Source organism: the organism of the source record quoted next, unplaced genomic scaffold (genome assembly GCF_019419815.1).
Source record: "Pyrus x bretschneideri cultivar Hongxiangsu unplaced genomic scaffold, Pyrus_bretschneideri_v1 Contig6, whole genome shotgun sequence".
NCBI classification, from domain to species: domain Eukaryota; kingdom Viridiplantae; phylum Streptophyta; class Magnoliopsida; order Rosales; family Rosaceae; genus Pyrus; species Pyrus x bretschneideri.
Window position 1 is genome coordinate 498,707 of NW_025999798.1, and position 124,742 is coordinate 623,448.

General features: G+C 36.8%; 16 protein-coding genes and 2 long non-coding RNA genes across 24 annotated transcripts; 8 read left to right on the plus strand and 10 right to left on the minus strand.

The window, feature by feature from the left end:
• Positions 1-216: 216 nt before the first annotated feature.
• On the plus strand, positions 217-4,074 carry LOC103929197 (leucoanthocyanidin reductase). The gene is made up of 5 exons (XM_009338354.2): positions 217-435; positions 549-689; positions 1,656-1,893; positions 3,032-3,235; positions 3,519-4,074. Exons 1-5 carry the CDS (start codon positions 232-234, stop codon positions 3,788-3,790), a joined length of 1,059 nt encoding a protein of 352 aa, XP_009336629.1. The 5' UTR covers positions 217-231; the 3' UTR covers positions 3,791-4,074.
• Positions 4,075-4,217: 143 nt separating this feature from the next.
• Positions 4,218-9,174, minus strand: LOC103929196. Its single transcript, XM_009338353.3, has 14 exons — positions 8,857-9,174; positions 7,916-8,006; positions 7,686-7,770; positions 7,474-7,543; positions 7,239-7,308; positions 6,755-6,824; positions 6,589-6,634; positions 6,234-6,483; positions 5,941-6,146; positions 5,707-5,781; positions 5,090-5,150; positions 4,857-4,937; positions 4,674-4,753; positions 4,218-4,552 (listed from the first exon to the last, which is right to left on the minus strand). The coding sequence occupies exons 1-14, from the start codon at positions 8,991-8,993 to the stop codon at positions 4,474-4,476; spliced, it is 1,401 nt and encodes a 466-aa protein (XP_009336628.1). The 5' UTR covers positions 8,994-9,174; the 3' UTR covers positions 4,218-4,473.
• A 6,908-nt stretch (positions 9,175-16,082) lies between these two features.
• Positions 16,083-18,977, minus strand: LOC103929199 (transcription factor bHLH30). The gene is made up of 2 exons (XM_009338355.3): positions 17,985-18,977; positions 16,083-17,121 (listed from the first exon to the last, which is right to left on the minus strand). Exons 1-2 carry the CDS (start codon positions 18,537-18,539, stop codon positions 16,627-16,629), a joined length of 1,050 nt encoding a protein of 349 aa, XP_009336630.2. The 5' UTR covers positions 18,540-18,977; the 3' UTR covers positions 16,083-16,626.
• A 14,276-nt stretch (positions 18,978-33,253) lies between these two features.
• On the plus strand, positions 33,254-35,432 carry LOC103929224 (transcription factor DICHOTOMA). 2 transcript variants are annotated; one of them, XM_048572250.1, is made up of 2 exons: positions 33,254-34,782; positions 34,867-35,432. In XM_048572250.1, exons 1-2 carry the CDS (start codon positions 33,726-33,728, stop codon positions 35,157-35,159), a joined length of 1,350 nt encoding a protein of 449 aa, XP_048428207.1. In that variant the 5' UTR covers positions 33,254-33,725; the 3' UTR covers positions 35,160-35,432. The 2 variants fall into 2 exon arrangements, with proteins under 2 accessions (XP_048428207.1, XP_009336654.2); XM_009338379.3 differs by having other exon boundaries at positions 33,254-35,432.
• Positions 35,433-39,708: 4,276 nt separating this feature from the next.
• LOC103929200 (probable splicing factor YJU2B) lies at positions 39,709-43,239 on the minus strand. Its single transcript, XM_009338356.3, has 7 exons — positions 43,087-43,239; positions 42,419-42,481; positions 42,256-42,335; positions 41,494-41,602; positions 41,147-41,306; positions 40,704-40,867; positions 39,709-40,313 (listed from the first exon to the last, which is right to left on the minus strand). Exons 1-7 carry the CDS (start codon positions 43,087-43,089, stop codon positions 39,960-39,962), a joined length of 933 nt encoding a protein of 310 aa, XP_009336631.2. The 5' UTR covers positions 43,090-43,239; the 3' UTR covers positions 39,709-39,959.
• A 5,755-nt stretch (positions 43,240-48,994) lies between these two features.
• Positions 48,995-51,854, minus strand: LOC125471412. Of its 2 annotated transcripts, XR_007253585.1 has the most exons (3): positions 51,744-51,852; positions 50,576-51,675; positions 48,995-49,923 (listed from the first exon to the last, which is right to left on the minus strand). XR_007253585.1 is itself a non-coding variant. In XM_048571741.1 (2 exons), exon 1 carries the CDS (start codon positions 51,393-51,395, stop codon positions 50,673-50,675), a length of 723 nt encoding a protein of 240 aa, XP_048427698.1. In that variant the 5' UTR covers positions 51,396-51,854; the 3' UTR covers positions 48,995-49,923; positions 50,576-50,672. The 2 variants fall into 2 exon arrangements, 1 of the variants encoding a protein (XP_048427698.1); XM_048571741.1 differs by having other exon boundaries at positions 50,576-51,854.
• An 11-nt stretch (positions 51,855-51,865) lies between these two features.
• On the minus strand, positions 51,866-53,197 carry LOC125471413 (PHD finger protein MALE MEIOCYTE DEATH 1-like). Its single transcript, XM_048571742.1, has 2 exons — positions 52,448-53,197; positions 51,866-52,019 (listed from the first exon to the last, which is right to left on the minus strand). Exons 1-2 carry the CDS (start codon positions 52,692-52,694, stop codon positions 51,889-51,891), a joined length of 378 nt encoding a protein of 125 aa, XP_048427699.1. The 5' UTR covers positions 52,695-53,197; the 3' UTR covers positions 51,866-51,888.
• An 837-nt stretch (positions 53,198-54,034) lies between these two features.
• LOC125471321 lies at positions 54,035-56,189 on the minus strand. Its single transcript, XR_007253568.1, has 2 exons — positions 55,784-56,189; positions 54,035-55,606 (listed from the first exon to the last, which is right to left on the minus strand). It is a non-coding gene; the product is annotated as an uncharacterized LOC125471321 (long non-coding RNA).
• An 11,331-nt stretch (positions 56,190-67,520) lies between these two features.
• LOC103929202 lies at positions 67,521-68,684 on the plus strand. Its single transcript, XR_664479.3, has 2 exons — positions 67,521-68,048; positions 68,169-68,684. It is a non-coding gene; the product is annotated as an uncharacterized LOC103929202 (long non-coding RNA).
• Positions 68,685-68,930: 246 nt separating this feature from the next.
• Positions 68,931-71,277, plus strand: LOC103929204 (uncharacterized protein At1g26090, chloroplastic). The gene is made up of 7 exons (XM_009338360.3): positions 68,931-69,271; positions 69,484-69,627; positions 69,745-69,819; positions 69,913-70,106; positions 70,196-70,367; positions 70,447-70,866; positions 70,986-71,277. The coding sequence occupies exons 1-7, from the start codon at positions 69,035-69,037 to the stop codon at positions 71,115-71,117; spliced, it is 1,374 nt and encodes a 457-aa protein (XP_009336635.1). The 5' UTR covers positions 68,931-69,034; the 3' UTR covers positions 71,118-71,277.
• Positions 71,269-76,363, minus strand: LOC103929203 (protein CHUP1, chloroplastic). The gene is made up of 9 exons (XM_009338359.3): positions 75,832-76,363; positions 75,521-75,609; positions 74,573-75,352; positions 72,803-74,185; positions 72,559-72,690; positions 72,162-72,343; positions 71,953-72,064; positions 71,693-71,836; positions 71,269-71,545 (listed from the first exon to the last, which is right to left on the minus strand). Exons 1-9 carry the CDS (start codon positions 75,938-75,940, stop codon positions 71,450-71,452), a joined length of 3,027 nt encoding a protein of 1,008 aa, XP_009336634.2. The 5' UTR covers positions 75,941-76,363; the 3' UTR covers positions 71,269-71,449.
• A 1,900-nt stretch (positions 76,364-78,263) lies between these two features.
• Positions 78,264-81,952, minus strand: LOC103929205. The gene is made up of 11 exons (XM_009338361.3): positions 81,567-81,952; positions 81,394-81,480; positions 81,043-81,207; positions 80,822-80,910; positions 80,357-80,445; positions 80,155-80,258; positions 79,965-80,064; positions 79,815-79,890; positions 79,585-79,702; positions 78,852-79,383; positions 78,264-78,576 (listed from the first exon to the last, which is right to left on the minus strand). The coding sequence occupies exons 1-11, from the start codon at positions 81,817-81,819 to the stop codon at positions 78,480-78,482; spliced, it is 1,710 nt and encodes a 569-aa protein (XP_009336636.1). The 5' UTR covers positions 81,820-81,952; the 3' UTR covers positions 78,264-78,479.
• A 540-nt stretch (positions 81,953-82,492) lies between these two features.
• On the minus strand, positions 82,493-84,432 carry LOC103929206 (probable transmembrane ascorbate ferrireductase 4). The gene is made up of 4 exons (XM_009338362.3): positions 84,130-84,432; positions 83,955-84,006; positions 83,511-83,707; positions 82,493-82,980 (listed from the first exon to the last, which is right to left on the minus strand). Exons 1-4 carry the CDS (start codon positions 84,283-84,285, stop codon positions 82,651-82,653), a joined length of 735 nt encoding a protein of 244 aa, XP_009336637.1. The 5' UTR covers positions 84,286-84,432; the 3' UTR covers positions 82,493-82,650.
• A 4,361-nt stretch (positions 84,433-88,793) lies between these two features.
• LOC103929207 (clavaminate synthase-like protein At3g21360) lies at positions 88,794-90,899 on the plus strand. The gene is made up of 3 exons (XM_009338363.3): positions 88,794-89,539; positions 90,056-90,309; positions 90,398-90,899. The coding sequence occupies exons 1-3, from the start codon at positions 89,174-89,176 to the stop codon at positions 90,741-90,743; spliced, it is 966 nt and encodes a 321-aa protein (XP_009336638.1). The 5' UTR covers positions 88,794-89,173; the 3' UTR covers positions 90,744-90,899.
• Positions 90,900-91,277: 378 nt separating this feature from the next.
• Positions 91,278-92,265, plus strand: LOC125471344. Its single transcript, XM_048571659.1, has 2 exons — positions 91,278-91,411; positions 91,917-92,265. Exons 1-2 carry the CDS (start codon positions 91,278-91,280, stop codon positions 92,263-92,265), a joined length of 483 nt encoding a protein of 160 aa, XP_048427616.1.
• Positions 92,266-93,571: 1,306 nt separating this feature from the next.
• LOC103929208 (protein decapping 5) lies at positions 93,572-98,083 on the minus strand. 2 transcript variants are annotated; one of them, XM_009338365.3, is made up of 9 exons: positions 97,834-98,081; positions 96,846-96,946; positions 96,370-96,441; positions 95,306-96,262; positions 94,714-94,809; positions 94,276-94,467; positions 94,059-94,166; positions 93,811-93,983; positions 93,572-93,680 (listed from the first exon to the last, which is right to left on the minus strand). In XM_009338365.3, exons 1-8 carry the CDS (start codon positions 97,979-97,981, stop codon positions 93,816-93,818), a joined length of 1,842 nt encoding a protein of 613 aa, XP_009336640.2. In that variant the 5' UTR covers positions 97,982-98,081; the 3' UTR covers positions 93,572-93,680; positions 93,811-93,815. The 2 variants fall into 2 exon arrangements, with proteins under 2 accessions (XP_009336640.2, XP_009336641.2); XM_009338366.3 differs by having other exon boundaries at positions 93,572-93,983; positions 94,288-94,467; positions 97,834-98,083.
• Positions 98,084-98,970: 887 nt separating this feature from the next.
• On the plus strand, positions 98,971-104,946 carry LOC103929210 (nuclear matrix constituent protein 1). Of its 4 annotated transcripts, none has more exons than XR_007253563.1 (8): positions 98,971-99,445; positions 99,567-99,776; positions 99,855-100,108; positions 100,281-100,551; positions 100,650-100,733; positions 101,008-103,115; positions 103,665-103,797; positions 104,142-104,275. XR_007253563.1 is itself a non-coding variant. In XM_009338367.3 (8 exons), exons 1-8 carry the CDS (start codon positions 99,146-99,148, stop codon positions 104,670-104,672), a joined length of 3,654 nt encoding a protein of 1,217 aa, XP_009336642.2. In that variant the 5' UTR covers positions 98,971-99,145; the 3' UTR covers positions 104,673-104,946. The 4 variants fall into 4 exon arrangements, 3 of the variants coding, with proteins under 3 accessions (XP_009336642.2, XP_048427541.1, XP_009336643.1); XM_009338367.3 differs by lacking the exon at positions 103,665-103,797 and adding an exon at positions 104,451-104,946 and having other exon boundaries at positions 104,137-104,341; XM_048571584.1 differs by lacking the exon at positions 103,665-103,797 and adding an exon at positions 104,451-104,592 and having other exon boundaries at positions 104,137-104,309.
• A 2,554-nt stretch (positions 104,947-107,500) lies between these two features.
• On the plus strand, positions 107,501-109,783 carry LOC103929211 (piriformospora indica-insensitive protein 2). Its single transcript, XM_009338369.3, has 2 exons — positions 107,501-108,179; positions 108,571-109,783. Exons 1-2 carry the CDS (start codon positions 107,970-107,972, stop codon positions 109,639-109,641), a joined length of 1,281 nt encoding a protein of 426 aa, XP_009336644.2. The 5' UTR covers positions 107,501-107,969; the 3' UTR covers positions 109,642-109,783.
• Positions 109,784-124,742: the final 14,959 nt, after the last annotated feature.

Below are 124,742 nucleotides of genomic sequence, written 5' to 3' on the forward strand. Positions count from 1 at the left end.
GGGCCTTCCCTTTGCCTTATGGCAAAAATAGTAACAAAATCAAAGTATCCATCTATATATAGACAACATATATTCCTCCCTTACTTCACACACTTCGCATGCCCCAGTCGTGTCAAAAATAACTTGGGAAAAAAGGACTTTTCAAACTTGAGGGCAAAAAGAAACATACAAAGAAGAAGAAAAGTCAAGGCACTCGGTAGCAGGAAGGAAGAGCTAGCAGCAGCAGCAGCCATGACTGTTTCACCTTCTCTTTCTGTTGCCATAAATGGCAGAGTCCTCATTGTCGGTGCCACCGGTTTCATCGGGAGGTTTGTAGCTGAAGCCAGCCTCGCCGCTGGCCAACCCACGTATGTTCTCGTCCGGCCCGGCCCTCTTCACCCTTCTAAGGCTGACACCGTCAAGTCCTTCAAACACAAAGGCGCCATAATCTTACACGTATGAAAATTCTGTACATAAACGTTTGCAAAATATTGTTTATGACTTTACATGTTCATATTTTTTGTGCACTTTACCATGTTTTAATATGTTGTAATATCGACCATTTTCAGGGGCTGATATCTGATAAAACCCTAATGGAGAAGATACTGAGAGAGCATGAAATCGAGACAGTAATATCAGCCGTCGGCGGTGCGACAATATTGGACCAGATTGCCCTAGTCGAGGCCATCGCAGCTGTTGGTACAGTTAAGGTAAATATATTATATCCGACACACAAAAAAAAACAAATGTATTATATTATGTACTTTTTTTAAAACAAAATATTGTCATTAAAAAAATGTAACAAAATATCTTTATATATTTAGTTTGTTTTGGAATCTTACTCGAGTTCAATTTTTTAAATTTACAAACATTTTTTAAGTTCTAAATTTTGAATTCTTATTTGGCAGGACTTTTTAAAAAAAAAATAGATTTAAAACTAACTTAAAAATATAAGGCATTTTTCAAAAACACTGAGAATAAGTTTTTAGAAAATTTATATCTCAAAAACACTAAAAATGAATTTTTAAAAATTCTCTCTTCTTCTGAAGATCTTTATTTTTGCTTTTTTCTCATCCTAACGCTCTCTTCTTTCTCTTCTTAATTACATCATCACCCTCTGTCTTATCTCTCTCCTCGCCTTCTTTTTCCTATCTCATCACCCTCGGTGTCTTCTCTCTCCTCACCTCCTCGCCCTCTCCGTCTTTCTTTCTCGTCACCCACTATTTCCTCTCTCTCGATATTCTCTCTTTCCCGATCCTCTGTCCTCCAATTTTTGCTGGAAGTAGCTTGAATTCAAAACAAAAAAAAAAAATATTTAAAAAAAAATTAACAAAACAAGTTTTTGAACTTTTTTTAAGGAAATCTTAACGGAGCACTCCTGATGCTGTTCATTTTTTACGTTATAAACATTTTTACTTTGAAAAGTCATTCCTGATACTATTTACTTACGCTTTTATTTTGTTATTTTCATTAAAACTAAAGTTTTTGAGAATATTTTCGTTAGTTTTTTTTTTTATAAATATTTTGAAAAAAAATACTGTTCTTAAAAGATGTTCTGTGAAAAATGCTTTAAGGAACAATTAAAGGTTTTTTAGTGGAATATTAAACGAGGCAGTTATGTTGCTGAGGTTTTTGATGATTTTGTATATATTTTTTCTCCAAAATTTATGTTGCAGAGGTTTTTGCCTTCGGAGTTTGGACATGATGTGGACAGGGCTGATCCGGTTGAACCAGGGCTCACCATGTATGTGGAGAAACGCAAGGTTAGACGTTGTGTCGAGAAATCTGGGGTGCCCTACACATACATTTGCTGCAACTCCATTGCCTCTTGGCCCTACTTTGACAACAAACACCCTTCTGAGGTTCTCCCACCGTTGGATCGGTTCCAAATCTACGGTGATGGCACCGTCAAAGGTATATGGTACACACCTAGTCATTTTTGTGTGAATTTGTATCATATGATAATCCTTGCATTCGAGTTAATTTTTTTATTTGCAAATAATGTATCTTTAACGTAGATATTTTATAATCAGAACCGTTTAATCTCTTAATCTTCATTTGAAGTTCATTCTAAAAAAAAAAAAAAAATCATTTAAATCGATAATTATTTAGTCATTCAAATGTATCAAATAAATCAATGATGTAGGTACCAATAACATATTCGTTATATATTATTTATTTTCCAATTAATTAGGGGTACAAGTGTTTTTTTGTCTTTTCCATTTAATTTGTGAATTTATTAGTGACTAGCCTCTTGCCATGACTTATTTTATTTTATTTTTTATTTTTTAGTCTAATATATATTATTTATTGTTTTGATTTTTAACTTATTTTGTTTTAGTTATTATTGCTTTTTATGAAACTATTATTTTTTTGAACAAAATATGAAACTATATAACCAAAAAAAAAAATATATATATATATATAGTTTCATAATCGAATATTATAATTGAGGACATGAAGTTACTTGTAGGCTTGTTTTCTTCTATATTTTGGACTCTTATCTTTTAGGAGGCGAATTTTCTTGTCGATGTTATTACTAGCGTTTGACACTCCATTCATGATACTTATACTAGGATAGGTCTTTACCCACAATTGCAAGAAATGATTTTCTCTTTGATTGTACTAAAAACTGTTGCTCTCAATGTTTCTATCCTTGAATAAATTTATTTTCCATAATAAAAAAATATTATATTTTAGAAAATAATAAACTGACTAACCAGTCCCACTACACAGTGATTATTTTTATTCCGTCAATTTGTTTTTTTTTTCTTTTAAAATCATAATGAGAGAAAGACAATTCTAAAATTATAAAAAAAATATCATTTTTTCTTGTTCTTCCTCTGTATATAGACGATAAATATTGCAATAATCTTTTCCCATTGTGCTTGCTCATCTGTTGCTGTTGTGCCGTGCCCGTGCCCGTGCCCGTGCCCGTGCCCGTGCCTAACCCACCCAAAGTTCGGGCCCACTGTGTTCGGTCCCACAATACGTATAGTGTTCAATGTTTATCCACTAAGAAATAGGTTTGGTGTTTTACTTTCGTACGCAGCCTACTTTGTAGACGGAACGGATATTGGAAAATTCACAATAAAGACCGTGAAGGACATCCGAACAATCAACAAAAATGTTCATTTCCGACCGCCGAGCAATTTATTCGACATCAATGGGCTTGCATCTCTGTGGGAGAAGAAAATTGGCCGGACTCTCCCTAGAATCACCATCTCTGAAAATCACTTACTAGCCCTTGCTGCAGGTCACTTCCCTTTTTACTCTTCACCAACATTTGATTAGGCATGTGTTTTGGACCAATCTTTTGGTGCCACGAATTAATATATACATGCAGATGTAAGTTACGTCAGTTAGCACCATGGATTAAGTTTGGATACAGGGAGCTGAAACACCATTAATCCGGCCAACTGACCTAACCTACATGTGAAGATTAGACTAGTTTAGAATATAACATTAATATATATAAACCCTATTAGGTTGGCAAGTTTGCATGTACTTTGTAACAAGTTAGAGTTTACTAATTGCAGAGAATCGTATACCAGAAAGTATAGTGGCATCGTTCACGCATGACATCTTTATCAAAGGATGTCAGGTGAATTTTGCAGTGGAGGGGCCTCGTGATGTGGAAGTGGGAACTCTCTACCCTGGAGATTCTTTCAGGACCTTGGATGAGTGCTTCAATGACTTTCTTCTCAAGTTGAAGGACAACCTAGAGCTAGTGCAGGAGGAGAAGGATCAGAAAGTCTCCACCAAAAACGCCGTCGTCGAATCCAGGGCTGTCACTCCCACTTGTGCTTGATCAATCTATCAGAGTCAAGACTGTTGATCAAATTCATGTTCTTGATTTACTCCCACTAGAAAAGAAAGTTCAACAGTTTAGGGGTTCCTAGGGTTTCTTCAAAGAAGATGCTAATTTGGTTTGGCTACTGGACAAGGAAACTGGATTTTCATTTTTACATTGTTAAGAAGGATTCCAGTTTCTTGTGGTTGTTGGATGTTTCAATGTATTAAGTATGGTAAATTATGTGAGGTGATTGATTATTCAATATGATGAGGGATTTCTTCTCCCATAAGTTTGCAATATTTTAGTAAGATTTTACGTTATCAAGTTGACGAGAATAGTGCATGCCCTTTGGCTTACATTAAAGAATTCCTCTTTCCGTAGTTTAAATTAGGTTAAAATATTGCGAACCAAAACAAAAAGCAAAAAAAAAAAAAAAAAAAAATCAAGATGAACAGAGCTTTTTACCTTTCAAATGGTCGCATTCTCAATCGTGACTTAGATTGTGTGTAAAATATGGACAAGTAAGCTCAATCAACACTTTTGAAATTCGAGACTATATCGCCATAATATTTACAATTTTTGGTATTATACTACAACAAAAAGGGCATGGTTGAAAGAAAAATTTCCAGCTTCCAATTGCTTGTCTCGACCTAGTATCCGAAATTCACAAGCAACAACTGCTGGTCTTCGGGCATACTTTACACATGAGATATCGGCACTCGCTGTTCAATGCAGACACGACATATGGGGCACTTTTTACACTTCTCACAGCAAGTGCTGAGAATGTGTTAAAAACACCGAATTGGTGAGTAAAATCACCATAACTTGTAAACGATGGAAAATAATATGCTGTAAGGGTGGAAACAAGTAGCTGTGAAAGGGTACATGAAGAAGGTACCTGCACAGAACATGATGCCGGCATGGAAGCAGGACCATATTAATCTGTTCTTCAAAGCACACTCTACATAGGATCTTTTCCTGCAGGATTCATCGAAAGCAGGTAGGCTCGTGACATTTATGAAATCAACATTGAAATTTTTGTATATATTTATAATATTAAACGTTGCTGTTGAAGCATTACAGTCTGAAGTCTTTCATACTCCTGCTGGCTAAATTTCATGATTTCTGTTTGCTCACTGAGTGCAGCTTGCAGTTTCCAAATCTGAGATAGAAAAATAGAAGTATTTAAAGAACTATTATAAGCTGATATTACATGTATCCAATATCAATTAGACAGTAAAACAATGCCGAAACCAAGACAAATGGTTCGATTAAGAGGTAGCCGTCGGCCAATAGAATCAAAATAGTGTTTACCTCCTCAACAAGGTCCGATCTAGGCAACTTCTTCACTATATCAGGTGAAAAAGTGTTATACCTGAAAGAAATATCAAAGCAAGGATTGACAATGATGACTTTGCAAGATACATCTACTTTCATGCAACGTAAGGGGCATGTTTATATGCAACAGAACTTACAAGGAAAAAAACACATAAGAATCAAAACTGCAACATATTCTATAAATGCATAAGAATCAAAACTTCAACATATTTTAGCAACTGACGCGATGGCAATACAAGGCACAAACAGCAGGACCTGTCTAGATTACTGAAGGATAAAAATGTATAGCAATAGCTACATTGTAATTTCAGGAGAAAAGAAAATGACCATTATAATTCCATTAAGAAATCCTTTATATGTGGTGTGCATTAACACGCCTTGCAGAATATCAAGCATCTATGTTTACCACATAAGAACGCACTCAAAGTGCAGCATCTACAGATTTTACACAACATTTTGAGGTCCTTAAAACTTCTAAGTAAAAGTATACAAGGACTCTTTAATATCGTTTAAAAAAGAAAGCAGGCGGTATGGAGAAAAATTGCTTAATATTGCAGAAAAAATGCAGTTACGAATGATAAGAAATCACTGACCCTGAAGCCTCTGCACAACACAGTCTAGCCTGTTCCTCTCGACTTCTTTCGTCAATCGACCACCAGCCCAATAACCTGCCAACAGGATGGATCATAACCAACAAGCCAACAGGATGAAATGAATCATAACCAATAATAATGGCTAGACAATAATTTTAATTTGCTTACAGCTCGTTGGAGCAGAGATCTCCAGAGAACATTCAAATTTTCCATTTCCAAGAAATGAAGCCTTACCTTGAACCATGGCGATAGAACCCAAAATACTCGCGAACTTTTGATGCTATGTCCAAGTATCTTACAGAAAAAACTCCATCATGTACTAAAAGAACAATTTTCTCTGTTAATCTATATGCAGAAAACAAAAGACCGGTTCCTTGCACTAAAAGAAGAGGAGCAAAAAGAACTGGAACTGGGATATGCCTAGCAGCCGATGGCCTCCCCTGAAACGACAAATATACTTGAGATGATGACATGCTGAGAACATTCCAAACTATCAACAAATAGGCTCTTTTAAACACCGAATATACCTCTAAGTGCATAAAGAGTAGGATCTGGAAAATGATTAGAGGAATTTTCATAATATGCCCACCGATATCCTGCAGGCTGCATACTACAGTCTCGTCTTGATCGTCATCTGAAGAAACAACTAAGCCACTATTCCAGTCAAGGTATCTTACACTCATGGAAGATGAACAAGGTTCTTGAATGTGAGCGTGTCTGTGAATAGCTGGATTATACCACTTTGTGCAAACAAGAAAGGCAAAACCCTGTGCAATTCTGTAAAGGGATATACAGAGGTTACTTCAGTAGGTGAAGACAAAGAATACTAAACATAAATTTCAAACATTACTGTATACACAAATGTAAACGTAGTTACAGTACCCAAAGTTTATGAATAAGTCCCACCAGCCTAGAGCAGAAATATCACCTGTACGTCGAATAAAGTTAATCAGGCCGAAGCAATGCATCATGACATGGTAATGTTATTGATAACTGTACGCTAACAAGGAGTATATCACGCAGTAACTACAACTCATACTAAACTTACCATTTATCTTTAAAAGAGTGAATACTGTGGCAGCAAGAAAGACGACCATGGATATAGAAATCCAGAAGTGCTGGAAGCCAAAGAATGGTAAATTAGTGTAAATGAATTTCCAAAAATACAATATACAGTTATACACAGACAAGGAATATATCACACAACAATTACCATCTTTATATTCACTGCCTGTGCAAGGGAATGCAGCCTTAATTTACTTGTACAATCCAATATACATACTATTAGAGAAAGAAAAGGTCTTCACTACCATTATTTTTTCTTCTTTCCGAGTAACACATTTAATTATCACTTGTCAGCATGCCACATAAAAGTTACTCGTAATAATACTGCAAATTTGCCAGAGCGAATGGACGACCGTATATTTCAAGTCATATTCGCCACTTGCATTCATTTAAGATAATTATTAATAAGAACAAGAAATGCACTCTCCCAACTCAATCGTCATTTGAAAACATAGTGGAAAACTTACAGGAAGCGTTTCCCATATCACATCATCATTCGCGTGTTCATCGTCTCCAGGCATTAGAGCCTTACACATCCTACACAATAGAAACATTAATTACTTAAACTGTATTACAATTTCCTTAACAGAAACATCACATAATACAATGCAAGCTACACAGTCTTACAGAACCAATTAACAAGATTTTTCATCTCAGGTCGATGTTCAAATTTGGAAATATGATTGGAAGAAATACAGATACCTGACATTATCAAATAGAATTGCTAGTTCAAATGCCAACAAGGGTGCAAAGACAATCTTCAAGCTTACAACTGCACACATTAAAATTCACCAAGAAGTAATCATAAGTGACAGTTTGATAATTCCTTTATTGACCAACCGAAAAGTAAACACGTTATAGATAAAGAACCATCATTTCAACGATCCTTGTCATTAAGTATGCCGCCTGTATACCATATCTGCTCTGAAGGTATATACAAAGCATTAGTTCAAATGCGACAAGCAACGGTGTCGCCATGACAGCATGAAAAGGTGCCCACTGCCCATAAGAAAGATATATTTACTTTTTCGTTGCTCGACTTTAAACATAAATAAATAAATTGGATCGTCTATGAAAAAAATGATCATACACAGTGGGGACAAATGCAAAAAAAAAAAAAAAAAATGGACATACTATCTCATACATTGCGATCATTAGGCAGCTTTGGAGCAGGTAACGAAAATCTGCCTCGTGCTACAACTACATGGAAAAGCCACAGAGGGGATAATATGATCCTGCAGTATTACGAAAACAGAACAATATATATTAATCAATACCAAAAAAGCCAGCTGAGCTTTGGGAGTTTTAAAGATAGTTATGCTTCATCAAGATACTCAGAACCCTCGAGACAACTACAAGTGACAGAACCTAAACCATATGCAGTTTTCTTACATGCGATGGCCTCAAAAGGTTCTTTCTACAATCTTCACTAATCAGCCACAACTACAATGCAAACGCAGCAGCCAGTACAACCATGGCAACAATGAATGGCTTACACCTTGTTAATTTCCTAACTGAATTCGTACGTTTTCAACTCTGTTTTTATAGATTTGATAGTGCATGAGTCTGATTGAATTATCTTACAAAATGGATTCATTGAGCTAATGAAATTGCGGATGCCGAAATATTATAGTCCACATAAGAATTTGAAACAAAAAGCATAACAAAACCTAACTAAAAACATCAAATAAAACCCAAACATCTCGATCAACAACCTTCCACGATCATCGAAAATGCATGCCCAATAGAATCACCTACGAGCTCAAGAATGTAACTTTTTAAATTAATAAGCAGAACCCACAAGTTTTTTACCCGAATATTGAGGGGGATTCTCAGCAATTCACTCTCTAAATAAAGAAATTTGAACCCACCAAGGTAAAAACTTCACAAACTCACAAATGGGTACCTTAGTTTCACAGTACAATGCAGTAAAAGACGACAAATTACAGTCTCTTAATACTCTCTGGTAATAAAAAAATTCAAACGCATATGAAAGATTCCGTTTTTCCCCTTTTATTTTCTCTCAGTTTCTCGGCAGCCAAACAACAGACAAGAAAAATGCAAAGGGAAGAAAAAATAACGAACCACCAAGAGTAGCGGACGGAACGGTGGAGCTTGAGAACGAGGAGAATCGTGAACGTGAAAAGGGAGGCGTGGGCGACAAGTGTTTGCAAAGACTTGGCCACCGATCTCCACGTCATCACTCTCCTCTGAACCAACATTTTCCAGAAACTACTGCAAGGAAATTAAGGTTCGCTGTCTCCGTATCTCTGTCTGCAGAGGACGGATTTTAGAGGGGGAGTGTACGGAAACGGAGAGAGGAGCGAAGAAGAAGGGTGTCGGAGGTTTAAAACTGATGAGAGAGAAAAGACAGGAAAGAAGATTTGTTCGAGGTTTTGCTTGTAGAAGCGTCTTTTGCTTTTGTTTTTTATTTTTCCTTCTTCAATTTCACCTTCACGCGAAGTGTTGTTTGCGGGAGAAATTTTTAGATGAATATGTTTTTAAAACGAATGAAAATGTTTTTAAAAGTATTTTTATACTAATCCGACATTGCCCTTGAATAGCACTTGAAACGTTTTTTTTTTAAACCACATTGTGAAATGCATTTTACAACTCAAAACATAATCATCATAAAAGTTTTCAGTTATTTTAACAACATTGTCAAACGAGCTTAAGCACAACTTAAAAGCAATTGATTAGTTGTCAAAAGAAAAAAAAAATCAATTGATTAATGAATTAAACAAATAATAAAAAAAAGATCTTAGATTAAATTAAGAAGATACTTTCCAATCCTTTTGGCTGTTTGTTTTGATTGATTAATAATCCACCGCCTGAAATGGACAAATTGTATTGAATATATTTATGGAGAAAAGAACAGAAATGATGAGCTCTGCATAACAAACTTCATCCTTTCACACTTTGTATAATTCAGCGGCAGTTTTCTCAGTAAATGACAACACCGGCCGGAAGAAGATCATCACGTGAAACAAAATAAGCATGCATAAATAACCCAATTTATAAATTAAATATAAAATTTCATTTTAATCTTTAAAAAAGATGAGTTTTAGAATATAACCTTGTGTAAGATTAAAATCCAATTTTAGTCCCTAGTACATTTAATCATCTCATTTATTAGTTATATTTTGATGTTTTATTTATCTTTTTATTCCTATTTTAATGTATTAATTACATTTAAATATAATTTATCGTAATATTTTAATGTCTACATTTAGACAACTATTTATTTTTTTTATTTTATAATATACAGTCCAATAACAATTTCGTATGTTCTTCATTTAGGTACATTAATATATTTGAATATTTCATTATATCCATCGATACAAACATATAGGTACATTAAACATATACATGCATTTCGGTACATATATTTTGGTACACACATTTGAGTTTTTATTTTTTTTAGTACAACGATATATTTTACACTAAGGCGAGGGGAGTTCGGCTAAACCACACAATGAACAACTTAATTTGGTATCGAATTCGTCATTCACGAGATTCAAACATAATACCTCTCATTTGAGTATTGACTTTCAAGTACATTAATTCAATATACTATATTTTGGTACATACATTTCGGTACGTACATTTTGGTACATACATTTTGGTATTGACATTTAGGTAGATTAATTCAATATAATACATTTCAGTACGTACATTTTGGTACGTATATTTCGGTACGTATATTTCGGTACGTACATTTCGGTACATATATTTTGATACATACATTTCGGTACATATATTTCGATACATACATTTCGGTACATACATTTCGGTATTGATATTTAGGTACATTAATTCAATATAATACATTTCGGTACATACATTTAGGTTCATTATAATATATTTCGGTACAATCATGTAGTTACAAAAAAGTCAATTATATATATTTCGGCACAACACAATCATGTATTTATATATTTTGTATCACAAAATTCTTTTAATATTTTCTATGTTCATTTATAATTAAAGAACTAAATATGTGCATATTAATAAAATTAAAATTTAATGTGGAGAGATTAAATAAAAATACACATTAAATAACAAAAATTGAATATAAATTTTGATAAAAGTACACTTCAAGCACTAGGTTTTTTTTTTAAATTTTAATCTTTTGCAAGGACTAATGTCACATCCCATCTCGGGCAGAACCACTTCCCGGACCCGACTCCACTGTAACCCGATATTGTCCGCTTTGGGCCCCCAGCACACCCTCACGATTTTGTTTATGGGAACTCACACGAGAACTTCCCAGTGGGTTACCCATTATGGGAACTCACATGAGAACTTTCTAGTGGGTCACCCATCATAGGAGTGCTCTCGCGCGCTACTTGCTTAACTTCGGAGTTCTAACGGAACCCGAAGCCAGTGAGCTCCCAAAAGACATCGTGCTAGGTAGAGTTGAGAATATACATATAAGGATCACTCCCCTGAGTGATGTGGGATGTCACAATCCACCCCCCTTAAGGGCCCGACGTTCTCGTCGGCATACCACGACCAAGGTTAGGCTTTAATATCAAATTGTCACATCCTGGCCCGGGTGGGACCACTTCCCCGCTACGACTCCACCGTAGCACGATATTGTCCGCCTTGGGCCCCCAGCACACCCTCACGGTTTTGTTTCTAGGAACTCACACGAGAACTTCCCAGTGGGTCACCCATCATAGGAGTGCTCTCGTGCGTTACTCGCTTAATTTCGGAGTTCCAACGGAACTCGAAGCTAATAAGCTCCCAAAAGGTCTCGTGCTAGGTAAAGATGATAATATACATATAAGGATCACTCCCCTGAGCGATGTGGGATGTCACAACTAATGTTCAAAAACCCCTTTATAAATTACAATAAATTTAAAATAACTATTTACCGTCGTTACAAAATATGAACAACTTTGATTATAAGTCGAAGTTTTATAAATCAGCAACAAACATTTTAGTAAGAACTCCTACACATCTTTTGAAAAGTCAAATATCACCTTTTTTTTCTTTGTACATTTTTATTATCAATCATCCGAGGAAGGGCGGCTACCTCCATCCTAAACCAAGACATACCGTAAATCCTTTTAAAAACTTACAAAGAAGGTCTTAACCTCTTTTTTTATTGATATAAAATTATATTCAATATATGCATGTTGCTAAAACATTTCCTCTTATCCATATATCATTATACAATTTAGGGTTCAACTTTTGCCCGTCTATTGTTTCACGAGGATGGGGCCCAGAAACGAAGCTTCCTCACACAACTCACTGTCGGAACTAGGAAAATACCAAAACTAAATAAAATACTTCTATCATTTACTTTTGGTCAGAAAACTTGAAAACGATTTTTTTTTTTTGGTCAAAATAGAAACTTTCATTACTTAAAAAAAAAAAAAAAAAACTACTAAATGAAACGGAAAGTCCAAAGTAGTCCAAATACAAGTATAGCCCATAAGAAAATACGACAAAAAGAGCAAACTCACACAATCTGGAAGATTGCTACCTCCACCACAACATTTGTGCCGTTATTGTCGAATCTGTCACTACCTACAAGAGGAAGAACCACGAACAAGCTAGAGATGAGGGGCATAATTAGTATAATATTTAGAATAAACATAGCTTATTGTTTTTCTACTTCAACTTTTCTAGTAGTTTGTGTTTATGATCTTATTTAAAAATAAAAATATACACTAAAGTTGGGTTATTCTTTCATTTCTAGTTGGTGCAATAAAAAAATTATTGAGGTTGGAAAATGGAGATAGCACTACGGGCCATTAAGAAGTATTGAGTTTTGCTTCCGTCACAAACTGATCACGAATTACGTCAGCGTTGTTTCCAACCCACTGCAACATTAGATCAGGTTAACCCAAACTTCAGGGCCCAAAAAAGCTTCAAGACCTTATGCTGCTCGACCCAAAATGTACATCTCTTGCACACAATTTCTATAACTTTGATATAGTTGCTATTGTATGATACTTGACAAAATGCTTAATAAAAACTTAGAGCTCTTTTAGTTGTACTTTAACATGAATGAAAACTTTTTTGGTGAAAGTGTTTTTGGGTTTCAAAAGCACTTACAGTGCTTCCTGCAAGAATTGACAGTTATATATTTTTTGCAAGAAACACTTCAAGTATTTTTTCAAGATTTACTTGCATTTTTACTAGACATTGGTACCAAAAACACTCTCATCAAAAGCGATTTTAGTAATTTAAAAGCGTTTCCAAACAAGCTCTATACATGATAGATAGATTTGATTTTGTTCATTGCCATTAGCCGAAGTGGCATGCATGCTTCATCTTGCCACGAGGAGGAAAAATTCATACTCCCAATTACTTGTTCCTACTACTAATTAATGGTTAAGCCTTATATATTCATTTAAGTTTTATAACTGAATCATTGTGTGGTTTAGAATACCACATAATAAAACTAATCTGAAATTGTGGATAACCTTATTTTTTATCAATTAATCTGACCAATTCCAGTGGGACAACCGTTTTAACACATTATTTATCCAGCACTCCTTGCTAATGACAACAGTTTTCCAATAATTTATATATGAACCAGCAGGTGTATTATATCCAATAAAAAGTTGGAATTGGACACACAGCGCCAATCGACCAACATACACGATTATGAATTCTCGAAATCTCTAAATGCAATTCAACTTCTGTTTCAAATTTTCGAAAAATATTTGGATTCAAAATTTTCAAATTCAAATTTGAAAGTTTTGTAGTCGGAATCAGAAACACAATTCCAACTTACAACCTTATAAACGATCGAGCTATAAGGCAATACCTGCATGCAATGACGTTGTCATTAATAGTTTTTCGAGTACGTAGTGCTGGGTTTCCCGAGTATATATTCGTATCCATTTAATGACGTTTCACATAATCGAGTAAAAACAATTATGCAGATCTGTAGTAATCTTCCCTCGAAAATATAATTATTCCACACAGATATAGGGAATAAGTTCATGCATTTCATAATTTTCATTTACATTTTGAAATGTGCGTATCAAGTTTTTAGGGTACTTCACGTGGAGAGATTTTTTAATGTGCACGAGAACACGATCCGATACACAAAATGTTATAATACAATTGGTTGATTTTTTTTTTCGGGAGCATTTTGGCTCACCACCGTAACTATAGTCTATAGTGTAAGCTCACCATACATTTAATCAATTGACACGTGTTATTTCATCTAACTCTAGTTAACTTTCACAATAAATGTTACTTTGTAAATTTTGAAGAAAATTAACCAAGGTTAAGTGAAAGGACACGTGTGAATTGATTAGGTGTATGGTAAGCATACATCATAGTTTATGATGGTAAGCAAAAATGCACCTTTTAAAAAAAAAAATTCTAACCAATTGTATTATAACACTTAGTGTATCAAGCCCCGTTTCCAGCACATTGAATCAAGTGTATTGGTCAAGTTGAAATCTTCTACATCCAAAATCTTCCTTGGCCTCTCTGTGTCTTATATACTTGAGTAACACGTGTCTTTTTTACTTTAATTTTTTATTTTTTATTAAAAAGATAAGTTGAAAAGTTAACAATGTTAAATGGGGTTCAAATGATTGGCCAAATGCTAACAAATGGGATAGATCACATAAAAGCCTTTGAGTGCAGAAACACGATAAACGATCGAGATAAGGCAATATTTGCATGTAATGACGTTGTCATAAACTGTTTTTCGAGTACGTAGTGCTGGGTTTCCCAAGTATATATTCGTATCCATCAAATGACGTTTCACATAATCGAGTAAAAACAATTATGCCGATGCAGTAATCTTCCCTCGAAAACATAATTATTCCACACAGATATAGGTAATAAGTTCATGCATTTCATATTTTCATTTACATTTTGAAATGTACGTATCAAGTTTTTAGGGTACTCCTCATAAAGTGGGGATATTATTTCATTGGGCATAAGAACACAGTTCGGTTCACAAAGAGTTATAATATAATTGGTTAATTTTTTTTTTTTTTCAAATTTTTAACCAATTGTATTATGACACTTGGTGTACCATATTACGTTTCTGGCACATTTAATCTAGTGTATTGTTTGAGTTCAAATCTTCTGCATCCAAATTTTCTTTGGCCCATCTGTGGAGAAATTTTTTATTGTGACTGAAACATGGATGATATACTACGTGTTTTTATATAAGTGGTAGGAAATTTTACTTTTTAAGTTATTAACTTTTTAACACACATATCCCACCATTTGCATAGTGACATGATGTACCACCCTGTATTGCGGTCACACTGAAAAATCTCTCATATTTGTGCCTTATATACTTGAGTAACACTGTTAAGTGGAGTTCAAATGATTGGCCAGATGTCAACAAATGGGATAGGTCATAGAAATGCCACAAAAGATTTTGAGTGCAAAAGATTTCAACTCGTATTTTTCTTTTTAAATATAGAAAGTTTGGAATGCACAAAAAAGTTTTGGAGTGCAAATAACACTACTCTTTTGTTATTGCATGCCTTTAACCAAAACTCAGCAACATTGCATATGGTGTTTAATTGCAGTGGCAAAAAGCAATGGTGCCTATGCACTCTAGTGTGGGTTCGATCTTACCGCTCACCCTCCTAATAACTAACAATTTAACCAACTAATCGCTTTAAAAAAAAAACAGCAGCTTTAGTCAGGTGACTAATTTAAGAAAACTTTTGTTATCCCCCAGCCAAAGAGAAGGGCAAAAGGAAACTTAAAGGGAGGTGATATTGCGCATCTTCATGCAACCACATACGTAACCATAAGAAGCTAATTAGTAATTACCTTGTGAAATTAGAAGAATATATTGATTAATCCATATCAAGTTATCAACATGCTCTCTCCTCTCTCTCTCCATACACACACACACACACATATACAGATACACTTCGCACATGTTTATATACCAAATATATATGCATACACACACACACACACACACACATACACACACATCGCACATGTTTATATACCAATAACGAAGTGCATATATATTCCTCCAAGAAAAGGGGTGACAAAATAAATAGAAGAAGGCATAAAGGATCCAAAAATACACAAAAATATATGTGTTAATATGTAGTATAATATGGACATTCACGAGCAGTACTGTCTAGTTAAATCAGTAAATATCAGTGATAAAAGAGGATCTGATAAAACTGAAACATGCATGCCTCGCACTCGCTCGATCCTTAGCGTTTCGATTGCTTTCCATTACTGAACATAGAGCTCATTACCAAAAAGAACAATAGAGTCTGTACGTACGAACTGTGGAGGAAGACTAGAGTGGTAGAGCCATGGCGACCAGTGGCGGTGGCCAATTTTGTTCATGACAAAACGAGATCGTCATCATTATCATTACCACAAGAGAACTGACTAGTGAAACAGTACTAAATATATATAGTTCCACCAGTGCTACAACTGCTCTGCTCAATTCTCTGATTAGATTGAGAGTGATCAACAAAACTAGTAGCAAAAAAAACAAAAACCCCAACACATAACACCGACAGACTGCATCTTTGAGTTGAAAAGGGATCAAATCAAAGACCATGATGCAATTTTAGTTTCTACCTTTGGATTTTATATAAGGTTTCTCTCCTCACGAAAAAGATCCTACTGTTTTTTTCCTTCCTAACAAACCAAAGACCTTCTCTCTCTACGTCTCTCCATCTCTCTCCCACTCTCTCACCAATTTTTTGGAGTAATGCAGGTAGTACACAAACCACACCATCATTACTCATTTGTTCAATCACGGAAATACACCACAACAAACACGACAAACCAACCAAAGAAAAACCCAAACCACCAAAAGAAATAAAAGAAAATTAATTAAAACTAATAAGCCCTAGGCTTCATATTAATTAATCAAAGCGACCTGTGTTCAAGGATATTGATGTTATTAGTCCTTTGTCTCTTAGCACTCCCTGAGGAAGACTGATCCTGATCACCACTACCGCCGGCGGTCTTCTCCATGACCGCCTTCAGCGCTTCTTGTATCGAACTTTTACAGTACTGCTGATGCGGCATTTGTACTTGCTCCCCTCCGCTATTACTTGAGTCCTCTTCTCCGGTGATAAACAACACGTTCTTCACACGTCCGCCGAGTGTTGTGATCTCAGCTTTGAGCGTTCTCAAGCGCAAGGCTTTCAATGTCTTGATTAGGTCGGGCAAGAGATCCGATCGGTCCTCGCAGCAAAGTGAGGCCTTTATCACAAACTTACCGTCCTCGTCCGATTCATCGTCTACTATTAGTTCGTCAGTTTCTGTCGGTACCGGACTCGTCTCGGAGATCAGAGAAGTTTGGCGTTTCAGCTCTTTCACATGTTGTATCACTTCCGCTAGCAATGAAGCTTTGTCCGTCTATATCACAAAAGCAAAAAAGAGACTTAACAAAAGGCAAAAACCCTATTTATTTGGTTTAATGTTGATTAGTATTGCATTACATGCACTTGAACGAAATAACTAAGAATTTAGGTTAGCTAATTAATGTTATTTTGATGAATGGCATGGTTTTTGAAGGAAGATCATGGGATGGGTGCATATAGTGACTGACAAAGGTGCTACTTTGTCTGGCCTTTAATTTCTTTGATTTCTCGAACATGGTTTGACTGATGTGTGATATATATGATATTTCCGGCAAGAATTTTCCATGAGAAGCTTTTTAACTGCTCCATGGTTCCTCTTTATCACATCAACACTTCGACATTACGCTTATTCTTCCTTTTTCTTTGGTTTTTTTTCTTTTTCCTTTCTCACCTCGGAACTACCACACGACTCAGAAAAGAAGAAACCAAAAGAAACAAGAAAAAGGATGGAAAAGCTTATTCATAAAATGTAACCACATTTCTAATGAAAGATAGCTAGGTCTCGACTCTTGATGGAAGGTGCGCATAATCTTAAAGCCTAAATAGAATCTTAAGAAGATCCACAAAGATATTGGATTGAAATTGAAAAGCTAGCTTATTACAAAACAAAACAAGAGAAACCGAAAAAGGGTAGGAAAAAGAGAATATTGTCACACCCTATATAAAATACAAAATGTTGTAGTCCGCTGGAGATGGTGGGTGGGTGATGGATAAGGGAGGCTAGGTTCAAAGTTCGAAAACCTCCATATAACAAAAAAAAAAAATACATGTTGTACGCGCATGATAATATCACTTATGTTTGAGTTTTTTTTTTCTTTTTTTGTCGTTTCAATGTTATTATTTTCAGCATATACTTACTTTGGTGGTGCTGGGCAATAAGCTGCGCAACTTGGCGAGATGGTTGTTGATTCTCTCTCTTCGTCTCCTCTCAGCCTCGCTGTGACTCTTAGAAGCAGCGAGTGCCTTGGCGTCCATGATTTCTTGGGCGGTCAACTTTCCTAACTCGGCCTGAAGACCGAAAGGGCCCGAACCGGGTTGAACCATCGGTCCAAGAGTCTCGGACAAAATTCTGAGGTGGTGGTGGTGGTCAGACGCTGAACCGTCGTATGTGAGCTGGAGAGAAGGACCTCTTCGGTTGAAGAAAGAAGCATAGGATGATGACGACGGAATTGGGGGAGGAGTTGAGAGGAGAAATGGGTCGTGGGCGGTTGGGTTGAAGGTGTGGTTCGGTGGGAGAGTCCATGGCTGCAAGATTGGAGGAGGAGGTTGATGATCATGTGGAAAAATCAAACCTTGTTGTTGTTGCATCTGATGATGTTGTTGTTGTTGGAGAAACAAGTGTTCTTGGAAAGCTTGTAGGTTCTGGACTGACTGAGAGCACTCCCCTTGATCTTCTTTCTTCCCACACATCATCTTCCCTTCTCGTGTATATTTCTAGGCTTCTAGCTAGGGTTTCATAAAAAATGAAGGTACTAATTTTAAAAGCCAAGGAATTGAAGAGAAGGATGAAACGGAATCAAAGGAATATAAATATATATGTGTGTGTATGTATATATGGAGGGTTTTGGTGTTTCAGGATGATCAATGTTAATCTCTCTCGCTCTCTCTCTTGTGGTTTTGTTGTTCTCTCGCTCTATCTCAATCACTCGGGTAGGTTTTTTGATCTGCCACGCCTTTGTGGGCTGTGTTTGTTGGGTTGAGGACCCTTTTTATCCTTGGTTTTCAACTGAGCTTTCCTTTTCCTTTGTGTGCTTTGTTGGTATCTTTTTGTTTCCTTTGGTTTTTTTTTGCTCTCTCTCCTCTCTCAATTCTTTTATCTCTCCCTCTCCCTCTCTCCAAACCTGTGACTCTCTCTGCACCTTTCCACCACTCTAAATATATAGTCTGTTGAGTACTGCTAGTCTCCTTTCCTTTCTTCTTACGGCATTCTCTATCCATTCCATTGCTGTAGCTTTCAGGGTGGGGATGGATCCCATTTCTATTTTATTCATTTATCTTTCCACTATTCATTTTTTTATATACACACATTAAATATAATTTAAACCTAAAAGCATAATCCTCCATGTAAAATAAAAAGCATTTTGCTTGTTGCTTTGTGATTGGTTCAAAGCAAATAATTACACTTTGTGAGTGCAGTAGTACTACTTGGAGAGAGAGAGAGAGGATTGAGTGAAGGAGGAGGTAGCTATATAGAGATGGGAAACACAGGCAGGCAGCACAATTAACCAGAGTGAACACACAACACACAGATTGTCGACCGACCAAAGACCAAAAAGGCTGAGAAGTATCATCATGATAAAAGGCGTAGCCAAACCCTTTTCCTTTTTGTTTTTCTAATTTTTTAAATTTATTTTTATATTCTTAATTTATATTATTTAATTTTATTATTCATGATTTAAGAATAGGCCTTTCCTTTCGTATATACCTCGGTCAAGTCCCCACGTTCTTCCATACTCTTGGCTATTTCCATGCCACCCTTTCTGCTTCCCCAAGACTATGTAATCATTGTGTCTTGGAGCACACTCCACCCCCCCCCCCTCCTCTCTTCTCTCTCTCTCTCTCTCTCTGTCTCTCTGAGTATTATACCTTGGTTTTCAGTCTCATATGATATCTCTACAAATACATGGTGTACAATATTGCATATTACTTATGCTTCTTACCTTTTGAGCTTCATATGTTGTACAATTCCATTATCATGGGATATTCGCGTGAAGGAGCAAGTTCAATTTCAAAGGCATCCTTCATACTCTTGTTGTCCTCATACTCATTAGAGCGACTCAATTACAAGATGAAAAAGTAAACAACATAATACTAAATTATTGAATCGATATACTGTTACAGTAATGTCCTTAGTGCATGTAATTCTTGCCTCATAACCTGTTATATATGTCATTAATTATAACTTGTCTGAATTTATTTCTTAGCCACATTCCAACTAAGACAAAATGATGATGAATACTTGGGAAAAATATGAAAAAGTGTATATCATTTGGTAGTTGGTAAGATTTCTCATTGAAACATGAAAGGCCATGGCAACAATAACACCAAGGGGAAGGAGGAAGGGGAATAATTGATGTTTCCAAACACTTTTTGTTGTGTGGCAACTGGGCACGCCATTCCAGGCTCCTCCCTCCTCTCTTGTCAATGTTGTTCTAATCTTGCACCAGGAGCTCTATTTCCCTGCCCCTACTGGTTGCTGGTTGGCCCTAAAGAGGTTTACACCTTCTTTTACTTATCATGCCTTTATGTTAAAAACAAGATACAACAATGTTAACATGCCTTAAAGCTACTCACTGTCGAGGCCTTCTGGGTAATCCCACAGTTAAATATTTGTGTATATATTTATAGAAGCAGCATGGGTAAACAAAAATCATTATTAACACTAGTTACCTTTTTAGTTATTTCCCTTTCCAACACAATAATTAATTGTTTTTAGTGAGAGAGCGATCCCTTTTTTTGTCTTAATCCCTTTGATATAAGGTAATGTTAGAAAGAAACCTATTTAAATCGTATTTTGTTTATTATATGATGGGCTTGTTGATGATTGAATTATATATAACTTAAGTGTTGATTAACGTGCTTATTTTGTATTGATGACACATCACATGGTTTGTATAATTAAATATGTTCTAAAAAATTGGTCTAACTGCCACTTAGTACTAACGGTCTAGTGGTATTCCTCTTCACTTGTAAGTGAGAGGTCTTAGGTTCGATTCTTGTCAAAGACGAATTTGAACCACATTATTGCACAAAAAATAGGTGCAAAAGATTTAAAATCAATCTAAGGTCATCTCCAACCAAGAACTGTAGGTCACATTTAGTCTTAAAATTGGCAAAATCAATCTTCAATCAAAGGGCTAAAGGGATTCAAGTTAAAAGAATAAGGCTAAGTTTGACCCCAACTAAAAGCTACGTTTAGCTTTGCTAACTCAATATCTGATTCTCACTCACTAGCCATTGTCTCCACTTAAGCCAACGCTAACAAGGGCTTTGATCTAAAGTGGCTTTACCTATGGTTACTAAACTGTTTAACTTTAACATGATGAATTAAACCCATTAAGTAACAAGTACAAGCAAGTTCATTCCAATGTCTCCTCTAGTGCACCTCCTCTCCCTACATTTGGGTCAGTCACAAGGCACTGTTACTATTTTCTTCTGCAACCTGGAAGCTTTGTAATCTTTAAACATGTTCAGTGTACTTTTATTTCATATATACACATATCTTTATTTGTTTTTAATCATATTTTCTAGGGCTTGGAGACTATGGGAAGGGTTTACCCTTGGAGGGACTTTGTGGTCACTGTTCACACGCATGGAGAGTTTGGTCCCAATAAACTTTTTATACCTTTCTTCTTCTTCTTCCTTTTTTTTTTTTTTTTTGTAGCTTCTTAACATTATTTATGTTATATATACTATATATTGATTATATATATGTATGTATATATTACAGCATGCTGATTCAAACATTTGATGATAGCTGCAGCACCACTAACAAAATGCACGAGAAGGGCTTTATGTGGGGTTTATGATGACATCAGTCCCACCCTGTCATGACGCTTGTTCCCTCTCACCACTATTCGTGCTTATTGCTGCCTAATGCCTCCCTCTCTCCTGCAGGCATCGTGAATTAAGCTTCCAACTTCATTACCAGCTGTGTCTGTGTGTTGGTTTATATAATGAGTGTTCTTTGAATTCCCTTCACATTTTTTTAACCAATGTTCATTTGCTTTTTCTGGCTTTTCTTTTGGACAAAGTTTCATGCTTCTTGACTACTCCTCCCCATTTCAAGAAACTATGACCTAACAACAAATAATCTAAAATATCATCGGTAAAAACTAAAGGGAAACTCTATTGTACCCTTAATAAAGTTAAATTATAATGCTGAACGTTTACTGTCTAATCTTACATAATTATAGTGTTATAGAATGATATTATTTAGTAGACTGGCAACATTGATTATTATGCCATAAACGTCTTGTTATAGTATGAACATAAAATATTATTAGCTGTCACCATGTAAGGTACAACATGTCATTAACATTCGGCGTCTGAATTACACAAAATGTGTAGTTAAACTCTATGAAATAGTAAAATTACAATTACATAATAATGGTAAAATTATCACGGAATGACATTGTTATTATTGTTACAAGATTAGTTGGTCTTATATTATGGACGTCATATACACTGTTAATTATGTAGGATCATTCTAGGATGCTAATTACATTACAAAAACATTAGTTGATTAAAGGGTACGTGTAACATATTTTAAAAAGGTATAAAAAAACTAACCTAAGACTAAATATGTGACATCCCACATCGCCCAGGAGAGTGATCCTTATATGTATATTCTCATCCCTACCTAGCACGAGGCCTTTTGGGAGCTCACTGGCTTCGGGTTCTGTAGGAACTCCGAAGTTAAGCGAGAGGGGGCTAGAGCAATCCCATGATGGGTGACCCACTAGGAAGTTGCTCGTGAATTCCCAAAAACAAAACCGTGAGGGCATGGTAAGCCCAAAGCGGACAATATCGTGCTACGGTGATGGAGCGGGGCCGGGAAGTGATCCGCCCCGGGCTGGGATGTGACAATTTGGTATCAGAGCCTAACCCTGGTCGCGTGTGTGCCGACGAGGACGTCGGGCCCCTAAGGGGGGTGGATTGTGACATCCCACATCGCCCAGGGGAGTGATCCTTATATGTATATTCTCATCCCTACCTAGCACGAGGCCTTTTGGGAGCTCACTGGCTTCGGGTTTTGTAGGAACTCCGAAGTTAAGCGAGAGGGGGCTAGAGCAATCCCATGATGGGTGACCCACTGGGAAGTTGCTCGTGAGTTCCCAAAAACAAAACCGTGAGGGAATGGTAAACCCAAAACGGACAATATCGTGCTACGGTGATGGAGCGGGCCCGGGAAGTGATCCGCCCCAGGTTGGGATGTGACAAAATATTCATAGGAAGAGATAACTAAAACTTAAAACAAACCCGTTCGAGTGTTCCACAAATAAGAAGAATTACTGGTTCATTTCTTTTCAATTTGAAGGAGCAAATGGCCTCTATTGGTACTTATTTTAACTCGTCTCCAGGGAGTTTAAAAATATAATATTTAGATTTTAGCACAAGCAAGAAAAACCCTACATTTTGATGCCATCATGAAAACAAGGGGTTAAGTACAAGCATGATGGATCTCTTGTGCAAAAGCCATAACTTACCTTCAGAAGTAAACTTTAATTCTTAGTGGACCAACCATGCATGCATACTCTGTACACATTCTGTAATTGTAGGTACTGAAATTAAATTACAAGGTATTATATCCACTGACATGCATATCCTTCCTCCACTGAAAGATATATGAATTCATACTATTTGCCAATTGTTATTGTAACATCCCACATCATTTAGGGAAGTGAATCATGTAAGCCTTATATGTATATTCTCATTTCTACCTAGCACGAGGCCTTTTGAGAGCTCACTGACTTCGGGTTCTATCGGAACTCCGAAGTTAACCGAGTAGCGCGCGAGAGCAATCCCAGGATAGGTGATCCACTGGGAAGTTCTCATGTGAGTTCCCAGAAACAAAACCGTGAGGGCGTGATCGGGGCCCAAAGCAGACAATATTGTGCTACAGTGGAGTTGGACCTGGGATGTGGTAGGGGCCCAGGCAAGGTTGTGATAGTTACTACCTACCACTAGATTTGTAAAGATTTAAGGTTTAGTTTAGAAAAAAATATATGCCATCCTCCGAAATATTGGTCCCCTCAATCCGCAGATAGGAAGTGTTATGCTCCATCATCAGGGACGAAGCCAGAAATTTAACTAAGAGGGGCACCTTAAAAAATTTAAGCTTCTTTCTGGACAAATAAAGCTAGTTTTATTGCAAATGCTGAAAAAATTAGTTACAAAATGCCTAATTTTTTTACTCTATTGTCTAATTTTGTGTTTAATTGTTGTATTGACAATCTAATGCTTATTTGTCATAATTAACTAAATACATGCAACTCAACAAGATTTAGTCATTAGTGCGTGAGGACCAAAAAAAAAAAAAAAAAAAAAACAAAAGGAATGAGGGGCATTTAAAAACTTAAAGAGGATTTTTCGCAGCTTGTTAAGGTTATGTTCAGAAATTTACAACTATGGACAGAGCTTGTTAAAAAAGGCAGGTTCTACTTTCATAATTGATGCTCAGTATTTGGCCTACAATTTTCTTTTCCCATTTCACTCATTTAGTCGTTTTCTTTCTAAATATTTCTAGCAACCCACTTACAAACCCCAGTAATCAGTACCTGTCATTGCAATAAATTAAATATTTATACAATGAATCTAAATTAGTCGTTATAGTTGCAGTCAGTCACGTAGCCTAAAACCTTGCAAGTTTTATCACGCAAACAATCTCAGCTTCCTATTTCATTTGGACTGTGACCAGATTGTTTCCTAAGTGAGTAAGTGGTCACACATTTCTTCTGGCGTTTTGAAAATGATAATATATAGTATTCCAATTGCAAATTTTAGTTTCTTTTTTCCCAAATTAATATTGTAGCTGATCAAAATATCGATCATTTCAATTTTTTTTATTGATCTAAATAATTTTTGTAAATTATCGTCCATAAAGGAAGTTGAGGCTTCACTCAAGACAAGTTAGCAATATTGAGAATTTAGCTCATTTTCTTATAAATTGATTCAAGATTTCTTAAGTTTTCGATGTGAAATGTCTTTACGTACTAACATAGATGACTATGGTATAATTTATGTATTTGTATTAACAACTAGTCTTTGAGGATTTTTTATGTTAAATTTATTTTCGTATCTCTTGCTCTCATTTCACCAAATAGAGGAAATAAACATCTGCATTACAGTTGAAGCAATCGGTATTTTAATATACAACGTATTCAATATACTTTAATCTACGAGATGTGGTCCATGTAGATGGCCACAAAATAGTAGGATATGTGTAAAGATCGTACGGGAGAATAATTGTTTATAGTGAAGTGCTTCTAATTAAAAGCACTTTTTGCCAAAGCTGAGTGTGGGTTGCAAGTTGCAAAGACTAGTAGTAGTACTTAAGTCCACAAAACGGGGTCTACTTTAAGCGTCTCTGCTTATATAAATTAATCACCCTTTGCCCTGGTTATAAATAAAACAGATTATCATAAGACTAGAAGAGATTAGGCACTCATTTAAATAATTCTATCCTTTTGTCACATATTAGAAAAGTAACAGGATCCCATTTGTTTCTCCGTGTTTATATTTGAATTTAAATGTAGCAGCTTTTCTAACATTCGTATAGTACTCCCATTAAGTCATGATCAAATATATTTTTCTCTCAAAAGTTTATACTTGAACTCCAACCAAACAAACCTACCTACCCATCAACTTAACTGGATCCTACTTTTGGAGAAAATGCAAACTCTTAAGATTTACCATATGCAAGTTCATATTGTAGCATACCTAATATTCCACAAGTGCCATTCTCTCTACTTTAGTTGAGTGTTTAAATAATCTACTTGATGAGAGGGTTTTATGTCTTACCGGTTGCATGCAATCACGCGTTTATTTTTATAATTAAGATATGGTTAGCTGGATGATATGACGATAGAAATAGACGCATGGTTGTATGAACTTCAGTTATGCTAAAAATAAAAAATAAAAAAGCAACCAAGAAGAGAGTATCATCAACAACTAGTTCTGTTATGAGACAATTTTTGATGGTTATATAGATCAATTACTGTCTTAACTTGAGGAGACCTCCATACAATACTTTTCCTAACTTTACTGTGTATATTTTGTACAACGGATGATATAACAAATTTTCTCCTAGTTGAGGCTGTTTCATTACCACTTTCTATAGTGCAGATTTCTTAATCAGCATTTCAATCTCAGGGCACATAAGTGATAAAGATTCCCTCCCATTTTGTTTGTCCTTCTTCCTATGCCTTCAGCTCCCAGAGCCCTAGACAAATATAAGCTCCATAACCAAAAAGGCAACATGAATGGACGGTCGGATTTGTCCCGTATGTAGTTAGGCTAATTTGTGGTGATCAATGAGATCTCTGAGTGGACCCAAGAAAAATCTCTACTTTGAGCCAAATTCCACAAAACTTCATTTTCCCAATAAAGCAGTCTATGGTGCTTGACTGGGCATGTATGTGTTTGTAATTTGCAGCCCTATATGGTATAGAGGGCTGGGTAGCTGTCCCAGTCGTGGAAGAACAAGAATATTTGAGTATTTGATTTGTACCCGGCCAGTTGTTGATATCCGTTGATTTGTAGGACAAGAAGAACACCTAATTAATTTCCAAGGAGGTGGTGTTTGTCCCCTTGGTGGGACAGTGCCCTAGCTGCTTCCAATCATACCCTCCACCCAGTTCATACGTCTTTGTCAATTCCACAAGAAATTTCACTTCTACAGCCGAAAGTTGAGTCTAATGTTAGTGCATATGTCTCTCTAAATCAGAGGAGCTGAAAATGCATGGCAGTAGTACTATACTGTCTTTATAGAGTTGATCAACGTGTATTACCTGCCAGGTTAAGGGCTTTTGCCTTAATCCCTTTAATCTTAAGCAAGGCAAGCCTTTCTTTTTTGGGAGAGTGTGGAACGGGAAATAAAGGTTTTAACATATTTTTAGTGTTATCATCTTCAATCCATTATGTCTAGATTTAAATATCTCCATTTCCTTAGTTTAAGTTAGTATAAAAATTTGTTACATTAGATTAGTTTGTTGAGAATGATCTCACATTGATGAGAAATGACCTTACGTATGCTTATAAGTAGTTAAGTTACTCCTCATATTGTCAATTAATTTTATAGTAGAATCTAAACTTTCTTAATAGTATCATAGCATGTTGTCTTATGTGTGAGTCCAACAGCCACACGTGCTCCAGGTCACCCGAATTGTGTTGTCCACGTGTTAAGCTTGAAAATTCGCCACATGTGAAAGGGCGTGGGGTGAATGAATCCCTCACTGATAAGAGGAAGAACCATGCATGTACTTATAAGTAATTGGACTACTCCTCACATTGCTAATTGGTTTTATAATAATACTCCAACTTCTTCACGGTTTCCCTCAAATACGAGGGACAAAAACGTTAATAATTGTAAGCAACATTGAATGTAATGGCTCTCGTGCACAATGCCTTCTACCCTTGGAAAACTGTTTCCTTATAGACATATGAGTTTGTACATGTTTTGTTCATTTTAATTTGCTAACGGTAATGCTAGGAAAATCAAAATTTGTAAATTAAATAATGTGGTTGTTGATGATTGGATTATTACTTAAATATTAGTTAATGTGTTTATTTCTTATTAGTGATCATTTAGTTTGCAGTTTTAATTTTAATTTAGTCTTTCTAATATTATCTATTTGATAATCAATTTTCTGGGTCGACAATTTAGTATCATTCATCCCAAATTCAAGGGGTTTTTTCCTTCCTATTTCGGTTGGATTGTAATTTTAGCAGGAGAGGGCCGGTCCAATGGGCTCAAGGGCCTACCTTAATCGGGGTGACTAGAAGTGTATGTTGAGCCCAAAAATGATTGACTTGGGCCTTGGCAAATAATTGGACGCGGTGCCTCGGTGGGTTTACAAAGTGCATCCATTCCAGATGTTTGAGTTAAGATTTTGGTGGCCTGAGCCATAGAGTTGAGATGTCGTCACGGCAATGTTTCAGTTGTATGTAAGCTTTTCTCGAGAAGAAGTAGGCTGTAAACATATAGAAATGACAAGGCATGAGGAGGCAGCGAAGAAGGAGCTGAGTAAGTTAAATAACAATTTCGTCAAGCACGAAAGGTTACGAAGATCAGCTGCCGGTGGGAGACGAGGAGAGAGAAAGCTCCATCGAGTTTTGGTGAAGTCTCTGATTGTTGAGAGCAGTGAGAGAGTGAGGACTGGAGAAGAACGATAATAAGGCCCAAAAATTGAAAACTGTTAACCGGCCCTGGCCGGCCTGAAATATATAAACCCCGAGTGCATATCAGCAAAATAAATTAAAACAATTTGATTCGGTTTCTGGATCACTGAAATCGAAACTAAACCAACAGATTTCAATTTGGTGTTTGGTATATATATATTTTTTTTTGGGTAACGATAAGGGGACTAAATTTGTAAACTAAATGATGTATCACCGCTAGGAATAAGCGCGTTTATCAACGCTTAAGTAATAAATCAATAATCAACTTCTATGTTCTTTAATTTTCAAAATTTAGTTTCCCTAACATTACTTTTTTTTTTTTTCTTTAACTTTCGGTTTTTCGAACCCACCACTAATCCTGGCGACCTAATTGCATTGTACAAATTGGTATTGTTTCTAACGTCTTACCTTTTCAAAGAGAGATTCTTTGGTTGATGCCATCCATCGTAATACACCCTCAATACTTTCTCTCGTCGCACAATGAAAGAGATAAACATAGAGTTTCTACGAGTAATGATAAGACATTTTATGAGATTCTAAACATTAGTACTTAGGTTTATTTTAATATTTGGGTTTTGCTTGTTAGTTTAGGATTTGGACCTAGTTCATCCAAGTTAGGGTTTCCTTTAGTTCTCTATAAATATAGTTTGTAATTTAGTTTAAGAAACAAGTTAGTCAAGATGTAGTATGTAGTGGTTTTGGCTTTCTCATTTGTTTAATAATATTCTTGTTAGTTTTATTCGTGGCACACTTTGATATTCAAATTGGTATCAGAGCAGTTTTGATCCTTCAGGATTTAATCTGCTCTTGTACGTCCCGTGTCAGTTTGTTGTCGTCTTCCGCTGTTTGATCGTTCCAGTTTAGATAAATTCGTTGAAGTAAAAAAAACGAAAAAAAATTATCGTTGTTCATTGTTCGTCGTTCGTTATTGTCCCGTACTCCAGCGTCTGACCTGCATCCCTAGCAATCTCATACTCGCCACTGGTTTTGACGAAGCCCAGACCCGAGAACACAAACTCGGATCGAGTTTGTCTCCTCCTTGGACCACCTTCATCTGCATCCACCTTGACCCGCCACACCACTGCTGCAACACGACCCACGAACCTGCTATCTGACCAACCCCAAACCCAAGAATTGAGGTATTAGGCACTAGCGCTGCTCTGTTATTTGTTTCTGAAGTCTGGGTTTTGATTTCTGTGGAATTGATGACGAAATTTGGAATTTAGATTGGACTTTGAAGTCAAAGTATATGTAATGGTATTTGTATGCACTGCCTAGTAAAACTCGACGAGGAGAAGGAGGAAGGAAGAAAAGGAAATTGAAAATTGTTTTGAGGTTTAGGCCCACACGGGCAAGAAAGAAATATGGTTTGTTTGGCTTGTATTGGGAAGCGTGTTGTTGCCCACCATAACGATTACTTGAGTGTTTGAACTGGTGATCATTTGGATGACGTTGTGAACATGGTGAATTGGATTTTTTTATTGATTTGTTCGGAAGTTTGGCATTGGAATCTTGCACTGGCACACTGGCATTAGAAACTTGCACTTGCACTAATAGAATTTCATATTGGAATTGGCATCGCAAATTAGCATAATGGAACTTGCATCCGCATTTGCTTGTTGGCAAACTTATGTCGTTTACCACCATGAGTTTGATGGGGGTCTTGGAAAATATTAGTACTTAGGTTTATCTTAATATTTGAGTTTTGCTTGTTAGTTTAGGATTTGGGCCTAGCCCATCCAAGTCGTAGGTTTAGTTTTCTATAAATATAGTTCGTAATTTAGTTTAAGAAACAAGTTAGTCACGATGTAGTCTCTTAGGATTTTGTAGCCGTTTCGGCATTCTCGTTTGTTTAATAATATTCTTCTTAGTCTTGTTCGTTGCGTACTTTGATATTCAACTAAATGAATGATCGAAGAGGTTACACATGTACTAATATTGATCCCAAATCAATATTGTCTTGTGCCATATATAAAAAATCTACTGATTCCTCTTCCTCCCTCCAAGCCTCCAAGGTCTCGAGGCTTGAGGCTTTGAAGCTGCTCAATTTGTCAATCACTACTAATTTGTGATCGTATAATAAACCATATCTGATCACATGAAAGTACAAGTAGTTAAATTTTCTCATATGAACAAGCAACTAGTTAATTAATCTTTGTTTTTATCAGGAAATTAATCTTAGCTAGTAACACCAATAATTGGTACTAGCTAGGTGATCCAAGTGAAGTGGACCAAATCATATGACCAAAGAAAATAGAAAAGTGAACCAAATTATTTTTGGCAAAAGTTTGACATGCATTGTGTCTGCGCTCGGTTGTTTAGGATATGTATCGGCCTATATTTTGATCAATATTTTAGTCAATGTAAAAATAATAGTAATACAATAATTCATATCATTCATAAAAAAATGGAGAAACTTTATCATTCTTACTCAAATAATATTACTCAAATAATAGTTATGTCAATTATCTACTCATCGGGTTACACATTCATGTGAATTTTGAGTTGTGTTGTGTTGACGTATCATATCTAGAATTCCATAATCCATATGTGTTTTTTATTTTTTGAAGCTTATTGTCTTCGGATAATCGGATACGTACTGGTATTAGGTTATATGAATGCACAGCAAATCGGCTCGCAATGACACAATGTGTGTATATCGATCGACCTAATAATTGGCGGATGAGCAGTAGATTCTAAAACATATAGAATAGTAATCACTCAATTTTCTCTTTGTGTGTTGAGGTTTTCTAAAATAATAAATAAATAAAAATATAGAATATTAAGCACTCAATTTTCTCTTTATGCTGCATCATCTCTATGTTCAGCTTTTGGGAAACATTTTGACATGTGACCGTTTACTAATTAAACTCTTGTAAAACCAATTGTTTGTCGTTAGAAATTAACTTGGGAAAGAGATCCTTTCCGGATTCTTTCCTCCTAATATATTAAATTTAGAGATTCGGGCTATTGAAATTGAATCTAACGGCTAAAGTTATTATAACTTTTTAAATGAGTCAGATCTTCAGACTTGATAGATTAGGTGAAAGAGATTTAGAGAGGATCCCTTTCCATTAACCTGAGCCACTCTTTATGTGTGAACTAATATGTATATTTGTTGCGTCTATTATTTTTACAGTAAATTTGCACTTACGGTTTTTTATTTGTGGTAACCATATAAGAGTTTAATCATTTTGACTGTCTATACAAATTATCTCTAGATCAATGTAATGGTCAATAGAGAAATTTACCCAAGTAAAATCCATTGTAACCATTCTTAATTAGTAATGAAATCGTTATCGCTTATGTTAAAAAAAAAAAAAAACTTGAGCCACTTGATCATAATGATCATCCCCATTAAATTGTGACAAGGACTCGCCGGTCCCTTTGTTCTTTAGAAAGAAAAAAAAGAACCATAAGTTGAAAAATAAAGAGTGAACTACTAGAATATGGAGCGAAAGGCCAGATATAAATTTGCCACAGATCAATATTGGTAGTGCTATCTACACATTTATTTTTATTTCTCACACATCTTGGTTAATTTTCGGTGTAGTGCTATCCACACTCATTTTTACTTCTCACACACCTCTCTCAATTTTCAACTGTAGGACCGAATGAATTGAAGATGTACGGTAAAAATTTAATAAAGGTATATAGAAGGTAAAGATAATTGTGTGAATAGCACTATCATGAGATATTTATGCCTTTTGTGGTTTTGGTTTTCAATGATAAATTAGACATAAATAAAAGATGTTCTTTGATAACTTGTAGGAAGTTTTCTACCAACGCTATGGTCTTCTTAAACTCCGGAATTCTTCCTGCTTTGTAGTACTTTAAGTGCTCCCATCTAAAATACTTAGACAATCATTCAAATCCAAAAAACATTTGTATTGCACCACTTCAAATTGGAGAACTTTTTTTGTGGGTCAGAACATGCCCGGTACATCAAGTGTCAAATCACTTGTATTATGACATTTGATGTGCGGAATTCTATTTTCGTCACCCAAAAATCTCTCTTAAATTAAGGTAATATTCTTATAAAACATGTCTATTCAGTTGCCCCTTTTACAAGCTCCATACCGAAACTCCTCCCTCCTGCCTTCTATTTAAATTGTCTTCGTTTTGAAAAACTTCCAACAAAACGTATAGTAGACGCGCGTGGTGTTTGAGAATAATTTGAAGACCAACGAGGGATCATATCCATATATATGCATGTGTGATCGAAACTAGCTAGGATATTATCTCACTGGTATATTATTTAAGTGAAGTGTGGAAGCAGAAAGACCAATATTATTGTTTTAATATTGAAAAGAATATTGTGTATATATAGATGTTGAATCGAGTCAGAGAATGATAGGGACATTTGGTAAGCCAGTCAAAGCAAGCGTTGCCTTCCATGGTGGTAATCAAAAGCAGCTGGCCCTAAATATTGTACAAGACCTGTAGCCTATGGCCCTCTATAGCCTATAACCTCTCGTCTCCCTGTGTTACACTGTTACATTTATCATATAATTGTCCTCTCCTCCATCGATCTCTTTCTCTTCCTCTCTCACTCTTTCCAGGGCACCTATACATGTAGGCGGTCAGTTTCTAGCCCTCTAAAAATTCCGTAGAGATGTGAATAAGTTTTTCAAAGAATGTCATATAATCAAGAGAGTAGCTTATATAAAACGTAATTAACAACTTACACACATTACAGGATCGAATGTCATATAATCAAGAGAGTAGCTTATATAAAACGTAATTAACAACTTACACACATTACAGGATCGAATATTGATTGATTAATTACTACACACCTCTTCCTTTCTTTCTTTATTCTTTCTCATAAAAAACAAAATAATGAATTATATTCACACACAAACACAAAAGATTGGCACGATGAAAATGTTGCTCTTTTATAATCGAAAAGTCATGGATTTGAATTGTAGGAACATCCTCTTTACAAAACAAGAGTTAAGCTGCATACGATAAACGTTCTTCTGACTCTTATAAAGCAAATTACCTTATTAGCACACAAACACAGAGGGTTGTGAAAAAGGATAGCTAGGTTCGGTCGCTTTCTTGCTCTCACCCCTGCACTCACCCACGTGATGTGTCACCATTCACTTACATGTTCAAATTAGGACCCAAGAGATATCATCAGTTGCACGACTAGCTAGATGTCTATCTTATATATACATGTATATAGCTTTACCTAGCTATCTCACTTATGTGTACTCTTCTCTCCGTCCCTCGTGCTCTTTCTATATTTCGTATCCACTCACTCTCTTTCTTTCTTTCTTTCTTTTGCAACCCGGTACTACTACTGTGGAGTACGGTGACATTTTCTTGCTTGAATATGTAATAATGGTGAAGCAAAAACCAGTTTCCAGGTCTTGGTTCAGCTCTACACTAGCAACAAAGCACCGCCATCGCCCTCATCAGACTCTGCACTTTGTGTTTTCTTTATAGCTCTTCATAACTAGTTGCGTCCTTTTCCTTTAAGGCTCTCTTATACATGTAGAAGAACAGTAACCCTCCAGCCAGGGCATCCACATAGTAGTCGATTTATTTCTTGCCCTTTCTCTTTACTACTATTGTTTGTGTTGTTTTTCCGGCGGTCAAAACAGCACCGAATTAAAAGAGACGTCATGCATCATCACAATCTTTAGGGTTTTGTGGAGCTAAAGAATTGTCATATACAATTATATATCCATGTTTCCTTCTAGCAGCACCACTAGTAATTCCCAGCTACCTTTTCTATGTGATGACAGCCACACAAATGGTATTATTGATGATTTTCATCAAAACCCTAATTCAATATCATCACATGGTGGCCATCATCAATACTATTCACAGTACTACTACTCTGATGACCAGCAGCAGCAGCAGGCACCTGATTTTCTTGAACACGATGGAATGCTCTTGAGCTACTTGCTATCTCAGCAGCAGCTCTTGATTGACAACTCCAGTACTACTAATGTAGCAACGCATTCCAACCATATTCGAGCTCACAGTAGCGCTAAAATAAGCATTGTGGATTCAAATTCAAACAAAACAATGGAGTTGATCAACCATGCCGACCAGATCACTGTCATCCCGGCTGCAGATTCACAGATTAAGAAAAATAATGTGAAGATGAATGGAGAAGGAGGTGGAGAGAAAAAGGCAAAATTTGCTCGAAAGAGAGCGAGTGGGAAAAAAGACAGACACAGCAAGATCTACACAGCTCAAGGTCCAAGAGACCGGAGAATGAGGCTGTCCCTCCAAATTGCCCGGAAGTTCTTTGATCTTCAAGACATGTTGGGGTTTGACAAAGCCAGCAAAACAATTGAGTGGCTTTTCACAAAGTCAAAGACCGCCATCAAGGACCTCAAGCAGCACCTCCTCGTCTCACCCAAGGAGGATTACAGCAGCACAAATGGCGGTGCAACTGCAAAGGTGAATTCATCAGAGAGTACTACCGGTGATGTCGCATCGAAAATTATGGAGCCAAATAGTAGTGCTGCAAAAGGTGACATTTCTGTTGGGTTGGCTAGGGAGAAAAAGAACAGGAAGTTATCCGTGGTTGCAAGGGAATCGAGGATGGAGGCAAGAGCAAGGGCAAGAGAGAGAACAAGGGAGAAGTTGATGAGGATCAGAGGGTTTGATCAAGATCATCAGAGTACAAAGCAAAGCCATAAGCATCAAGAACAACAAAACCCTAATGAATTGTTTGAAACAGCTGGAATGATGAATTCCATGATGATGAGCATGAATCGTCCTAACGATGGTCAGAAAATTGTGGGCAGAACAAGTAGTAGTTGTGGTGGTGCAGAAAGCTCGTTTCTGAATTTTGCTTTTTCGCAACATGCAGAGGCAAGTGGAGCAAATTCTGAGGACTGTGATTTTCCAGGGAATTGGGGAGCAATCAACAACACCAAGAATATTATTACAGGTAACGTGCTGCAAGTAGTGCAAAACCCTACCTCATACCCAAAACAACAGAACCCTAGCTCAATTTTCGGGACCGGTACTCAAGAGCAAAACCCTAATTCAATTTTCCTCAACACCTTAGCCAAGGCTCAAGACCAAAACTCCACTACCTCTTCAAATTTTGAGATCAATTCAAATATTAGTACTTTGCAGCCCCTGTTTACTGGAAATTAACGAATCTTCTTCCACCTTCTCCTCCTCCTGCTGCTGCTATATATAGCTAATTATCAAGCTCAGTATCCGAATATATTCACTGGTAATTTGTGTTGTAGTGGATTGCTATCTTCGACAGTGCGAGAAAAATGTTTTCAGGCATCTCTCTAAACTTTATTCGAATGTATTGTTAGAAAATGTAATTTGAAGATGTCGTAATTTCTTGAATTTATAAAAACATTTGTGCAATACAGTGTCAGGTACTATAATAATTTGATTGGAGATTTTATGTTATGCTAGCATCGTTGTGATTTTATATTTTCTGATCATCGTCGTTACTTTCCGTAATATAACTGAAATAGTTATGCTAGCATATATAGTACATCTTCGATCATTGATCATTTAGGAAAATAGTGTTGCAGTAATTCAGTTTTTCCCTAAAATTGCAAGGGAAGACAATCACATAGACATATAAAATAAAACTGGAAAATAAGAGTAAACTTTACTATATGCATGCCACATTTCAAATATTCTTTTGCTTTGGATATGTATTTCTCTATGTAGCAAACCTGCAGCTAATAACAATCATTAGGATGATCATAGGCATCATATTCCTTTCCCAGCTCATTGATCTCCTATTAAGTATATAACCTAACCCACGCACAGAGACAGCATCTAAAAACCATAATCTTATCGGAGAGAATTTATAAACATAGTAGATGGTGCTCTCCGCTTGGACGGAGCCATGCCATGATGACGGTTTTTCTCACATACACGGTATAAGAGCCTACTGTCTGTAATTCCAGGTAATAATGAAAACATCTTGATTAGTTTCTTTTTCTTTTTTCCTAGTAGCTAAGTTCCATTCATATAGTTTATCTCTCTATTTTATCAAGTTTAAGGTCCATAGAAGCTTTTATTGTGTTTCTGAGAATGCTTTTAGGCCAACTAATATAACATGTCAGCCTGACTTTGGTTGCATATGTTTAATTTTACAGTGCTGCAAATTCCAAGGAATTCAGTATATATATTGTCTGTTTATGCTAACTTCCTTGTTTTGTTTGTGGCTAGTCTAGGTTGAAAAGCATATTACATATGTGTTTGTGTATGTTCTATGAATTACCATAAATTACGTGCCTAGCTACTCATATATTTCTTTTGTCTGTGTTTCAAGCTTTCAAAAGGTATAAATTTCATTCATTCATTTTCATGACCTAGGTATTCTAGGAATACTTAAACTGTTATACAAATTGTGGTATGCTATATCTCCTACAAATTAAATTTTTAGTAGATACTGATTTAGGTGAAAGAAAGTATCTCACCATCACACATTGAAGAAGTCTGCATATTACTATGTGTGGCCCTTGATGATGAGCACAATTACATTTTTTAGTATCATTTCTTCTTGGAACTTTTATATTTTTACGCTTGAACTTATCTAGTGCAGTTAAATGATAATTTGGATCCTTCATATTTCACTGAATGATCACCATATGCACATGATGTCTGTGTGTTTTTGTATCTCTGGAAAGCTTACTTTCAGAGTCCTAAATATAATTGTTGTTTCCTATAGTCTAGCCAGTACAAGCACGCACACAGAGAGTGTCCGTAAAAAAATCAGTTGAAATCCACAGAGAGAATTGATGCTAAATTCTCTTGAGATGATCCACTAATCTGTGGAATTTCATGTATGCCTGTGTTTTCCACTTTGGATGTTAAATTCTCTTTTTTCTGGTGATCCTGAATTTTATAATATTCTTAACTTTCAGTTCATCATGTACCCCAAACTAATGAATGTCAAGGGAGGGGTTAGAATATTCTATTTTCAATTTTCTCTCACCTCCTTTTTCTAGCTAATCACCATTTTGGATCTTGATCTTTCTTGTCATAATTTAGCTTTCAGATTCCTGACCTACCATGAATTAAACTTGCATCTTTTCCAAAGCTAATCTTATTGAAACCCTCTGAGATCCTTTATGTTACTTATCACCTTTCTTTGTTTTATAGGAAGTGATTTTTACACACTATTTTTTTCTTCATACACATCTATGTTTATTTTTGGTCTTCAAATTAAAGGAACCAAAGGAGAATTAATCAAAGCGATAACAAGAAGTAATGCTGTACAAAAAGGAGAACAATGTTTACGGAAATCACATCCCTACAATGAATTTGTATTGTGCAACTTTGTGACAATATTGAGTGCTTACGGGTCATTAGTTCTACTGCCTAGACTCGCCCCTAGCTATATACTACCTACTATGGTCTATGGGTCAGGACATAAGAATTTTACCCCCTAAGCCAACATGTTACTTGGCTCTAGTTTTGACTGCTTTTTCGTTCAATCCACTTAAAAACCCAGCTGCCTTAACTGCTACTACTTCTTTCATTCAGAGCTACTACTGCATCTGCAGCATTAATCGATGACAAATCGAAGACAATAAAGCTCACAAAAGTAATGGAGGTAACTGTTACTCTAGTCTCTCTTCAGCAACCTAAACGGTATACAGTATATTTTTCCTCTATTTTTTTTTAATTAAGAAGAAATAAAAAAACTTACATCACTAGTTACAATGGTGTTGGTATTGCAGAATCACTGACATTTTCACTGCTGAAACTCATTCACAAAAAGTTAGAATGAAGATAAATAAGTTGTTTTAAAGTCTTGACGGAATTTAATCATCTGTTAACAGTTAACACGTCTTTACTTGTATTCTTCAAAGAAAAAAACATAATTATGTTCTCGTATATATAATTATATATCATCAGGATTACATGATATATATGAGATCAGCAACCCAAAAACTTGTGCGTTTTTTTACAAATCAGAACTCTGATTAATTCTCATTCTGATTGGAAAATTGGCCAAAATGATCATTTTTCAAATCTCAATTGATGAAATAATGAGCTTTTAGTATGTCATGGATACCTGATCTTTGTATCGCCAAATTTTTTCATCACTCTCGTGGATATTTAGTTTTGATTAGTTCAACAACTGGGATTTGAAGCAAATTCCCATTCTTAATTTCTCACATGCATTTCTCTTGCTAAATCTATTTCCAAGAAGACAAATAGAATCATAGGATTAAATATCTGTTCTGTTGTATAACAATACAACCAGTATAGAGTTGTAACAAAAACAGACAAATATATAAATCCAATAATCAAATTTTAAGAGTACGTAGCATATAGAATGAACTAAAACATTAACATCCAAGAAAGACATATACTGACCTATCTACAAAACTTGCAGCGCTCTCTTTGCCCCATCAAAATCAGGCAGTTTCTCCATCTCCCAACTAATCAAGCAAACGCCATGAGCCTAAAACAAAAAATGACCACAGTGAAAGAGACTGTTCTTATATATAATCATCTACCTGCACAGATTCAGCTACACTTAAAACGAAACCCAAATCTGTCTCTTACATACAAAGTCTGCGTATATATGTATAGAGAGCGAGAGAAAAGAACCCCAATAGACGGCTTTGTAGGTGGAGGAGCCTGTCTTTTAGCGTACGTACGTTATGATTTTTCGGCCATCGATCTCTTTTTCTGCAAATTATATAGGGCATGCCCTTATCCAAAGGATTTTTATTTTAAAAACGAGGATTAGTTGTGAGGTCACTCTATATTGAACTTCAATGATCCAAATTGTTATTTTTTTAAGTTGCACTTCATATATAATTCTGCAAAATATCAATCACAACAAAAATGTTCGAGGCTCTATTAAGTTCAAAAAATTTAACGAACATTATGTTCTAAGATAAAGGGTGTGTGATATATGGTTCGTTTATATCTAGGACTGGATTTGGTTTTTGTCAAAACTCAGCAGTTTGCGTGATCTTATTGCAGTGTTTGGTAGACTTTAGGCCCGTGCAGGCTGTACGGACCCAAAAGAAAGGGCAAAAGATCTTGGCTTACCAACCGCACACAATGACAATTTTATACACAATTAATTATACTGTATTTTTTTGTATTTGTCTTTCTTTTTCCTTTCTGCATATATATAGTTGCGTGTGTGTATATATATATATCTAGAGAAGAGCACTGAGGTTGAGTTGTTGTGAACAGTGAAGAGCTGGCTATATAATTGCTCTGCCAGAGTTGTAGTGCACCAAACCATGGTTGTGTTTCTCTTTTACTACAACTTACAGAAGCAGAAAATGCTTTTAATTTCTTGTGCACATTTCTTAATGCAAGCAAATTAAAGTTACCTTAGATCGCGATGATTAAAGTCAATTTTGCCTTTTTACAAACGATTCCTGTACAGGAACTGCAGCTTATGCCAACTGAACAATCAACAACAATGCATGCATGCACGAACACCTCGATCGATGATCGCTGGATTAATTTTCAGAGCATCTTTTTGGTTAAGCTCTGACTTTTTGAGCACCTCATCGAAGATTGCCAAGGCAACGTTCCGTTTGCAAGTGATTATGGGAGCGTGGGAATCACTTTTCTAAAGAAAAACACACGAGAGGTGCTTTTTCATTAATCACCTAAGTAAGTTACCAATAACTTTGCGGAGAAGCATCACTCCTCACGTGAGAAACGAATTATCAATCACACCGCCTTAAAATGGGAATTTATGCATCATTAGGCATTTCATTACCTGAAATATGATTATTTACAACACCAGAAACACACACATAGCGTACTGAAACTGAATCAGATCTCGTGCACAGAGGAGAATAACGAAGGACGGGAACATGGTAACAAGAAAAACTAAAAAGAATCTGAGAAGAGGACATTCACATTTTACACTCAGTTGCCTATATCGACCGGGAAAAACCAAAAGTAGGGATTACATATGGTGTTCGATGACTAGAAGCGTCTCACTGTGACTGACATTCCATTTTGCCTGCCTGAAGAAACCGCATTCTGAGACCATGATGATGGCTTGAATCCCCCTGTAAGTAAGTTGGATGCAGCAGCAGCACTTATCCTTCTTCTCTTGGATTGTAGTTCCAAACTCTTCTTAGAAGTCCCAGATACGCCAGGAAAAATTGAAGCCGCATTGATTAGTGCTCGCTTATCCTTCCTATTTTTTTCAAACTTGGAAACGAACTTCACACGCGACGCAGCACCAGCATCCTCCTCTGCCACTGGAAGCAGTCGTAAACCGAGACCCATCTTCCTGGAAGCAGCCTCTTCTTCGGCAACTCTTTTCTTTTGAGACTGAAATAAAACAATAGTAAACAGTGAGGGAACCCTTTATGTAATGCCAAATTCAACACTCAAGCTCAGTTCATTCTCAATTGAGAGGCAGAAAATGATGCAAGAAGAGAATAATTTTTTTTTATATATATATATATATATATTACACGCACACTGAGAAGAGAGATTTCTAATCATATTTCATCATATCTAAATAGTTTATAAGGAAATATGGGTAGGGCAGACTAAAAACTTCTAATTATCTCTCCATGTCTACATTTTTCATCACTCTGTTATATAAACTGTAAAGGAGAAGTGAAAAGTAATAATTTTGACTTTTCTAATATCAAACAATGCATCTGTGTGAGAAAAACATTTAAGTGAAGAACTAAAAATGATCAGGTGACATACTCTAAGTTTGGCTCTGAGGGCCTTGTTGAGGGAATAGTCATCTAAATGCCTGTCATCAGAAATTCTCTGTAGGCGAACAAGTAATGGCTCGGCTTCTTTCTTCTTTTGCAAATCCTCTTCTTGGTGTTCAAGACGATAAAATGGATCCGCAAGCTTTCCTCTTTCTGGAGAACAAAAAATTAATTTTGTTATGAGAGCAGAAAAGGAAACATCAAAATAAAGCAACAAGTGGTCCAAATCTCAAGTAGACTAATTCAACCTTTTGATCACACAACTGAAATTAACAAAGAGGGATGAAAGGACTCCATTCACACCCTTCATTTTACTTCCTTTTTTGGTTGAGTTCAAGTTACTTAATTGGAGTACAACAAGCTTAATCTATTTCAATGAGGCATTATAAAAGTCACAAAAGAAACACCATTTGCAGCGACTTCTAAACCAACCTTCATCAGCAGGAAGTTCAAAGGTTTCCGCATCCTCAACGTCAAATTCCTCATTCTTTTGCGTGGCCCCACTAATAATCACATACTGGCAATTCTTCGGATCTGTCTGAATAACAATCTCTTGTTTGCAGCATGGAGACTTCATGGTAAAGCTCCATATCTGGCATGAAATAAAACCTTGATTTTTAATAAATGCATTATAACTAAAACCGGTAAGAAAGAATGACAAAGAAGAAAGGCAGGCATGCTAAAAAAATGAAGACACGGATTTCTATTGATCAAGGGGTAGCAAAACTAATAGTAGCCAATTTAATTCTGAATATAAAAGTACCGGTTGGAAAGTATACCTTTGTAGAGTAGTAATTTCCAACTTGCTTTTTTTCTGCATTAAAACGAACACCCTTCGCAATCATAGAATTGCAACCACCGCACCATATATGGTAAGGCATCTCGAACCTGAATGCATAACAATCAATATATCAGAATGACGCACATATGATTGCCAGGATTTCATTAAATTTCCCATTTTCCACCCAAACTATATCATTCAGCCTAGTTTGCAAGAAAAAGCACATAACTGCAAATGCTTAAAGTGGAGTACAGTAAAAACCACAGTTTTCATATACATGTGTGTGTCCATACATATTACAAACAGTGAAACAGTAAGCACTATCCAAGAAAAAAACTTCCAAATAGATTAATGCCTACAAACTATAATATACCAACAGAAGTAAAACGAAGTAAAGTGAGCAGTAAAACAAAGTAACTAAGTTTCCATGTTCCATTTAGGGCTTATCAGAGCCATAAATAGAAAATGACATAAGTGAAACTATCATCGCACAAATCAAATCACTTACAAAACTACAACAAAAAGGAAAGAGTAATTCAGTTGGTTAATAAGGCTTTAATCTCACAATAGATATCGCACATGATCTTCTCACTGGGGAACAGTTTAGTAAGATAATAACAAAGAAGCAAAAAAAGCCCATTATTAGCTATTCCACAGTAGTCACTCAACCACATTAAAACTTTCCATTAAAAAAAATGCTTCCTGAGACACATTTAGACCGTCTAACAAACACATCACATATATGAGTTTGACTTGTTACCTTATAATCAGAATCCCCTGGTCCAATTTCCTTGCTCTCTCCCTCAGAGCATGTTGACCGTTGAACTTGTTCAAGGAGCCCTGAAGCAAAAATCAACATTAGAACTCCATAAACCAACCACCCCACCATGACATATTCTAACAGGAGTACAACAGAAGCATACCTTCTTTGGCGACCATTCTGGGGGATAATAAAAGTTGTCTGCCCTAGCAGCTGCAAGTGTAGACTGCAGAGAACCAGGTAAAACATTTAGCAGATAGAACAAATCTACAAGCAGAAAGAAAAAAAATCCTAAATATTACTACGAAAATACAATTGTCAAAATACAAAAGATTCATCTCATGCCCAAGTATTTGTAACCATTGTTTCATAACGATCAATTACATTAGAAAAAATAACATTCCAAATTTTCTTTGGTGAAGAACTATATGTTTGATTTATCTCCTCTACATTTAAATATCGAAATAGCATCAGCACAAAATCCTTTTGAGCTCATTGGGTCACCTAAAATCTTAGACGAGCAACATTATCGATCAATTTTTAAACTTTCAATAATCACAATCGAAAGCAGAATCAAATCTGTGCACAATTAAAAATTAAAATCCAAACACTCCAAAAATTGGATATATTGAACGTGAAAATTCAAACTTTATAGCCCTCATCTTACATAGAAAACTTCGTTTGACAATAAATTAACAAAATTCAGATCTATTAACTCGAATATGAAACGCGTCTAATCCGATATCAAAACCCTAATATTGCAATAGCTTCAAGAACGAATAGGAAACCCTAATTTAATTGAAATTGATGAAAAGAGATGAATTTGCATACCATTTTCTCCTTCTGGAATTGCTACTTGTTCACCGGAGTTTTTCCGATCAATCAACCAGTCCGCTCGATTCAATCGTTCTGTTGAAGTTTTGGTTCACGAAATTTTTTTATGCCCTTTTTTCTGAGTCGGTTCTCAATTTTCCCTATTGGACAAAGACGACGTCGTATTACTGTTTCCGGGCCCTGCTTTTTCTTGTCATTCGCAATGCTACAAGAATATAGAAACCCAATATCGTCTCGGCTCATGGCCCATAAAAGATCGTCACACACATCCAATCACTAACTAGATTTTAAATTTAGGCCTTTATTTCTCTTTTAGAGAATGAATGAAAAGCTTAATCCAATTACATATATCTAATCCGGCTTTAGATTTAAATTAACGTAATGAAATTTAGAACAATGGTACGTTACACTGAGTAATCTTCAGCTTGATTTGCTGCTATATGCAATACACACATCACGAAATTCAACAGAGTAAATTAGAAGACGGCACAATCCAAATGGCAGATGGATTATTAATGATTTGAAAAATTAGAGAATAGTTTCTTGTGATGTTCTCGTCCTGTAAATTGAAGATGCCCATGTCACTTGGTTCGTTGTAGTAAAAAAAAACTTGGGTTCGTCCACAATTTCTTTCAAATCATCCATGTAGCAAATGCATTTCGGTCGGCACCCCAGATGGTCTGAAGCCAATGCAGACATGAATGGTTATCACCAACAAAAACAGCCTCACCTCCAACGCTTTTTACCTCAACCTGCTCAACAGTGGCTCCGTCCCCTCATTGAACACCAACTTGTAAACCTGAAAGCTTTCAGTCCGGTACTCCTTGGCCTCCTTTTTCAAAAATCTTCGAACATGCAGTAGGTCTCCTTTAATTGATTCCACAAGATATCCCTTACTCGCGAATCGACTATGGTTATCTGTACGAACCTTTGCTTCTAGCGGCCTGCTTTCAACCCCGTAGACTTGGCTTTTATAAATTATAGCATCACAGCTCTCTTGGTTGTCAATGTATGTCCAACTCTTTTGTCGCTCTTCAAAGAAAGCCAACCTACGACTTCTGTCGTAGATTGCTACACTGCATATTTACTGTCTTGATAATTCATATCAGGAGCACCCTAACCTTTGGAAACCAATCATTGAAATAGATGGGACCAGAAGGATCGGCATTGGGATCATCCAAGGGAGGAAGAAGATGTTGAAGTAGTCAAAGTTAGAGTTCCTTTGTTCCAGGGTTTACACCTGGATGTGCTAATAACCCTCCTATACTTGAGGGACAAGTTGTTTATTTTGATTTCAATCTAGTCAGTTACCACGATTTTAGGACCTGTACAATCGTGGATAGTTATCTCTCTTTCTTGTTTGTTGTAAGGCTATTTAAGAGCCAAGTTATTTGACTTCAATAATACATCCATTCTCCCAGTTTTCTAGTGCAGTTAGGTTTTCACGTTCACAAAACCTTCGACTATCTCAGTTAGTTCCAACATCTGGTATCAGAGCCCCACCACGGGGCCTGACCAAACCTGCAACAAAGTAACTAGCGTGAAGGAACAAAGCCATGACATCTGAAAGCAGTTTTGTGCAACCTGCCATTCCTAGGTTTGATGGGCATTATGATCACTGGAGTATGCTAATGGAAAACTTTTTACGTTCCAAGGAGTATTGGAACTTGGTGGAGACAGGAATCACTGCAGTAGCAGAAGGAGCCGAGTCAAGCGAATCACAGAAAAAGGTAATCGAAGATCAAAAGCTGAAAGACTTGAAGTGCAAGAACTACTTGTTTCAGGCTATTGACCGTTCGATCTTAGAGACAATTTTGAAGAAGGACACCTCGAAGGATATCTGGGATTCTTTGAAACAGAAATACCAAGGAACAGCACGTGTAAAACGTGCCCAATTGCAGGCTCTTCGAAAAGAATTTGAAGTACTGCACATGAAGGCTGGAGAGTCGGTCAACGAGTATTTTGGAAGAACCCTCATCATTGCTAACAAGATGAGGATTCATGGAGAGCACATGCAAGATGTGATGATCATTGAGAAGATCTTGAGATCTATGGTTCCAAAATATGACTACGTCGTATGTTCTATTGAGGAATCCAATGATTTGGATACTTTGTCCATCGATGAGCTTCAAAGTAGTCTCTTGGTGCATGAACAAAGAATTAGCCGTCATGTAGTTGTGGAGGAACAAGCATTGCAAGTCACTTATGGAGCCCAACCAGGAGGAAGAGGTGGAGGACGAAGCAACTACCGTGGAAGAGGAAGAGGAAGGGGCAGATTAGGGTTCGACAAAGCAACCCTAGAATGTTATAACTGTCATGAACTCGGGCATTTTCAGTGGGAGTGCCCAAAGAAAGCAAAGGATCAACAGGCAAATTATGCAGAGACGAAAGAAGAGATGCTATTGATGGCATATGTTGATTACACAAAAGCTGAAACTGAGCACATTTGGTTCCTCGATTCTGGGTGCAGCAACCATATGTGTAGCAAGAGGGACTTATTTATTGATTTCGACAGCAGTTTCAAAGAATCAGTCAAGATGGGAAATGATTCAAGTCTTATTGTGCAAGGCAAAGGAACAGTCCGAGTAGAGGTGAATGAGATAGTTCACGTAATCACCAGTGTTTTCTATATACCAGAACTGAAGAACAATCTGCTAAGTATTGGGCAGCTGCAAGAAAAGGGGCTCACTGTGCTTATCCAACAAGGAAAATGCAAGATTTTTCATCCTGAGAAAGGTCTGATCATTGAAACTAAAATGACTCAGAATAGAATGTTTGTTGTGTTAGCTCACTGCCCACCATCAAGAGAGACAAAGTGCTTCTCTTCTCTGACCACAGATCAGGCAACTCTTTGGCATCGACGATATGGGCACCTCAGCTGGAATGGACTCAAAATACTCCAGCAAAAAAGGATGGTTGAAGGGTTACCACAATTCAAAGCCATTCAACAAGTTTGTGAAGGTTGTCTGGTAGGAAGACAGCATCGTGATCCATTCCCAAAGGAAAGCACTTGGAGGGCTTCTAAAAGACTTCAGTTGGTGCATGCTGACATTTGTGGACCGATTAATCCAATCTCGAACAGCAACAAAAGGTATCTCATCACTTTCATTGATGATTTTAGCAGAAAAACTTGGGTTTATTTCTTGGCAGAGAAGTCAGAAGCTTTTGCTACTTTCAAAAGCTACAAAGCTAGAGTGGAAAAAGCAACTGGGGTCTTCATTCAAAGTCTAAGAACCGATCGAGGTGGTGAGTTCACATCACAAGAATTCACAAACTTCTGCAATGAAAATGGGATATACAGACAATTGATTGCTGCATACACTCCCCAGCAAAACGGTGTCGCAGAGAGGAAAAATCGCACCATTATGAATATGGTACGAAGTATGTTGTCAGAGAAGCACATCCCTAAAACCTTTTGGCCTGAAGCCGTGAATTGGACCGTGCATGTGCTGAACAGAAGTCCTACTCTTGCTGTGAGGAGCAAGACACCTGAAGAGGCATGGAACGAAAGAAGACCCTCAGTGGAGCATTTCAGAGTATTTGGATGTATATCACATGTCCACGTACCAGACAATAAGCGAGTGAAGCTCGATTCAAAAAGTTTCAAGTGCATTTTCCTTGGGGTCAGCGAAGAGTCAAAAGCCTATAGACTGTTCGATCCTATTTCAAAGAAGATAATTATCAGTAGAGATGTGGTCTTTGAAGAAGATCAAGAATGGAGTTGGGATGATAACCATCAGCAGGCCATATTAGCTGACTTAGAATGGGAAGTCGATGAAGAAGCAAGTTCAGAAGAAGAAAGCAATGAAGATGAATCTGAGGTGATTGAAGAACTAGAAGGAAATAGGGGTGACAGCAGCAATATTTTTGAAGGAGATGCCTCAAATGTCGATGTCTCAAACGTCGACAACTCACTTCCAGATGGACGAACACGAAGACCACCTGCATGGATGAGTGACTATGAGACTGGTCAAGGTCTCTCTGACGAAGAAGAGGTGAATATAGCTCATCTAGCGTTACTTATTCATAGTGATCCAATGACATATGAAGAGGCAGTGAAAAGTGAGAAATGGAGGCATGCAATGGATCAAGAAATTGAGGCGATAGAGAGGAACGAGACATGGGAACTAACTGATCTGCCAGCAGGAGGAAGAACGGTTGGAGTTAAATGGATTTTCAAAACGAAACTCAATGAGCATGGGAAGGTAGACAAGTATAAGGCGCGACTAGTTGCTAAGGGGTACAGTCAACAATATGGAGTGGATTATGCAGAAGTCTTTGCACCAGTGGCTCGCCTGGACACAATTTGTATAGTGCTCTCTCTTGCTGCACAGAAAAGTTGGTCAATCTATCAACTTGACGTTAAATCAGCCTTTCTCCATGGAGATATTACAGAAGAAGTGTTTGTTGATCAACCTACAGGTTATGAACAAAAGGGAGAAGAATCCAAAGTCTATCGACTCAAGAAAGCATTGTATGGACTCAAGCAAGCTCCCCGAGCTTGGTATAGTCGCATAGAATCATACTTTGTCAAGGAAGGCTTCAACAAATGCCCCTACGAGCACACTTTGTTCACTAAAACAACAAATGGAGGTAAAATATTGATTGTGTGTTTGTACGTAGATGATCTTATATTTACGGGTAATGATGAAGCTATGATTCTACAATTTAAGAAGTCTATGATGGTCGAATTCGACATGACTGATCTTGGCAAAATGAGGTACTTTCTGGGAATTGAAGTGCTACAGAAGGAAGATGGAATTTTCATAAGTCAACGAAAGTATGCTCAAGAAGTTCTTGAAAGATTCAACATGGGACAGTGCAACTCGGTGCAAAATCCAATGATTCCTGGTTTCAAGCTTACAAAGGATGAAGAAGGAGTAAGGGTCGATGATACTTTTTACAAGCAGATGGTAGGAAGTCTCATGTATCTAACAGCCACTCGGCCTGATTTGATGTTTGTTGTAAGTCTCATCAGTAGGTACATGGAACGTCCCACTGAGTCTCATATGATGGCAGCTAAAAGGATTCTAAGATATGTGAAGGGAACAACTAGTTTTGGAATGTTTTATAGGAAGGGAGGAGATGCAGAACTCTTTGGTTACACGGACAGCGACTATGCCGGGGATCAGGATGACAGAAAGAGTACTTCAGGTTATGTCTTTATGATAAATTCAAGTGCAGTGTCGTGGTCTTCTAAGAAACAGCCAGTGGTTACTCTTTCTACCACAGAAGCTGAGTTTATCGCTGCTGCATCAAGTGCTTGTCAGGTTGTTTGGCTAAGGAGAATTCTGAAAAGTTTAAGTCATGCGCAGAATGATTCTACGGTGGTGTATTGTGACAACATTTCAACTATCAAACTCTCGAAGAATCCAGTAATGCATGGTCGCAGCAAGCACATAGACATTCGTTTTCATTTTCTTCGTGATCTAGTCAATGATGGAGTGGTGGAACTGAAACAGTGCTCTACCCAGGAGCAAATCGCAGATATCATGACTAAACCAATGAAGTTCGAAGCTTTTGCAAGGATTCGAGAAGCAATGGGAGTCTGCGAACACCCTGGATTAAGCTGAATTTCACTGGTATTCAGCTTAAGGGAGGATGTTGAAGTAGTCAAAGTTAGAGTTCCTTTGTTCCAGGGTTTACACCTGGATGTGCTAATAACCCTCCTATACTTGAGGGACAAGTTGTTTATTTTGATTTCAATCTAGTCAGTTACCACGATTTTAGGACCTGTACAATCGTGGATAGTTATCTCTCTTTCTTGTTTGTTGTAAGGCTATTTAAGAGCCAAGTTATTTGACTTCAATAATACATCCATTCTCCCAGTTTTCTAGTGCAGTTAGGTTTTCACGTTCACAAAACCTTCGACTATCTCAGTTAGTTCCAACAGAAGAATGGGAGCCACTGCTTTTCTGAAAGGGTTCATGAGAGTCACTTACAATCGAAGTTTGTCTAGTTCATCTACTGAGACGAGCTAGCCTTGGTTGGAGCTACAACACCTTTTACTCCAAGGCACTGATAACAAAACATTTTTGTACACTTTTCCTTCAAAAACGTTGTACAGCGCTCGCTTTCCATGTGGAACGGAGTATCCCTCTCCTTTGATATATCTTAAACGTGGAGGGATCATCAGCAAGGGAAGTACCTTACGCCAACTTTTTGTTGTATCTTTGTATTATTGAGCAAAAGCATGCCAATCCTTTCAAATAACAGCGAAGCGAATAAGGAAAACCTGCTCCAACAGCTTATCCATAATCAAAACGAGAGCGGGAGAGGTAAGGTTTGCCCAGTTGGCAGATGAGCAGTGACGACGACGTTTGGAGGAAGCACCCACGTTCTCTGTCTCCCATTCGCCAGATGAGCGACCCCGACGGCGTTTCAAGGTAGCTCCCGTGTTCTTCCTCTCCCTACAGTCGGTAGAGGGGAGACGACAACGCTTTGAGACAGCACCCATGTTCTCCCTCTCCCGGTCGGCAGACGAGGGACGAGGACGTTTCAAGGTAGCACTAGCATCCATGTTTTTTTCGATAAAACGAACTTCCGGACCTAATTAAATAGTGTTTCGGAATCAGAAAATGGGAAGAAATTCGTATAGCAATACTAATTGATGCGAGATAACATGAAATAAAATATAAAACAATAATCTCCCACAAAAGAGGAAATAACCAAGCGCAATAAGTACATAAATGTTGAAATATTAATGTTAATGTATTAATATTGCTTGGTGTATAAGAGAAGACAGGTTAATGCTTTGAAATCCGGTCGGCAGATGAGGGACGACGAAGTTTCAAGGTAGCACTAGCACCCATATTCCTTCGATCAACGAACTTCCTGACCTAATTAAAAAAAACTATCAGAAAGAATAAGAGAAGAGGAAATACATGGGATAAAAGAAATTCCAAAGAGTGCACGCAATTCAGAGATGAATTTCTATGAGAATTTGAAGGAGAGAGAGGGATTGAAGGAGATCGAGCGAGAAGAAAAAGTTTGAGTTTTGGTTTTCAACATTTATTATGCCCTTTTTCAGCACACAATATTTCCTATGGACATAAAACAACGTGCTGCCTTTTATTTTATTTTTTTCACGATCTTAGGAGAATATGGAAACCCAATGTCGTATGGGTCCAAGACCAATAAAAAAATCGTCACACAAATCCAATAACTTGTACGAGATTTTAAATTAAATCCATATTGTCAAATTCTTAGATGATTCAACAGTTTGTGTCAAGACACCATGCAATTCTTATGATTTTGGTGTAAGAAAGTGAATAACATGAATTTATATTTATCAACATCACACAATTTTCAAGGTTTGATTTAGCATGATTGAAATGTATGAACTTCGTTTTTATAGTGAAGGAGGTAAAGATTATAAACTCGCGCATACTTCCCAATCACTTATTTGTTAGCCTTTTTTTCTTCGAATGATAATGGCAAGGGGATTCAAATATAGAATTAATTACTTAAGTTATAAACTCTTTACCTTGTGATATAAGATATTGGAGCGAACTAAAAGTTAACCATAGTTGCATGCCCTTTGCGTTGAAGATGTTGGACAATTCAAAGCGTTCTTTTATGAATTAGTAACTGTGCTTTAGTCCCTTATGTGCAGTTTCCTTCAAATCTCCAATAGTTGCATCACCTGGAACAAAAACCACTATGTCTCCAATTGGCGACTCCCTTTCCTCTTGGATTTTGTTGGAGTGATGCTCATCCCTCCAATCAATGTTTGGCCATGGAATTTGACATATGAATGTCAATGGCAAAGATTCCCCTTGTGCAGCAATGTCAAATTCTTTCAAAATTTTTTTACAATTCTGTATAATTTGAACACACTCCTTTACTTTCTTTACTTTTCCGTTTAAGTCCGCTCCGGGTAATCCCTCCATCTTCACATAAGAGTCATAGATATGTTTTATATCATTGCATGCACGATTGAATATTTGTCCTTCCCATGGTACCTCTTTCAGCTGCAAATGATAAACATCCCTACCATTGTCGTCCTTTGTGATTGTACAGGCAAAAATGTGATGTTCATCAACCACCCCGTTGTCTAGGTTGGACAACACGACAGTAGCCCCTACTGATGGCCTGTTAGCTTGCTTGTTTGCTCGAGCCACGTCAACCGCTGCTTCCCGTAAAACTTTTCGGGGCATCGGAGGAGCACCATTACCTAGTATCTCCTTGAAATGATTCACCGCTATGCGGATTTTGTCAGCTTTGCATTTGCTATTGTCCTTGAGCTCCTTTATGTCATCAACATTCCTGCTATTCCTCTTCATATTTTCTGCCTCATGAATCATCCCAACAAGATGGGAGAGAAGATCTTTGAGCGTTCAAAAGTCCCAGTATCACAAAAGTAATGCTTGCAACTGGTAGCCAAAGAAGGACTCGGCCATCTTTGAAAGCTCTAGTGACCCAATGTGGTTCAGTGAATCAACGTATGCAAAGCGACTGATCCCGTAGCTTCCACGATAAAACTTGTATCTCCACTTGGCAAACCACGAATGTCCTCAAGCAACTCCGAATAACAATCAAAGATCCATCCCAGCTTTCATAGAATTGTCTTTAACACAGATTGCTCTGCAGGAATGTTCACATTCTAATTACATAAATAATTACATTCCCAAGATGAGTTTTCGCAATAATACCTGGTTCCTAAGAAGAGTACATTCTGTCCCACAAGTCCATAATCTCAGTGCCACTAAAATGAGCAGAGCCCGCATCATGTCCCCTTATGCCCAATAAATGACCGTAACGATCAGAGCCCTTATGCCCAATAAATGACCGTAACGATCAGAGCGAATCAACCCATACATGATGGTTCTGCAGATCAAGCACACAATTCTGTATAGGGTTATTCCAACCCTCTTCCGGCGGAATGATCACATGGTATGATCGGTTGCACAGGAGATGCTTGCTCCAACCTATATATACAACCATAACCAATTAACGAACTGAACCCATGTATAAACAGATCCTAACAATCTACGAGTCCATGATGTGCCAGTGAACAAGACATACATCCAAAAATTTAAACTCAAGATACACAATCATCAACTACTAGAATGCAGGATAGAGAATTGATGAAAAAAGTAGGCAAACAAATCAACATGTATACAATCTTTATCAAAAGATTGATGGATCAAAACAAACTACCATTTCATAATTAAACGTAAGGAAAAATTAATCAAGAAAGATTAAAATTTTCATCGAAATGTTCTACAGGCCATACAATATATTCAGATGTTTCAAGACTCCAAGCGTATTGAACAGCAGCGAATCTTTTATTTATTAAAACAGAGACAAACAATGAATCTTATTTACTCGAGCACCGCAAGTTAGTTTGTGTCACCTGTTATCCGGCAATGGTCACAAGTCGGTCGTTTGGACAGTTTCTTCACATCTTCTTCAGTGATGTAGAGGGGGACCGTAACACATTGTCCCTTCACTGTAAGCTGCCTCCGCCAAACATTCATGCCATGCAGAAACTCACCAAGATTATCGAATTCTTGAACGAATTCCAAAATGTTGTCGCGGAATGCTCCCAAGAATCGATGAGGGCCACTGCAAAAGTTACTAAAAGGGTGTGTGGTTGACATAGGTGTTTCAAGATCTATATCAGAATAGACTATGTGCGTTCTTAGAGTAAGTACTTTCGTTGAGGAAGAAAGAAACTAAACTGAAATTGTTGGTTGTGTTGTGTTTGACGATACAGAAGAAGCCGAGACTGGGTAATTACATTTTGTACGTACGCTCTCTCTATATATATATGCATCAATATCTGAGCAAGTCCTCATTAGCAAAGGCAAAAAGCACACCAAATCAAGTAAGTAAATCTAAACTAGAAAACACTACATACAAACTTCGCCAAAACTTGATTTAATTTACTGTGTTGTTATCATACTCGTAGACTTATAGCATAAGCAATATCTATTTTCTTTTATTTCCCTTTTCCCCTCTTTTTCTATTTTTTTAAGGTTGTCTAACCGAAGGGGCTACATTAAATTTAAAGAACTTTAACGAAAAATTTCTGGTATTGTTCACTTTAACGAAAACCACATTTTTAAACTAAAAAGTCAATTATGTTACTATTCACTTTACCCTTTATTTTGTCCTTATCGTTAAAACTCAAAGTTTTCAAATCATTTTCACTAATTATTTTTAAAATTTATTGTTCTTCAAGAAATTATTTTTAATAAATTGTGTCATGCTCATGTAATATAAAGGGTAAAGTGAATAATACCATAATTGACTTTTTAATGTAACAATATGGTTTTTCGTTAAAGCTCCCTTAAAAAAAAAAAAATGAATAGTAATTTTTTATTAAACTGAATAATATTTAAAATTTTTCGTTAAAATTTCATAAAAAAAGGGTTCAAAGTATCCATCGCATGCCTGGCAATGAGCCTCCCCCTTGAAAGAGTTCAGCCCCACCGGTTAACTAAGAGGAGGTTCGTGCTGCCTCTAATCCCGAAACTGGACCGACTGACCCTTTCATCTATTTGCTGGCCTGTGACTAAGGCATAGGCGGATTCCGTGCTCAGTGCAATTAACCTCTTGAAAGGCTTGAGAGCTCTGATATGGGCTATCAAGTTCAAGACCCTACCCTTTACGGGGTAATTTCTCCTTTTTGTTTTGGTACTTTTAGGGTAGCGCAATTCCTTAAGCCATCGACTTTCTTAGAGCTGTAGCAACTGGGTCAGCTAACATATTTGTTTGTGAGCGATTTACGTACTTTGATTACTAATCTAACGAGTGCATTCCCGGTACAGATGGACACCACTAAATTTTATTTACAGAGTGTTTAAAGCACACTGAAGTCCATAGATTATTTTTGGGTGAAAAATGAGAATTTCACACAAGTTAATTACCACCGGGGTCATTCATAATCAAACCAAATAAGAACCTAGCTTGCTACTTAAACCTGAAAACTAGCAGGTAGGGAACAATGTGACATTTAGATTTAAATTAAGGGAGGTTTATAGAAATTTAGAACAATGCAACGTTAATTAGAGCTGCAACAAATACACAGCTAGACTTTTGCTTAATTTGCAGCAACATGCAATAGGTGTAACACGGGAAACGGGAAGTCAGCAGAATCCGTTAGACGGTGGCACAATCCAAAAGGCAGCTGGATTATTAGTAATGCTCCGAGGACTTGAAGAGTAGTGTCTTGCGATGGTCTCATCCTCTAAATTGAAGATGCCCATGTCACTTGGTCCTTTGTAATTAAAATACGTCGGTTTGCCCGCAACCTCTTCCAAATCATCGGTGTAATATATGCAATTTGGTTGAAGCCCGGGACGGTCTGAAGCCAATACAGACATTGAATAGTTGTCACCCACAAATATGGCCTCACCTCCAATGCTTTTTACCTCAACTTGCTCCACAGCGGATTCGTCCTTCCCCTTGAACACCAACTTGTAAACATGGAAGCCTTCAGTCCAGAACTCTTTGGCCTCCTCTTTCAAAAATCTTCGAACATGCAATAGGTCTCCATTAGTCGATTCCACAAGATATCCCTTAATTGCGAATCGACTATGGTTAGGTGTAAGAACCTTTGCTTTTGGCGGCTTGCTATTAAAGTTGAATGACCAAATCGCTCCGATCGTCCAACTCCGTAGACTTGGCTTTTATAAATTATAGCATCACTGAGATAGTTCTCTTGGTTGTCGATGTAAGTCCACCTCTTTTGTCCCTCTTCAAAGAAAGCCAACCTATGATCACTATCATCACTTATTCTGTCGTAGATTGCTAAAACAGCATATTTACTGTCTCGATTATTCATAACAGGCTCACCGTGTAAGATTACCTTTGGGAACCAACCATAGAAATAGAAGGAACCAGCATTGGGGTTATCCAAGGGAGGGAGAAGAACGGGAGCCACTGCTTTTCTGAAAGGGTTCATGAGAGTCACGGACAATCGAAGTTTGTCTAGTGCATCTACTGAGACGAGCCAGCCTTGGTTGGAGCCACAACACCTTTTACTCCAAGGCACTGATAACAAAACATTTTTATACACCTTTCCATCGGAGACCCTGTACAGTTCTCGCTTATCCCTTTCCTTTGGTATATCTTAAAAGTGGACGGATCATAAGCATGGGAAGTGACATACCACAACGTTTTGTTGTATCCTTATATTCTTGAGCAAAAGCATGCCAATCCTTGCAAACAACAGCAAAGCGGACAAGGTCAACCTGCTCCAACAGCTTATCCGTAATCAAAACGAGAGCGGGAGAGGGAAGGCTTGCCCAGTTGGCAGATGAGCACTGACGACGACGTTTGGAGGAAGCACCCACGTTCTCTGTCTCCCATTCGCCAGATGAGCGACCGCGACGGCGTTTCAAGGTAGCTCACGTGTTCTTTCTCTCCCTACAGTCGGCAGAGAGGAGACGACAACGCTTTGAGGCAGCAGCCATGTTCTCCCTCTCCCGGTCGGCAGATGAGGGACGACGACGTTTCAAGGTAGCACTAGCACCCATGTTTTTTTCGATAAAACGAACTTCTGGACCTAATTAAAAACATTGTTTCGGAATCAGAAAATAGGAAGAAATTCGCATAACAAATCCTAAATGATGCGAGACACTAATCAAACCATCATCCCTACGAAAATAAAACGAAATCCTTCTAACAATATTACAAAATCAGTAGAAAAACCAGAAACTAGAATAAGAGAAAAGGAAAATACCTGGGATAAAAGAGATGAACTTCTATGTGAATTGAAGGAGAGAGAGAGAGACCCGCAGATAGAGAGGGATTGAAGGAGATCGAGAAACAGAGAATGCTTTGAACTTTTTTTATGCCTTTTTTCGGTACACAATTTTTCCTATGGGCATAATACAACGTGCTGCCTTTTATTTTTTTTTTTTTTGTTTCACAATCTTAGGAGAATATGGAAACCCAATGCCGTATGGGCCCAACCAATAAAAAATCGTCACACAAATCCAATAGCTTGTACAGGATTTTAAATTTAAATCCATATTGTCAAATTCCCAAATGATTCAACACTTTGTGTCAAAGACATCATGCAATTTTTATGATTTTGTTGTAAGAAAGTGAATAACATGAATTTATCAACATCACACAATTTTCAAAGTTTGATTTAGCATGATTGAAATCTATCAACTTTGTTTTTATTGTGAAGGAGGTAAAGAGTATAAACTTACGTCAATCACTTATTTATAAACTTGCGCATCACAAACTAGAAATACTTGGATAAAAGAGATTCCAAGAGCGCACACGAATTCAGAAATGAATTCTGAAAGGGTTTGATGGAGAGAGAGAGAGAGAGATTGAAGGAGATCGAGTTACTGTTTCTCAACCGTACTTTTATGTCATTCACAATCCTACAAGAATATGGAAACCCAAATATCCTCCAACTGATTGGATTTAAATTTAAAATTTTCCTAAATAAAGTTTTTTTTTTTTTTTATGTTTGGCTAAATTAGATTAATGGTCTCCGTGATGAGAGGGTAATCGGAAGATAGCCTGGTGAAAAAATTCAGATTTAAACTCTCGTGGTGAACTCCGTTAGGATTTAAGCCCAAAATTAACATTTTCCTCATATGTCTGTTAACCCATTCAACCTTCATAACCAAAAGAGAAAAAAAAAAACTCATTCATCCAAGGCTATGAATTTGTTCAGCACAATGATACAAAATGAGAATGTCCAACTTATAACGATACAAATAGTTCGCCGGAGGATTACAGCCACTAGCTATGGCAACTTAAAAGATTGACTGTTCAAATCCAGTCCATGTACACAAGATTTCAAATCCCTGGGTTAAATATAATGAACAGTGTGGCCGATTAAGTACTTATCACTAAGCAATTTGGAAAGCCCATAAATCCCATATCCAATGTGATCAATGATTTGAATTTCCTCATTGAATTATGTTGAACAATAAACAAAGCAAACAAAAGGGCAGATTCATTGAAATTCGAATTCATGTATTTTGAATAAGATCTCAAACTGTAAATCAGGAAGCAAGGAAGGAAGAGATGAGATGAACCGCATCGGCGGAGGAGTTATCAGCATCCATTTCGGGGCGGAGCTTGGCGTAGAGTTGGGGGATGCGGTAGACGAAGCTTGGATGAATGAGTTTTTTTCTCTTTTGGTTACGAAGGTTGAATGGGTTAACAGACAGATGAGGAAGATTTTAATTTTGTGCTTAAATCCTAACGGAGTTCAGCACGAGGGTTTAAATCCGAATTTTTTCACCACGGGAGCCATCTTCCAATTACCCTCTCATCACATGGACCATTAATCCAAGGAAGAGAAGATCTTTGAGCGTTCGAAAGTCCCTGTATTGCGAGAGTAATGCTTGCAACTAGCGGCCAAAGGAGGACTCAGCCATCTTTGAAAGCTCCAGTGACCCAATGTGGTTCAGTGTATCAACATATGTGAAGTGACTGATCTCGTAGCTTCCACGACAGAACTTGTATCCCCACTTGGCAAGCCACAAACGTCCCCAATCACTTATTTGTTAGCTTTTTTTTTTCTTTTCAAATGATAATGGCAATAGGATTCAAATATAGAAAATTAAATTAATTTACCAACATTTTAATTACTTGAGTTATAAACTCTTTACCTTATGATACAAGATATTGGAGCGAATTAAAAGTTGACTAGACACCCATTCAAGAATGGAATGATCTTGGTGAGGTGGTGCTTGGTATATGAGTGTGGCGTAAACAACTTACCCTTAAGAGGCAAGGGGTTATGGTCCCTCACATAGTTGGAGAGGATGTGAAGAAATCACCTAGACAAACGACTTGTAACTTCAAAGTGCTTTAATAATTAAATGTTCATCTGTTTTGATAAATAAATAAGATTCAGTGAATATGCTTGGACTCTCGAAACACGAGGATATATTGTTTGGCGATGAAAATTTCAATGTTTCTTGGTTAATTTTTCATTAGGTGTCATTATGACCTGGTAGATTGTTTAGATCCAATCTCTCTTTTAATAAAGATGGTATATATGTTGCTACTTTTCGTGGATTCTTTATGTTATATGTACTCTATTCTAGTGATTATTGATTGTGTATCTTGAGTTTAAATTTTTTGGATGTAAGGCACATCAGTGACTTGTAGATTGTTATGATTCTGTTTATACATGTATTCGATATGTTTAGTTAGTCGGTTAGTTAATCAATTGGTTTTGGTTGTAATTGGTTTGGGTTTGACTCATTTTGTAATATATATACATGGATTATTGGAGCAAGCATCTTCTGTGCAACCGATCATACCTATGATCATTCTGTTCGAGGAATGGTTAGCTATGGTTATTTATTGGGCATTAGGGGATGTGATGCGGGCTCTGTTGGCTTATCGAACGTTCATGGTTTTTCAAGTGGGATACACATTCAGTCAGGAAAGCTACAAGATCAGCCAATTCGCATACCGAATTTCACTGACCCACATTGCATCATTGGAGCTTCGAAAGATTGCCGAAGTTGTTGACGAGCATCATACACTGAGAGCATTACTTGTTCATATGGACATAGAAAATATGAACACACTCAAAGATCTTCCTTCTTTCTTGTTGGACATAGAAAATATGAGAGGATTAGCAAGACAATTGACAACACAAAGAGCTCGATGACAAGTGCAAATGCAAAGTTGACCAAATCCACACGTAGTAGTGAACCAATTCAAGAAGATACTAGGAAACAATGCTTATGCGATCACCTGAAATTTTTTACGGAAAGCAGCATTTGACTTGGCTCGAGCAAACATACGGTCAGTAGGGGCAACAATAGATGAGAATTGTGGGGAAGTTAATCAAACTGAGTAGACGAGAATGGTAGGGAAGTTAATCAAATTGAGTTGATGTCCGTACCATGGGAAGGGCAAGCATACAATTGTATATGCAATATGCAACGATGTAAAACTTCTCTATGACTTTTAGGTGGAGAGATTATCTGGAGCGAGAACAGAATATGTTTCACCATATAATTAATAGGCAGTATGCGGAGTAACTCAACTCCTTATAGGCAAGGTTCTAAAAAACGCTAGGCGCTAGTCGAGCGGTTGGCTGGCGCCTAGTGCCTAGGCGGTTAGGCGGGATCTAGGTGGGCATCTAGGCGGCCTAGGCGGATTTAGATAAACTTCTTGTATATCTTGTAAATAAATGCATATTAACACTGCATTGAACTTGTGTTTCATGTATCCAAATGTAAATACATCGTGTTAAGTGATATAACAAGTACAATATGGCATCACTATACACGTGTTAAATGATATAACAACTTTCTAAAGATGTGTCATATTTTGTATATCTTGTATCACTAGATCCTCCCAACCTTCAAGATGTGCATTGAACTTGTTATATTGTGGCCTCGTCAACGTATTTCATCGGTTTCATTGGACATGCATATTCATATGTAGTTGACTAATACATCATCTCTTTATTAATTAAAATACTAAATAACATACTTAAATGGACAACAACTAAAAAAAAAAGCAAAATACAAGAAGTAAAATACAAATTAACAAAAGATAATAACTAATACTTAAACCCTTGAAAATGGATAAACATATTTAACACCAGACTCTCGATTCCACCGCTACAATAACTCTTGGATATGAATATTATATTAATATTTAGAAAATAGATTTAAACTAAAGTAAAGAAAAGTTAGAAAACCAATTAATAGAAAGAAAGGAGAAAGACTTCGGACTCTTCACAGTAAGCAGCTAGAAGACGAAGCAACCCGACCTCTTCCTTATAAATGTCAAATCTCTTCTTCCAATCTCCTATTTTTGGATCAGGTTCTCCGATCTGCTAAAAGGCTCTTCGATTTATTCAATTAGTCATCCATGTGTTTGGACGCCGGCGATGTTGCCATGCAGAGACAGTGAGTTGCGACAGAGCCGAAGAGTTTCAGTTACCGCCCAGCGCCCGCCTAGGCCGCCCAAATACCTGCCTAGGCCGACCAACGACCGCCTAATTCTTTTCCTGATTTTTCTTCCGATTTTGGTTAAATCCCGGCGGCTAGCCACCGCCCAACGCTTAGGCCGATTTTTAGAACACGCTTATAAGTATTTGCATGGTTTGGTCATTCATTGGTGTAGGATTTTATCCTCACATTCTAACACGGACAAAAGTTATTTAAGTCAATAATAAAACTCTTTTATGGAGCTATTAATTATGATTTACATGTTAGAGTTCTTTTAATCTATCAACAAAAATTCCAACAAATTAATTAATAGATTAAGAGCCAATTGATTAAATTGACATTAACATTATAACTGTGGAGAAAATCACTTCCCAAACACTAAGAATAGAGAGAAGTTACATTTGAGTGGCATATGCATGAATCAAAATGCTATATATATATAATAGAGAAAAGTTACATTTGAGTGGCATATGTATGAATCAAAATGTTATATATATATATATATATATATATATATAATAGAGAGAAGTTACATTTGAGTGGCATATGCATGAATCAAAATGTTATATATATATATATATATATATATATATATAATAGAGAGAAGTTACATTTGAGTGGCATATGCATGAATCAAAATGTTACATATATATCATGATGAATTGTCTTCTGATAGCTAGAGATGTCAAGATTTGAATTGTGACATTTTGTTTAAAGAAATGACGTGATATTATCTGGGGCATTTATCATATATATAAAGGTAACTATTATAATCACTTTAAAAATCTCATTTTGTGCTTATATATTTTTTTTCTAAATATAAAAAATTTGAAGTACGAATAACAATTTCTATATATATATATATATATACGCGCGCGCACATCCAAATCCGATGGATATTTGCTTGTTTGATGATCAACGGTTGCATGTCAAAATTATCAAATGACTCTAGAACCCTTGCTTTTAGTAAACATTTTTCACCCCGTAGCAAATTATTGTAGTTAGGCTAAAAGTGTGATACACATATTAAACAGTTGTCCGGGATAATTAACAAAAACTCCATAATGATTTTATATAAGAAATCATAGTTTAACATAATTGCGAATCCCTTATATAAACAATCAAAATCAATGAAAAGTTATATAGAGATCATTTGTGTCTGTCAATCATGAGTTCAATTTATTTTAAATGTAATCTTTGATGTTTAAATTACAAACTACGGTCTAGCGGTATCAATTTTTACTTGTAAGTGATAAATCTTAAGTTCATTTCTCGTTAAACACGAATTTGAACCAAATTATTGATAGCTCATTGCGAAGCTATCACTCTCTTTGTTTTAGTGTGAATAATATCGTTTATTCAAATAAAAAAATTACAAGTTCACAAATTAAATGTTACCATCCTCAAACTAATCATTGTTCGTAAAGTATTGAGTTTGATGTAATTTTCTTTTTTAAAGGGACTTATTATTAACACTCCAAAAATCTTATTTGGCACTCCAAACTTTTTATAATTAGAAAAAAAATACATTTGTGAGGAGTGTAGAATGAGATTTTTGAAATGCTAATAACAATTTATTTTTAAAATTGTGATGTTATTGAAAACTTGTACACGAAAAAATCAGATCAATATATTGCCTTTTTCCACATCCCACATTGCTTTGTCTGTAGATAACGTAGATTGCATGTCCCTTCACTCTTTAATTAGTTGCAATCCACTCAACTAATTAACCAGTACGGAGTTTTACTTTGCAACCATTAATTGAGAGAGGTTAACATTAATCCTTACACTAACTACATATTCTGCCAATGCATCAAGTACATCCTAGAAACAAAATTGAAGCTTAAATTAAATAAAAAAAAAAAATAAGCACATGATTGAGGGTTTGACAATGATAATATAAACTTTATTTGGGAAAAGGGTCTACCGTCCTCTCCTTTTCTTTTCTCCTCCTCAACATTAAATTAGCATAGAAAGGTAGTAGCAAAACTCATATGACAGGTAGGAAGCGAGAGATTTTTTAGTGTGTTGTGAACATTGTCCGATACATCAATTATAATAATACAATTGATTGAATACTTGAAAAAAAAAAGTTTCAACCAATTGTATTATAATACTTGATGTATTGAGTCGTATTTCCAGCTCACTGAAAATTTTCTTGCAAGAACACATACATTTTCAATTACTCTCTGTCATCTTTTCTCTAAAGATTTTATAGTGTAACCAAACCACTGTTTACATGATGCTATTACTCTATTAAATTCAAAGTTCTAAAAGACGCTAGGCACTAGTCGAGCGACGGGCTAGAACCTAACTCCTAGACGGCTAGGCAGAGCCAAGGAGAGGACATAGGAGGAATATGCAGATTTAAGTTAAGTTATTATATATTGTATAAATAAGTGTCTATTTATACTTAAAAAACACACATAGTTATATTGGGATACATAAATTGCAAAATGAAATGATATATATACATATATGTATTATAAAGTAAAATATTGAAAACATGAGGAACAAGCGTATAATGAGTGTTCATCCAAATATTCAACAAGTTTCTTACATTTTAGTGAAAAATTAAAGTGCAAAAAGAAAATTATTTATTTATTGTCTAAGTAAGAGTCACAACCTAGAGGGTGCTTAGGTGGGTTAGACGGATGCCTAAGCGGGTCTAGACACACTTTCTTAATTTTCAAATGATTAGGGACTAATCAGGATGGTAGCCAGTCGCCTAGCGCCTAGGCGAGGCCTAGGCAGCTCTAGGCTGAGATTTTTAGAATAGTGATTAAACTTATAACATGTGCAAACGTTCTTGTATTGATATACTTAAGAACTCGAGCATGTCAATCATATTATACACTCATCTTATAACACGTGAAATAATGTACATCACATAATATTTTTAGAGATACTTAAACTTTTTTTTCTCTCAGCTTTCCTATAATATATATATATATATATATATATATATCTTTAGCAGATTAAATTTGATCAAGCTAAGCTGTCAAGAAAAATTGGGAAGTTTCTCTCTCTATCGAGTTCTTCATTTAACTGATCCATGCTTCCCCTTCGTACCCTTCTCCTCTATCTCCTCCTCCTCCTCTTATTCCACCATGCCATTGAGAATTCCTTATCACGTTATTTCCACCATTCTTTGCCTCTCTCTTCTCTTCTTGTTCTTGTTTCATGAATATTTCCACAACTACTCCAAGATTTCCACCACAAACATTCACAAAGAAAGCATAAGATCTTATTCATCATCGCTTTCTCATCATCATCAGCGTCGCCCTAATACGATCAGCAGAAAAGTGTTAGCAAGCAAATTTGACTTCACGTCATTTGTACATCCTCACCAACAACGCCAAAGGTCATCAAAAACTCGGCCGGCTGATCATCATCACATGCAAGCACAATCGGAGCCCTCGGCCGATGATCCGACGGAGATTGATCCACGTTATGGTGTTGAAAAGCGACGTGTTCCCACCGGTCCAAACCCCTTGCACCATTGATCATATCAGCTTTAATTTCTCAGGTGATCAAGTACTGTACATGAAGTGAAGGAAAGATAAATATACAGAAAAAGAAAGATTTATACTAATATTATTGAAGCGTTTATTATTACTTACATATGATGTTTTCCCCACTATTTCAATTTTTCTTGTCGAGAAAACAGTGAACCATAATGTAGGAGCTTGAGGGGTAATTTTTTGGTGTACTTAAAATATGATCATGTGATATTATTTTCTATTTAGATTATGATATGTAGATTTGTTTTTTATTTTATTTATTAATTTACTTTAAAAATAAGATATATTAATTATTTTGTCGACTCTTATTATATAGAATAATACTCTACGTATTTATATTCCCCGTAGTTATAAATTTTAAAGAGTTGTTTTGATATAAATTTATCGAGTTCTTGGGGTTGTACATACATGTATGAAGGGATGGTCGACGGTCGACACCATAATTGTTTTCATAATGAAAAGGAAGAATGAATTAATACTCCAATTTATGGGCATGATTACTATGATATCTTATAAATGTTTTTACAATTTTACGTAAATCGATCGATTGCAAGGAAACATGAGTAGCTGTGACGGCACGGCACGGCACGCTTTGAGAAGATATTTGTCTAGCATTTGCTAGATAGATTTTTAGTGTGTCTGTAATACGGGATATGTATATCACATGTTATTATATAAGTTAAAGAACATTTGAAAATATAACTTTCCTCTACTTATATAATGACAATATCGTATACCATCCGTGTTCCGGACACAATAAAAAATTTCTCTATTTGTTATAGCTAACATCATCCATAACAATTAATTAAGACATAATTAATTAATTAATGAGGTTGGTTAGTATGAAAGGTTTTTCTTTCTTCGCATTGCAGATTGATTAAGCGCTGCATTGTAGGTCGACCAACATGCGATGGGTTTGGTGCTACTTAATTGCCAGACCTCTTTTAGAATTTGGATACACCGATTCATCACGGTACATTAATGTCATCATGAATACTAAGGTCATCTCCAACCGAAGAGGATCAAATGACTCCCTTTAGCCCTATAGTTCTGCAAGAAATTATATTTTAATGAACAATGTTAGGCCATATTTTATACCATCACCAACCGAAGGGGCAAAAGGACAATATGCCAAACATAGCCCTTTGACAAAAAATCATCTCCAATCAAGGGGGCAAAGGGCCATAGGCCAAGCATAATTTATTATTTTAATTAAATCAATATGGTTAATTAAATCAAACTACCATATTAAAATAAGATTTTCAGACATATTTTGAGTGTCACTTGCCGCCAAATGAATAAGCCTCCGGATTTCTTATCTTTATATAATCTCAATAATTTTTTGGATAGGATTTCAAGTAACACGTGTCGTTAACGTGAGTAACTCTCCAGATTTCTTATTTTTATGTAATTTCAATAATTTTTCCAATAAGATTTCGAGTGACATGTGTTGCTAAAGTGATTAATTCCTAGATTTCTTATCTTTATGTAATATTAATAATTTTTTCGGATAGGATTTCAAGTGCCACGTGTCGAGATGTAATTGGTTGTGCAAATTTTAAATAGGATTCTTATCTACGTGGCACTTCTTATCTTCAACTTTCATATTGTAGGAATGGTGTAGGTATTTATAGGAAAAACAATTAGATTTTTTTTTATTTTATAAAATTCGTCCAAAAAAAAGAATTTCAAATTCCAAAGGTAACTTGACGGCAGCATGACGTTAGCTACCCGTTGCTAGCTAGCGTTATGCTGACGCCAGGTAGCCGTTGGCATTCAAATTGGCTGAGCTAGATAGCTAGCAAAATGTCAAGCTTGACATTCTAGAGCTGGAAGGCTGGCAAAATGTCAAACTTGACATTCTAGCGCTGGAAGGCTAGGCTGGAAATGGCTAACCTGCTAGCCTGATTTGGGGGTTTGGGCCCACAAACCCTTTGGCCTAGCCATCAATTGGAGACAATTTTTGTGTCATTCCGAGCTATTTTTAGCCCTATGGCCCTTTGGCCCTTTGGCCGGGTTGGTTGGAGATGGCCTAATAGGTTGGCATCACAAATCTGTATGTATGTACATATAAAGTTCGAGTGTCCTAGTGCATTATATAAATTTGGAATGTAAAACTAAAACATCCGCATCTCCAACAACAATTAAGCTTTATCCCACTAAGTAGGGACGGTTATACGAATCCTAGAACATCACTGCATTTAGTTTTGTGTCAAGTCTTTTGTTAAGACTAAGTACTCCATATCTTTTTTTAAAGTTTCTTTCCAAGTCTTCCTAAATCTTGCTCTACCCCTTTTGCCCTAAACATATGTCTCATAATTGCATCTTCTAACCGAAACATCATCGATTATAAACCGATATGTGCAAATGTATTAGTGCACTAATATAAAAGGGAAATGTTATTGGCACTAAAAAAATCTCATTCTACACTCCTCACAAGTGTATTTTTCTTTCCAACTATAAAAAATTTGAAGTGTAGAATGTGATTTTTGAAGTGCCAATAACAATTCCCATATAAAAATTTAAAAAACACTAATCGGTGATCTCAACTAACGTTTCACATCATCAATCTGTTTCAAGAATCCACTTTTATGATGGGGTAAAAGCACAATGTATCTCTCAACGTGGCCTTAGAATTCCTGTTTACCATTATTATTATTTGGGCAAATTAAGCTCGACACTTAAAATCGATTTTCCATTTTTTTTGTTATTATTAAAGAATATTTGCTACATATAGACGTGGTTGGATCAAATATATTCTTCTTGCGTGCTAGACAAGCTAGGTATAGTTAGTTATTTATTTCATTGTTAGTAACCTAGCTAGTAAGTAGGTACGTTATACTTAATTTTGCGTTCGATGCACTTCTACTCGTATTAAGATTCAAATGTGCAAGATTTGAGTCCCAACTATCTGATTCATTTGAGACGAGAAATGCTACATATTTTCAATCATTCACCTATAATTTATGAATATAACATAAATTTAAAATTGTCTAAAATCATTTGACTCAATCTATGAGTCAAAATCTTGAACTCTATAATTTTCACAAATGATTGACATGAAATACGTAAATAAATACCTTGATAATGCCTTTAAATGTCATCTACAATCTCTATTTTGAGCGATCCGTAGACCAGCTGTAGATGTGGAAGAAATTAGGATCTCTCTAGCCTTACTTGCACATTAAAACCTTAAAACGTGGTTTTCGTTAATGTACACATTAAATAAGTATGTGCACTATTATAAGGAGAGATGACCCGTTTCCATCAACCAGACCATGCATACAAACGCAATAATGGCCTCCCACTCATGGCTTTCGCCACCCACGTTTGAAAGGGTCTGCCGACTTTCTCTATTTACTTCTCCAATTATATTAGGAATAAACATTTTCTGAACTTGATTTTGTCAACGTTGCCCTAACCATATTAAGAATAAACATTTCATCTGAGGTATTTCTGTTAACGATTCAGAAAACTGATAAAATTATCCATCATGAACCATTTCTGGGAAGGTGATTAATTGCGAAAGACGAATAGGTGTATGTTTTGCAAACCTAATCCAGATTAAGTCAACTTACAACTTCAAACTAACAAGTAACAATAATACAATTTAATACAGCTACATCTCGATGGAAGATTGTGACACATATAATTGTTTAGAAATGTTTTTAGAATGACTAAAAACGGTTTCATTGAAAATATTTTTAGGTTCCAAAACACTTGAAGTGCACTTAAAATGCTATTCAGGATTCACTCGTAATTTTATCAAGGATTGGCTCCAATAACACTTTTATCAAAAACGTTTTCAGTTATTTTAAAAACACTTTTAAACACATGTGTCTATACTACACAAGAAAAATAACGACTAAATTAATTAATAATCAAAACCAAAACACACATTTAGAGAATAATAGGAAGCAAACAAATTATATTCAACAAGTTCCCCCCACCTTCCACCGGCCACAACTAATTCAAACAAAATAATTAAACTAATATACCATCTCTTATATAAACCCAAGGCGGTGCAGGTTTAAATTCAATGATCTTAATATAATCAATTATATTTCACAACATGGTTCGTCCAATACCAGAGGTTGCAACCAACAACTTCGCCTCAATGCCGCTAGCAATCACCTTGTTCGTCTCAGTCTCTGCCCTTGTAGCTTTATGTGCCAAAGCCAACCATGTACGCCGCCGTGCCTCGCCCGTAAAACAAACTAAGTCGCCCTCGGCGGCACCTAAGCAACTTGTGGCCAGCCTCAGCAACAAGGCAATTCCACTCGTCTCCAAAAATAAAGGGGAAGAAGTTGAAGCAGTGGATGATGGGTTTGGAGAAGGAGGGGTGTGGCAGAGGTCAATTTTGATGGGAGAAAAGTGCCAGCCACCTGAATTTTCAGGTGTGATATATTATGATGAGTGTGGAAAACAACTTTCTGAGCTGCCACCAAGGTCGCCTAGGGTCGCCAGTCCCTTGCCAAACTTTTTCTCTCCTGCGGCTAGAGATATGCGACCTTGCTAGCTATAGGTGATCAATTTAAATCCTATATGTACAGTACCATATATATGTTTGATATACTATAAGAAACTCAAACTTTATTGGTGTTTCAACTTTATATGTGCACATTTTGACAGCTTCATTCTTTAGTTGAACTGTGTAGGATTGGAGATTGAAGACGATAGAGGCATGAATGGGAACTTGGTGGAGGCGGCTAAGCAGCTAAGTAGAAGATTTAGAAGTTTTGTATGTCGTTGGCACTTGGATCCTCCGTGGCTGATGCCGTTTTTGGAGGTGGAGACGGAGCCACAGAGTCGATGATTTCTTGTGATGGCTAGTAGAGATCTTTTTTCTTTTCGATGGATTTTTCCACCTTGGGAAATTTTCAAATCAAAAGGTTTTTTTTAGAAGTCCATGTTTGTCATATTTTCTTTTTCTTGTTGGTTCATACTACATCTATGTATTACTTTTTAATGGTTGGGAATGAAATTCATCTTTAACGATATAAAAAAACTGTGTAAGATTATTTCCTAGCTGTATGGTATCAACAGCATCGGGAAGGTGTGAAATGTAATAAAACCATTTATTATGGTAAACATGTTTTTTTTCCTTTTAAACAGTAAGTTTAAATGTCAAAATGGTCTCTGCGTTTTGTTCTATAGCCAATTTAGTCTATGTGCTTTCAATTTGGCAAAATTACTATCCGTGTTTACATCTACTAGCTAATTCAAGATAATTCATTTAAAGACCGTTAAAATTAACATGTGCATGACATATAAAAGAATAAAAACGTAATTTTAATACGAAAGAATGACCGAATCCGTATTATTAATTCTATCCGAGTTGCCAAACAAGACCCGTTAAAAATAGGGAGATGTGCACATGGAACCCAAGTATCATCCATTGATGATGGCAAGTAAAATGTCTCTAACAAATTCACCCTTCTCTCTCATGCTCACTCATAAAAACCAGCTCCCACCCTTCTTCCGTCTGTCTCACCTACTTTGACTCCTCCAATGGCTTTGCTTCTCCTTCCTCACTCCTTCTCTTTGTCCCTTCTTCGAAACCCTACTGCTCCGCCGACAGGACATACAACAAGAAGAACAAGACACCGGTTTCTCGCATTGGCGGCGTCTTCCTCGGACTCGGAGGATGACAAGAATAATGCTTCTTCTCAGAAGTCAACCAAGTTGGTCACTTTCTTGGGGAAAGGTGGGTCCGGAAAGACCACCTCCGCCGTTTTCGCCGCCCAGGTATCTCTGTAATGTGTGTCTGAGTTAAAACTAAAGAAACCAACGATGCCCAATTTAACGTTAATTTGAAATTTTGTTGGAATTATGGTTGTGGGCAAAGTTTTAATCGTGAAAAGATTGAATTTTTTTAATGATTTGAATGGTTTTCAATTGGGAAATTTGACCACCAAGCATATGAATTTAGCTGATTGATTATATGTTGGGTTTTTCAGCATTTTGCAATGGCAGGGTTTAGCACATGCTTGGTGATACACACACAAGATCCCACTGCTGAGTTCCTTCTAAACCGAAAAATCGGAACTTCTCCTACATTGTGCAGCCCCAATCTTTCTGCTCTTAGATTTGAAACCACCAAAGTATGTTTTCGGAATCCGTTTTTGGTTTTTCGCATTTTCCCTTCCAATAATTAATGTATGTCAAGAAATATGCTGCAAGTTACCTAGACCCAAATTGGATCGTTCTTGATAATGTAGATGCTTCTAGGACCTTTGAAACAGCTAAAGCAAGCGGATGAGCGCCTTAATATGACGCAAGGAGTTCTCGAAGGGGTAGGTATGTAACATCGGTTGAGGGGTTTAGTTACACATTAATGGTCTTTCTGTGGGGGGATTGATGATGCTTCTGTCTTTTCGATTGAGCAGATTGTCGGAGAAGAGCTTGGGGTGCTTCCTGGGATGGACCCTATTTTTTCCGCATTAGCGCTTGAGAGGCTTGTTCAATTCTTTAGGAATGTGGCACAAAGATACCGCAACGAAGATAATTTTGATGTAATAATATATGATGGTATGAGCTCTGAGGAAATGCTGCGGATGATTGGTGCAGCTAGAAAAGCAAGGTCAATGAACACACCCCACACGCGCGCGCTCACACACGCACATGAACAAACATTCATATATTGACATGAATCACATGATCTGTGCATAGGTTGTATTTGAAATACGTGCGGAACACGGCTGAGAAAACTGACCTGGGGAGGTTTGCCGGTCCTTCAGTTCTGAGACTTGTGGACGAAGCCATGAGTATAAGCAGCAGTACTCCTCGTCTCAATGGGAAAATGAGTGCAGAAATATGGGACAGTCTGGAACAAATGTTGGAGGTAAGTATCAGCATATTTCCTGTAACTGCAGTTTGTTTGTAAATCCAATGAGATCCTGCAATTGTTATGTGTGGCGCAGAGAGGGTCATCTGCTTTCTCAGAACCTGAAAAATTTGGCTGCTTCCTAGTGATTGACCCAGACAACCCAGTGTCTGTTCATGCTGCACTACGCTATTGGGGTTGCACAATCCAAGCTGGTGCACAGGTTTCCGGAGCCTTTGCTGTTGCTTCACGACATAAAAACACAGAATCAGAGGAAAGACTCAAGAAAAACTTTTCACCCTTGCCTTTTGCTAGCATTCCAAATATTTCCTTGGGTTCCCCTCTAGATTGGAATGCGATCATACAGGACACGTTTAGTGAAAGTACACGAAATCTGCTTTCTATGACAGCAAGTGGCAGTGGTAACCTAACGCCCTCAGTAAAGTTTGATGCTGCCAGAAAATCAGTAACCCTTTTCATGCCAGGTTTTGACAAGTCAGAGATCAAGCTATACCAAGTATGCTGATAACTTTTTTCATTTTACTATTGTGCTCAATTTTTTTTTATGGCCTTTGACGTGCACATTTTCGGCATCTTTGGTGTGATATTGAACATACAAAAATCTGTGAAATGCAGTATAGGGGAGGATCTGAGTTGCTGGTGGAAGCAGGGGATCAAAGACGCGTAATTCATCTGCCTTCAAAAATTCAAGGGAAGGTTGGAGGTGCCAAGTTCATGGACAGAAATCTTGTAATCACAATGCGATAGCGTATTCAAGTCCTAATGATTTCGTATATTTTATAATTAATTGAGATGTCTCTGTGAGAGAGTAGGGAAGCTGATTTCATTACAATTTCAACAAAGGTGGTTCTGACTTGTGTATTTTACCAAGCATATGAAATAAAGCTCACACAGCAACTTCCAGAAATAACTCTTCGTATGATTGATCTTTCTAACTTAATTTCCTTTTGGCTTGAAATGGATTATTGATCGTAATACACGCTTGATACATATGAACATACATTCTACGACGTTAAGCGGCCAAGATGAAATTTACAGCAGAAAATAGGGACGAGAACAGAGAAAAAAATTCGAATGAATCATGATTCCTGATTAGTTTCTTCTGTTTGTCCATGGACACGGCCCCTTAGCTCTTCGAACGCCTTCATGCTCTCTGCATCAAAGCCTCCAGCAAACTGAAAACAGTTCCAAGTTAGCATTCGAATTCTATATGTTTTTCACTGAAATTTCAAATCCTTCACATTTGAAAACTCTTGAGTAATGGGAATTTTCTAATTCTACCGTCTATTTTTACATAAAGAATGAGAAAAAATCAGTTATACCTGATGAACTCGAAAAGCAAAACGCACGCCTTGAAGTAGTATAAACTCTCTGTTTGGTTCCTTCTCAGGTCCACTCAATGCATCAAGTTCCGAAGCTACACGTTTCATATACTTTCTTGCCAATTGCACAGATGAGAGCTTGATCTGCAGTGGAAAAAAATCTTACATGAGCTCAAGTTTGCAAGACGATACATAACATAATCATACAAAATATTAGCAGCAGTAAGCACAGTATAGTTTTTTTGAGTTTTGAAGCATACCTTGCCGACAACCCCTGAATCCAATAACCAATCAACTGGAATTCCAAACTCCTTGCACCGTGAAATAGCCATGTCTCTTGTACGCAAGAGAGCATATACACTCTGTTCCACCCTAGAAGAAAAATAATAAAACACTTGAGAACAAAGAAAAAAATCGAAAAAGCATTTCTTCTAAGCAGCACTTCCATGCATGAAAAGAAAGTTCATACTTCTCAAGCAACGAATACATCTTCTTCAGAGCAGCTTCACATGGGAGTTTGGGATCATCAACAAAAGTGGAGACTTGCTTCTCCAATTTCATCAAGTCTTGGTACTCAAAAGCTGCTTCTCTTAGCGCATCCACTTTTCCTTCAGGCCAATCAAAGTGCTTGAGGACAGCCCTTTCGTCAACCTACCAAAGGCAGCAAGAGATGGCTAAGTGAGGGTGGAAGGAGGGTTTGGGAGTATACAATATCGAAAAGCATGCAATACAAAAGGAGTTCAGATTTAATGGTATAGCAGTTGAGCCTGCTAGCCATCTGATGAATGAAATGTTATCCATTGTTTGCATAATTGAAAGGAACCTTCGAGTGGAATATATGATCGAGTAGAACATTAATGGCATACCAAGAAGGAGAGCTCTTCATCTAGCCAGTTCACAAATGCTACAAGATCTTCTATGTTTGTGAAGGAAGCTGCTCGAACTTCTGCTGCCAACGACATGACAAAATCACCTTGAGCTTCTACATCAGCTTTCACCTGTATCCAACACATAAATTTTCAATCTTCGAAACATTTGAGTACTGAGAACCATATTTTATGCCTCAGATAAGAAGACAAAAGATATAAAAAAAAACAAAGTTCTACTCACAGCTAAAAGGAATGATGATTTATTCTCAATCTCCCCAATCATATTGCTCCTCGCATCGGATACATTAGATGATGAAGATATTAAAGACGATGTATCCTTCTTTGCTTCACGTTTCATCAATGACTGATAGAATTCAACCAGCTCAGGAGCACGGTGTACTTTATCACCACCGCTTGCCCCCTTAGGCAGGCTTCCTGGTGGAGGTGGTGGACGAGGTGGTCCACCAGGTGGTGGTGGTGGTGGCGGTGGGCCACCAGGTGGAGGAGGTGGTACTCCACTTGGGGGACCGGGAATTGTACCAACAGGGGCACCTCCAGATGCCTTAGGAGGCGGGCGAGGTACCCGAGGAGGCCTTTTCTCAATTTGGGCAAGTTTCATCTTGGTTATTGCTTGAGGATCAACAGCATTACCGTCGGCGTTACCATCATTACTTTGGTTGCTTGAATTGCTAGAAATAACTGCCTTTTCCTTGATAAGGGCAAGTTTTGGTGGTAAAGCTACTGATCTCTCCCTTTCAGCCTTGGCTCTGGGCTCGTAGCTCAAACTTACACTTGATTTGTCACCAAACTTCTCTACCCTTGCTTGCTCTGCCCTTTCCTTAATTTGCTTCTCTCTCTCTAAGGCCAACTTATGCCGGTCTTTGTAAGCAGGATATTTCTCATCTAAAACTCCTTCAACTGACTTCGACATCAACTGGAAAGATGATGCCACAGAATTAGGTGAGTCGCTAGAAGACATCTGTGTTCTAATGTTCGGACGAGTGGGAGTTTGAGGGGAGTCATTTTCCTGATCCACCTTTCCAAATGTGGTGATGGCAACACTGTCGCTTGCATTCCTTATCATCAAGGATTCCAGCGGACCCCTTGGTCGAACGCTCATACTTGGTCTGCTTGGAGAGCCTCCAGACAAAGATCTAGCTGGTGATGAACGAACACTAGAATCGTCTTTGCTTTTCCCCCACCTTTTCAGCTTTTGCATTATCCCAGGTTTCTTGCTGAGACTACTATATCGACTTGTGGAACTATCAATAGAAACATTGTCAAAATCTTCACTTCCAGGGGAGGACGGATGAGAGAAGTTGCTCTCAAGATCTGTATCCCCTTGCCCACGTTCTGATCCTGCATACTCCAACATCAGATGTTTGGCCTTCTCCTGCGATTTGGGGCTCAGATTCTTGTTTAGATCACGAGCTGATACCTTTCCTTGGGGTGTTTGATAGTTCCGGAGCTCATACCTCAAGCATGCATTTACCCAACGGAGGTACACTAGCTCTTCAACTTCGCTGAACCTATTCATTTGAAGACCTTCCACCTGCTTCGATAGGTCCTCATTCGCATGCTTTAAATTATTAACCTCCTCTCTTACATTAGCAACCTTTTCAGTCTGAAACATGTGAGGGAAAGCACTGTAAGTATGAAATCACACGAACATGTTTACAAGCACTGAAGCCACTTGATTAAAACTTGTTTCATTCATAATACTTGCTAAACCGCCGGTGCAATTTCCACCAGCTTGCTGAATCCTTTTTGATAAACAAAGAAACTATTTAATCTTGGCATCTCTAGGTTTCTAGTCTCAAGTTTCAACTCAGAATAGTCAGGGGCTAAGTCCTAAACTGAAATAGCCGACGCCAAAAGAGAAACTACATGTTTGGAAAAAGAAAACAAGAAACTTACATGCCAATGTTTTAAATCTTCTCTCTTCGTCTCATATGAAAAACGTAAAGAAAAGAAAGACATGCACGTAATGCAAGAAAGCAGTAAGACGAACCTCCGTCATGTTGGAGAGGGTTGCTACTCTTGCTTCAGCAGCATTCAACTTAATAGTTAGTTCTCTCTTTTCGATTTGAAGTTCTTTGTTCTTTCTCTTAAGCTCCACGACCTCCACCTCTAATTGATTCGCAGCTTTCAGCTTCTTTTCAATTTCAGCATCTTTCTTGACGGCTTCTTCCTCCTTTGCCTGTAAATTAGTAACTTGTTGTTTGAGCAACAGTAACTGGCCTTTTGTCTGGTTAGCATCGAGCTGAATCTGCCTCTGCAATTCCTTGATTTTGTACCTGGCTGCCTCTAGCTCCTTCTTGGTGGAAGCTCCCCGTGTAAGCTCTTCTTGAAGCTTCTTCCTCTCAGACTGCAGAGAGTTAATGGTAATATTGAGCATGCCAATCTCCACTGTCTTAATCTTGAGTTGCCGTTGTAATTCATCAACGTCTGATTCTTGTTCCTTCAATCCATAGTACTCAAGTAATTCACCTTCAAGCTTTACTTCTCTTTCCTCCAATTCCTTTACCAGATTACGCAACCGTTCCAGCTCACTTGCATTATTTGCCATCTCAGCTTCATATATGTCTTTCTCTTTTGTATCTGTCTTGTTAACAGGTAATGGGATTTCAATCTCCCCAGATAAAAGATCTTCAAATTCAGGTAAAATATCTTCATCTCCGATATCACCAGGTGAAATATCACTAGCACGGTTAAATACGCTGCTAATTAACTTAACCTCTTCCTCGTCTTCCTCCTCCTCCTCCTCCTCCTCCTCTTCTTCTTCTTCTTTCTGCAATATGTACCACTCTTAGTTAACTAAAAACAGATTTTTTTTTTTTTTTTTTAAGTAAAAGAATTCTAAAACCTATAGGTAAAGGAAGCGAACATAAAATTTGCTGCTAATTTTACGATGTTACAAAAGAGATGGGACTTTGATAGAAGTTTGTTATGCACTTACATGCTTTTCCCTGAGGCTATCATCAGAATATGTAAGTTGCTCTTCGTCTTCCTTCTCACTTTGATGGTTACTGTTTGCTTTACCATTTTCTAAGTTACAATATCACCAGAAGAATTAGAAGAACTAAGATTATAAAAATTTTGCAGTAAGGGGACGTAAATTTTAACTCGTCTCTGAGACAATATTTACTAGATATGGCTCAGTTGCACTATCTCAACGGATAAAAGAGCTGTAACCATTTTTGTACAATATAATTGTGTCCAATAAATTAATAAACAAGTGACATTTCTGGAACTCATAGAGATGAATACCTGAATGCCTGCCTGTTGAGGCTGATGAACCAGAGTTTTTTATGCTGTGCTGCCTTGCTGCAATCGCTGCAATGGTAGCAGCAACCAGGAGGCTTAACCTGACTATCATGAAGGTATTGCAAATGGGGAAAACTCAAGCTCTCACTTATCTATAAAGATAACCAAATTCGGAACACCCCACCGCCTGCTTCCACCCCACCCCATCGCCTATAATTCAAACCATTTAAGCCCCTAAAATGCAGAAACAGCAACCCAAAATCTGTAATTCCCAAGAGAGATTAAGAAAACAATCCCTTTCCGATATCCATATCCAAGTGTACACATCCCAGACCGTTCAAAGAACTCGCATATATAGGTATATTAGTAGCCAAATCTAACTATGAAGTACAAACATTCCCGACATCATCAGCTATCATCTTCTGAGGTTTGTAGACCAAACATTACAGAAGGCTTGCTTGGGCCGGAAGTTCTTGATAAGTAAGCATTCCAGCAGCACTCTTAGTGCTAAGAGCTATAGCAACCACCAATAACTAGTGGCCAATCTTCTCCGAAAGGATTGAAAGTTCACAATTTGGTGGGTCCAAACATGTCACCGCAACGATTTTAAGGAACATTAGCTGTTAAACAAGCCAAAAACCAAAGCTGAAAAGTCAGAAAATGTAAATTTTAACTGCAGTTACACCTGTTCTTCCAGCTAACAGTTTGGCTTTGCTCGCCTAATTGAGTCAAGCTTTAGATTGGTCAGAAGCTCTAAAGACAAAGCATGACCAATCATTGCCATCTGATCATTTGACAAACTTGGTATATGCAGAAATCAAACACTGATGAATGGTAAGAAATCAATTTCATATAAGGTGGTGGGTCCAGAATTCCCAAATCAAAGGACTCCTATTTCAAGTAAGCAATTTTTAGTTTGGCCGAAATTTTAATCCTCAGAGGTAGCCAAATACAAAGCAAACTAAACCATACTTTTGGGGGTGATTGACCTAAAAACCCACTTGCTTTCCTTTTTGGCATTTCCCAAAAAGCTTGTATCTTTGTGATTGGTTTTGCGTGCAATCGGAAGCAAGTGTTGCATATCATGAGTTGAGCATGCAAGACATGATTTTTTATCAATTAGCCTGTTCACATAGCATAAAAGTATACTCTTTTTAAGGGTATGTTTGGGATTGCTTCTAAAAAGACTAAAAGTGTTTCTTGCAATCAAAAAAGGCTTTGCTTATGAGTCATAGAAGCACTTTCTAGAAAAGCACGAAGCATGAGAATTCTCAATAAACATTCAACATATTTTTAATAAAAACACTTTTAGCATAAATACTTATGAACAAAAGTGCATCCGTAGAAGCACTCCCAAAGCGTAAAATTATGGCAGGATGCCCACAAGAACTTGTAGATAAGATTTTGGAAACTGAGATTTGTAGTGGGAAGTGTGGCCAGCAAAGTTACCCACAACATAACAAAGAATCATCCATTGAATTGAAAACGAGTTGTTTGGCGGAGGAATTTGAGATTGTGAACTTATCAAAGAGGATATAAGAAAATTGCAGATGTGCGAATGAAAAGCCACGGAAAATTACAAGAAAAATAGTTTTCTGGGTTATAAATTATGTGGGCTCCACAACTTACACCAGAAGCCAAATTCCATTATCCAAACATGGATTTTGGGGCTCTAGTTGCTCCATATGCCTCAGAGAAGAGGAAGCTACAACATACGTACAAATTCTACTGTGCTCCGGTGTATACGAGGATTAATGAGCTCCGGTATATTTTATATACCAGGATTTTCGGCCGTTAAAAATTGCTCATTGGATCATTGACGAAGAATTTAACGGCAAAAAACCCAGTGCATACTAGAAGATTTTCAAGATACAACTAGAATATGCATTTTCAACAGATGAAATACGAACTGTGGTCACTTCCAGTCGATAAATAATTAGATGAAAAGGTCAAAAAACATCTACATTTGGAGGTGGGTAAAAAAGAATACCATCTAGGCTTCAGCTGTGGGATTTTTCACCGGAGAGACACTGCAGTAAATTGCAGTAACTTTTTGACCGGCTTTGCGTTTCTACTTTTGTCCTCAGAAAACGGCTGACTGAATTTTGACCGACGCATGTGAGTGGATTTACCGCTTTACCCCATCAGGATGTGGCTGTAATTTTCCATTCCATAGTGATGCTGTTTCGAAATTACGGGTCCGGTTGCGTTTGTTTATCCAAAAAACACTTCTGTTAATAAAAGCTTTTGTTAGAAGTGCTTCTAGTAGATACATTTTCATAAGCATTTTTGCTTGAAGCACTTGAATTGGTGTTTCTATGACCCAAAAAGCAGTACTTTTAAGCTGCCCAATGGAGAAAGAGAAAGGAAAAAAACTGAGTTGCATGAAACATCACTTCAAGAGCTTCCATATCACATTTGCATTACACATTCCGTGAAAGAAAAGACTCGATCCTCATCTCTTCGATTGCTAACTTTTGTCGATACATAAGATGCTATACTTTATGCACAAATCTTTAACATTGCTCATGCCAATGGCATTCTGCATTCGAAATTGTACAAGCCTACACAGAATAACAATCAGAACTTCCTTGTGCATTGCTCCACTCGTGACCTTAAAAAAAACAAGGATTAAAAATCTCTGCATCGCGTCAAGGGGCCTGGTTATCCCATTTCCACCTTTGTCCTACCTCCCCGAGCACCTTGGCACGAGCTTGGCTTTTTCTTGCTTCATCCTCTAGCCAAGATCTGCATCATTGTGCAAAATTATTAGAATCATATATAAATATATCCATGCCATTTCATTAAAAGATTAAAGTTTTCGGTCTTGGATGAAGCTTCATGACAATGTCCTGTTGTATTTAACAGAAAAGTTATAGCTAATTTATGCAAAACATGCTTTAGAAAGAAAAGGTCAAGAGCCATAAAGTTAACCTAAACTCGAAATGTTACATTTTAACACCCACTCTAGTAATATGTGTCTATGCATTATTAACAATAATTGCAGTGATGATGAGTGATACCTAAGAATCCGAATAGCTTCTATCTCAGCTTCAAGTATAGATTTCGTATCAAGCATACTTTCCTGCTTCGTCTCTAAATCGTTGAGCGTGTCCTGCAAATCACACTTCTCAGCAACATAAGTAGACCTCTCGGACGCAAGCTTTTCTGACATCTCATTGACCTCTTCCTTGAGACTGAGAAGTAAATGCCTCTGAGAGTCCATAGCTGCCTTCTCCTTTAACATCTCAGCAAAATTCTTTTCTTGGAAAATTTTCTCCTGTTCCAAATCCTGAAGGGCAGCAAGATAAGCATTCTCCACCTCAAGACCATGTGCTTTCTCTGCATTCATTTTCTCATCCCAAAACTTTTGTATGTCTTCCCTGTCGAGCAATTCTGACCTGATAACTTCCATCTCAGCCTTTCTTGCAGAATTTTCAGCTTTTATTCTCAACAATTCAGAAGCAACTGATTCCGCGATCCTGCCACTTGTCAACGCCACTGCTGCTTGTGCTTTTGTTGAAGGTTTGTTTGGCTGAAGCCGCTTGCACTGTCCTGCAAGATAATATGCCATGGCGTTCTTAGAATAAACCTCATACCATACATAGAAAAACATAAACATTCATATATGAGCCTACATATCCGCTTGTTAGTTTTCAAAGTGTGGAAACACAAGTTATTCATCAAATTTGTGTTGATGTGTGAACGGTTGGAAGTTTTAAATTACTTTAGAGTAGACATGGAAACTGGGAATACCAAAAACTTTTCTGAGTATGCTACTTTCCTCTGTCAGCATGTCAATATATAGTCCTGCTGGTGCATCTGAACTTATCCCTTTCACATCCATAAAACCTACTGTTGTTGTGGTTGATATCTGGACTGTAAATAAGTCAGATTTCAAACCAATGACTTAGGAGGCATGGTTTACTCTTGGGGAAAAATCAGAAAAATCACGGATTGATGATTATGTTTGTGGTCTTCCTTACCTTCTCTATTACTCCTGGCAAAAAGTCATACTCTAAATGGGCTTTCCAATCAATTAGATCTTGTCGAGAGATAAACCTGCAGCACCGTGTACTATTTGAGTATAAAAGGAAACTCAAGATATTAAGAAAAACATCAAACATACTTTCTACCTCTCAGGTGAAAAATTGATATTTCCATAGCCATTTAGACCGTCATAACTGGAGCTCTTCTGTGATAACTTGCTAGGAATGACACCAGCCTCCGCAAGAGCTTAGGGACAGGATGCAGAAGCAAAGATTAAAATACAATCTTTATGGACCAAATACCAATCAAATTGCAGATAAAAGAATCAATCCTCACCTTGAATGGACCCAAAATCTGGGTCTTCAACACACACATCATCAAATGCAGAAATTATGGATCCAGCAAGTGAAACTGATGGGATAAGCAGGTGCTTTGCATTCCTATAAAGTTAATTAAAAATATCTAAGGAAAGACCATCCTGAAGATATAATCAAAAAATATATAATTTATTTCAAGGTGTGTACGTATAAATTAGTACCTTTCCAATGATGAGTTTAATTGAACTAGCCATCTTGCATATTCCCTTCTAGTACACAACTCATCAGCCTTGACATCATTTTCAATGATCTGTGTACCTTAATTACAGTTGAGAAATTCATGCTCAGAACTCGACCCAGAGCTTCAGTCATATAAGAACACTAAATGTACAGACAAGAACATGTCACAAGTCCAAAATTTCAAGACTGTAAAACGTCACTAATAGTAAGTACATAAATCCTACATTAAAAAAAACAGATTGAAAGTTCCATGGGGATTCAAAATTATATTTAAAAATTTTGTTCCAGAAACTTGCAATCAGTGAGCATGCCACCCAAATCTCAGAACCAGTTTAGTCAGTAAGCTTATGTCTTTAGTCCTTACTTCTAAAATGCAGATAAGACATAAATATCAGCATCTTAAAAGACCCAATAAAGATTTGACAGCACTCAATAAAGAAGTAAACCTTCAGTTTCTTCAAAACTGCTAGAGCTTCCTGTTGAGTAGAATCCACAGCAACAGGGATTATAATGCGTTCAAGCTTCTCCACATATGCTGAATTAAAAAAAAGAAGATACGTAAGAAAACCTCTGCGAATTCATCAGTATAAAGACAATTTAGACATAAAAATAAAATAAAATAATAGGGTATTTCTTAATACCTTAAGAAATGTTCAATTTAATGTACCTGAAGTAACATTGTCGCTATCAACAACAGGTACAGTCCCTGGACTTGCCTCAGGGACCGCGGCATCCTCATCCAATGCTACTTGGTTAGCAGATTCAGTATCAGATCCCTGACTCAATATCCCGTGAAAAGAATGCAATGGACTCGTAATTTGAAACTTAAAACCTACAAAAATAGAACAATGTAGTACGCCCAACACACAATTTAGCAAATGCCCGACCATACAAAACCACTAGAGCTGTTATCCTAAAATAAAGTAACCAAATCAACCCAGTTGGAACAGCAATTCACTACAAAGGAAACTTAATCACTAGTAACCCATCAAAAGAGCCAATAAGTGAAAATGCAGACCTCTTTTCGACCGCGAAAAGTGAGAAATGGCGGCAACTATTACCGCCAGTGAAGCCCCAATGCCCACAATCACAAATTTAGGTAACCCTGCAACAACCAACAAATTAAAACAAAAGTCTTAAACTTTTATGTGAGGTTGTGCGAAATTCATTAAATTCATGATTAATTCAGACCTGGACTTCTGCGGGGAAGCGGAGAATCGACAATTTCCCAACCGCCATAGTCGCCGTCGGCGGATTGGTCCGATGGGAACCATGAAATGTCGAGGTTTCGCTGGGCGAGCGAAGCAGAGAGGCGCAGTCTGGGCCTTGTGGATTTGGGTTTCAAGAGAATTAGGGTCGGGGAGAGAGTACGGCGTCGTATAAGTAAGGAAGTGTATGAGGGAAGGAAGATGGAGGAAGAAGGAGGTGCACAAGAGGAGCACATGATTATTGATAGCTGAACGAGATTTGGGGATTAGGGTTTTGAATTTGCGGTGGGAGGTGAGAAATGATGAAGCTTTGTAATTGCAGAGAGAGAGAGAGAGAGAGAGAGAGTGTGTATTTGGGGTCGGAGAGTGGGAGGTGGGAAGTAGGAGGTGGCAGTGGAATCTGTTTATTTGGTGCACCCAATTTATGTATATCTAATCACGTCGTCCGTAACGCAGTTTTTACACAAATATAGCACAAGCATTTGGCCTGTCTAATTTAAGTTGTTGACCAGGTCATCTGTAACGCAGTTTTCACAAAAATATAACACAAATATTTGGTTTAGCAGTGCCTATCGAAGTTTTTCTCATTAATTAGTTGCTACAAGACCAACCTAGTATTAGTCGCCATTGAACTCGTGATTGATTCATAGGCATTGATGTAATTGGACTTTAATGTTGATGCACGATTAATTTTAGCAACCCTCATAGTATGGAGACGAACTTCACATTGGTCTTTTTTTTTTTTTTTTTGGCTTAGGACTGAAGTGAATGATTTTTTTCATAAGATTGAAATGGATAAATTTTTCTAATAAGTAATCCATCTTCTGCCACAATTCTTTCATTTCTTCTTTCTACTAACTTCGAACGATAGTGAGTTATCCAATTCAGTTTAATCCTTGACACCGAGACTGAAAATGTTTTGTCAACTGGGTTAATTCATACACCAACTTGGATCAAACATTTACCATCACCAACAAAATAACATTTACAGAGTAAAAAACACAAACCAAGATTGCATCGTTGCAAAGATCACTAGATGAGTTTAAAAAAAAAAAAAAAAAAAATGATTAAGAAGACATGGACTTTTTGCTGTCTGATGAGTAAATGAGTTTACTTTGAAGAGCTTGGTATTTAGGCGACGCTGCAGCCAAAATTACAAAGCCGCTGACCATTGCCAGCCCCAGTCCCAAACTATTCACAACCATCGACTCGGTACAGTGTTTAGACACATTCCTCTTCGTTTGTAAGAATGTCAACTTCTCCAAAAGCCCCGTTTCTGCAGTTGCCACGGCCAGACCGTACGTGTAGAGTCCAAGGAAGATGTGCCACGGCAACACCCTTAGCCTCACCGAGCGCACTTCCCCTCGATGCCAGAAGCTCAGGAACCCCATCAACCACTGCAAATTGGAAATCTAATAAGTTTTACACTCGGAGCATGAACAAGTATTGAGCTTATTAACCACGGCAACAGTAAGGTCGAGGGATGTTTGTGGCTACTTCTAAGATGAGCAACACTTCTGTTTATAACTGCGTCAAAATTTTTATTAAAAATTCAAGTGCTTCACGACATAGCACCTCTATAAAGCACTTTTATTATCCAAAAACATTTTAGCACCTCCATAAAGCGCATGTAGTACATTTTTGGGTTGTATTAATAATTGCTTTCCTCTGGCCCGTTTGATAAATTATTTCACTGATATGATTGAGGGTTGATGCTACTATACAGTCAAGATGGCCTACAAGCTTACTAAAACTCCAAATCTGTAATTATCCTAAAATATAATATTGCTTTTGTGATTAAACCGCTATGTTAACGTCCCTGTTACATGTAAGTTTCTGGAAGAAGTGTCAAAACACCAATGTAGTTTCCCATAAATCAAATAATTGCATCAAATATGAGTTAAATTTAGAAGTATGAAGAATTTACCTGAGCTCCAAACAAGAGGATGCAGATCAACCCCATCCAAGAATGCAAACTATAGAAATTAGCCACAATGCCTTTCTGCCCTTGAAATTTAGTCCAAATCCCAACTATCCCAGAAGCCAAAGCCATGCCTTGAAGACACAAATGCACTGATTTCTTCAAACTCCTTGAACCAGGCAACCACCTATGGATCAAAATTGCTGCAGAAAATATAACAAAAATAAAAATAAAAAATATTCAAAACCCAACTCATACCGATGGGAAATGATTTCCATACACATTTCCCGTTTATTTCTGTCCGTTGATTCTTCTTTGATTCTTTCAATCGAAAGACCAGAGATAAACACGTTCGCAAAACGGAGAAAATGGGCGTGTGGAAATCACTCCTCTTATCAATTAAAGGGTTTGCTTCAATTTTTAAACATGTTGCTAAAAAACTTCCATTACCCTCTCCACTAATGAGAATAAACCCAATGACCATGAACAGAGGATGAAGAGCCTGCAAAAACAACAACCACCCTTTTCAAATTTTTTAGCTTCAAGAAATGATCAATTGAGATATTATCTGGGTTTTGAGAGTAAATTAAGAGGTGTGAATAGAAAGAGCGGAGAGGGTTCATACTGAATAGATGAGGGCTTGGTGTTCTTGTGGGGAAGAGTGAGGAAGGAAGCTGGATTTGAAGTAGAAAGCCCAGAAAATGACCAGAGCTGCAACTGCAAGCCCTGAGATTCTGGCAAAGAAGAGGAGTGGAACTAGTGAAGGTGTGACTGTCGCCATGGATTTGATACTTGCAGCTCCAACACTCTGAGAGCGAGAGTTCAGTGCACCGACAGCTGAAGTCTAGATCTAGTTTGGTAAAATAATACCAGGCACTTGCGTAAAGTTGCTTTCTTTCTCTAATTCTTTATGCGGAAAACACAGATGCTTTCACTCGAAGACTGTCCCACTGCATGTTCTTTTTAATGAAAATCAATTAAAATAGTTTGAAATTTTTGAATTTTAACAATAAAAATAAAATAAAAAATAAAATAAACAGTATTAGTATTGATTTTTTCATGTAAAAATATAATTTTTCGTTAAAATAAACAGTACTGAAAGTTTTTTTTGTTAAAATTTCCTTCTTTTTTGTTTTTTATGCAATTTCTGTTTGGATAATGCTTGTATTCTCCCATGCAGAATTTCTTTGTTTCACATTATTATTAAATGATGGAACAAGAAGGTTTCACCGTGAAAAAATACAAGCATCATCTTTTATGTTTTCATTTCGTGTATCAAGTTATTCTATTTCGTCAAGTTGGTTGAAAAAAAATTGATAATTTGACACTTACAGAATTAGAGCCATAACAAAGAAAAATGCCAAGATTCAAGCAAACTTGACGAATTAGAACCATCACAGAGTTGCAAGATCTGTTTTTGTGAATTTGTTACACTATTATTTACAATTTTTGCTACATTGATTAAACCTAATTTCTAATCTATGTGCTTTTATTTTGTGTCTCGTGTTACTCCATTAATTAAAATTTTATTCATTTTCAATTTTTGATCAAGATCCTTGGGTTTTAATAAACATTATTAATTATTTCAATAATAAAATATTTTTTTATTTCTAATATATTCATTTAGTGTTAGAAATTTTACATTTGGTATATTTATATTTATGGCTAAATTTTTTATCATATATTTTTAGGGAAGTGTTATTGAAACTCCAAAAATCACATTCTACACTCCTCACAAGTGTATTTTTCTTTCCTAATATAGAAAGTTTGGAGTGTATAATGAGATTTTTGAGTGCTAATAACAATTCCCTATTTTTATTATTAGTTTGTACCTATTTTTAATTTGCAACCTTTTTTTTATTTTTATCAATTTTCTTTTCAGTTTTAATTTGTACCCATATATATATATATATATATATATATATTGTGCCCATATTTTTTAAAGTTTTATTTGTATTTGTACCCATATTTTTTAATTTATTCCTTTTTTAATTTTGCTAAATGTACACATGCTAATTATATGTATTTATTTTATGTTTTAAAATATATCGGTAGTTATTTTTTAAAATATGTTAGTAATTATGTGGGTATGTTATTTGTAACATCCCACATCATCCAAGGGAGTGGATCATGTAAGCCTTATATGTATATTCTCATCTCTACCTAGCACGAGGCCTTTTGGGAGTTCATTGGCTTCGGGTTCCATCGGAACTCCGAAGTTAAGCGAGTTCACGCGAGAGCAATCCCAAGATGGGTGATCCACTGGGAAGTTCTTGTGTGAGTTCCTAGAAACAAAACCGTGAGGGCGTGGTCGGGGCCCAAAGCGAACAATATCGTACTACGGTGGGTCTAGCCTGGGATGTGACAATTTGGTATCAGAGCCAATCTCTGCCCAAGTGTACCGACAAGGACGTCGGGCCCCTAAGGGGGTGGATTATAACATCCCACATCGCCTAGGGGAGTAGATCATGTAAGCCTTATATATATATATATATATATATATATATATTCTCATTTCTATCTAGCACGAGGCCTTTTGGGAGCTCATTAGCTTCAGGTTCCATCCGAACTCCGAAGTTAAGGGAGTTTGCACAAGAGCAATCACACTACATACCGGGCTCGACTCCATCGTAGCACGATATTGTCTGCTTTGGGCCCCGACCACGCCCACACGCTAAAGCTTACAGGATCCACTCCCCTGGGCGATGTGGGATGTTACAATCCACCCCCTTAGGGGCCCGACATCCTCGTCGGTACACTTGGCCAGGGATTGACTCCAATACCAAATTGTCACATCCCCGCCTGGGCCACTCGTAGCATGATATTGTCTGCTTTAGGCCTCGACCATTCCCTCACGGTTTTGTTTCTAGGAACTCACACGAGAACTTCCCAGTAAGTCACCCATCCTGAGATTGCTCTCGCGCAAACTCACTTAACTTCGAAGTTCCGATGGAACCCGAATCCAGTGAGCTCCCAAAAGACCTCGTGCTAGGTAGAGATGAGAATATACATATAAGGTTTACAGGATCCACTCTTCTGGGCGATGTGAGATGTTACAATCCACCCCCCTTAGGGGTCCGATGTCCTCGTCGACACACTCAGCTAGGGATTGGCTTTGATACCAAACTGAAACACCTCGACCAAAATCAAGGCGTGACAGCCATCACGCCTTGATTTTGGTTGGGGTGTGTCATTATTTTCTTACTATAATTTTGTGAAGAACAATATTACTCTAATATTTATTTTTAAGTATTTATTATATTTTAAAATATTATTTGAAGTTGTTTAAATTTTGTAATTTGTGGGACATTAAATGAATTAATGCATGAATTAAATCTCTTAAATGATGTTAAGGACCTCGATCAAAATATTTAAACAAATAAAACTTCAGTCTAACAATTAAATTGATTAAGGACCGAAACCAAAATAACCCTTTAATAAATTACATTTGTGTATTTATTACGCTATTATTTACAGATAAAAAATAGTTTCTTACAAATAAAGCAAGAAGCGTCTAACAAATTCTTTGTTTAGATTTTAAATTCTGGTTTCAACTTTAAATAGGATGCTTTGTGTTTTGTCACGTGCCTCGTGTTGTAATTTTGTGAGATTATAAAGTAATTAAGTTAATCTGTGGATGCCATGTGTCAGTTTTCTGTAAACATTGAGTGTTTGCCATTTTGTGCGCGCATGACGCATAAGTTTTAAGGTGTGATATCCACACACTTATTTACACTACTCACACTTTTTTAATTTTTAGCTTTCAGATTGAATGAATAAAAAAAAAATCAAATAATAAAAATTAATAAAAAGTAAGTGAAAATAAAAAAAAATAATGTGGATAGCACACCCCCTAATTTTTCCTTGGCCCTGGATTTTTGTAGAGCTGCTGCCTAAGGACTTTGTCCATGTCAATGGGATGTTAATTAAAAATTTAAATACACTTTCTTAATGTGGTTTTTTAATCATTTATATGTGTTTGCTAGTTTGTCTATTGATGATATAAGAATATTCAGTGTATATATGGGGGGGCTTTAAGAACAAGATCCTTTTCGGATCTTCGTGTCTGAAGTCAACAGATTTAGAGATTTGGACTTTTAAATCTTGCAGTCTTTATTGGTACCAAGATGCACGGTGCTTTGATTTTTCAGAATAAGAAGAATGGAGAAAATGCTTCGAGCCAATGTTCGAGTACCAAGCACCATGGTGTTGAAGTAATTCATGTCATACTTTGAGGAAAAGCTTGAACGACCTTCAACAAAATAGTATATGTACTTGGAATCAACAAAGGTGGGTGGGTAGGTAGCCCATTTCACTGGCTCACCCCACATAAACCAAAAGTCTGAATCTCTCATTCTTTTTGTTCAACGACTTAGATCTCTAAGTCCTTAAATTCCTTACACATAGATGAAAAAGAGGATCGGGACTCACAAAGATAAAAAAAAAAAAAAAAAGGTAGCATATATCTATATGGCCTACAAAATTGCCAAGTGGAGCATGGGCAGATTTGAAATGCCCCGCGACCAGAAAAGCTTGAAATGTAAGAGCTGGACGGCCGGCTTGATTACATCCTTGTATGCGGACGTAGAGGCAGTGTAGAATTTGAAGCAGAAAAAAAAAGAGGAGAATTTGTCAACTTGTGTTTGGGTTAAGCACTTTGCTTTGTCCATAACGTTATGGAAACGAAAGGAGGTATCAAAATACTCACTCGTACGGGTATACCAAGGCCTTCAGAGATTCCAACAATGGAACGGCAAATCGCAAATTAGATCAAGGTAACTCGAAAGCTCTTTCTGAGATGGCAAACAAAGATTTGTCAGTCTGCTAGCTGTTGCATAAGAAAGATCAAGTACTTTATTAGGGCTGTTATCTGTGCTTTTTTTGTTTTACTGTATGGTTTTTTACTTATCGACTTCTCGGAGTTTGATGGCCGATAACCTTTGTTAACCCTAGCTAGCATACAACCTTGATTTGTAGTAACATGCCAACTAAAGAAAAGGACACTATTCGGCATTTTATATATGCGGAGTCATTCTTACTTGCATGCGAATCTATATCCAATACATATTACCACAGTGATTAAAAGTATGTTTGAGATTGCTTCTAAAAGAGGCTAAAATTACTTTCAAACAACTAAAAATATTTCAAAATTTGGGCGAAAAAACTTAAAAGTGTATTCGTATCGTAGAAGCGCTTTCTAAGTGCTCTTTAGGAAACACTTGGAGTTTTACTAAAATTTGTGGCACAAACAGTCCCAAACGACCCCTAACTCGTTAAATTGATGAACTGTGATATGGCCAAAGTATTTTCCATTGTACAATCAATTTATGTTATACAGCTGGTCTTTACTCTGCATAAAGTATCTATATGCCTTGCTAGGCGCCCTATACAGTATTTTTCTGTATATTATATTGTGTTTGGTGGTGACTGACATAGTAATCATCATTCATTTTTTTGTAACTTCTAGTCTCAAATTTGAGGTACCTGCGAACAAAACCAATAAAAAAAGAATTATTGCGTCGTATTTAACAAGCAAAATGACATACAAAACATCTAAAATCAGCCGGTGAGAACCATATCCCAACCACTATATATAACCCCTTCGAATCTAAACACCAACACGCCCATAAACAAATAGCAAGTTAGAGAGAGAGAGAGAGAGAGAGATTATGGAGCCCTTCACCAAAGACTTCAAAGTAGGAGAGTGCGAAGGCCAGAAGGTGGTGCATGGTGAGACCATGCCACTGGTGCTGCAGCCTCCAGCACCCGAAAACAACGATGTGGAGTCACTTATTTTGGCTCTTCAGAAGAACAAGGACTGGTTTGATCAGATGCTTGTCAAGAACAGCGCTATCCTTCTCCGAGGTTTCAATGTGCAGAACGCTGAGGAGTTCAACGACATCATAGAAACCTTCGGTTGGGATGATATTCGCTATGTAGGACCGGCGCCAAGAACTCATGTGCACAAGCGAGTTTGGACTGCAAATGAAGGACCTCTCTCAGAGTTCATATACTATCACCATGAGATGGTCTTGGTAAGTGCATATATATACTATCACCATGAAAAATCACCTTATTTCTAGGGACATAGGTTGTCAAAAATATTGGAGAAGTCTCCTGGCAGTTTCATTCCTGTTTTCTTAGGTGACAAGGCTCGGCCTAGAATGTTTGTTTCTTGCAACCGAAAAACAAAAGACCGCGTTTTTGTTGCTTTAGGATCGGAGAAAGGTATCGAATTCATCGCTAGGAAGTGTGAAATTGATCATGTTTTCTGCGAACATATGCTGTGTCAGTTGCTTCCCTCCCCTGCACCAAAGCACAGAGAGATTAATAAGTTAATTAACTGTCATATATCTTGATTTAAGCAAACATTTTTTACTTGAATTTTTTAAGCCAAGTCAAAACATGGACTCATTCCAACCTTAGTATGTTCCCTGCAAACATGTACCGATGACTCTTGTATCGTAAACTAAAATTCGAAGAGTTGACTCTCTATATTCTAATTAATTAACCCCAATTGACTGTGTCTTAACTAATTAATTAACCTGCAGATTAAGGAATATCCCAAAAAGGTCATCCTATTCTGTGAGATACCTCCACCAGAAGGCGGGCAGACCCCATTTGTTCCGAGCTTCCGAGTGACGGAGAGGATGCTGGAGGAGTTCCCGGAAGCTGTAGAAGAATTGGATGCAAGTGGCTTGAAATACACCTTCACAGCACCAAGTAAGAACAGCACAGGTTCTATGAGGGGCAGGGGTTGGGAGGATACTTTTGCCACATCAGACCGTGCAGAAGCTGAAAAAAAGTAATACATTCATATTTTAGTCCATTATATAATGTGTCGACATCATTGCCACCAGCTAAAATGGACAATGTTTGTTTACTTGTGGCAGGGCTAATGCTTTAGGCATGGACGTCGAGTGGCTAGCAGATGGGGGAATCAAGACGATATTAGGACCGAGGTCGCTGACGAAGGTGTTTGAAGGAAGAAAAGGGAGGAGAATGTGGTTCAACACGATGGTTGGCATGCATGGGAAGGAGAACAGCTCGGCCCTGATGGCGGACGGGACCGAGATTCCGGCAGAGCTGGTGAACAGATGTGAGCAGATAATCGAAGAAGAAAGCATCCAGTTTAAGTGGGAGAAGGGTGATGTTCTCTTCCTTGATAACCTGGCTTTGCTTCATGGAAGAAGGCCTTCTCTTGCTCCCAGAAGAGTCTTGGTTGCCACATGCAAGTAGAACAACCATCGATCTCATGATATGATTACCACAGTATCTTCTACTTTCATCAAAGCTGTATGCAACTATGCATGCTATGCATTTACGAATAAGCTACTCGATATCGGAGTCATTAAAGTACGTATACGTAATAAGATCTCAATTTGTGATTTCAAATTCAATTTGGTGAACTTGAAAGGCATATAGCGAATATGATATGCAATTAATTGGGAAAGAAATAAACAATTAAATTGTGTGTGCATTCCCTATATCATATCTCAAACTCTTATTTTCACGAGAACATGTGAAACTCTTTCATTTTCACAGCACATAACCTTGTTTAAAAATCACAAGCTTACGGCGCGAGACATAACATAAGTATAAGGCTAGGGAGACGTTTTTTATTGCATGGTCATTCAACATTACGAGAGAGAGAAATACATAATTATATACGTACACATATACATTCGGTAAGTTTTAGAGTAGATAAAGAGGGGAGAATTCCATGAAATTTTTGAAATTTGTATATAAATTGGACAAAAATAGTTACAAGAGATGAAACTACAAGTGCCTTCTTCTCCTTCTCTTTCAAACTCAGCTTATTCTTTGGCAATCAGCGTCTCACTTGCCCGTTTTCCGAAATCATCTTCAGAGTCCGCCAAAGGCGGATCCACAGAGGGATCTGGGAGGTCTTAGGACCCCTCAGCGATCCTAAAATGCTGCTAGAAATTTTCCAGGGGACCCCTCAACGAGAACATAGCGGGGCTAGGGGGGAGAAGAAAGAAAACATGGTTTTTTAAAAAGTTGGTCCAAAATGCCATGTTTAGGCCAATTTGTTTAATTTAATTTAATTTTTGTTAAAAACTAATGAGACAAACGGTGCCGTTTGTCAATTGTCCCTGATTCCATATGCCTAGCCTCACATGGGCCATCTTTCCCAAGAGTCCCTTTCCTTTCCCCCGTTCCGTTCCTCTGCTTTTCCCCCTAATCCCCATCTTTCTTATATTTACCCAAAACCCTAAATTTCTAATCCCATCCAATCTCATTTTATAATTACATTACTCCAAGAAAGACCAATCGTCATCATTACAAAGTGGAGCTCTTTTTTGAGGTCATTGATTTCCAACTTACAGAATTAGATGATCGCTTCGATAAAAGTAATACCGAATTGCTTATTTGCTTGGCATGTTTAAGTCCAAATGATTCATTTGTAGCTTTTGATAAAGAGAAGCTTGTTCGCCTTGCTCAAATGTATCCTGAAGATTTCACAGATCGAGAGAGATCGGTACTTCAAGATCAACTTGATATTTACATTCATTTTGTGCGTTCTGATAATGATTTTTCTCAATTGCGGAGGATTAATGAGCTTGCTAAGAAAATAGTGGATAAAGGGTTGCATCGAACATTTGCATATGTATATTTGCTTGTTCAGTTGGCTTTGGTTTTATCGGTTGCAACTGCTTCAGTGGAGAGGGCATTTTCCGCTATGAATATCATTAAGGATCCACTTTGCAACAAAATGAGAGATCAATGGTTTGAGTGACAGCTTAGTTGTTTACATTAAAAAATATGTTTTTTCATGTATTGGTAATGAAGCTATCATGAAACATTTTCAGACTATGAAACCTCGTCGTGGACGTTTGAATTAGGATTTTATAGCTTGTAATGTTGTTTTGCACATGATTTTTGAATGAAATGTATTATATTTAACTTTTCAATGTTATTTTTATTTATAAATTTTTTGAACTTTTTTATTGGGACCAAAGTTTAAAATCCTGGATCTGCCAATGAAGTCTGCACCTCTGGGTTTATCAGCCTTCTTCCTTGTCAGCCATTGCTAATATGTAATCCAAGTCTCTGGTGGCGGTATAAGATGATGCTGCTTTCGGAATGTTGTAGTTTAATAATTCACTTCTACCACCACTTTTGAAGACTTGTGGAAGAGCCTATAAGAAACCTTAAATTCAAGTAGAATCCTTACAGCAACATTTTCAAATAATTTAAATTACATTGTTGTAAAATATTTTTGTAAATATTCAACAAAAAAAAATAAAAATAAATTCATACATCAATTTTTATTTCTTCGCAAAAAACATAACTAGAATGACTTCATTATTGGCTTATGTCATGACATGTGTCATAGCTTATGGTGTGGTCAATTTTTTTTTAAAAGGGATAACTCATGACAAGTCACAGTTATCCACTTTTTCTAGGCCCGGAAAGACTCACAGAAGCATTTCAACCTCCGACCACAAGTCTAGCTTCCTTTAAATTAAAAACTGGAGATCTTAGGTTCAAAACTCGCTGCCGATAGGATTTCAACTCTTTACAATCATTAAATTAAATTTTCCTATCTCAATCTCCTCCATTAGATTGTATATTTCTTGTAATCCTTTCACTTATACTAATGTCATGATCAATTCTTTCTTATCAACATAAGATTTCAACTCTTACTAATGTCATGATCAATTGTTTCTTATCAACATAAGATTTCAACTCTTACAACCATTGGATTAGATTTTCTTATCTCCTTTTTTAGTCTTCCACCATAAGTCTCCATCTCGTTCCCATTCAAACCTATTTCCGGGAATTGGATTTGATAATCTGCCGAGAGAGAGGCCATTGATGGTTGAGCAGTCGCCTGCAAGGCGGACATCGGTGCAGGAGGAGGGGTGGGGTGGTGGTTGGCTAGGGAACACCACACACATGATACATGCAGAATTCTATCCGAGTGACTTTAGCCAGGACCAACGCCGATATCAGCTACGACTTCGGTCGAATGCCAATAGGGTCGTCATTCCAGCCCCCAACCGTCAACGGGTGCCATGAATCAATCAACGAGAAAAAACTAAACAGAAGGTTTTCTTTCACTAAACTCGGTGCTTCTTGATTTGGTCAATAAAAAGGAATGTCAAGTCAGGTTGAAGAAACACATACAGACCGACCGGCAATTTGATACTGAAAAAAAAAAGCATTTACTTCTACTTATTCTCTGGACAAGCATAAATAAAGCAAAAAGCACAACACTAGCATAAGCCCTAAATCTCTTTGCTGTTCTGAAGGGCAAGATGAGGCTTTGAATGTTTACCAATACTAACTCTCATAGGCAGCACGAGTGGGCATGGCCCGGCCACGGCCCCTTGGGACATAGCCGCCGCCACCTCCATAACCCCTTCCATAGTAGCCACCACGACCACGGCCACCACGCCCAAGACCACGGCCGCCTCTTCCACCCCGGTACCTTGAAAAAGCGCCAAAAGTCTGCACCCCCAAACAAGCAACCGCATTAATAAAAAACTCCAATAACTAAGATGACAAAAACAAAAAGGTTGTTACCTCTGTATCTATCTTTATTTGCTCAGAGTATCTTGTCCTTCCATTCTGGTCATGACTCGTAGAATTGCACGAGATGGTATCAAAGAAGTCATCCTTATTGTAGACGGGCTGTGGCACAAAAACAAAATTAAACAAACTCAGATTACAGAAGTAATACAAGGATTATTACTTACAGTAGAATTCATCTAGCTAGAATGATAAAGATAGCCAATGCCACCTTGATTTCAACCTTCGATAACTCAGCCTCGTCTTCATCTTCAATGTCATCTTCATCACTGTAATTCCCATCACCCTCTTTGTGAGGTTTGTTACTCTTGCCAAGATGACCCCAAACCTCATCCTTGTTGAACTTCTCATTCATTGCCATGAAATCAAATTCTTCAGTGAATTTTGTTATAGGACGTGAACTCTGCACACCAACATGTTATTTATTTGTAAATTCAGTCCAATCGGGGGGGGGGGGGGGAAGATATTGGCTGCAGATAATTTGGGATTTATCAATATGTCAATTACTATAGATTAGAAGTAGTCAAAAGAATAAAAACACTTCTTCTGACTAAACACTTCCAATCAAGAAATTTCATTTTTAGTTCGCATTTAACAAACCACTGATATCCAACAAAATTCAAATTGTTGGGGAAAAAGGCTTCCTTACCCCAGTCCCCCGTCCTCTTTCACGTCCCCTATATGTATAACCCTGGCGATTTTGATTTTGGTATGGAGCTCCATTTGGCTGAGAACGCACATAGTCCTATTTATGGAAAGAGGGAGAAGCCAACGTCAGAACTCCTTGCAATCAAACCACAGAACACATAATAAATTTAAAAAAAAAAGAAACTTGAAGTCCTAAACCCTGACTACTAGACTAAACCGAGTTGGTGGAATAAGAGAAACCACCAATCCACAACAATTCAGTCATTTAAAAGGCTGGATCAAATTCAGGCTGACACCAGACATATGCAAATAAATCTAACAAAAAGAAATTCAAACAAAGAGCCTGCCCGACAATTCAGATTTTCATGGGGGTGAACACCCACACCATCTAATCCTGAATAATAGCAACTCAATCTAATAAGCATGTTGATAACTAAGTTGAAAATCACCCCACTGAATCACAATCCACTTTTTTTTGTTGCACCCAGCCCACATATACAAGGAGTCACAAAAACTAACTAGTCCAGAGGCATGCAAGAATCTGTGTGTGTGCGCGCGTGAGCGTGTAACACATGCATGTGCGACAAAACAACCTTTTGACCAGCCTGTGCAGGTTGTTGAGGAAGTGGCAATATTGGTGGCTGAGGTTCTGCTGAAAGTGGAACCGATGGTTCTGATGAGGTTGATGATGAAACTTGTACAACCTCCACATCCTTGTGAGCTGTTTGCAGAGATTGAGATGAAGAGACTGTAGCGGATCCCGACTGCAAAAGCTGGCCTGGGGTTACCAAAGAAGGCACTAGTGTTTCCGTGTGCAAAGAATTGGCTGTCCCAGCAACAGAGGAAGTCGTTTGAGATGCGCTTGGATAAGGCAAGGTTGGACCAGAAATTGCATGGGGCTTGTTAGAGATTGGTGGCACAACACTTGTATCTGGGCTTGAAGTAGCCAGAGAAGATAGTGGTGGCAAGCTTGCACTAAGCATGGCTGCCGAAGGTGCAGAGGGGGCAGAACTAGGTGCTTTGTTAGGCATTGAGCTTGGTAGAGTTTCAAGAGATAATGTTGTAGAAGGCACTGGAGGCAGAGTTGTTGGCAATGTTGACGGGGATAAAGAAGTAGCAGTCAAACTAGAGGAACTAATACTAGCAGCAGGAAGCACAGGTGGTGGAACTTCAGGCAAGTTTGAGGGCAAGTTTGAAGCTCCAGTAGGTAAGGAGGGAGTAAAATTGGCGTACTGCAGTGGCTGCTGCAGTGAAGAAGGCATTGACAGCCCAGGTGGTGGTCGAAGCAATGACTGCTGGTGTAAATGAGGTAGCCCATTTGGAGGGCCATAGTATCCTTGCCAATACATTGGCATACCATTTGCACTTGGAGGAGGCGGCGTACCACCCCATGACGCTAAATTGCCTCCAGGTTGATATAAAGGTAAACTACCTTGGAAATTTGGACCAGGGAGTCCCATCTGTGGAGCATGGGAATTAATATCCGTCAAAGATCCACTAGCTGGAGCAGGCAAGCTCGATGTTGAAGGAGCTGGGCGGGAATAGTGAGACTGCAAGAGAGGAAGGAGAGTTAGAGAGAGAGAGAGAGAGAGAGAGATAGAATAAATTAGCAGAGGTTGGCTAGATGCATCCCAAAAGTTAAAATTCTTTCTCTTACCTGGATAATAGCTGGATCATTGTTTATAGGTGGTGTAGGCTGAACAGGTGGAGAAGATTTAACCTGTAAATCCTGAAAACAAAGATAATAATGAAAGACTTAGGGTCTGGATATTAACATGAAAATATAACCAGAAGTAAATCTAGGCTACATAGTTCAAAACTGGCACCTCATTAAAGTTACATTTTCATCAAATATCATTATTACCATTTCAGTTGCCATATTTGAGCTTCAGTTTTAGCATCAGAGTGTAGTCAACACCAATTGCAACATTACAGGTTCTATTTTTACTCTTACTAAACAACCAAAGTCCATGCTACGATTGAAGAAAAATACCATCACTGTAATTTAAACTCATAAAGTCGGCACATTTTGAGGTTTTTTTTTTTTTTTTTATTTATTTATTTAAAAAAAACTATCAGACAAAAATATAGACACTCGTTGTGAAGTCCAATCTGAGGCATCTCAGTACCAACCTTGATGTCACTCCCGCGAAATAAAATATACTCATAAACTTTGTCTCCCGGTGGGATTTGTGCTCCATCCTTCTTTCTTCCTTCTGTTCCAAAAGATCGCACTGCCGTGTGAAAAGTAACAAATGAGCATCAATACATCCATCCATATCTCAACAATAGCACTTGACGATACAATATATGTACATTTATTATCCATGTCACATAAACTATTCATACAGCTCTTCCTAACCCTTTGAAGCAATTGTTTGGTCATAAAGCAAAGGGAAACAATTTTATAAAGAAAACCATGTAACCCTTCCAAATACATAAACGATAAACCATTTAGAATCAAATTTTGTACTTTTCTACAGAAATCCCCAAGCTTGATGTATTGTGCAATATGTACATAGAAGCGCATTGAGCCATATCAATTCTTCGCTATATCGTACTTTCAAACTCAATTCTAAGAACACACTAATTCCTGAATCGCATACTTTACATACTCACATGCATGCATGTCTTCACAATTCACAATTGAGTAAACTTTCAAAAATTCAAATTCCTAAATCAAGAATAATTAAACCAAAATGCCAATCGAGACGACTGAACTAGTAATAAACTAACAAATCAATTTGATTTAAACAAATGGTACATACAGAAAAATGAAAGGTTCCATAAAAAAAAACCATTTATTCCTTGCGAAATATAGAAAAGATAAACCATTTAGAATCACAAAATTCTACATTTTCACAAGGAGTCACAAAAATTTGCAATAAAATACAAAGAAGCACATTGAGCCACTGACAGTCAGATTCAATAGCAAATTCACAGTTGCCGAAAATTTAAAAAATCTGAAATCATTAATAATTAAACCCTAAAAATGCCAATCTAGACGAATTAACTAGTGATAAACTAAAATTAAATTAATCAAATTGACCTAGATAACAAGACCTAAACGGAATCCAGACAACAATAATCAAAATTAAAAATCGAGAGAGTAAAACGGTACCATTTCTGAGTCCAATACTGGACTCTTCGGTGTTGATGTTATAAAGCATGCCTTCATATCTGATCTCACTCTTGGAAGTCAAACTAATCAAGCTCCCTATGTACGAATCAGCCGCCGAGCTCGATCTCGCAGCAGTCTCCGTAGCCATGGACTCCGATTTTGAAACCCTAGCGCATACAGATTACAGAGTGAAAGGGAGGGGAGAGAGAGTAGGGTTTTGGTTTTGGGGGTGCCTTTGAGATTATCGGGTTCTCTCTCTTTTCGTGGGAGATTTAAGCCCTGTGATTTTTTGCGTTTTTGGTAATTTGATGATAATGACGATCTGACCAATGAGGATTTGACACGTGGTGGTTTGGGACTTGTTGGTCTTTTTGGTGGGAAACCGAGGAGAAGTCGGTCCCATTGACGAAAATGTTCATAATTTATGACTATGGTCTGTTCCTTATGCATAGTTGTATTGTACATTATCTTTGCCGGTGGGCCCGCCAATTAGAGGTGGAATGAATTGCGTAATTTTTCAGCGTACTCAAATATGATGCAAAACACAAAATGAAAATTTTTTCTTAAAAAACAAGCAGAGCGTAAATGTAGATTGTTTCGATTCCAACCACTTCTTTTCATTCTAGCAAACTAATTATTTAATTTAATGACAATGAGTTATTGGCTAATTTAGATTTTGAAAATGAAGCAACACTAAGGAGTTTAGATTAAACATGTTCTTAAACAAATCTAATTGTGCATAACAGCGAACCAAATTATCAATCAAACGACAATGTCAATTTATCACGATAGATTAAATCAAATTAGATTAGAGTAGAACTCAGTTTAAAGAAATGTATAGAATTTTAAGGGAAGAGTTACAGAAGAAAAGATTGGATTGAGGAATTAGCAAGAAAAATAAAAACAATAGAATCCATGCTCTTCACCGGTTAGTGTAAATAGTATTGTTTATAAAAAAAAATTTACAAATTAATATATTTTTTTTCATCTGGATGGCAAACTAACGGACAAATCGGGACATCAACACTGTGATGACACAAGTACCCTTAAATTTCATGGGCGCCGGCATCAATTAGAGTGTCAGTTGAGGGTAAAATCGCGATAAAAAACCGCAAGCCGAAATCAAAACAGGGAAGGGGAGAGCACTCTTCACTAATTTCCGTTGCGATCGCAGAGTCGAAGGCACTGAGAAAAATCCAAATTTCAATAGCCGTTGTACGGACATTCGAATTAGGGTTTTCAAGAATTCGCCCAATTTAATTTCTTGTATTGCTGCTCATTCTTATACGGAACTAGGGTTTCTTCGTGGCGGATGATGTTCACGCCACAAAGGAAGGCGTCGACGGCGGCTCTGTCGCTGACGCCGAGGAGCGGCGGCGTCGTTTCGAACCCTAGGAATACTGGGAAGGGTAAAGCGGCGGCGCTTGTCGATGGTCCGCCTCCGCCATTGGGCTCGCTGAGTGAGAACGGGCCTTATACGACTGCTGGATTAGATACCGGTGATATGGACGACTGGAGAGCGTTCAAAGAGGCTGGCTTCCTCGATGAGGCGTCTATGGAGCGCAAGGACCACCAAGCGCTCGCCGAGAAGGTCTCTAAGCTTCAAACAGAGGTTAGCCACTTGATTCTTGGTCTATCGAATGAGATTACAAGAACCGTTATTAATATCTTGTGCAACATTTGTACACAACGCAATATTCTGAATATATAATGATATATTTGTTGTTGGGCAGCTTTTTGATTACCAGTATAATATGGGGCTTCTCCTGATTGAGAAGAAAGAGTGGGCATCGAAGAACGAAGAATTGAGTCAAGCATTGGCGGAAACCCAGGAGATTCTTAAACGCGAACAATCTGCACACTTAATTGCAATATCTGAGGTTGAGAAGCGGGAGGAGAATTTACGGAGAGTATTGGTTGCTGAGAAGCAGTGTGTAGCTCAGGTATGCTAGCTTTGTTGTTTGTCAAATTGTGTAATGAAATTTTGTTTGTCAATGTGTATTAATTTTTTGTCACTGCAGCTGGAAAAGACTTTGCATGAAATGCACGAGGAGCATGCCCAAATAAAGCGCGAGTCTGAAGCAAAGATGGCTGATGCAAATTCATTAGTTGTGGGAATTGAAGAGAAGTCTTTGGAGACAGATGCAAAGTTGTGTGCTGCCGAGGCCAAGCTTGCTGAGGTCAATAGAAAGAGTTCAGAGTTGGAGATGAGATTGGAGGAGGTGGAGGCACGTGAAAGTGTGCTTCGAAGAGAGAAGCTTTCCTTAAGTACAGAGTATGTTTTTACGACCATGACACTTGCATTTAGGATATGCAGGATCCTAATATATATAGTTGTTCTGTTCTTTGCTGAATGCGAGACATCTTCCATTTATGATGTAGTCTGTGTTTATATTCTGGAGCATTTGGCTTTTAAATTTAATTTGACTTGTTCTTAATTTTGTTAGGCAAGAGGTACACAAGACAACTTTTTACAAACAAAGGGAAGACTTGAAAGAATGGGAGAGGAAGCTACAAGAAGGGGAAGAGAGGTTATGCAAGCTTCGGAGAATTTTGAATGAGAAAGAGGAGAAGTCAAATCAAAATGAAATGATTATGAAGCAAAAAGAGAAGGACATCGAAGAAGGGCAAAGGAAGATTGAAGCTTCGAACACTATGTTGAAAGAAAAGGAAGTGGATGTGAATAAACGGCTAGATGACTTAGTATCAAAGGAAAAGGTGTCTCTCGTATAGATGAGTTTATTTATTTATTTTTTTCTTTTCAGAAATGTATATTTGCAGCTTTGTTCATTTGACTGATGTCAATTTGGTTGCAGGAAGCTAATTCTTTGAGGAACATATTAGAGTTGAAGGAGAGGGAATTACATGAATTTGAGCAAAAACTAAGTTCGAGAGAAAATGTGAGTCCTAACTCTTAAACTCCTGATATTTATTTTTATGTAACTTATGACTCATAAAATTATATCTTCTGTTTTTCAAAGGGTTATATGTTTGTTTTCTAAATGGGTACTTTTGTGTAAAACATATTGAATGAATGCAATGTAAATGGGCTACATTTATGAGACCTGATGCCACTTGTCAAAAAAAAAAAAAAAAAAAAAAAATTCTGTTTAGAAGGGCTTGAATGTTTATTTTCATACAATTTGTCTAGAAATCTGATATGGTCTCTCACAGGTGGAGATTCAGGAGCTGCTGGACAAGCACAGATCTGTTCTCAATACAAAAATGCAGGACTTTGAGTTGGAAATGGAAGAAAGGAGGGAGTCCCAGAACAAGGAACTAAGGATCAAGGTTGACGGGGTGGAACAAAAGGAGCTGGAAATCAGCCACAGGGAAGAAAAGTTGTTGAAGAGGGAACAAGCACTGCATGAGAAATCAGAGAGGTTGAATGAGAAAAATAAGGAACTTGAAACAAAGCTGAAAACTTTGAAGGCGAATGAGAAAACCATCAAAGTTGATGAGAAAACTTTAGAGGTGGAAAGGCAACAACTACTTGCTGATATAGAGTGTCTTCAGAATCTTAGAGATGAAATTCAGAAGATAAAGGATGAAAACCTTCAACTGGAGCTCCATATTCGTGAAGGGAGGGAGAAGCAGGTAATTACTCAGGAAGAGAGGTCAGAGCACCTCCGTTTGCAGTCGGAATTGCAGCAGGAAATAAAGACTTATAGACTTCAAAATGAGTTGCTCTTGAAGGAAGCTGAAGATTTAAAGCAGCAGAGGGAAAAGTTTGAGGAAGAGTGGGAGGATTTGGATGAGAGAAAAGCTGAAATTAGCAGAGATCTGAAGAAAATTGTTGAAGAGAAAGAAAAATTAGAAAAATTACAAGGCATGGAGGAAGAAAGGCTGAAAAAGGAGAAAGATGCAATGCAAAATTCCATACAGAGGGAGCGGGACAGTCTCAAGCTTGAGAAAGAATCATTTGCGTCTCAGATGAGGAATGAGCAGTTAGCGTTAGCTGAAAAGGCCCAATTTGAACATAGTCAAATGGTTCAAGATTTTGATTCACAGAAGAGGGATCTTGAGGCAGATATGGAGAATAGGGAGCAGGAAATTAAGAAACGCCTGCAGGAAATGGAGAGAGCATTTGAGGAGGAGAAGGATAGAGAACATGCTAAAATTAATTACTTGAAGGGAGTCACTGATGAGCAAAGGGAAGAATTAAGATCTGAAAGGCATAGAATGGAAAAGGAAAGGGAAGAACTTGCTCTGAACAAGAAGCAACAAGAAGTTAATCAACTTGAAATGCGCAAAGACATTGGTCAGCTTGCTATGCTTAGCAAGAAGATCAAGCAGCAGCGGGAACAGCTTATTGAGGAAAGACGACACTTCCTTTCTTTTGTTGAGAAGCTTAAAAGTTGCAAGGACTGTGGAGAAATGACAAGGGAATTTGTACTTTCTGATCTCCAAGTACCAGGAATGTACCAAGTTGAGGCTGTTTCTCTGCCAAGGCTCAATGATGAACTTTTAAAGAACTCTTCGGCTGATTTAGGTGTTCCTGATTTGGAATACACAGAATCAGGATGGGGAACGTCTTTGCTGCGCAAATGCAAGGCAATGGTTTCTAAAGTTTCTCCAATAAAAAAAATGGAGTATATTACTGATGCAGGGTTTTCGGAGTTGCCCCCACTATCCGCTATTCAGGTTAATGTTGAAGAGAAAAGAATCGAATCTAATATGCTTATCAATGAGGGAGAAAGAGGGCACATCAGTCATGAAGACGAGCCTGGGCCATCTTTTAGGATGCTTAATGACTCTAGTGCTCAACCACTACCATCTGATAACACCACCAAGGAAGTGGATGATGGGTATGCTCCATCAATTGATGATCATAGCTTCATTGACAGTGAGGTTAAAGATGTTCCAGATGATTCCGGGCAATCTGAGATAAAGAGTGGTCGGCAACAACCGGCTAGGGGACGCAAGTCCAGACTGTCTAGGACACGCACAGTGAAGGCAACAGTTGAAGAGGCAAAGAAATTTCTCGGAAATACTCCAGAAGAACCATCAAATGCAAGTATGCTGCCTAATGATAGTAGTTACAATTATGAAGAAATTCAGGGAGCGTCCAGTTTTGCTGAGAAAGCAAATAGTAGCATTGGGAGAAAACGAAGGCGTGCTCAGAGCTCTAGGATTACTGAAAGTGAGCAAGATGATTGTGACAGCGAAGGACGTTCGGGCAGTGTCACAACAGCTGGTGGGCGCAGGAAGAGGCGACAATCCATTGCTTCTTCCGTGCAAACACCTGGAGAGCAGCGATATAACCTCAGACATCGCAAGACGTAAGTTGCTTAATGTGTATGAAATTATATGGCATGGTGACGGCAAAATGTGGAAGTAATTAATAAATTAGTGTTTGCAGTTTCTGTGGCGTGATCATAATATTAGGGCCAAGTTGGGTCAAGGTTGTATATCTATATAGACTTGTTGTCAGTCTCTCATTCTTCATGCATCGTTGCATTTGTTTTCAATCAACTTAAGGTTTAACGACAACTAGATATCAACATGGTTGAACGCTGGATATATCTTTTTGCGTTGGGTGCTTATGTTTATATAAAATTGTTGGGCTTTTTTTTCCCTTATCAATTTTAGTTTGAGAATATTGATATTTTGATGGATACACCAAGTACGGATTTGAATGTCAAACTTCTGGTAAATCTTATCACTGTAGTCTATTTGATTCTTTTCCTTTTTGGGTTACAAAGAACCGTTCTTTGACCCATTTCTGTTCTTGCCATGGAATATTAGCTGAGCACTTCAATTGTCCAGGTCCTTTCAGTTAATGCGTGAAATAAAATGTTTGTTAGATCCCAGAATAATCTATCCAATAGTCTTCACTAGGTGCACGTTCTGTTGTCCAGACAAATGATTTCCTAACCAGCTTCGGGTTAGTCCTGGAGTGACAATTTCACTGACCGTTATTCTGAAATTATTGTTCCTTGATCGGGGAAAATCATTCGGAAGGTATGTCTAAAAAGAGAAATTTTTAGTTCAGTTATTTGTACTTATATTGGTATGGAGAATACATTTGCTTCCTTCTGATAGTTTGGGAATGTATATAATCGTAGAAAAAAATTAAAGTAAGATGGTAAACGTGGATAAACTTATACAGCTAATCATTGAACTACCGAAGTATCTGTATGTGGAAGATGTGAATTTTTACGGTTTTACTTGTGACCTCATCTGTCATAAACTGTCCAAATCAAGGGATCTTGCACGATGTGTCGAGTGTGGGCATTTTCTATGCTGTACCATGTGAGGAAGTGTTTGGTTTTTCTAAATTTATCTATGAATGTTGATCAGTACAGGATCAGTCACAGCAGCACCAGCCACGGCTGACCTGAAGAAGAGAAGCAAGGAAGAAACTGGAGGTGGTGGTGTAGAACCAATTCCTGAATCTGTTTCTGTGTCATCATTGCGGACGGCTGGTGAGAATGGGCATACTACACAGTTGATGCAGGTCACTACATTAAAAGGTGCAGAATTCTCACAGGAGCGGGTTGTGAGAGTAATGTCCCCCTTACCTTTTACGGTGCCTTGTACATTGTGACGGTTATATCTGAAACGTCTAAAACTATGTGAATAAGGTCTGTTAACCTCTGTTTCATGTACTGCAGTTTAGAACACCAACAGCCACCGTTGATGACAATGCTGAAGCCGATGCAGCCAAATCAGTTGAAAATACAGATATGAGCGTGGAAGATATTGGTACACCGGAATCTGGTGGCGGCAACAATACAAATGGCGAGAGCGACGATGACTATGATGATGAGGACATTGAAGAGCGTCCTGGCGAGAAGTCAATAGGAAAAAAGATATGGACTTTCTTAACGACGTGATGGCGAAAACCAGTTTCTATTTACCATTTTACCGAAAACTTTGTAATGACTAGCTTCAGTTTGTGTGATTTCTTAGCTGCTTTTTGTTTTCTCATTTTCGTTGTAATTCCAATTTGAAATGGCGATTTCGTCGCCCTTTTTAAGTCTTTAGTTTTTGCTCTTCTTTTGGAGGGGTGGAAACATGGCTGAAGATATTATTACCAGCTTGTAACGCGTTTACTGCTAAGTAGCGCCTCGAATCTCGATTCAATAATATAATGTCATATTTTCTCTACCAACACAAACTAAGGAAAAAAAACCGGTATAATTATTCAATAATTACAATCCTCAAATGAATACCAATAAAGAAAGTCTCTAACTATTAATTATGAAGTCTAATTTAATGGGATTAGTGAAAACAAACAAGAAAGATGAAACTACAAATTAAAGACCCATATCTCTCTACTCTTCACATTTACCCACAAAAGCTTGCGCAGAAAAGGACTTATCATCCTATTGTACTAGGCCTGCCCAGAAAACAATTAAGTAGAGTTCGGCCTATGCCTTCTGATAGCCCTTCATTTATTGGACAAGGATTATCTGCCCTCTTACTTCCAGTGTATTTTCGTGCCATTCTGTTTTATGTGATCACGGTTAAACCATATTAATATTTTATATTATTTTTTTATAGAAATAATAAGATAAAAATAAATAGTAATATAAAATGTTGATATGGTTTAATCGTGATCATACAAACAAAAGGACACGGAAAAGCACAGGAAATGGAAAGGCAGATAATCCCTGTCCCCATTTCTCTCCCTCCCTGCCTGCCTGTATCCCCACTCTCTCTAGTCAGACACTCTGGTCCTCTTCCCCTCCTCTTCTCCCCTTAAAAACCCTGCTCTTATTTTAGGAAATTTTTACGAAAAACTTCTGGTACTATTAATTTTAACGAAAAATCATATTTTCACACTAAAAAGTTAATCATGTACTATTCACTTTACCCTTTATTTTGTATTCATCGTTAAAACTCAAAATTTTCAAATCATTTTCATTAGTTTTTCTTTTATTTTATGGCTTTTTAATGGTCATAAGATTGACATAACTTGGTTATTGAGATTTAAAATCGATAGAAGTGGTCATTGAGTTTATCCACTATTAATCATTTTGATCCTTTAAAAATCTCTATTAAATAAGAATAAAATGATAAAAATATTCTCAATTTTTATCAAATCATTTTGCCCATTGTTTATTAGATTGAAGGTAATTTTGTCATTTGATCCTTATTTAACAGAGATTTTTCACGGAATAACCAAAATAATTGATGGTGGATAAAACCACTTCTATATATTTCAAATCTCAGAGACCAAAATGAAGAGTTATGCCAATTAAGAACCGTTTTGTCTAAAATGCCCTTTATTTAATTTTTCCACAGCTGCTTGTGCTTCTTAACCATTATTTCCTTCATATTCCTCTTCTACTAAAATACAAACTTGTCCATGCAAATTGATTTCATATAATTTCATGACTGAAAGTCAAATTATTTTCCATTTTGGTATGGGAATAGTGAGTAAGTAGTACAATTATGTTGATGTGTTTGTCAACATTCCAATGAGAGGTATATGTTTAGGACAAAATTATATGCCACCTTTTATAACGGGATTTTAAGCTAATCTTTAACTATTATACTAGAAAATAACAAGTATGCTAATGTCTATTTAGTTTGGAATACTGGAATACCCTCAAAGTTTTGATTTTTGTCACATATTAACTATATAATTACATCTTTCAAACGAAAGCGAGTCTTAGCACAACGGAAAGGTTGATTCTTAGTGACCAAAGGTCACAAGTTTGAGTCTTTGAAAAAACATTTTGCAAAGCAAAAGTAAGGCTGCATACGATAGACGTTCTTCTCCCAACTCTAGCAAAGCCGAGAGCCTTTGTTGGCTTGGAGACACTCTTAATTATTTATTTCAAACAAAGGAAGGATGTTGTTTTCTTGGTTTTGGTAATGAAGAAGGGAATAGGTGGAACAAATGGTAAATACCATGGTTCAACTCCAAGATACACCATAACAGTATGAACTTGAAGCTGTTTCTAAGACCCATCTCAAGCCGTACAGTTTTTGCCCATCCTTTTTTCGGAGATTCAATGCAGCTTTTGTCTTGTTCATCGGTGTTTCAGAAAGCACTTAAAAGCCCAAAAGCAGAAAGCCCCAACCTAGAGAAGAATCAGCATTGAGAGATAAGAACCCAACTTTTTGTCTTGCATGCACTTACATGCACCACCCTACTCTCTCTGTCTTTTGCATGGACGTTGGTCCCCTGTTTCCTCTATGCCCTAAATCCTGCCAAACCCTAGAAATCCTCAACCCTTTACCATAACTAATCTCACAATCTTAACAACCCACCTCCCAACTACCACACCCTTTTAACCGACTAAAGTAACCATTCTTAATGGATATAATGATGATACAAGGCAACTAACTTTTCCTTTTGACGAGACAGTCTCAATTATGAGAAGAAATTAAACTTAAGTACAATGTGATGAGCTCATTGTTTCAAACAAAAAATCTAAACGCATGCATGCGAAGTTAATGTATAAATTTGTCGTGTAACTATGTTGGTTAGAACATCAAATTAATTAAAGTAGAGTGATACCTATCTGAACACAGAGTCTCAAACACAAACTCTATTTTTTATAATTTAATTCAAATTAATTTAGAATATTACTCGGATTAACGTAGAAGGATAATCAATAACAATAAATTAAAAGTATGACAAGACTATGACGAGATTGAAAGAAGAGCCGAATGCCTTTCGCTTTCTCCTTCAAGTCCTTAGTTACTACCGTCTTCTGATAATAATAACTATTATTTCTTTGATGCTCTTCGAGAACTGTGCTTTTGATCCTCTCTCTGTCTCTCTCTCTCTGCTCTATATACTTTCTTAGCTTTCCCATAAACATAACGAGTAGACTATAGAGCTCAGCTTTCTTGTTTCTGCTTCTGTATTTTTTCTCTTCTCTTCTTCCCTTTTTCCTTCAAACCCCATTTGGATCTTTCTCACATTCTGCTTGGCGCCTTGGGCCCCAAACCACGCGTGATTTTCTTCATATATATATATACATGTATACACACACATATATATAAAAGGGACGCGTTGATATTTCTCATGAAAATCACATCCATGCTTGTAGTTTCTGCTTCCTAAATCCATTTCTATTTTGGGTCAGTTTCTCATGTTTTCTTCTTCCCACGAACTCTAATCAAATTTCCCTCTAGATTTACCCTTTTGTATTGACTATTACCTCAAATCCATGAAGGGTTTTACTCCCATCAGTGTTGTGATTTTGGTAACCTTTCTGTTCTCTGTGGGTGCTTGGAGTTCTGAGGAAGCAGATGAAGGTGTAGCTCCAATGGAGAAAACGGAGCAATTAGCTCTGTACTCTGCAATCCAAGGCTTTGTGGGTAAATGGTGGAATGGCTCGGACCTCTATCCGGATCCTTGTGGGTGGACTCCTATACAGGTACTCTTTTTTAACCCCCAGCAACACCATCCTGTACTGTTTCTCTGCAACATTGCTTAAATCCAAAGTTACCGGCTATATATTCCTTTTTGGTTTTTACTTGTACGGTTGTACTTGACATAAGGGTAAATGGCAATGTTGTATTTAACGGTTAGATGTGAGCCGAAGAGTTTCAAGTTAACGGGCGAACCCGAGTTACTTAAAAGACAATGTATAGTATAGTAGGGCTTTAAAACAAGTTCCAATTATTTGTACGGGTTTTTCATTTGAAGTCGATATATATTTTCAATGTTAGGATTCGGTCAGCTAACATTTTTGCGGGTTCGGAATTGGTCGAAAGTTTTAAGCATTTTTAGTTTTGATACGATGAGGTTTTAAATTTCTGTTGCAGGGGGTGTCTTGTGATTTGTATGATGGGGTTTGGTACGTGACCTCCATGAATATTGGACCTATTCTTGACAACTCCCTTGGTTGTTCCCCAAGTGCAAAATTTAGACCACAACTGTTTGATTTGAAGCACCTAAAGTCCCTGTCCATTTTCAATTGCTTCCTCTCACCCCACAAGCATCCAGTTCCGATCCCCTCAGAAAACTGGTGGAAGGTTGCCGGCAGCTTAGAATCACTAGAGTTTCGATCGAACCCGGGCCTCATTGGACAGATTCCTACAACCTTGGGCAGCCTCAGAAAGCTCCAGTCATTGGTACTAGTGGAGAATGGATTAAGAGGTGGATTACCAACAAGTATCGGTGAATTAGTCCGATTGAAGCGGCTAGTTCTTGCCGGAAACTGGTTTACGGGCCAAATCCCCGATGGGTTTGGTGAATTGAATCAGCTGCTAATCCTTGATTTAAGTAGGAACTCACTGTCTGGGCCTTTGCCAATCAGCGTTGGACGTTTGACTTCACTCTTGAAGCTTGACTTGAGCAGCAATCAACTGGAAGGGCAGCTGCCAATAGGGTTTGGTAATCTAAAGAAGTTGACTTTATTGGACGTCAGGAGCAACAATTTCTCAGGTGGATTGACCAAATCACTTCAAGAAATGCATTCCTTGGAGGAAATGGTTTTATCCAACAACCCAATTGGTGGAGACCTCAAAACCCTAGAGTGGCAAAACATGGAGAGTTTGGTATTTTTAGACCTCTCCGGATTGGGTCTAATTGGTGAGATTCCAGATTCAATTTCAAACCTAAAAAAGTTGAGATTTTTGGGTTTAAGTGACAACAAGCTCACAGGCATCCTCTTGCCAAAGATTGCAACTTTGCCCTGCCTCAGTGCACTCTACCTCCACGGCAACAACCTGACAGGGGAGCTTAAATTCTCTGAGTCGTTTTATCACAAAATGGGGAGTCGTTTTGGTGCTTGGAACAACCCTAATCTCTGCTACACCAGTGGAATGGTGCCAGCAGAGCATGTCCCAATTGGGGTGAGGCCATGTCAGCAGGAGGGGGAGGAGGTCACTTGATTTATAAAGATATCCCTTCTTTTTAGAACTATAGAATATAACTTCTCTAGTTGGAAGCAACCGTAACTTAGAATTTTATTGCTTGTTTTGTCATGCTTTATTTTGCCTCTTGGCATGAATCAAAACAATATTTATGCTTTCCTGTTCTCGATCAAATCAAATTTGGACCGGACACAAAACCGACCGAATTAGAGACCATTGTAAGTGGTTTGATTCGCTTTTAACATTAAAATCATAATATTGGACACAAATCCGCATTGCTTAGTAGTTAAAAAGGTTGGTCACAAAACCGGCCAAACTTATGGATGGACACAAAATCAACCGAATTTGGCTCTATTTTAACATAAAATATGTGTAATCTTTAACAAAACCAAACCATATCACTTAACAGTTAATAGATTTAGTCGTGATTTGGTGACGACACTAATTCAAATCGAACCGTGACCTTCCTTAGTATATGAAGCGGGATGCCAACTCTACTGCACATGTAAAAAGGATAATCTGGTATCACAGAAAATAAGAACATATGATTGGGCAGTTGCTCTACAAACCAATATACAGATGGCAAAAATTCATTTGGGTTTCTTGCTAAACAGAGCAACCCCAACCCAACTAACTGTAAATGCTGGGAATTTTTACCAGCAGAGGGAAGTGACTTCAATGGAAATACGGGCAAGTGTGACCCTTTTATTGCTTTTTCAAAAGGATAAAAAGGTGCAAATGCTGGCACGACTTTAATACATTGAAAGTGAAATTTGGATCACCATTGCTAGGTATTAAAAGTTGGAGCTTCCAGCTTCCTGCATGGCTTTGTACTCTTGCGGCAATGGGTAGACTTTTGTAGGCTGTGGAAGCAGTGACCACAGAAGTGCTTTTGTAGACCTTGACTATTAGGTTGGATCCATAAATACAATTCCAGACCCAATTGAATGTAAATGCTGTGTCCACCATTCTCTTTGTTCTAGGACCTAAGTGAGGTCATTTTCTTTTGATTTTCTTGGGCTTGATTGAGTGGCTTCTGTGGGAGAAGCTGAATATCCCTTTGGGAAACTATATGGTTTCCATGCCTTTCCTAGTCTTCAACACTTAATAGTTAGTACGCTCAGTTCAACAAACATGTTGTATACGTGCATGAGTTTCTCTCTCATCGCATGAGCGAGCGTATACAATTTCTGAAACGCAAGAAAAACAGCCACACCAGCGGCTTGACTCGAGTCCCCCGTCTCCACGGCTTTCCTTTTAGCAACTCTTTCAACCACTCTGACATCCATCATCTTCCCGCTTCGCTCACCCAGTATCTGTTGATTATTCACCCCTTCCACACGATGAGTGGACGGGGAAAACCCCAACCCAACGTTACACGTTCTCCAAGTCCAAGGGGATCCAGTGCCCAACTATCGACTCCTGCCAAAATTGCACAACTTACCAGACAAAGCCAAGATGAACCGCTCGGCAAAAGCGAGCATACTTAAATAGCTCAAGCTTACCAAGCCTAGTCTACAAAAACAAGGCTCAATTTCTCTTTCAAACATTGTTACTACCACTCTCTTTTTTGCCCTAGTGCTACTAAGTACTGCTTTTCTGATGGTTTTGCCGCATAATTGAAAGGATTTTCTTTAAACATGAGCATCATTTATTTACAAGAGTTCATATGTTCAAAGTATAATAACTGCAAAGAGATTTATATAGTAGGATAGTGATTTTCATGCTCTCGTAGTTTTCTCCAACATTTTTTCATCTTTTATTTCAATTTATTTTCAATTTTGATTCATTCAATCCAAGAGCTAAAAAACAAAAGTAGGAATGCAAAAAGAAAAAACTGGAGTGTAGAACTCACTTCCCCTAAGAAATTACGAGAGCCTTCGAGTGCGAAGCGAGAGTATAATTAATCACTGAAAACTTGCTTTCCTGATAAGTACATATTGCACTCTATCATTTTCAACGTGTTGACAATGCGATTGAGAAAATTCAATTGAAATGCTTCAATGCTTTATTTAGGAGACATTCGGGGGGAAACGGAAATGTTAGACTTTTTGTAAAAGCTATAAAATACAAGTTTTCTTTTAAAAGGGACTGTATAGTGGCTTTGTCACGTCAGTCTATCATTTCGTAAATCGAAAAGACTCATATATAGTGACATTTCAGCTTCTTATAACCACCATCGTATGATTCACCATCGTCTGAAATTGAATTCAGGACATACCATGTATAATACGTACCTAAAATTCGTCATCAATCACGGACCATCTTGTGGTGGTTATAAAATACAAGTGTGGAGTACATTGAATTATGTTATGCGAGTTTGATTAGGTAAGCTTATTTTGATGTGGCTTTCCATAAAATTTTGATTCCTTATTATCTTAAAACTTAAAAGTCCAATAAAAGAATATGTTTCCAAATTGGAAATATTAGATATTGCTAGAGGAGCCATTCTTTCAATCTTAACCTAGATAAAGTATAGTGACTGATTGACAGTTGCTAGTAGTGTACCCAGTTTTGTGTTTTGGTAGAAGAATGCATTTTATATTATTGACTTTTGCATCTTTGAAATGAAATAAACTTGCATGCAACAGGTTTGGTCGATACACGACGTCTCGACTTAATAATTAACAAAGATATGTTAAAAGTAAAAATAAGTTTGTGAAGAGTAATATCCTAATAATACTGTCAACTGTGTACTATTTGGGAAGGGTTTCTCTAATGCACATTAGAAGTGTACAATTCAGTTACACATTAGAATAAAAGTCGTTAAATCTTTTTCCATAACTGGACCTAACGGGTTTTATTTAGATGTGTAATCACTTTTAATGCAAGAAAATTCAGTATTTGAGGAAGACAAAAAGGATTTTACAGTTTATGGCGTTTTTGTGTTAGGCCTTGTTGGGCTTCACCAATCAGCCCAACTTAATTCATTCGGTTTGTCGTGGGCTGCCGCAGAAATGCCTGGTCCAAATTTGAGTCGGAGCGGATGTGAATTATTAGCAAAAAAGTTGGAGATGTGACTCGCCATATTCTAAATACAACAAGACCCCATGACTCAACAAACAGGAGTATTGAAATGGACGGTCCATAAGTGAGCAAACTACCACATTGATGGCCATGGGGTTTGTTTTTTATAGTACTCTCTAGTCACTATGCACACAACCAATTCATGCTAAATTGGTGTGACAATATGTCACATAGGAAGAGCCATCACCAAATGGTATGTTTCACACCCGTAATATTTCCACTAGGACGAGTACTGGTCCCAAAACCCTAATTCTAACTTTCTTTTTGGGGAAACCCTAATCCTAGCTAGTATGAATCTACTTTGACTTTTAGAATTTTGATGACTTGAGGGTTTACACCAAAACTTACGCTATTTATTCGATGATTTTGAATATTATTGTCAAGTGTCAACGAACAACAACAAAACCCAGCGTCCATAATCTCCGGATGCCGGTCTCAACAAATAAGGTATCTTACATTGTTTTCCATTTGTCTAATTTTTCTTTGATTTTGGATTTATTTAAACCCTAATCCAAATCCTAAACGTAATGCAATGGCCAAACACTGGCTAATTAAACTGATAATTTATATATAGTGCAGCAGCAGCTAGCACCAATTCATGAGCATGCATCACATTGACGTTTGACATGGAATTTTTTAATTGATCTTAAATTTCATTACCAACCAGATGGCATTTGTCACACATTCAACACGCAAACCCTCCTTCCCAAGTCTTTGATTTCGACCCATTTACCTGACTTCTTGATATATTCATCAGTCCATGAGTCGTCCTACATTATTTTTTAAAATAATAGTCAGCTAGATACAACATTATTTTGGTCAATTAAGGTGTATTACTTAGATTGTTGAATCTACTTTCAAAATGGATACGCATGCATATGAAATATATGTAAATCAAGGACGGATGACGTGTTATTAATGTTAAATTTGTATCGTTTATCCAAGTGTAATTTACATATTTTATAAACTTATTAACGTCATATTAACAGTAAAGAATGGAAGTTGCGTTCAGAAGAAAACATGTAACTTAATCATTTTCTTTATTTGTACATGTATTGTTATCACAACTCACAAGTGAGATTATGTACCAAAAACAGGTATCCGTCAATGTCATATGAATGAAAGTTAAACAAAGAAATTAGTGGACCCGTTCAAGGCTTGTATTCTTGCCAGACCTTCGCACGCAAAAGATCATCACCATCATCCATTCGTCCCTCATCCTCATATGACTCATCGTTCTAAAAAAGAATTTTCATAACGGTTAAAAATTCCTGATGATAATTTAAGCCATAATTATGGACATAACAATCATAATTAAATGATTATTTATACCAAAGCTGAGGGACTTGGACTATACCATCTACGTACGTTAATTAATTAAGTCATCATAAACTTAATTAACATATGTAATTGTTTCATTAATTCTGTTGAAAATGTGATCAAGTGATTAATTAGAGGGCCAACATGGAGGTTAATTACTAACTTCATTATATAAGTTGATCATCTTATACATATAATATAGGCGTGCTAACTTGCCGTCTCTGAAGTCCAATTTTTGCTGCGTGTGAGACAAAATTACTTCCTGTCCCCAAAATGTAAAGGAATTCCATTATTTCAAGCACCCAAAAGCTACTATTTTCTATTATCTTTCTTTGGTTCAGAGCTGAAAAGATACAATACACAAACAAACAAACAGCCTTGCCCAAATCGCGGCTTAATCAATTGCACTACAACACACTTATTCTTCGCACTTCTGCATATCTAAGCAATGTGGTCCAAATTTTTGTTGAAGAATGTAAAAATCGATACATCGGAAAATCAACAAAGTAAAATACAATATATTGTGAACTGTTTTATTACTAACCTTATGGTGATCTCTTGAGGTAAAACCTCGCACATGTCGTATTGTGCATATAATATATGCAAGTTAAGAACAATATTAGTGTAATTAGTATTGAATCGCTGGTCTGTTTCTCTCAAAACTTTGACAATTTTAATTCACAAAGTGGGTGGTGTTTTCCTAGAAAAATCTTCACTCATATTTGACCTGAAAGAGAGAAATTGGGAATTTGGAAGGTGAAATATTGAAAAAAATATAAAAGAAATAAAGGCAAAATGCCAAGTCTTTAGCCGGCACCAAAAATATACTTTGTGTGCGAATATATTATTCCAAAAGAGTTGACATTCAAAATTCCCATTAGTCATTAGCGTCCAATTCACTCCTCCTTCCCCTCCTTCTCTTTCCTAGTCTTTGCAATGCCGAATGCCAAACTCTTTCCTGTTTCCCCATGCACATGTATATAAAATACGCCAAACCCCGCCTCTCCCTCCTCAGTAAATAATAAAAACCTAGAACTTCTCTCATATCATTCCTTAAACCCTGCAAAACAACATCAAAAAAATCAAAGATCATAGTCCGCACTGCAATCTCCGCAATGGCTTCGAATCCCTCATCGAAATCGAAACACCTTTCGTCGTGCAAAACCGTATTTGTTGTTCTTCTCGTTCTCAATCTTCTTACGGGGTCCTGCACTGCAACAAGGCTAGCGAAGACTCTGGTGGTGAGGCTGGATGGGAAGGCTTTGATGAATCTGGATCACGCGAAAACGTTTAATCCCCGAAAACACGAGACGGGTTTTCGATACAGAGGTCAGATATTCAGCTACTTCCCCAAAGGGACTCCCATCCCTCCTTCTGGTCCTTCCAAAAGGCACAACTCAGCGGTGGACTCTACACCTAGAAATTAAGTTTTTATATACACTTCTTCTGTTTTTTGTAGCCTTTTATTTCTTGTTGAATTGTATTTAGTAAAGGGTTTCAAAGTTTTTCCGAGTCGGATTTGAACCTCAATGTTGGGATCAGATCAGAAGGATATGAGTTTCTACGTTTTTTCTTTCTAGCTTTGTGATAATTCCCAGTATACTGTATATAGAAAACCTATATTTGTTGAAATGTTATATTCAATTCAATAGAAAGAAGGTTGCAATACTTTTCAAATTAATGCCGGCACTTCTTCTTCTTCTTCTTCTTTTTTTTTTTTTTTTCTTTTTGTGATTTGAATTCTATGATTCTTCTAAGCATCGATATTTTGAGGTTTCAACGGTTAGATCTCTCAGATTCTGAGCAGAGTAGGTTTCATCTTTCTCTGGTTTTGACTTCTTGTGATGCATCATGCATCAGCATTTGGACATATCTTCGCCATGCTTTTGGTTGATTGACAAGAATAGCTTATAATATTGGCTCCCCAAAATCCAATCCACACAGTTGCCTTTTAGTTTTGGTATTAGACTTTTTGGTGGCTTGGCCCGCCACTTATTAGCCTTCCGCCATTCATTAGATGATTTTTGTTTTCATGGAATATGTCTAATCACATCTTTTAGAAAAATTGATCAAAAGTTGAAGGAACTGGTAAGTTCAGTTAGTTAATCAAGACAGTGTTTTTATGTTTTTTTTTATATTTAATATTACATTTTTATTCAATAAATTCGAGGTTTACACCGTTGCTTAAATTCAAAATAAAATAAAAATAGCAATGTTGAGTTCATCAATATTAGCACAAATGTACTTTCGTATGGCACCATTGTCTCAAATTTTGATGAAATTTGGCCTTAGAAAAGGCCTACGATGTATTGAAATTTAATTTGTGCAGGCGCATGGCCCTCAAAGAGTGGCATAAACTTCAATTGAAAAAAAATGGTAGGTTTACTCAGTTACTCCACCATGGTACCAAAACTACCCTAATTCTACGTACCAACCCCCATTTTATACCAACAACCTTTTGCTCATTAAACCTACCAAATACCCAGCCTGAAAAATGAGCAATATGGTTTTTTATTGTCAAAAGGTAAGAAAAATGAGCAATTAAATAAGTACTTATAATTCTCGAGAATCGATCACTTAAATTAGGAGAATATTTTAATCCATTGCCATGTTTGTCACCTTGATCACGAGGTCCATGATCATATACAGAAAATCTATTAAAACAATATACAAAATGGAGGACATCTTTGATAAAAAGAAGATACGTTTCCTTATTAATTCCCTAAACGGGGGTTACCAATGTGCTTAATTTGGACATGATGAACTTTTGAAGCTGCGTAGGCTTTGTTGAACTTTAAATGTAAATTAAAGACCATTTCTTAGATGCATCCCGACATATTTTTTTGGGCTGCCTAATTAATGAAATGAATAGGCGCCGAATTGGGCAATTTCGTGATTATAATCAATGAGTAACGGTGCATACAATTTGTTTGTTCCTAAAAATATTTTATCGCCTAGACGTCATAGAGAATTGCAAACTCTAATTTGTTTAAATTCTAAGAATAGACATAGAAATGCATCTTTTTGTAATAGGAATGAGGTACAGTCAAGTTGTGGATAAAAGCAAAATATATATGAAAAAAAAAAAAAACTGATTAAATTAAAGCTATTTCTTTGGCCCAATTATCGATTAGAAGATTTATTATAATATTTTAGATCGTTAAATGAACTCATTTGAAAACAATTTTATGATGACAAAATTATCAAAAATAAACATCATCTGAACTATTAGATCATTCATCAAAATTTAAAACACAATTCATTTGTCATACATATTCTTACTTTTTACGAGATACGATTCTCGTTATTTTAATTTGAAAACAAATATCACAAGTTGTTGTATTGAGACCATTAATTAAAGAGTATTAGTTCCTTAACTTGTGATTGGCAAAATAAGCTTGGAAAGGTGTGCATTCCTCACCATTCTCGAATTTATACGGGAAATCCAAATCTCAAGAACTTCAAATGTGGAAACTAAATTCCAGCAAACTATTGTCATTGACGGTTTTCATGGTCATATTGTTTTATTGAGGAGCAGTTAATATCAAAATCTGCTACGAAAATTCATAAACTCATTGGGATTTGTTTCCTGGTTTCACCTCACGTGGAGTTCGTTGTACGGTGTTTTTTCTTTTCTTAGTTTCCAGTCTAACCACGAGGTTTAGAGAGTTGTCAAAGTAATAGGGCATTGACATTCACACTCAAAAGTGAAAATTGTGGCAGTAAAAGGATAAAGTTGCATGCAAGTTGGACCGTAGAAATGGTGAGGAACTTTCTCTCTGCGTGAGGAAAGGTATTCTGATTGTATGTCAATGAGAGGAACTTTCTCGGCAGCAAAATCAAAACTCTTCATATTTGAATATTATAACTAGTGCTCGATTACTTTTAACATTTCATTTGCAAGATATTTGTGTAGGGATCATACTTGCATCCACATAAGGGGATGCACATGTCCTTTTATTTACAACTAATGTATTTTGAGCATATAAACTCGACAACTGGGATAGTTTAAATTCTTCTTCATCATTTGAAGATCACTTTCATCATAAATCATTTGAATAAAAAATTAATTAATCATTCAAACATATCAAATAAATGACGAGTTCATCATAAATATGTTATTTGATACAATGATACTTATATCATTAATTTGTTTTATACATTTCAATAACTAAACAATCTTTGATTCAAATTAATTTGTTCTTTTATGGTGATATTTGAATGAAAATAAAGAAATTAAACTGTTTCAATTATAAATTTTGATAAAGCAAATGAGCTCATCTTGGACACAAGCATTATCTTTTTGTAAAGAGAAAAGGAAAAGCACTTTTATTTAAAGTTTAAGCAGATTAATTTAAAGTTACATTGGGCAATTGACTGTATCTTTTCATTTTGTTCAAATCTGCATGCACTTGTATAAACTTCTATGCTTTTTCTCCTTTTTTCATATGATGAAGCAACTCGTGTTTGACTTTGAGGACATGGGACTTCCATGAATAATGATATTATCCTAAACACCGCCAATCTGAAGGACAGCAAGGCCTTTCTGTTTTTATACAAAGGACGAAATTAATTTCTCGAACGTATAATATCATTTTTATTTAGGATAATGCTTGTATTCCTCTTTTTCGAATGAGCTCATTCTTTCACTTACAAATAATGAATTATCTTCACCGTAAAAATTTCATAATCAGAACTGTTTAATCTCTTAATTATCATTTGAATATGATTTATTTAAATTGGAGATCGTTTAGCAATCCCTATGTATCAAAATATATCAATGGTGTAGATGCTTAAAAATCTCCGATTTGAATAATTTTTTTTGTAGAGGTGATCTTTAAATGAAGATTGAGAGTGAACGGTTTTGATTATGAAGTTTTAACAGTAATGATTCATTATTTGCAAGTTGGGGAATGGGTTCATTCCCCAAAGGGGAATGCAAATATTATCCTTATTTTTAAGGATAATATGCTTATGTCCTCCCATGGAGGGACTTACTTGTCCCTTCACTATGATTAATGAACCTTTATCATCTAAATATCATAATCAGAATTATTCATTCTCCTTATCATCATCTACAAAAAATCATTCAATTTGAAAATAGTTTAGTCATCCATACGTGTTAAACCAATCAACGGTTTTGATAACAAGTAACGTCCTTATGATAAATCGTCTATTTGTTTTATGCATATAAATGGCTAAAAAAAATTCAAATTAAATAAATATTTGCATATATGATGCTTAGACGATGATAAAGAGAATGAATGATTTTGATTACAATATTTGGACGATAAATATTCTTTAATTATAAATAAGATGACAAGTAAGTCCCTAATAAACTGACACAAGCATTATTCTATTTAAAATACAAACTACTACTGCATGCCACGACTTTTGATCAGAATGCTTTATTTGTATTTATAATTTTTTATTTTATTGTCATATGGGGCCAGCATGCAAAGTCTGCACTTGGAAAGACAGATAGATATTGTTGTTTATTATTTGCTCTTAATTTGTTACATATTTGAAGACTTGAATTACATGTGCGCGTTCGGCTCACGAATGATATTCAACGCAACAGCCACGAGCTATGAGTCCATGCCATTCGTCTTATCAAAAGAAAGAAAACCATATATCGTTTACTTGGAGATCATCAAAGTTTGAAATGTGTACACAAATCTCATTGTTTACTTATGATTAAAAACTAAAAAATAAAGTAAAAGAAAGAAGATCGTGTTTAAGGATAAAGTTAAGAAATCAAGTGAGTATGTGACCTGACATTCGTGTTGTGTTTCTCGTGTTTATGTCGTTTTTGTGACATATCCGGTAGCTTAACAAGTCGTGTCGTGTAATACCCGTTAAAGTGAACGGGTAATATGATCCGACATAAAATCAACCCGTTAATATTATTAAGTAATATAATCCGACCCGTTAAGAAAAATATATTTTAAATCAATAAAAATGAAAATGAAAAACATAATTTGATCCAAAAAAATGTAAAACATAATACTAAATTAGTATATACATACTAAATTTCGGAGTTGACGCTTTCATGAAAGTTGTAAAGCTTTTCATTACAAGTGATTACATTTTTCACACTTCTACAATAATTATTATTAATTTTGCACTCAAATAAAAAATATTATTCATGAGATTTGGAGGGTTTTAAAAATCTAAACGAGCATGTAACCATTGTCTAAGCATTGAGTATGCAATTATAAACGTTTATTATGCTTTCACATCTTTTAAACTTATACATTAATGATTATAAATTTTGTTTATTTTGAACACCCTTAAAAATATTGTTCATGAGAGTTTGTATGGTTTTAAAAATTCAAACGATCATATACCCATTCTCAAAGCGTAAAGGATGCAACTATGAGCTTTTGCATATTTTTTCATATTTTTCACACACGTAAATTAATTATTATAATTTTTTTAATGTGTTTGGTATTTTTAAATTACTTGATATCTTTATTTTTAATATGTTTTATGATTTTTAATCACAATCTTTGCCTATAATATCCTATAAAAATAAATGAATAAATAAAACTTAAATTTTAAAATTTATATAGAATAATAATTAATAAACAATATATACATATTCATTATATCTATTGTATTTTATAGTAAGTTTTTTTTAGTAGTTTAAAAAATTAAAATCATCAAAATAACTTTTTTCTTATCGTGTCGAAACATGTTACTCACATGCCACTCTTGTGCAAACCTATTAAGAACCCGTTATTAACGGGTTATTATCGTGTGACCCGATTAGTTATCGTGTTGACCCGAAATTCATTATTTTCATATCGTTTACGTGTCTTGTTAACAGATCGTATAAGAAATTGTCAAATTTTTTACCGATAAGAACAAAGTCAAAGTGCTTGTACACAGTACACTGTTCAAATAGAAGTGTAACAATTTTCAATCACATCAAACTGTAATTAGCAAGTAAGGAAAAACAACTACTACTTCCATACAACAAACAAAAAAAAAAAGCTACTTCTATAAAATCCCAAGCGAAAGAGCCAAGTATCTTCGCTAAAGTATTCGTAGGTTGTCTTGGAGTTTTGACAAAATCGACTGGAGCATGCAAGAGCCAGCAACTATCTTATCAGACATGGGGAGAGCAAATCAGGTACAGTTGGATAAAATTGGCATGCAGCTGTTGCCGTTTGATAGTTGCCAAAACAACACGCTAGCGGTGACAAGTTTTTCATTTGATTCTTGGTGTGATGGGATTGTTGTCTGTGGCTTAAACGTGGTCACTGGATTTTTCCTAGTTTCATTCTCTGCAACGGTACATTACGGTTGACATTATCATAACTTATAATATCACTAAAGACATATGCAATATGGATTAGGCTAGTTGGCTAGCATGTTCATTCTCTTGCACTTGAGTTTGTATTCTTATGTTCGTAGGTTTTGTTTTGAGAAATAATATGACACACACTAAATAACTATGAAGAAGATAGTTTAAATTTACGTGTAGACGGTGGAACACATTACTTCAACCAATTTGATTAGACTCACTCAAGTCTACTCGTTGTCCGTAAATTATAAGGAAAATTAATGAAAAAGACTTGAAAACTTTAAATTTTAATGATAATGACAAAATAAAGGGCAAAGTGAATAGTATCAGGATTGACTTTTTAATATAAAAATGTGATTTTTTTGTTAAAGTAAATAATATCGAGAACTTTTCATTAAAGTTTCCTAATTATATTAGTTTTAAATATCATTTGTTAAAAACTAAAACCATAATAATGACAATGATTCATTTTCCCCAATCCAAAATGAAAATGGGTTGGTTCACCAAGCTTAGCCCAAGCTTAACCTCCACACATGGTAGGTTGAGTCAGGCCCCTGAGACTTCAAACTTGGGTTGTGTTGGTTCGGCAGCCCACAGTCCTTTGCTCAAATGGATTGAAGTTCATTGGTAAAGACCAACAAAGCCAACATATGATTTGGGAGGGTTTTTAATTGAAAAATACTATTATTACTATCTATTTATACCATCACTTGTATCATTTTGATAATAGAGACAGAATATATATGTTTGCGAATCTTATTTCAATTAAAGAAATGATACAACTAATTGTACAAATAAATGATAAATGTAACATTACTTTTTTAATTGTCCAAGTTCACATGACATTTCCCCCACTCACAGATATATACATATCCGGATCTTTTCCAGACCCAAAATATTTGAGTTTAAGGATCAAATGATCTGGACCGTTGAAATTTGATCAAACGGTTATAATTATTATAATTTTTAGGGAGATCCTCTGTTTGCAACCGTTTGATCAAATTTCAACGGTCTAAATCATTTGATCTTTAAGCTCAAATTTTTTGAGTCCAAAAGGGATCTGGGACACATATATAGAGAGACAAGTTTTTTTTTTTTTTTTTTTTTTTTTTTGGATCAAATAGAGAGACAAGTTTGAATGTCCCAAGTTCCAACATTGTCCTTTTTAATGTTTAAAAATTATCGATTTGGACCAAACCCCATGAAATTTAAAAAAAAACAAGTGCATACGCATATGTCTGTGTATCTGGTTTGGCCTGTGGATGCAGCAACAGAGATATTGAAAACAGGGTTTCCACTTTTCTGTTTTTCTTCTTCCATGAAAAAGTTGTAGGTATGACAACCGACTAATGAGAGTCTCCATCTAGCCGTTTAAACAGTTATTCATCTCATACTCTGATATACTGTAGATATAACAAACAATAGTGCACGAGTCTAGATGGTTTTGCACCACTATTTTAGAAGACGAGGAGTTTTATAGATAATCTCTCTTAGGCGAAAATCTTGAAACTTGAGATATAAGATGTGAGGTGTGAGGCAAAGCTTAACAAGATCTAAGTTATATATATATATATATATATATATATATATATATAATAAGATCAAGGGACAAATATTTTTACACTTCTTTGTAGTCTTTAGATTTTATAACATCCAAGGATTCTTATTTATTCATTAAATGACATAAATGCTTATGTGGATTTAACTAATATTAAAGATAAAATAAAAACATAAAATATAAAATCTGAAAAATTAAAAATATAATTAAAAAGGGAAGATAATTTAACTGAAATTGGTTCTCTCATTCTCTTTTCGATCAAGACTTGAACCCTAATAAAAAAAATCATGAAACTTCTTCTTTGCCGATGAGGAAGCTTGAGGTCATCACCATCACAATCATAAAATTGGGTGTAGTCAAAGTTAAGAAGTGGATTTTGATCCTTATTGTTGATTTGATGATTCTGATCAAGATTGGATGGACTGGCTGGTGAAGAAGTCGCAGTGGGATCGGCTACAAAGTAGTCTGGCTGGTGGTCTTGTGTAACAAAGTAGTGTGCCTGATCAGCGAAACCAGTCGTACCAGTCTGCGGCGGATCATATTGAGAGGAATCAGTACCACTACTTGGCTGTTGTGTACTGGAGTAGTAATATTGTGCCATGTCCGTCGAACCATTGTTAACAAAACCATTGGCTCTTGTGTACCAGTCTGCTGTTGATTGTCTGGCATAGCTAGTGATGAAGAAGCCACAGTTCGTTCTTGTGTAACAAAGTTTAGGGTCAAGGCTAAACTCGTGCATAATCCAGCAACCGCTTTCTGCAAATACTTTTACAAATACTGGAGTAGTAATATTAAATCAAGGGACAAAGCTCGAGTTTATATTTACAAGAAGAAGTTTCATGATTTTTTTATTAGGGTTCAAGTCTTGATCAAAAAAGGAATGAGAGAACCAATTTCAGTTAAATTATCTTTTTTTTTTAATTATATTTTTAATTATAATTTTATGTTTTTTTCAATTTTATTTTATTTTTAATATTAGTTAAATCCACATAAGCATTCATGTCATTTAACGAATAAATAAGAACCATTGGATGTAATCAAAAGGCTTAAAAAGAGTGTAAAAGTATTTGTCACTTGATCCTATATATATATATATATATATATATATATATATTATGTATAGGGAAGTGTTATTGGCACCTCAAAAATCTCATTCTACACTCCTCACAAAATGTATTTTTCTTTCCTAATATAGAAAGTTTGAAGTGTAGAATGAAATTTTTGGAGTGCTAATAACAATTCCCTATGTATAATATGCCACTTTGTAAAGCAAATTAACTAACAATCAAATAAGCAATCGTGTTGACTAGTGACCCAATTAAAATTAGAGTACTAAATCAAACTTGAATTTGGAACAAATTGAGATATGAAATTGCGGTAAAACTGATACATGTGATTGGGGAGAATTTATGGCCCGTATACGTAATCAGAATCAAAATAAGAGAAATTAAATTGAGGAGAAATTGAAATAAGGAGTTAGAATCAGATTCATGTTGAAGTTGTTTGCTTAAATATTTTGAAATCAGAATAAAAATAGTACTGAATTCATATAAGTTGTTAACTAATTTACTTGAATCGGAATAAAAATCGGTGTGATTACTACAATGCCCTTCTTAAAAAAAAAAAATTGTATATAAATTTATTAGAAAATCTCTGCAAATCTCATCCTTCCCTGACCGTGCTCTTTACCAGAGCCACGATTCTCTTTTCTTCCTCGAGGAGACCCGTGATATCAATAATGCCCTTATTCAAACCCGGTTGAATAGAACACTCCTCTCTCCCTGCAATTATTCGTATCATTTATCCCTGCCCTCACCTCCATCTAACCCATCACCCTACCCCATAGCCACTACCTCTTCTCCTTGCACAGTATTTCATAATTTTTTGGGTTTTTGAGTGGTT

Excerpts from the sequence above, each read along its gene's own strand:
- LOC103929197 (XM_009338354.2), top strand. The coding sequence starts at position 232 with ATGACTGTTTCACCTTCTCTTTCTGTTGCCATAAATGGCAGAGTCCTC. Across the intron at positions 436-548 it reads AAGGCGCCATAATCTTACAC|GGGCTGATATCTGATAAAAC; the intron begins GTATGAAAATTC and ends GACCATTTTCAG. Across the intron at positions 3,236-3,518 it reads CTTACTAGCCCTTGCTGCAG|AGAATCGTATACCAGAAAGT; the intron begins GTCACTTCCCTT and ends TACTAATTGCAG.
- LOC103929196 (XM_009338353.3), bottom strand. The coding sequence starts at position 8,993 with ATGTTGGTTCAGAGGAGAGTGATGACGTGGAGATCGGTGGCCAAGTCT. Across the intron at positions 8,007-8,856 it reads TCCGTCCGCTACTCTTGGTG|GATCATATTATCCCCTCTGT; the intron begins GTTCGTTATTTT and ends GTAATACTGCAG. Across the intron at positions 7,771-7,915 it reads AGCTGCCTAATGATCGCAAT|TGGGCACCTTTTCATGCTGT; the intron begins GTATGAGATAGT and ends TCTTATGGGCAG.
- LOC103929199 (XM_009338355.3), bottom strand. The coding sequence starts at position 18,539 with ATGATGTGTGGGAAGAAAGAAGATCAAGGGGAGTGCTCTCAGTCAGTC. Across the intron at positions 17,122-17,984 it reads TATTGCCCAGCACCACCAAA|ACGGACAAAGCTTCATTGCT; the intron begins GTAAGTATATGC and ends TTTGTGATATAG.
- LOC103929224 (XM_009338379.3), top strand. The coding sequence starts at position 33,726 with ATGTTTCCTTCTAGCAGCACCACTAGTAATTCCCAGCTACCTTTTCTA.
- LOC103929200 (XM_009338356.3), bottom strand. Across the intron at positions 41,603-42,255 it reads CAGGGGATTCTGATTATAAG|GTTCGAGATGCCTTACCATA; the intron begins GTAACAAGTCAA and ends TTATGCATTCAG. Across the intron at positions 41,307-41,493 it reads GAAATTACTACTCTACAAAG|ATATGGAGCTTTACCATGAA; the intron begins GTATACTTTCCA and ends ATTTCATGCCAG.
- LOC125471412 (XM_048571741.1), bottom strand. The coding sequence starts at position 51,395 with ATGATTCATGAGGCAGAAAATATGAAGAGGAATAGCAGGAATGTTGAT.
- LOC125471413 (XM_048571742.1), bottom strand. The coding sequence starts at position 52,694 with ATGTCAACCACACACCCTTTTAGTAACTTTTGCAGTGGCCCTCATCGA. Across the intron at positions 52,020-52,447 it reads TGACCATTGCCGGATAACAG|GTTGGAGCAAGCATCTCCTG; the intron begins GTGACACAAACT and ends TTGTATATATAG.
- LOC103929204 (XM_009338360.3), top strand. The coding sequence starts at position 69,035 with ATGGCTTTGCTTCTCCTTCCTCACTCCTTCTCTTTGTCCCTTCTTCGA. Across the intron at positions 69,628-69,744 it reads TTAGATTTGAAACCACCAAA|ATGCTTCTAGGACCTTTGAA; the intron begins GTATGTTTTCGG and ends TTGATAATGTAG. Across the intron at positions 69,820-69,912 it reads CGCAAGGAGTTCTCGAAGGG|ATTGTCGGAGAAGAGCTTGG; the intron begins GTAGGTATGTAA and ends TCGATTGAGCAG.
- LOC103929203 (XM_009338359.3), bottom strand. The coding sequence starts at position 75,940 with ATGATAGTCAGGTTAAGCCTCCTGGTTGCTGCTACCATTGCAGCGATT. Across the intron at positions 75,610-75,831 it reads CTCAACAGGCAGGCATTCAG|AAAATGGTAAAGCAAACAGT; the intron begins GTATTCATCTCT and ends ATTGTAACTTAG. Across the intron at positions 72,691-72,802 it reads AATCATCATTCCTTTTAGCT|GTGAAAGCTGATGTAGAAGC; the intron begins GTGAGTAGAACT and ends TGTTGGATACAG.
- LOC103929205 (XM_009338361.3), bottom strand. The coding sequence starts at position 81,819 with ATGTGCTCCTCTTGTGCACCTCCTTCTTCCTCCATCTTCCTTCCCTCA. Across the intron at positions 81,208-81,393 it reads CTTTTCGCGGTCGAAAAGAG|GTTTTAAGTTTCAAATTACG; the intron begins GTCTGCATTTTC and ends CTATTTTTGTAG. Across the intron at positions 79,703-79,814 it reads TGCCAGGAGTAATAGAGAAG|ATATCAACCACAACAACAGT; the intron begins GTAAGGAAGACC and ends TTTACAGTCCAG.
- LOC103929206 (XM_009338362.3), bottom strand. The coding sequence starts at position 84,285 with ATGGCGACAGTCACACCTTCACTAGTTCCACTCCTCTTCTTTGCCAGA. Across the intron at positions 84,007-84,129 it reads ACCAAGCCCTCATCTATTCA|GCTCTTCATCCTCTGTTCAT; the intron begins GTATGAACCCTC and ends TTGTTTTTGCAG. Across the intron at positions 83,708-83,954 it reads TATTCTCATTAGTGGAGAGG|CAATTTTGATCCATAGGTGG; the intron begins GTAATGGAAGTT and ends TATTTTCTGCAG.
- LOC103929207 (XM_009338363.3), top strand. The coding sequence starts at position 89,174 with ATGGAGCCCTTCACCAAAGACTTCAAAGTAGGAGAGTGCGAAGGCCAG. Across the intron at positions 89,540-90,055 it reads ATCACCATGAGATGGTCTTG|ATTAAGGAATATCCCAAAAA; the intron begins GTAAGTGCATAT and ends ATTAACCTGCAG. Across the intron at positions 90,310-90,397 it reads CGTGCAGAAGCTGAAAAAAA|GGCTAATGCTTTAGGCATGG; the intron begins GTAATACATTCA and ends TACTTGTGGCAG.
- LOC125471344 (XM_048571659.1), top strand. The coding sequence starts at position 91,278 with ATGAAACTACAAGTGCCTTCTTCTCCTTCTCTTTCAAACTCAGCTTAT. Across the intron at positions 91,412-91,916 it reads TCCACAGAGGGATCTGGGAG|TCCAAATGATTCATTTGTAG; the intron begins GTCTTAGGACCC and ends GGCATGTTTAAG.
- LOC103929208 (XM_009338365.3), bottom strand. The coding sequence starts at position 97,981 with ATGGCTACGGAGACTGCTGCGAGATCGAGCTCGGCGGCTGATTCGTAC. Across the intron at positions 96,263-96,369 it reads ATGATCCAGCTATTATCCAG|TCTCACTATTCCCGCCCAGC; the intron begins GTAAGAGAAAGA and ends CCTCTCTTGCAG. Across the intron at positions 94,167-94,275 it reads TATCGAAGGTTGAAATCAAG|CCCGTCTACAATAAGGATGA; the intron begins GTGGCATTGGCT and ends TTTGTGCCACAG.
- LOC103929210 (XM_009338367.3), top strand. The coding sequence starts at position 99,146 with ATGATGTTCACGCCACAAAGGAAGGCGTCGACGGCGGCTCTGTCGCTG. Across the intron at positions 100,734-101,007 it reads AACTAAGTTCGAGAGAAAAT|GTGGAGATTCAGGAGCTGCT; the intron begins GTGAGTCCTAAC and ends GGTCTCTCACAG. Across the intron at positions 104,342-104,450 it reads CACAGGAGCGGGTTGTGAGA|TTTAGAACACCAACAGCCAC; the intron begins GTAATGTCCCCC and ends CATGTACTGCAG.
- LOC103929211 (XM_009338369.3), top strand. The coding sequence starts at position 107,970 with ATGAAGGGTTTTACTCCCATCAGTGTTGTGATTTTGGTAACCTTTCTG. Across the intron at positions 108,180-108,570 it reads GTGGGTGGACTCCTATACAG|GGGGTGTCTTGTGATTTGTA; the intron begins GTACTCTTTTTT and ends TTTCTGTTGCAG.